This window comes from Bubalus kerabau, chromosome X (assembly GCF_029407905.1).
Source record: "Bubalus kerabau isolate K-KA32 ecotype Philippines breed swamp buffalo chromosome X, PCC_UOA_SB_1v2, whole genome shotgun sequence".
NCBI classification, from domain to species: domain Eukaryota; kingdom Metazoa; phylum Chordata; class Mammalia; order Artiodactyla; family Bovidae; genus Bubalus; species Bubalus kerabau.
The window spans coordinates 138,998,813-139,142,991 of NC_073647.1; the positions used below are offsets into that span (position 1 = coordinate 138,998,813).

General features: G+C 39.8%; 2 protein-coding genes across 6 annotated transcripts; one reads left to right on the top strand and one right to left on the bottom strand.

Annotated features, from left to right (window-relative positions):
• Positions 1–31,962: 31,962 nt before the first annotated feature.
• CXHXorf58 (chromosome X CXorf58 homolog) lies at positions 31,963–55,989 on the bottom strand. 5 transcript variants are annotated; one of them, XM_055565568.1, is made up of 9 exons: positions 53,189–53,323; positions 51,911–52,007; positions 50,949–51,000; positions 49,935–50,029; positions 49,399–49,510; positions 42,806–42,937; positions 37,071–37,300; positions 34,499–34,661; positions 31,963–33,535 (listed from the first exon to the last, which is right to left on the bottom strand). In XM_055565568.1, the coding sequence occupies exons 2-9, from the start codon at positions 51,997–51,999 to the stop codon at positions 33,362–33,364; spliced, it is 1,047 nt and encodes a 348-aa protein (XP_055421543.1). In that variant the 5' UTR covers positions 52,000–52,007; positions 53,189–53,323; the 3' UTR covers positions 31,963–33,361. The 5 variants fall into 5 exon arrangements, with proteins under 5 accessions (XP_055421543.1, XP_055421545.1, XP_055421544.1 ...); XM_055565569.1 differs by lacking the exon at positions 50,949–51,000 and adding an exon at positions 55,816–55,989 and having other exon boundaries at positions 31,974–33,535; positions 37,203–37,300; positions 53,189–53,324; XM_055565567.1 differs by lacking the exon at positions 50,949–51,000 and adding an exon at positions 55,816–55,989 and having other exon boundaries at positions 31,976–33,535; positions 53,189–53,324.
• Positions 55,990–56,181: 192 nt separating this feature from the next.
• APOO (apolipoprotein O) lies at positions 56,182–106,437 on the top strand. Its single transcript, XM_055565572.1, has 8 exons — positions 56,182–56,343; positions 81,081–81,188; positions 82,360–82,479; positions 84,977–85,031; positions 87,708–87,803; positions 92,571–92,662; positions 96,023–96,103; positions 106,372–106,437. The coding sequence occupies exons 1-8, from the start codon at positions 56,335–56,337 to the stop codon at positions 106,405–106,407; spliced, it is 597 nt and encodes a 198-aa protein (XP_055421547.1). The 5' UTR covers positions 56,182–56,334; the 3' UTR covers positions 106,408–106,437.
• The last annotated feature ends 37,742 nt before the right edge of the window (positions 106,438–144,179 follow it).

The following is a 144,179-nucleotide window of genomic DNA, read 5'->3' on the forward strand; positions in this document are numbered from 1 at the left end:
AAGTGCCGGGATCTAAAGGCTTTCATATTCTCAATCCTGAGAGTATGAGAGGCTTTCATTAAATCCTTAAACACAAATTAGCAAGGAGAGATAAGAAAGCCTTCCTCAGTGATCAATGCAAAGAAATAGAGGAAAACAATAGAATGGGAAAGAGTAGAGAACTCTTCAAGAAAATTAACGATACCTAGGGAACATTTGATGCAAGTTCAGTTCAGTTCAGTCACTCAGTCGTGTCCAACTCTTTGCAACCCCATGGACTACAGCACGCCAGGCCTCCCTGTCCATCACTAACTCCCGGAGTTGATTAAAACTCATGTCCATTGAGTTGGCGATGCCATCCAACCATCTCATCCTCTGTCGTCCCCTTCTCCTCCTGCCTTCAATCTTTCCCAGCATCAGAGTCTTTTCAAACGTGTCAGTTCTCCCCGTCAGGTGGCCAAAGTATTCAGCTTCAGCATCAGTCCTTCCGATGAATATTCAGGACTGACTTCCTTTAGGATGAACTGGTTGGATCTCCTTGCAGTCCAAGGGACTCTCAAGAATATTCTCCAATACCACAGTTCAAAAGCATCAATTCTTAGGTGCTCAGCTTTCTTTATGGTCCAACTCTCACATCCATACATGACTACTGGAAAAACCATAGCCTTGACTAGATGGACCCTTGTTGGGAGAGTAATGTCTATGCTTTTCAACATGCTGTCTAGGTTGGTCATAACTTTCCTTTCAAGGAGTAAGTGTCTTTTAATTTCATGGGAGCAGTCACCATCTGCAGTGATTTTGGAGCCCCCAAAAATAAAGTCTGACACTGTCTCCACTGTTTCCCCATCTATTTGCCATGAAGTGATGGGACCGGATGCCATGATCTTAGTTTTCTGAATGTGGAGCTTTAAGCCAACTTTTTCACTCTCCTCATTCACTTTCATCAAGAGGCTCTTTAGTTCTTCTTCACTTTCTGCCATAAGGGTGGTGTCATCTGCATATCTGAGGTTATTAATATTTCTCCTGGCAATCTTGATTCCAGCTTGTGCTTCATCCAGCCCAGCATTTCTCATGATGTACTCTGCATATAAGTTAAATAAGCAGGGTGACAATATACAGCCTTGATGTATTCTTTTCCCGATTTGGAACCAGTCTATTTTTCCATGTCCAGTTCTAACTGTTGCTTCTTGACCTGCATACAGATTTCTCAAGAGGCAGGTCAGGTGCAAAGGCAGGTCATGCAAAGATAGGCACAATAAAGGATAGAAATGGTATGGACCTAACAGAAGCAGAAGATATTAAGAAGAGGTGGCAAGAATACACAGAAGAACTATACAAAAAAGATCTTCATGACCCAGATAACCACGATGGTTAACCTAGAGCCAGACATCCTGGAATGTGAGATTAAGTGGGCCTTATGAAGCATCACTATGAACAAAGCTAGTGGAGGTGATGGAATTCCAGTTGAGCTATTTCAAATCCTGAAAGATGATGCTGTGAAAGTGCTGCATGCAATATGCCAGCAAATTTGGAAAACTCAGCAGTGGCCACAGGACTGGAAAAGGTCAGTTTTCATTCCAATTCCAAAGAAGGGCAATGCCAAAGAATGTTCAAGCTATCACACAATTGCAATCATCTCACATGCTAGCAAAGTAATGCTCAAAATTCTCCAAACCAGGCTTCAACAGTAGGTGAACTGTGAACTTCCAGATGTTCAAGCTAGTTTTAGAAAAGGCAGAGGAACCAGAGATCAAATTGCCAACATCCATTAGGTCATAGAAAAAGCAATACAATTCCAGAAAAACATCTACTTTTGCTTTATTGATTACACCAAAGCCTTTGACTGTGTGGATCACAACACACTGTGGAAAATTCTTCAAGAAATGGGAATACCAGACCACCTGACCTGCCTCCTGAGAAATCTGTATGCAGGTCAAGAAGCAACAGTTAGAACTGGACATGGAACAATGGACTGGTTCCAAATTGGGAAAGGGGTACCTGAAGGCTGTATATTATCACCCTGCTTATTTAACTTACATGCAGAGTACATCATGCCAAATGCCAGGCTGGATGAAGCACAAGCTGGAATCAAGATTGCCAGAAGAAATACCAATAACCTCAGATAGGCAGATGACACCACCCTTATGGCAGAAAGTGAAGAGGAACTAGAAAGCCTCTTGATGAAAGTGAAAGAGGAGAGTGAAAAAGTTGGCTTAAAGCTCAACATTCAGAAAACGAAGATCATGGCATCCGGTCCAATCACTTCATGGTAAATAGATGGGGAAACAGTGGAAACAGTGTCAGACTTTATTTTCTTGGGCTCCAAAATCACTGCAGATGGTGACTGGAGCCATGAAATTAAAAGACGATTGATCCTTGGAAGAAAAGCTATGACCAACCTAGACAGCATATTAAAAAGCAGAGACATTACTTTGCTGACAAAGGTCTGTATAGTCAGAGCTATGGTTTTTACAGTAGTCATATATTGGTTTAAGAGTTGGACTATAAGGAAAGCTGAGTGCCGAAGAATTGATGCTTTTGAACTGTGATGTTGGAGAAGACTCTTGAGAGTCCCTTGGACTGCAAGGAGATCAAACCAGTCCATCCTAAAGGAAATCAGTCCTGAATATTCATTGGAAGGAGTGATGCTGAAGCTGAAACTCCAACACTTTGGCCACTGATGCGAAGAATTGACTCATTTGAAAAGACTGATGCTGGGAAAGATTGAAGGCGGGAGGAGAAGGGGATGAGAGAGGATGAGATGGTTGGATGGCATCACCGACTCGATGGATATGAGTTTGAGCAAGCTCCTGGAGTTGGTGATGGACAGTGAGGCCTGGCGTGCTGCAGTCCATGTGGTCACAAAGAGTCGGACACGACTGAGCCTGTGAACTGAACATAAATATAATTGTGATGGCTGTCACAACTGGCACTATAAAGACTGCTCAGAAGAAGCCAGTTCTGCTTCGATGGTTAGGAAAGGTCTCTTTAAAGAAGGTATATATAGCAAGAGATATAAAGTGTGAGTAAAAGAAGATAAAAAAATAGAGAGTCGGGCAGGGTGTGTAACTGCAGCAAAAAATGCTTGTGGAACAGCAGAGAGATTGAAAGAGGGCTGAGGAGAGGAAGGTAAGAATGTGGTGCATGTTATGATGGGAGAGCTACTAGGGCCATATCATACGACACCACTGACGGCTGGGTGAGGTGTTTCTATTTTATTCTAAGGGAAATGGGAAGTCACTGAAGCGTTCTAGTAGGTGGCCAATGGGATTTACATTTTAAAGGGTCATCTGGTTTCCAAATGGCGGTAAGGATGGAGTTGGAAATCTCACTGAGGGGTCAGTGAAGTGTGAAGGGTGATGATGACAGAGGAGCGAATGGTTAGGACATGCTTGGAAGATTACAACTGGCAGAACCTGGTGATAGGTTGGGTACAAGAAGTGTTAGACAGGGGACCATCTTGAGGACAGTACATATGATGATGCCATAAATTACATGGGAAAGACAGAAGAGCTATTTGGGGAGGGAACAGGAGGAATGCAGGTTCGTACACATCAGGTCTCAAATGCTTGTGAGGTGTTCACCAGTGAAGAGGTCCAAAAAGTCCCTAGACAGACATCTAGATGAAGTTCAGAAGAGAGGTCAGAGCTGCAGAGATACAATGGACAGTCATTCACCATTACCTACAGTACTTATTTATTTTGTTTTTACATACCTTTTCCTGATGGAAGTATTCAAAGATACACAAAAGTAGAATTATATACTGAATTTCTATGTACCCATCATAGTATGTATAATATTTTGTCATGAGAATGGTAAGTCTCCTAAAGAGAGAAAGATTCCCAACTCCAACTCATCCAAAAAAAATGGGAATGTCTGAACCTACTTCATGGAGTTATGATGAGAATAAAATGAGATTCACCATGTCAACAGTGTGTGGTAACCAATGTTAGCCATTATTATTTTGGTATTGTTGGGTGGGCAATATTGATCCAATATTGGAAGGAAAAAATATATCCAGGTTAGTGAGTGGAAACAAATTACTTAAGTTTCTAAACTCCAGTAGAAAGTATTCAAATCACTGAATTCTTAGGGAGGGAAGAACCAAACAGAAGCTACTGATACAACCATGGCAGGTTTTGGAATTCTTGAAAAGGTGAGGCAAGCCAGGGACAGATCAGGAGTCTGACCTGGTAAAATTAAAGTTTCAAGAAAGTGAATTGTGCATATAAGATTCCTAGTCCCTGACAATAGAGCCCCCAACTTATGGTAGTGACATTACGTGAAGGGAAAATTCACATGAAGATGAAGTAAGAAGTAAAGAGAACATGACATGATGTGGTCTGGTGAGAAGTTTGGGAAGCTTTTTGCTGTAAAGAATGACTCTGTCAGTAGACGTCCCCACACAAAAAAAGGATTATGAATAAAGGGTTGAAAATGCCTGTGCTCTGGAGCTGAGCTTTTCAAACATTAACGGACACACAAATGGCACAAATCTGGGCCTTCTGTAGCCCAGGAGGTTGGGGGTAGAACAAGGAAGGAGTTACCCACAACAGTGCCCCCAAGAACTCATCAGAGTTGAGGGAGGAATGAAAAGAGAGATGGTAGATACAGAGAACAGAGAGGGAGCATCTGCACCCAGGGACTCACTGTTCCCACCAAGGCATGCGAAGAGAGCTCTTTGAGAAGAAGGTCTTCCTAAGCTGGAGGAAGATCTGTATCTGTGGACTGAAAGAACGCACCACGGTTCACAGGAAATTAACTACCTGCCCACAGAGACACTTGGCAATGATGCTTAAGGAGGAGGAAAAGCCCTGCCATCATTCAGGGAGGAGAAAACAAGTCATCATCAATGGAGGGCTTGAGTTCCACACGCCACATGGTACTTTCCATGAATTCTCTCATTTAACCCTCATAGCCTTCCAATAAAATGGTGGTGCTGGCTGTTAAGTGGACTGGATTCAGCGACTCGGACCATCTTGTCAGGATCCCTCTGCCCTCCAGCTGCCTCAGCTCTCTCATTGCGCTTGGGAGCAGGCAGGCTTCCCCCAGATGCACAGGCAGCTCTGGGCTCACAGTGTCCCAGCTCAGCTGCCCCAAAAGAAGACAGAGTCCCTCTTCTGGTTTCCCCACAGAAGGACACCGGTTGTTTATGTTCTGTGCTCGCCCTTGGATCCATGACGGTGGGCAAGAGGATGGAGTGAGGTATTCAAGCAGGGGCTGAGGGTACTATGACTAGAAGTCCCACCAGAACTAAAAGGTTAGAGCGAGAAGAAACAGATGAAGAAAAGAGAGGAAGGCTGGTCTGGCTAACAGATCCAAAGGGTCCACCACAGGGAGGTCTAGGAGCTGCCCCACTTTGCCGAGGACAACAGTAAGGATCAGAGAGGATCAGAGAGGTCAAGTCACTTTGCCCAAGGTCGCACATCACAGGCAAGTCAAAGAGCCAGGACACAAAGTGAGGCAGTCTGACCAGAGCTCTTAACCACTGTGCTAGAAAGCAACAAAGCTAGTTTGGTTTCAGACTTCTCTGCCAACATCAGTTTTCAGAAGAAAAAGTCTAGCAACAGCTCGACTTTTGGGGGGAAAAGACTGTAACAGAAGATTTGTGTGCTCTGACAAATTGTCTTTCACAACAATAGGGAACAAACACAAAACACACATTGTGTGACAGGCACTGTTCTAAGGGCTTTATTTGTATTGACTCATCCACTCCATGAACTACACTGTAAGATAGAAATTCTTATTATCCTCATTTTACAGATGAGGAAATAGAAGGCCAGAGAGGTTGAGGATCTTATCTAACAGCCAGGGTGGCGCCTAGGCAATCTGATCTCCTAAACCCATGCTGGCAACCACCCTCCCACAAGGTCATGGTTCAAAAGCATATCATCAAGACACACTTCTTGGAAAAAATGTAATAAAAATGTATGATGAAACAAGAGAGTAAAGAAACAGAGGTCAAAATCATGTAAAAACAAAGAGTTTTTGAAAGTCTAAATGATTAATCTGTATCTATCATAAATGTAAGATTTTAGTAACAAAGAGGGAGGAAAGTAAAAGTGAGCTCAACCTGGCTGAGTCAGGAAGAACTAAAACATTACCATTTTATTTTAAAAAATTCTGATAATTTAAGAAATAGAGGCCACAGAATGCTTTTTTAAAAAATTGTTCTGCTTGAGTATTTTATCAGTATTTAGCAGTTTTCCAAATATAGCTGGGACTATAAAGATCTCTAAATGAAAAACTGTAATTTTTTTTTAAAAGGTAAGCGGTAAGGGTTTTTTGATAATATGAAGTCATGGATTCAAACATATTTGTTGTGTTTCACACCACTGCAATTAGCTTTATTGATACTCAAATGATCCCCACTATAGCTAGTGGGAACAATGTAGGTGCCTGAATCCTTTTGCCATGATCTAGCAGTCTCTGATAGCTTTACTGCTATCAGAACATCTTGTATGTGTCCTTCCACAAATTCACAGAATGCTTAAAGGTCATACTTTACTAGTCCTAAAAGAAGTATATGTGCTCTCCAAAGCAAGAAGAAGATAAAAGCAAAGGAAATACTCGTAAGAGAAAAACAAATCATAAACTAAAGGAAATGGCAAAAAAAATTTAAATAGCATAGAAAAAAATGAAACATAATAAACTGGATGTATTAGCTATAATGAAAAATATAAATGGAATCTGCTCCCATATTTAAAAATTAAATTTTGCAGACTGGATTTTAAAAAATCAATTCTATGGTATTTAAAAGTGTCATACAATGGCACAAAAAGGGAATAGGAAAATATATGCAAAACAGACATAAATGAAGGGACATCAAGATCAAAATACTTAAATTAGTAGAATTTGAGACCCAAAACCGAATGAAATGGCATGGAAATGTATAAAACTAAAATATGAAGGATAGATCCTCAACAACAGTAAGTCTTGGGCTTCCATGGTGGCTCAGTGGAAAAGAATCTGCCTGCCAATGCAGGAGACACGGGTTCAATCTCTGGTCCAGGAGGATTCCACATGCCGCAGAGCAACTAAGCCCATGCATCACAACTACTGAGTCTGTGCTCTAGAGCCTGGGAGCCACAACTACTGAAGCCCACGTGCCTAGAGCCTGTGCTCCACAACAAGAGAAGCCACTGCAATGAGAAGCCTGTGTACTGCAACTAAACAGTAGCCCCCACTCACCGCAACTAGACAAAAGCCCACACAGCAATGAAGACCCAGTACAGGCAAACACAAATAAATACAATTATTTTTTTAAAAAAGGTCTAAAAAATAATAACAGTAAGTCTTACAGCTTCCTGGAAAGGGACATGTATATCAGACAATATATCTTTTTTCCTAGTGCCCATGGAGGAGTAAAAAAAACTAAATATATAGCTGTAGTAACAGTGGTGCTTAACCAGGACTCAACTGCTGAAGAAGACTGACAGGACCCCAAATGGCAAAGCTTACAAATGAACAGTTTATTACAGGGAAAGGACACACTACCGCAAGAGCGTGAAAGTCAGAACATACATCAGAGCATATGACTCACGGCAGGGGCCGGGGAGAAGCCAGGTGCAGGCTCCTATTGTCCTCTCACTGGAAGGGCCAGGCCAGATGTTTTGTGGATCAGGAACCACTGACGTATGCACAGAACACTTCGGAACCAGAGATACTAAAATGAAGTCTTTGCTGAGTTTATTTATATTTTGCTCACCACCTAGGCCTAGCCCTGCTGTAGAACCAGCAGAACCCTGGGGCGGGCGTTGCGGAGTGTCACACCAAACCAGGTGCAACTCTTCAAGCTCATCGTTATTAATAAACAAGGCTGACAAGCTGGGTCAAACCACCCTGAAAGTCTTTGGACTCCTGGATATGTAGACACACTACACATCAATGCTTTGTGCTATGACCAAGAGTCACTGTTAAGCAGGAGCTTTAATTTTACCAAACAGCTCAGGTTAATAGCAGGTCTGCTGTGATTCACCTTTCCAGTGCAATAGCAAAACACAAAGCATAACTCAGTAATTTCCAAAATGCTGAAAACATACAAACTCTATTTTTGGACCATAATTCCAAAAAAAAAAAGGATAAATATGATGAGTACAAAGTAATAAAAAATGCAAATTATAACAAGGTACGTTTTTGAGAACCTAAGTCTGATGAAAATTCACAAGAATGTTAATATCTAGCATCAGTAAGGATCCAGGGTAACTGGGTCTCCACATTTACTGCTCCTGGAAATATAAATCTATAGACCTTTTCTCAGGTACATCTTGGTATCTATATCAAGATCCTTAAAAATGTACATTCTCTTCGTCCAGAATTTACATATTTGGCATTTCAAGTATACTTGAGGATATGGGCAGGCAAGGATGTTTATTGCAGTGGAGTGTATAATAGCAAAATATTGGAAATGAAATGTCCAGTAACATGGGGACCACTTCACTAAGTTATATCCATGTCTAATTATTCCAAATAGTTTTGTGGAGGTCTGTTGTGGCAGGCCTTGTTAGTTGCATATCTACAATCCTTTCTCCTCTTCCTCTGTAGTTACAGAACCCAACTATTGTTCAGGGCGACAATGCTCACTTTCCAGGCAGAAAATCATGACCATCCTGTTCCCACTTTCCCAGCTTCCCTTGTACCTAGGAGTGGCCATGTGATCCAGTTCTGGTCAATGAAATATAAGGAGAAATCTACTGGGGCTTTGAGAAAGTTTGTTGTTTTCCTAATCAAAGGGAAGGGCTTCCCAGGTGACTCAGTGCTAAAGAATCTGGCTGCAATGCAGGAGATGCAAGAGAGCAGGTTCCATCCCTGAGTCAGGAAGACCCCCTGAAGGCATGGCAACCCGCTCCAATATTCTTGCCTGGAGAATCCCATGGACAGAGGAGCCTGGCAGGCTACAGTCCCTAGGGTCGCAAAGAGTCTGACACGACTGAGCAACTAAACCACCACCACCAGTCGAAGAGAAAGATTCTGTTGATTCAGCCAGTAATCATCTACTGCAGACCTTATATTAAGGGAGAAAATTTTAACTATTTGTTATGCAAGAGTTGCTTGGTTTTCTGTTATTTGGAGCCCAAAGTGTCTCTAACTTGGTGGATGCTGTGATGTGCTTCCTCAGATGTCTCTTCAGGGCTAAGAGTGCTCCAGGCTGCCAGTCTTCAGCTGCCAGCCCTCTCCAGGTATTTCACTCAGTTGAAGTTGGCTGCCTTGCCCAATGTCACATCACCCCCCACACCAGCCCAGCAAGGCAGCCCACATCAACATCTCCACAGAAGGGTACAAGTCCAGCCTTCTTTCAACTTGGAGGGCCCCCCAGCTCCAGAGCTGGAGCCCTAGTGACGACTGCACCATTGCCTAACTTCCCCTTCTGCCTAATTCTACTTTATTCCCTTTCCCGGTGGTGTTGATCTTAAGAGTAGTTCCTAATAAACTTCCCGCACTCAAATCTCTCCAGAGTCTGTTTCCTGGGAACCCCACCCACAGTACTGCTGACACAGTTATTCATATAAAAAAGATATTCAAAACATATTGCTAAATGACACAACAAGTTATAAAGCAGGACGCCTGGTGTTTTCTTATTATACAGATTACATGTCTCATATCGAAAAACTTTCCATAAAGGAAAATACTAATAATTTAACAGTGGAACTTGTGTTTCCAACAATATACTGAACTAGATATTTAGAGAAACTCCTACTTCAGAACACATTAAATGACAAAAAAGAGAGAAGTTTTAATGTTTTAATACACAAGGCAGTGGTAGGAAAATAAGGGAATTCCTGCGGTGGGGGCAGGAATGATAAGAAAGCACAAATTCACAAGAGTTAGAGATCGTGTTACTCTGGAGGTATCTGCTGATTTCTGATGGCCTAGAGCCAGGTTTTAATGAGCCATTGCTGTGGGGGACAGGAGACAAAGCTTAGAGCCCAAGCAGTGTGAGAGGTCAGGATGGAGATGATTGTATCAAGGCTGGAGAGCCAAAGAGCAACAGCCTCCAGAAGATCAGTTGGGAAAAACCCACCTTGCCAATGAGCTCGGGAAAGTCAGCTTCATAGGAACAGTCAAGCGCAAGCAAGCTTACATGGGTGTGGGCCAGATCTAAGCCTCGATCGCTGTGGCCAAAATAAACCCCATGCCCAAAACAGAGTTCAAAGTGGTCCTGGGAAGTGCCCTGAGAAAACTACCAGAAGAAAACAAAAACTTTTCTTTGAAAAAACACATTTACCAGCTTTAAGAATTACCAAAAAGTTACTAATTTAGAATAATATGTAAATCACGAAATCTGTGAGCATTAGCATAAACATCGAAATTCAGAATCAGGTACATAAACACACAAAACAATAGATATGTGATATTCAGGTACTGATTACAAAATACTAATGTTTGTTGTATACAAAGAACTAAAAATAGAGTTGCCAATTAAGGGCAAAGAGACTATCAAAACTGACTAGGGTATATTGGAAAGAAAATCAAATAGGAGCTTATGCAAGAAAAAGTAATAATTTAAATTAGAAACTCAAAGGATCTTATAAAGAACAGATAGAACTAAAGATAAAATTGGAAAATTTATGAATTATGGTATGAGATATTTTCAGACATAAACAGACATCATTAAAAGAACTTTTAAAGAACATATCCCAGAAGGATAAAAATGATTCTAAGAGGAACATCTGGAACATTGGTAATGAAAAAAGGCAAGAAAAAAGAAATAAACAGCATACATAAGACGTCTGTGGTAGGCAGCCTCTAAGATGACCCTTAATGATCCCTGCCTTCTGGTAATCATGCCCTTGCACAAACCCCTCCCCTTGAAGGTGGGCTACACCAGATCATGCACATCTAATGAAGAGAACAGGGCAAACATGATGTTGCTTTCTAGGTTAAGCGGCAAAGATTCTTTTTGTCTTGAGTACTCTCTCATCTTCTTGCTCAGAAGAAAGCTAACTGCCACATTGTGAGCTACTCTAAAGAAAGGCCCATGAAAGAAAAGTGAAAGTTTAGTCGCTCAGTCGTGTCCGACTCTTTGTGACCCCATGTAGACTACCAGGCTCCTCCGTCCATGGGATTTTCCAGGCAAGAGTACTGGAGTGGGTTGCCATTTCTTTCTCCAGAGGATCTTCCCGGCCCAGGAATTGAACCCGGGCCTCCCACATTGTAGGCAGACACTACCATTTGAGCCACCAGGGAAGTCCCATGGGTAAAGAAAGGCCCATGGGTAAAGGAATTGAGGGAGGCTTCTAGTCAACACCCCAAAAGGAACTGAATCTTGCCAACAACCACATGGGCGAGTTTAGAAGGAGAACTTCCACCAGTTGAGCCTTCAACTAAGCCCTGGCTGACAGCTTATTGTAACCTGATGCAAAGACTTGAGCCAGAGGCACCCTGGGAATCCCAGCTGGCTCAGCGGTAAAGAATCTGCCTGCAATGCAAGAGACTGTTTGCAATGCAGGAGACACAGGTTCAATCCCTGGGTTAGAAAGATCCCCTGGAGGAGGAAATTGCAATCCACTCCAGTATTCTTGCCTGGGAAATCCCATGGACAAAGGAGCCTGGTTGGGTTACAGTCCATGTGGTCCCAAAAGTCGGACACAACTGAGCAACTAAACCACCACCACATATGTACCCGGCTAAACTGAGACACCTGATCCACAGAACCTGTGAGGTAATAAATACTTGATGATGTAGACTGCTTAATTTTAGGTGAGTTAGTTATGTAGTAATAGATAAGACAATGTCAATTTTCCCCAAATTGATGGATAGATTCCATGCAATCCCAACCAAAATCTCAGAAAGATTTTGTTAGAAGTTGTCAAGCTGACTCTAAATTGATATGGTAAAGCAAAGGAACTAGAATAGGCGACAGTATTGAAAAAAAAAAAAAACAAAGCTAGAGGACTCACAATGCCTGATTTCAAGATGTGATATAAAGCCAGAGTAATTAAGTGTGGTATTGGCAAAAAGATAGACCCCTAGATCCATGAAATAGAACAGAGAATCCAGAAATAAACCCACACATATATTGTCAATTGATTTTTGACCTAGGCACAAAAGCAAGTTTTACATAGATAATTTCTTCAACAAATGTTGTTGGAACCACTGAACAATCACATGCAAAACAAGCAAGAGAATCTCATTGTATACCTCACATCATATACACAAATGAATTAAGCATAAATTACAGACCTAGATGTAAAATCTAAGGCAATAAAACTTTTAGAATGAAATCTTCGTGACTTTCATTAGACAAAGAATTCTTATCTCCAACACTAAAAGGACAATCTATAAAAAACTGATAAGCTGGACTCACTAAAATTCTGCTCTTTAAAAGCACTTTTAAGAAAAGGAAACAGACAAACCACAGTCTGAGAAAAATATTTGCAAAATACATATCTGATAAAGAAATTGTAGCAGAATACATAATGTACTCTCAAAACTCAGTAAGAACACAAACAACCCAACTAAAAATGGTCAAAATATTTAAACAGATACCTCACTAAAGAAGATATATGGATGATAAAAAGCACATGAAAATCTTCTTAACATCATTAGTTATTAGGAAAATGCAAATTAAAACCATAATGAAATATCACTCCATTCCCTCTAGAATGGCTAAGATTAAGATGACTAATAACATCAAGCGCAAAGCAAGGATGTGGGGCAACTCGAATTCTTTTTTTTTTTTTTTACATATTGTATTTTTAAATTTAATTTTTATTTTTTTCCTATACTTTGCTAGTGGGAATGCAAAATGTTACAGTCACTTTGGGAAAGAGTTGGAAGTTTCTTATAAAGTTGAATATACACTTACAAAGTTAAACATACATAGGCTGAATAATTGCTTTCCAAATGTGCCCACATCCTAACCCCTGGAATTTGTGAAAGTTACTTTACATAGTAAAGGGAACAAGTTGCAGATGTGATTAAATTAAGGCTATTGGGATGAGGAAATAAATCTGGATTATCTGGATGGGCCTCATGTAATTTCAATGGTATTTATAAGGGCAACACAAGAGAAGTCAGAGTAAGAGGAGAAGGTAATGTGATAATGGAAGCAGATAACTGGAGTGATGAGTATTGAAGATGGAAAAAGAGACCTTCATCCATCCTCCTATATTCCACCTGAAGAAGGAATACAAGTGGCCACAAAAATTTAATTCTCTCCCACATTGATCAAAAATTCAATGCAACCCCAAAGTCTTAGCACAATTTCTTTTGGGTAAAATGTTGACAAATAGATTAATCAAATAGAGAGTTCAGGAATAAATCTTCACATATATGAACAACTTATTATTATTTTTAAAAACTATTTATTTTGCTTTGCTGGGTCTTTGTTGCTGTGCAGGCTTTTCTCTAGTTGTGGCGAGCAGTGGCTACTCTCTAGTTGCAGTGCATAGACTTTTCTCATTGTGGTGGCTTCTCTTGTGGTGGCTTCTCTTGAGCAGGGCTCTAGGGCTCGAGAGCTTCTGCAGTTGCAGCACATGGATTCAGTAGTTACAACTCGAGGGCTCAGTAGTCCTGGTGCACGGGCTTAGTTGTGTGCAGCATGTGGAATCTTCCCAGACCAGGAATTGAACCAGTGTTCCTTGCATTGCAAGGTGGATTCTTATCCACTGTACCATCAAGGAAATCCATGAACAACTTACTTTTTTAAAACAAGGGTGCAAAGGCAATGCGGTGGATAAAGAATAGCCTTTTCAATAACTGGTACGTAATAATTTGTTACGCACATGCAAAAAAAAAACAAAAAAACAAAAGGAACTTGGATCCAAGCCTCACACCATATGGTGAAGACCATATACCAAAACTAATACAAAATGGATCATAAAATAAATGTAAAACCTATAATTATAAAACTAGAAGAAGGGCTTCCTGGTGGCTCAGTGGTCAAGAATCCGCCTGCCAATACAAGAGACATGGTTCGATTTCTGATCTGGGAAGATCCCACATGCCACAGAGCAGCTAAGCCTGCGAGCCACAACTACTCAGCCTGTGGTCTAGAGCCTGGGAGCTGCAACTACTAAAGCCCTTGACCCCTACAGCCTGTGCTCTCCAACAAGAGAAGCCACCGCCATGAGAAGCCCACACACTACAACTGGAGAGTAGCCCCCACTTGCTACAACTAGAGAAAAGCCCAGGCAGCAAGGAAGACCCAGCACAGCCAAAAGTAGATACATAAATAAAATTATTTTTAAAAAACTAGAAGAAAACATGGAGAAAGCTTTGTGACTGAGTTAGGCAAAGATTTCTTAGATAGGACAACAAAAGCATAATCCATCAAAAACCAAACTGAAACTGTGTGCTGTGCTAAGTCGCTCAGTTGTGTCCGACTCTTTGTGACCCCATGGACTGTAGCCCGCTAGGCTCCTCTGTCCATGGAATTCTCCAGGCAAGAATACTGGAGTAGAGTGTCATTTCCTACTCCAGGGGATCTTCCCAACCCAGGGATCAAACCCGGGTCTCCTGCATTGCAGGCAGATTCTTTACCGACTGAGCCACCAGAGAAGCCCAAACTGATAGACTTCATCAAAATTAAGAACTGCTCTTCCAAAGAGGTTTGTGATGAAAAGACAAGCCACGGACTGGGAGAAAATCTCTGCAGAGAATATATCTGATAAAGGATTTATATTCAGAGTATATAAAAACTCTCAATACCCCAAAATAAGAAAACTACTGACCCAATAAAAATAAGGCCAAAAGATTTGGCAGGACACTTCACCAAAGAAGATATATGAATGGCAAATAAGCACATGAAAAGATGTTCAACATCATTAGTCCTTGAGAAAATGCATATTAAACTACAGTGAGATATCACTTGACACTTATCAGAATGGCTAAAATTAAAGAGATTGATGTCAAGGAAATGAAAGCCTATATCCACACAAAGACTGTACATAAATGTTCAAAATAGTAGTTTCATTTGTAATAGCTTCAAGCTGGATACAACTCAAATGTCCATTACAGGTGACTTACCCAACATGGATAAACAAATTGTGGTGTATCCAAACAATGAAATATACTATTCAGATGAGTACGTGTAACAATACAAACGAATCTCCAAATAGTTATGTTGAATGAAAGAAGCTAGACAAAAAAACAGCACATGCTATTTGATTTCACTTATACAGAACTCAAAAAAATGCAAACTAATTTATACTGACAGAAAGCAGATCAGCAGTTGCTTACAGATGGGGCTGGGAAAGGCATAAGGCAGGGACTACAGTGGCATGAAGAAACTTATGGGGATGGCGGAGTACGTATTCACTACTTTGTGGTGATGGTTTTATGGGTGTATATGTACATCAAAACTTCTCAAATTGTCCTTTCAATATGTACAATTTATCATATGTCTATTATACCTCAACAAAGCAGTTGAAATTTAAAAAATTAAGATTTGTGTATTGTGTACTGAGAATATTGTTCCCTGACCGAATTTTCTATCTGAGGACTATAACCATAGTCATGCTTGACTAGGAACTCATCATTTATTAGTTATCAGAGGCAGAAGAGCAGGGATTAAAAGGCTCAGTTATTTTTCTCCTCTTTGAAAATAATTTATCTTTTGACTTGCAGAATTAAACTTCTTCAGTCAATGTACTTCAAAATTCAGCTACAATGTTTTGCATTTTAGTAAATCAGGAAGGAAATAAATGAAAGAAAAAACATAAAACTTAAATTTGAAAAATTTTATCATACTGCTTTGTCCATTATCATTGTTGGTCTCTCATCTCAGTCTGGCCAAAATACAATTAAAGTCTTATTAATTTCACTAGCATGGAGCTTCAAGTCTAGAATGGAATGAAAGAGGAAAATGGAGTTTTGTCAGAAAGGAATGTCACTCTATAATTCACATTCCAGCTACAATTCCCTGTTCCAGCTATTCTTCACGAGCAAAGGCAAACATTTAAGACATTTAAGGAGTCATGTCCCTTTCTGAAAAGACAAATAGTAGCAACAATAATGGCATATGAAAAATTAATCAGAGTGAAGCTCCAAATATGGGAAACATTGGTGTGAGGTTCAAGTTCAGTCAGTTTAGTTCAGTTGCTCAGTCGGGTCCGACTCTTTGCGACGCCATGGACTGCAGCACGCCAGGCCTCCCTGTCCATTGCCAACTCCTGGAGTTTACTCAAACTCATGTCCATTGAGTCATTGATACCAGTCAACCATCTAATCCTCTGTTGTCCCCTTCTCCTGCCTTCAATCTTTCCCAGCATCAGGGTCTTTTCAAATGAGTCAGTTCTTCCCATCAGGTGGCCCAAGTATTGGAGTTTCAGCTTCAGCATCAGTCCTTCCAATGAATATTCAGGACTGACTTCCTTTAGGATGAACTGGTTGGCTCTCCTTGCAGTCCAAGGGACTCTCAAGAGTCTTCTCCAACACCACAGTTCAAAAGCATCAATTCTTAAGTGCTCAGCTTTCTTTATAGTCCAATTCTCACATCCATACATGACTACTGGAAAAACCATAGCTTTGACTAGATGAACCTTCCTTGGGAAAGTAATGTCTCTGCTTTTTAATATGCTGTTATGCATAAAAGATGCTTGCTCTTCCAAGGAGCAAGCGTCTTTTAATTTCATGGCTGCAGTCACCATCTGCAGTGATTTTGGAGCCCAAGAAAATAGTCTGTCACTGTTTCCATTGTTTCCCCATCTATTTGCCATGAAGTGATGGGACCAGATGCCATGATCATAGTTTTCTGAATGTTGAGTTTTAAGCCAACTTTTTCATTCTCCTCTTTCACTTTCATCAAGAGGCTCTTTAGTTCCTCTTCACTTTCTGCCATAAGGGTGGTGTCATCTGCATATCTGAGGTTATTGATATTTCTCCCAGAATTCTTCATTCCAGCTTGTGCTTCATCCAGCCCAGTGTATCTCATGATGTACTCTGCATGTAAGTTAAATAAGCAGGGTGACAATATACAGCCTTAACATACTCCTTTCCAGATTTGGAACCAGTCTCTTGTTTCATGTCCAGTTCTAACTGTTGCTTCCTGACCTACATACAGATTTCTCAAGAGGCAGAGCAGGTGGTCTGGTATTCCCATCTCTTTCAGAATTTTCCACAGTTTCTTGTGGTCCATACTTTCCTATTCTATTGTTTTCCTGTTTCTTTGCACTGATCACTGAGGAAGGCTTTCTTATCTCTCCTTGCTATTCTTTGGAACTCTGCATTCGGATGCTTATATCTTTCCTTTTCTCCTTTGCTTTTCACTTCTCTTTTCACAGCTACTTGTAAGGCCTCCTCAGATAGCCATTTTGCTTTTTTGCATTTCTTTTTCTTGGGGATGGTCTTGATCCCTGTCTCCTGTGCAGTGTCACAAACCTCCATCCATAGTTCATCAGGCAATCTGTCTATCAGATCTAGTCCCTTAAATCTATTTGTCAGTTCTACTGTATAATTGTAAGGGATTTGATTTAGGTCATACCTGAATGGTCTAGGGGTTTTCCCTACTTTCTTCAATTTAAGTCTGAATTTGGCAATAAGGAGTTCATGATCTGAGCCACAGTCAGCTCCTGAATAGGATGTTATAAAAATATGAAGTAATTTTTAAGGACTTACATTATTTTCAGGTAACTGATGGAATCTTCTTGAGGGACAAACTGTTATACTTCCCTCTATAGCATTAGCTTGGCCACCAACTCAGGAGGCATCTGCAAAAGTGTTAGGTCTTATATGTGAAATATATATTAAGTGACAGACGGACTCTTTATAATAGCATAGAAGTAGTGCAACAATGCCTTCCTGAAGAAATTATTAACTGCATAACCACTCATGTAGAAACCTCTGTTTGCTTTTCAAGCTAATACATTAACAAACACCACTGACAGTGATTGCAAATTTTATAGGAACAGTTTATAGGAACTCAACAGTAAAGGATTTTTTAGAAAGAAAAGGAGGGAAATTGATTACATGATTCTAAATGTTCAGAACCTAGGAATTCCCTGGCAGTTCAGGTTAGAACTCAGTGCTTTCATTGCTGAGGCTGGGGTTTGATCCCTGGTTGAGGAACTAAGGTCCTGCCAACCAGGTGGTATGGCCAAAAAAAAAAAAAAAAAAAAAAAATTAAAATCTTAAGTTTAAAAAAGGACACATAATAAGATTTCAGTACTTGATGCTCTATGTAACTTTTTCCCATGATGAAGCAATAATAAAGTCTCCTTGAAAGTGTTAGTCTCTCAGTCATGTCCGACTCTTTGCGATCCCATGGTCTGTAGCCTGCCAGGCTCCTCTGTCCATGGAATTTTCCAGGCAAGAATACTGGAATGGGTAGCTGCTCCCTTCTCCAGGGGCTCTTCCTGACCCCGGGGATCGAACCCATGTCTCCTGAATTGTAGGTGGATTCTTTACCATCTGAACCACCAATACTAATTATTTCCAGAATAATACTAACAACTCAAAGAACTGTTGATTTGCTTTAAATCAAACATCAAGGCTTCCTGTTCATAAATAGTACTAGGCTAAATTATTTAAAGTGTGATTTAATTTAGAATAGTTTTGTGGCTTATTTTCATAGTGTATAGTGATTGTTTTACCTATATATATTATGTTTATAAAATTAATGAGGTTTTAGTAACAAGAATTTACTTCACCTCCACTATTCAATCTTTGTTTGGAAGTAAGGTAAGATGCTCAGATTTGTGGACCAGAAAGATAAGAAAGAATGAAGATTTCCCAAATACCAAAAAGTTTCAACCCTTCTCTATAAATTTACGGTATTATAATTCAGCTATGATTCATAGGAATGACATTAAGTTTAAAATATTCATATGTATCATTTTTTAAAGTTCTCCAAGAGTAAGTCATTTCCTTCTGTATTTTTGGAAAAGTGAATATTCATTTCTCCCTGGTAATATTAAATTTTGACAATCTTTGGCATTAAAATTAACCTGTCAAATTATATTCTCCAACATTTGCAGAGATATGAGAAACTTCTAAAAGTGAAAATATCAATGATGGTTAGGGACCAGACTAAAAAAATAAATATCAAAAATTATACCATTCTGTCATGGAGTATTAAAGAATCAAACACAGCCTGAGCATATATTAGATCAATAATTACTACAACTTTCTATAAATTAAAAAAAAAATCCTCTGGTGTTAAAAGATGTTGGATCAGCATTTCCAGAAATCTATGACTAATGCCATTATACTGTCTGTCTCAGGGAGTTTTATTATGATATCATCTTGAGAAACTTTAAATATTAATCCATAGGTTATTCTCAGCATACAATCCATTGCTTTTTCCTTATTCAGAGTACTTTCTCGTGTGGTGCATGTAAATTGATGTGATTCTTTTAACATGCTACATAGGATCAGATGATGGTATTCAGGTTTGTATTAATTTAAAGTGAATAAAAATTCTCTGTGCAAAGACTATGCATTGCCAGTCCCTTATTGCCTTCACAGATTATTTCTGAAGGCATAGCATCAAAGGGATATTATTTTTGACAAAAATTTTACAGGTCACTCCCAGAAATATGTTTCTGTAGTTTGAGTAATTTTGGAATAAATTAAATCATGATATTCATTTTCTTTCTTTTGGCCACATCAAGGGGCATGTAAGATCTTAATTCCCCAACCAGGGATGGAACCCACACCTCCTGCATTGGAAGCATGGAGTCTTAACCACTGGACCACCAGGGAAGTCCCATGATATTCATATTTTCCTAATAAAATCACACAAATCTTTCTCTGTAAGGTAATTTCACTGTCTCCAAAATGTGATTCCCCCTTCCCAGCTATGGCAAATTCTGTAGATGTCCTCCATGTATCCCCTTGCCTTTACCACTTTCATGAACACAGCCTAACTTCCAATTTACCAAGCCCTAACCACCTTTTTTCTTCTTATTCATCAAATTGTGTATTAATATTTAAGAGCATCATTAGGAAGACCACTGCAGGGTACTAATAGTAAACAACTTTTTAAATGTAAACCGGAGAGAATATAATTTTGAGAATTGTCATTATAGAGAGATGAAGAACCAGAAAAAGAAGAAAAGAGTGGATTAAAAAAAAATAAATATTGGGACCAACGGGTAAAACTGTTGTTTTTGTTTTGTGTGTTTATGTGTTTGGTTTTTGTTTGGTAAGCAGGCTGACCTTTGTTTAGGGCATTCTGCTGCTGATTTTTACATAGCAGGGCAGAAGTGCCAGGCAATTAATGCCTGAGAGTCTCAAGAGTGAGATTAATTCAATGCCTGAAGGAACTTGGTATATAAATATCCCAGCTCCTTCTGTCTTTGGTGGGGTCACTGAGGTGTGTATGCCTTAAACTGGTTCTCACATTTTCTACAGCACGATTAAGTTCCAGTCACCCAGAGTGGCAACAGACTTAATAATTCACTCTGTTGGCTGCCCTGCCTTCCATGTCTTACCTTCCCAATAACTTCCTCATTCTCCTACTGAGGGATTTGTTTATTTTTATATCTTCTAAATAAGCTACTTGCACTTAAGTCCTTGCCTCAAGAGTCAGCTTCTGGGGAAAACCAACCAAGAACCAGCTCTTACTGCTTTGGTTAGTTCTTTACTCAACATTTGAATTTATTTGTAATTTCCTAGTTTTATAGTACAATAAAGAGAACAAATAGCAACTTAGTTAAGAAATGATTGTTCAGCTCCTTCTGAACATACTATCTTCTTTCTATTCTGTGTCAAGAATAGTCACTTTAATTCCTTTGTAATCCTCCAAGGTATAGAAATCTGCAATTGAATTTGGTTACCTGGAGAGAAAAAAATGAGGTCTCTTGTGTCCCTGTTGGAGAAGGAAATGGCAACCCATTCCAGTACTCTTGCCTGGAAAATTCCATGGATGGAAGAGCCTGGTAGGCTACAGTCCATGGGGTCGCAAAGAGTCAGACACGACTGAGTGACTTCACTTTCTTTCTTTCTATAGTTCCTTTTGGAGAAGAAAATGGCAGCCCACTCCAGTGTTCTTGCCTGGAGAATCCCATGGACAGAGGGGCTGGTGGGCTACAGTCTATGGGGTTGCAAAGATTTGGACACGACTAAGCAACTAACACACACACACACACACACACACACTGGTGTCCCTGTAGTCAAATCAAGGTCCCAGTAAGTAATCAGTGATTTCAACGGTGCCTTCCAGCTTTAAAATTCTTTGAGTTTTAGCACTAATGTACAGAAACTCTTTCAGAAAGTTAAAGAGGACGAAATACTTTCTAACTCATTTTGAGGACAATATAATAATACCCAAACCAGACCAAAGCAGTGTAAAAAGAAAACTATAGAATAGCATCACTCATAAACTTAGACACAAAAATCTTCAAAAAATTTTAGCAAATCGAATCCTGCAATTTATAAAAAGAAGTATATACATCATAACCAAGTGGGGTGTATTCCAGGATGTAAAGGTAAAATATTTAAAATCATATCAACAGGCTAAAGTAGAATAATCACCTGATAATACAATGGATGCCGAAAAAGCATTTAACAAAATTAAACACTCATTCATAATAAACACTCTCAGCAAACTAGCAATGTAGGGGAACTTCCTTACCTTGATAAAGAGCATTGAAAAAAATGATTTAAAAAACTCCTATAGCTAACATTATAAGTGAAAAGTGTTAGTTGCTCAGTCGTGTCTGACTCTTTGCAAGCCCATGGACTGTAGTCCACTAGGCTCCTCTGTCCATGAAGTTCTCCAGGCAATAATACTGGAGTGGGTAGCCATTCCCTTCTCCAGGGAATCTTCCCCACCCAGGGACTGAACCTGGGTCTCCTACATTGCAGGCAAATTCTTTACTGTCTGAGACACTAGGGAAGCCCCCAGCTAACATTATACTTAAGAGTAAAAAACTGAATGCTTTTTCCCTAGGGTCAGGAACGAGGCAAGGATTTCACCACTTTCACTTATTCAACATAGCACTGTGAGTCCTAGCCAGTGCAATAAAAATGATAAAAAGAAATAAGATGTTTATATATCAGAAAGAATGGAAACCATTCCTATTTGCAGATGGAATCATTGTCTACATAGAAAATTCCAAGGAATCTACCAAAAAAAAAAAAAAAAAAGAACTTTTTGAGTTCAACAAGTTTGCAGAGTACAAGATGAATACCCCGAAAACAATCTATTTCTGTATACTAGCAATAAGCATATGGAAACTGAAAAAAAATACCACCTAAAATCAATACCAAAAATAGCACCACCCAGGTACAAATCTAAAAAAAATCATGTAAATAATCTATACACTAAAAATTTTTTTAATATGAATGAAATAAATCAAGGATTTAAATAAATGGAGAGACATGCTGTGTTCATGAATGGGCAGACAATATAGCAAAAGTATCAATTATTTCTAAGTTGATATACAGGCTTAACACAATTCCCATCAAAATCCCAGAAAGATTTTTGTGTAGATATGAACAAGTTTATTCTAAAAGTTATATGGAAAGGCAAAAGAACTAGAATAGCTACATTTTGAAAAACAGGAATAAAGTGGGAATTATACCTCTACCTGATGTTAACATACTATATAGCCACAGTAATAAAGACAGTGTGATATTGGTGGAGGAATAGACATACAGATCAACAGAACAAGATACAACCCAGAAATAAATCAAAATAAATACACCAAACTGATTTGTTTTTACAAATATGCAAAAGCAATTCAATGAAGGAAGAACATTCTTCTCAACAAATTGTGCTTGAACAATTGGACATCCATAAGCAAAAATAAAAGAACATTAACTTGAACCTTAAATTGAAGAAAACCACTAGACCATTCAGGTATGACCTAAGTCAAATCCCTTATGATTATATAGTGAAGTGACAAATAGATTCAAGGGATTAGATCTGATAGACAGAGTGCCTGAAGAAATATGGACAGAGGTTCGTGACACTGTACAGGAGGAAAGGATCAAGACCATCCCCAAGAAAAATAAATACAAAAAGGCAAAATGATTGTCTGAGGAGGCCTTACAAATAGCTGTGAATAGAAGAGAAAAAATGAAGTCACTCAGTTGTGTCCAACTCTTTGCGACCCCATGGACAGAGGAGCGTACCAGGCTCAGGCTCTTCCGTCCATGGGATTTTCCAGGCAAGAATCCTGGAGTGGGTTGTCATTTCCTTCTCCAGGAGATCTTCCTGACCCAGGGCTTGAACTCGGGTCTCCCACATTGTAGACATACGCTTTACCGTCTGAGCCACCAGGGAAGTCCAAAGAAAAGTGAAAGGCAAAGAGAAAAGGAAAGATATACCATTTGAATGCAGAGTTCCAAAGAATAGCAAGGAGAGATGAGGCAGTCTTCCTCAGCGATCAGTGCAAGAAATAGAGGAAAACAATAGAATGGGAAAGTCTAGAGATCTCTTCAAGAAAATTAGAGATACCAAGGGAATATTTCATGCAAAGATGGGCACAATAAAGGATAGAAATGGTATGGACCTAACAGAAGCAGAAGATATTAAGAAGAGGTGGCAAGAATACACAGAAGAATTATACAGAAAAGATCTTCACGACCCAGATAATCACGATCATGTGATCACCAGCCTAGAGCCAGACATTCTGGAATCTGAAGTCAAGTGGGGCTTAGGAAGCATCACTATGAACAAAGCTAGTGGAGGTGATGGAATTCCAGTTGAGCTATTTCAGATCCTGAAAGATGATGCTGTGAAAGTGCTGCACGCAATATGTCAGCAAATTTGGAAAACTCAGCAGTGGCCACAGGACTGGAAAAGGTCAGTTTTCATTCCAATCCCAAAGAAAAGCAATGCCAAAGAATGCTCAAACTACCGCACAATTGCACTCATCTCATACACTAGTAAAGTAATCCTCAAAGTTCTCCAAGCCAGGCTTCAACAATATGTGAACCGTGAACTTCCAGATGTTCAAGATGGTTTTAGAAAAGGCAGAGGAACCAGAGATCAAATTGCCAACATCCATTGGATCATTGAAAAAGCAAGAGAATTCCAGAAAAACATCTATTTCTGCTTTATTGACTATGCCAAAGTCTTTGACTGTGTGGATCACAAAAAACTGTGGAAAATTCTGAAAGAAATGGGAATACCAGACCATCTGACCTGCCTCTTGAGAAATCTGTATGCAGGTCAGGAAGCAACAGTTAGAACTGGACATGGAACAAGAGACTGGTTTCAAACCGGGAAAGGAGTATGTCAAGGCTGTATACTGTCACCCTGCTTATTTAACTTATATGAGAAATGCTGGGCTGGATGAAGCACAAGCTGGAATGAAGACTTCTGGGAGAAGTATCAATAACCTCAGATATGCAGATGACACCACCCTTATGGCAGAAAGTGAAGAGGAACTAAAGAGCCTCTTGATGAAAATGAAAGAGGAGAATGAAAAAGTTGGCTTAAAACTCAACATTCAGAAAACTAAGATCATGGCATCTGGTCCCATCACTTCATGGCAAATAAATGGGTAAACAGTGGAAACAGTGACAGACTTCATTTTCTTGGGCTCCAAAATCACCGCAGATGGTGACTGCAGCCATGAAATTAAAAGACGCTTACTCTTTGGAAGCAAAGTTATGACCAACCTAGACAGCATATTAAAAAGCAGAGACATGATTTTGCCAAGGGGTCCGTCTAGTCAAGGCTATGGTTTTTCCAGTAGTCATGTATGGATGTGAGAATTGGACTATAAAGAAAGCTGAGCACCAAAGAATTGATGCTTTTGAACTGTGGTATTGGAGAAGACTCTTGAGAGTCCCTTGGACTGCAAGGAGATCCAACCAGTCCATTCTGCAGGAGATCAGCCCTGGGATTTCTTTGGAAGGAATGATGTTGAAGCTGAAACTTCAATACTTTGGCCACCTGATGGGAAGAACTGACTCATCTGAAAAGACCCTGATGCTGGGAAAGATTGAAGGCGGGAGGAGAAGGGGACGACAGAGGATGAGATGGTTGGATGGCATCACTGACTCATTGGACATAAGTATGAATAAACTCTGGGAGTTGGTGATGAACAGGGAGGCCTGGTGTGCTGCAGTCCATGGGGTAGCAAAGAGTCGGACATGACTGAGCAACTGAACTGAACTGATTTAGGCATATAATAAATATTCAATATATATATCTGCTGAATTAGTATTTTCGTTATTGTCATTGTTGATAATAAAGAATGAGTCTCTAGATCTTCCTACCAATTTATAGGGAATACACAGGGTGGAAGAACATGTTAAGCTATGCCATGGGAATTCAATCAGCAAAATCCAGATAACGGGATATGCTAGAGATAAACGATCCAGTTTTGACAACAAATTTTAAGAAGGAGAAAAAAAAGGTGAATGGGGAACCTACAGATTAAAAAGAGGTAATAGGTATATAAAAATAATAAGCAAAACTAAACCATAGTGTTTTTGGATGCATGCTTAGTTGGTGAAACTATAAAGTAATGAAATGGTTACCATAAAAGTCAGAAGTATGGTTACTCTCAGGAGAAGGGGAGCAGTTAGAGAGCCTCTGAAGTGGTTAGCCATGGTTCTTTTTCTGACATGGATTATGGTTACAGTAGTGTCTTGGCTTCCAATAATTCATTAAACTGTGTATCAGTCATATAGCTTTCTATTGATGTGTTATATTTAACAATAAAAAAGTTTAAGAAATAAACCAGAAAGACATATATTTTCAAGTTAATTTCCAACCTGATTTCATAACACAGAGTTGAGAAGATATGTCCAGTAGCACAACATTGTATAGTATTTCCATTAGACAGATAAAATAGATATAAATAACAGCAAGGTCACAGATCACAGTAAAATAAAGAGGAAGTGATGAGTTTTGAGTAACTAACTGTGTTTTAATATAATAATTTACTTAATTGTAAGCCTATACATTTAATTTTTAATAATGGCTATATTTAACAACTGGCTTATGAACTTCCTGGAAATTTAACAACCAGCTTGAGCAAGCTAAATATGAGCTGCTCTGACACACTCCTGTCTGCATCCAAACAATTCTCTTGCTTTCTTGTATTTTTTTAAAAAAAACTTTAGTTTTTAAAATCAAATGTATACTTGCACAGAGTTTTAGAAGTCAAAGAGTTCTACAATGATTGCTGTAAAATCCACTAGACCACTCCTCTTTTTTCCATTTTCTGATTCATAGAGGCAACCATGTCAATTCCTTTATTGGATTCTGTCTTCACATGGCTGTCTTCTTATACAGACGCCAGTCCTATTGCTTTAGGGGCCCACCCTATTCTAGGATGACCTCATCTTAAGTAATTACATCTGCAACAACTCTGTTTCCAAATAAGGTCACATTCTGAGGTACTGGGACTTCAACATATATATTCTGGGGAAGAAGATGGGACACAATTCAACCCGTAACAGTGGGAAAGGGATTTGATGTTTTAATTGTGTCTTGAACACATTTTCACCCAATTCTTTCTCCTTCACTTCACCCCCACTTCCAAAAATAACCTGTTAGCTGTTGCCATTTACCAAGTCTTTTAGGGGTTACATGGTGTAAACAAGTTTGCTTCTTCGCTTTCCTTAGTCTGTTTAAGATACAGTTTTCTTAGATATGTTATGTCAACTATGTCAAAAACTCATGTTTCATAACTAACAAAATTTTTTCACTGCTTTCTCTTTATCACTGAAAGTTTATGCCTTAAAAAATCTTTTTACTGTTATTTTAGTGGGGTTTGTGGGGGGAGAAGAGACTAAGATAGATATTCAAGCCAGAATTTTTAGTCAGAAGTCCTTCTATGTGTATCTTAATTCTCTCCTCAAAGGGTGCCTTCTTTCTTAATTCTTTCACATCTCAAACCACAACAAAGCCTTTTAGGGAGAGTTTCTCTAACCGCTATATATGTGAATACTGGCAGGATAGAGAGAGATGGGGTAGGGAGTGAGAACCAGATTTGGCTGATTTAAACTCATACTCTATGATACCACTCAGCCTCCATGAAGCGGATAAACAAGAATAAATATAGTACTCACCACTCAAAAAGAGAATGGCTGGAAAGCAATCTGACAATGCATATGAATAGCTATAAAAACGTTTAAAACTTCTGATGCAGTAGGTAGTGCAATTCTCGGCATTTTATCCTAAGGAGATAATTCAACAGAATTAAATGACAATGTGTGGACTTTTACTTATGAGAAAATGATACACTGCTAAGTCACTTCAGTCGTGTCCGACTCTGTGCGACGCCATAGACGGCAGCCCACCAGGCTCCCCCGTCCCTGGGATCCTCCAGGCAAGAACACTGGAGTGGGTTGCCATTTCCTTCTCCAATGCATGAAAGTGAAAAGTGAAAATGAAGTCGCTCAGTCGTGTCTGACTCTTAGCGACCCCATGGACTGCAGCCTACTAGGCTCCTCCATCCATGGGATTTTCCAGGCAAGAGTACTGGAGTGGGGTGCCATTGCCTTCTAAATATTCTGAAAAACCATCCCACTGCAAAAACCACAGAAACCCTAATAAAATAAAATAAAAAATCTTTTAAAGGATAGTTGAACTTGTGAGGAAAATCCTCAGGAGTGAAAAATAAAGAGGGAGCTACAAACTAGCATGGTAAGTGACTGATGGCCCTGAGCACATCTGTCACTCTCAAGAACCTAAAGTCTCACGTATTAATGACCTCATGTATGTGGGAGACAAGATCCTGGGCTCAGACAGGTTGGGACTGAGACCTTCGCATAAAGCCAGCCTCTCAAAGGACAATGAGGTGAAATAAAATGGGGAGAGAAAAGACAGAATGTGGGACAATCTTCTTTAGTATAATTGAAGAGCACAAAATACAAAGAGAAAATCTTTCAAGTTTCAAGAGAGAAAAGAGAGAGCATCTAAAAGTCACAACTACTAGATTGGCAGCAACAGGGGAGCAACAACTTCAGACTGCTGAGAGAAAACCATTGTCACTGTAGCCTTTGATAACTACGGAAATTAAGCATTTAATAATATTTAAGAATAAGAGTGAAATGAGGACATTTTCAGAAAACAAAAAACTGAGTTATCAATAAAAGATGTGCATTAAAGGAACTTTCAAGAGTATTCATCAGGACAAAGAAATATGATCTCAGAAAAAAGTCAGATTTATAAAACAACAATGATGTCTAATTTGGAGGTTAAAAACAAGGTGGTGCTACAATATTGGAGAACAATAACTTTTAAGACAAGGGGATGCTGATTAGCATTCTAAGACCTTTGGATACTTTGGCAAAGGGAGTGGAGATTTAGGTTTCAAGCACACATGATAAACTTTAAGAGTAATCACTAAGAATAAAAATAAGTTATAAATTCCAAAATAATAGAGGGGGGAAATGTGGAATCAAAAGAACAATCTGAAAGAAAACAGGAAAAGGGAGAAAAGACAGAAAAATCAGGCCAGATAGCACAAAATAAAATGGTAAACATAATTCCACATATCAACAATTAAAATACCAATAAAGTATAACTTTAAAACCACCAGTTAAAAGCCTTAAACTGTTTAACTTGTTTAAAACCACCAGTTAAAATCTTTAGATTGGATTAAAACAAAACAATCCATATATTTGCTGTTATCCTAGAGTAAACCTGGGTTTCAGTGGTAAAGAATCCGCCTTCCAATGCAGGAAATGTGAGTACAAACCCTTGGGAGGATCCCCTGAAGAAGGAAATGGTAACCTACTCCAGGATTCTTGCTGGGGAATTGGACAGAGGACCCTGGCAAGCTGCAGTCCTAAGGGTCACAAAAGAGTCAGACCTGACTTTAGAGTAAATCTAAAACACAAAGACATGGTATATCAGAATAATTAATGCTAGCTGCTGTAACAAATCACTCCTAGGATCCCTGGGGCTTAATGCAACAAAGTTTATTTCTTGCTCACATCACAATTCATCAGGTCAGGGTGCTGCTTTGTTGCTTCTTCAATCAGTGACATAGGAATCTAAGATCTTTCAATCCTAGTTCTACCATTTTGGAGTTTATTTTTTGCTCTGAGCCATATGAGCTCAGTTGTGTCTAACTCTTTGGGACTCCATGGACTTAGTCCATGGAACTCTCCAGGCCAGCATACTGGAGGAAATCAGTCCTGAATATTCATTGGAAGGACTGATGCTGAAGCTGAAACTCCAATACTTTGGCCACCTGATGCAAATAACTGACTCATTGGAAAAGACCCTGATGCTGGGAAAGATTGAAGGCAGGAGGAGAAGGGGACACAAGAGGATGAGACGGTTGGATGGCATCACCGACTCAATGGACATGAGTTTGAGTAAATTCCGGGAGTTGGCGATGGACAGGGAGGCCTGGCGTGCTGCAGTCCATGGGGTTGCAAAAAGTCGGACATGACTGAGCGACTGAACCAAACTGAACTGAGCCATATGAGCAGGGGAAAGAGAGCATCAAAGACCATGCATAACATTTTGGGGACCAGTCCTAGAAGGGGTATACATCACTTCTGCTCACATTCCTCTGGTGGTCCCAAAATAACTGTAAAAAGATTTGGGAAATGTATCTTGTGTTCACAGGAAGAGGAAGTGGAATCAGTAAACATCTAGCCAGTCTCTGACACATAAAAATGTTGAAAATAAGAACAGATGCAAAAGGATATGCCAGGCAGACACTAACCAGAAGAACACTAGAGTAGCTCTGTTCATAATGGACAAGTCTTCAAAGAAAAATGTATTATTAGGAATAAAGATAGTAACTACATGATGATAATAGATTCAATTCATCAGGAAGTGACACAGTTTCTGAAATTATATATGTACCTAATGATATCTTCTGGAGAGTCCTAGGTGGCTTGCTGGTAAAGAATCCAGCTGCCAGTGCAGGAGACACAGGAGATGCAGGTTTGATCCATGGGTCAGGAAGATCCCTGGAGAAGGAAATTGCAACCCAGTTCAGTATTCTTGTCAGGGAAAATTCTGTGGACAAAGGAGCCTGGAGGGCTACAGTCCATGGGGTCACAAAGAGTCGGACACAACAGAGCAACTGAGCATGCACACATGCAAATAAAGTTCACAGACTTATGAGGAAAAACCAGCAATCTACCACCATCATAGGCTATAACCCTTGTTTCTCAGTAACTGACGTCATACAGAACAGAAATTAGTAGCATAGTATAGAGAATATAAATAAATTAACAAGCTTGATCAAAAGGACATGTATAGAATGTTTTACCTATCTATAGAGAATGTACATTTTTCTTCAGAATACAAATAAGACCTATAAAAACTGACCATATACTTGGTTATAAAGGCAGTCTCAACAGGTTTCCCAAAATCAGTATCATACAAATCATGTTTTCTGATTACAGTGCAATTGAGTTAAAAATAGCAGAAAGATAACCAAATGGAAGAATACCATGTATGAAGATGTTCACTTTAGTGATTACAGTGCAATTGAGTTAAAAATAGCAGAAAGATAATCAAATGGAAGAATACCATGTATGAAGATGTTCACTTTAGTGTTAATTGCCTACAATAGTGAAAATTAGAATCACTGAAATATGCAGTGATATGAGTATGATTAAGTAAATTATGCCTTATCAATCCAATGGGGTATCATGGGCCATTAAAAATTATTTTTAAAAAATAGACCATGCTTAAGATACAATATTAAGTGAATATTTTAGAATCTGTATGTTGCTTATGATTACAACCATGTGAAAATGTGTGCATTTAGACAGATTGGAACGATATGAGCAAGTGAAAAGTTGTTATAGTGATGAGATTATATGTAATGCTACTTTAAAAATTATTTTATTATTATTTTTATTATTGGCTGTGCAACTTGTGAGATTTTAGTTCCCCGACCAGGTATTGAACCCAGGCCTTTGGCAGTGAAAGTGCTGAGTCCTAACCACTGGACTACCAGGGAATTTCCAAATTTTTTTGATCTTTTATTTTTTGTGTTAGTTTCAGGTGTACAATAAAGTGATTTAGTTATCCATTATGGAGAAGGAAATGGCAACCCATTCCAGTATTCTTGCTTGGAAAATCCCATGGATGGAGTTGTCTGGCAGGCTATAGTCCATGGGGTGGCAAGGGGTCGGACATGACTGACTTTCACATTATCCATTATAGGTTGTTATAAGATACTGAATATAGTTCCTTATATTATACAGTAGGTCCTTGTTGTTTACCTATTTTATATATAGTAGTGTGTATATGTTCATCCAAAACTCCTATTTTAAAATAGACCACATTTTGGCACCCCACTCCAGTACTGTTGCCTGGAGAATACCATGGACAGAGGAGCCTGGTGGGCTGCCGTCTATGGGGTCGCACAGAGTCGGGCACGACTGAAGTGACGAAGCAGCAGCAGCAGCACATTTAAAATAGGTTCTAAATTTTCACTTTATATGTTACTCATGATTACAACTATGTGAAAATATGTGTGTATTTAGACAGATCAGGAAGGTATGGTAAATGAAAACAGTCACTATATTATAGAGATGAGATTTTATGTAATTCTACTTCTTAAAATAATTTTATTTTTGGCTGTGTTGGGTCTCTTGCTGCCTGGGCTTTTCTCTGGTTCCTGTGAGTGGCGGCTACTCTCTAGTTGTGGTGCATGTGTTTCTCATTGTGGTGGCTTCTCCTGTTACCGAGCACAGGCTCTAGAGCACATAGGCTCAGTAGTTGAGGCTTCTGGGCTCTAGAGTACAGCCTCAGTAGTTAGGGCACAGGGCTTAGTTGCTCCGTGGCATGTGGAATCTTCCCGGACCAGGGATTGAACTTGTGTCCCCTGCATTGGCAGGTGGATTCTTTCCCACTAAGCCACCAGGGAAGCCCTGTAATTCTACTTTTAAAATAATTTTTTGTGATGTGATTACATTGTGTGTTAGTCGCTCAGTCATGTGCGAATCTTTGCAACCCCATGCACCGTAGCCAGCCAGGCTCTTCTCTGTACATGGAATTCTCCAGGCAAGAATACTGGAGTGGGTTGCCATTCCCTTCTCCAGTGGATCTTCCCAACGCAGGGATAGAACCCAGGTCTCCTGCATTGCAGGCAGATGCTTTACCATCTAAGCCACCAGGGAAGCCTGATTACATTATTTAATGTAAGTTAAAAGAATCGACAGAAGACACATCTCAGTCTGGCAGCTGATGCTAGTTATGCCTTAATATCCATTATCCCTTTCTTTTATAACAATAGAATCTTAGGTGGGTACATAACTGCTCCACACAGCCTCCCTTGTAGCTAGGCATTATGATGGGACAAAGTCATATCACAGCTAATTAAATATGAGAAATGGGTGCTGTTAAACATAAAGAATCTGTCCTTTGACTTTTTCCTTCATCTTGTTATCTGAAATGTTGCTGGTTTTGCTACTGCATATACTGTGGGTGGGCTGGATCTGATATGCATTTGATTAGATGAGAGACTGCTTCCCAACTTAATGAATGAGAATATGTGTGACTCATGAGGACAAATTATGTCTTCTATTCAACCAGTGTCCAGTACAAGCTCTGAAAACAAGATTATCCATCCTATTTTTAGAAATCAAATGAGGCTATATTAATATTGAAGTGTATGCACATGTTAAATATATTCTAGTGGGAATTATATACATTTACTCCAATATTCTTTATCATTTAAGAGAATGTTTTAATGGAGAATGAGATCCATTTATAGGCTGCTTTGCCTGAGTTAAATCAGGAAATCAACCTTCACATTTTAAATATTAAGCAAAATCAAAAATTATATTTTTAAAGTACAATAAATAATGCACTTTGTTTAATGTCATAGCCTTAGGTAAGGTTTGATGTAATCTAATAGCTTGGACCACCACAAAAATTCATTAATTGGTACTATATCAGGAATGAGAATTTATCAATTCAAAAGGAAATTGATAGATATTACTCAAAATAGTCTTTATACTTAAAAACAAATACAAAGTACAACAGTGAAGCACATGCAGCATTCTGTCCCAGGTGTTTTCAATGCTCAATAATAATTATGTATGCTATGTCATGCCTTCTATAGCAACAAATTCATTATTATTTTTATTATAATTCAGAATGGGTCAATCACAAGCTGTTCTGTAAAAACAACATGCTATTAATAAGAAAAAAAAGACACTGGAGGCTGACTCAAGAGCAGCCTTTTATTCTGTGAATTCTAATATTTATGCTAAGCATGTCCTGTTCAGATATTTTTTTTAATGAAGGAAAATAAAAATTGAATTAAAGTTCCAGAGATGAAATACTCACCATTTCTTGAAGAAAATCTTATACAGCTAATTTGAGGGCACCTATTTGAAATTATTTAGATTAAAATTCTGTCAGTAAAAAAATACCTGTACCTATGGTAATACAGAAAGGGCTTTAAAATCTGTCACACGTTTGCTTAAGAGAGCATACTGAGCACTTGTATATATTTTGTTTTCCTTTAATGCACATACTCATTTATAGACAGACAAGCAGATTGTTGAATAATTTGGTTTTCTGTCAATTAGCTGTGCATTAAAATGATGGAGAGTTATTAATAAACAAGTCTTGACACCAGGCAAATAATTCCTTTTCCTCTTTTTCCAATTCGTCATCTGACAGTTCTTTAACTTTCACAATGTCAAAAGATGGGGCGGAGAAGACAACTGTCTCTTTCTGCTTTGCACCTGGTATGTCCATTTTTGGTTCCTAGGTAGAATTATAAATAAAAATGGAAAGTGTTTTATAGTTGGTTTCTACTATTTTATGTTTTCATATTTTACTGTTCATACTTAACCTCATCTGAAAAAAATTTATAGCAGATTTTTAAAAAACTACAAAGGAAACATGAATACTGTTCATTGAAAATATTCTTGCAATGTAGTATACTGAAGCTGACTTTCCACACTATAGATCTTAATAAGTGTAGATAGAAATTACTTCCATTTTGAGAAATGCAACATTAGAGATGTGCTGAATCAACAGTATCAATATACAGAAACAATTGGGCTTTTTGCCAACTCACACTGATGTAGAGCCAAGATGGCTGGTATTTATCAGAATAGCTCTTTAAGAATTTTTAAAACATGTGTTACCAAGAGGAATGTAGCTTTATACCATCTAAAGTGAAATGAAGTCGCTCAGTCGTGTCCGACTCTTTGTGACCCCATGGACTGTATAGCCTACCAGGCTTCTCAGTCCATGGGATTTTCCAGGCAAGAGTACTGGAGTGGGTTGACATTTCCTTCTCCAGGGGATCTTCCTGACCCAGGGATCGAACCTGGGTCTCCTGCATTGTAGGCAGACACTTTACCCTCTGAGCCTAAAGTAAAAGTGAAGTCACTCAGTCGTGTCCGACTCTTTGCTACCCCATGGACTGTAGCCCACCAGGCTCCTCCGTCCATGGGATTCTCCAGGCAAGAATACTGGAGTGGGTTGCCATTTCCTTCTCCAGGAGAATCTTCCTGACCCAGGGATCAAACCCTGGTCTCCCGCATTGCAGGCAGATGCTTTAACCTCTGAGCCACCAGGGAAGCCCTAAGCCTAAAGTATATACCAAATGTATGTTTCATTCGTGAATTTGTAGATTAGGAAAATTCTACCTAAGGAAGTAGAATTACCTACAGTTTGAATATTGTCCAAAACAATGAATTCAGTACAAGTTAAACTTACAGACCCCACAGAAGCATTTTTTTCTTTAGCCATCTTATAAGCTCTTTTCATTTTTTCAACTTTCATTAGAGCTTGTTTAGATCGACGACCCAGATGTCTAATTTGACTTTGCTGTTGGTAGGGCCGATATAAAGGTTGAAGACTTGACAAGGATAAAGGGGACCTAGAAAATATTTGTAGTATAGACAGAAAAATTGCACAAAATAAAATTTACATGTAAAACAAGTTCCAACTTTTATTAAAGCACCCTTTAGCAACTATATCGTAAACCTCAGTGCTTGGAGCAATATTGCATGTAATTATTTAGGCCAAAGTTATCATTTTTGCTTGAGTTACACAGCATAGTTCTTTCCCACTTATGAAGGTGTATGCTTATGTTCCTGCTTAGTTGCTTCAGTCATGTCTGACTCTGTGCAACCCTATGGACAGCAGCCTGCCAGGCTCCTCTGTCTATGGGATTCTCTAGGCAAGAGTTCTAGAATGGGTTGACATGCCCCCCTCCAGGGGATCTTCCCGACCCAGGGAGCAAATCCGAGTCTCCTGCATTACAGGCAGATTCTTTACTGCTGAGCCACCAGAGAAGCCCATGAAGGTGTATAGACGATGTTTATGATGATGATAATGAAAATTACAAAATGTGGTATCAATTTAAAATCAGTTTTCCTGGAAAACACCATGTAATAGCCATTTGACTCTTTCAGAAATATATACTATATATGAATACCAACAAATATTAAATTTCATAATGGCTGAAACAAGTTGTTTATATCAGTGTTGGAACCAGACATGGTTGGTGCCATGCTCTTAGTTCCCTTGGCCATAGGGCACATATACCCAACTTCCAACTGTCAGCATTGGCTTCATTTACTCTGAAAGCTTTCTTATGGAAACAAGAGCCCATGTGCAGGGAAAGTGTCCCAGAATTAATACCTCCCCTCCTAAGTTACCCTTCACCACTGAATGATGGGTGTTGGTGTATAAATATCCCAACTCCCTTTCCCTCAGTGGGATAACTTGAGTTGCATGTTCTACACTGGCTAGGTCATTCCCAGAAAGGATTAAACTCATTACCCACAGTAACAACTTGCTTGCGAACACACACTGTTTTGGCTGCTGGGCCTTCCTTGTTTCACTTTTCTATCCCTTGAAATGACTTAGCACAACACCCGCTCTCATCAATGGTTCTTGGGATCCACCCCTGAAATAAACTACTCATACTCAAATCCTTACCTCAGGGTTTGCTTCTGGGAGATCCCAAACTAAGACTGCATTCAAAGGAGTCTTTATGAAAGTACTTTCCCCTCTTCAGTTGATTTAGAATATGGTTACTTATTTGGCTTTTTAAGTGACTCATTCTTGGATAATCAGTAGCATGAGTCTAAATAGCAGGGAGCCTACAGTTATATATGGTGGCAGAGAAAACTGCATCATTTATTTGACCTTGGTGGTAATAGGGTTAAGTCCTCTATTCAATGCTTATATGGATAAGTTAGAGAAATCTATTTCATGATGACAGACTGCGCCCTACACTAGGCCATCTGTCTGGCAAATGTACAGCCTTGATCATAAAATAAATGGGATAAATCATGTTATTGGGTCAGCAACCACTCATCTCTACTCCTGGGAAAAAACCCAATGTGTTTGCCTGACAGTGGGTCACCAGTGTCTTTTCATGTACTAAAGCAGTATTTTTTCATTTCAAATATAGCTGTGTGAAAAGAGACTACCAACAGGTCCTCTTCAATCTTATTATTTTCTTTTTCTTAGGAAAAAAGCTTAATTTGTAAACAAGATGGGTTAGGTGAGGTTTGGTAATGGAAAGAAAAAAAGAATATAATTGGTATAGCCATAGTCTGTCCATGTTGTTTCAGATCATAATACAGTCCATTTTGCTATGACATGTTTTTCTGTAATGTGAACTGGCTCACATGTTATTGGTAAAGAAGGGAATAATGTCACTGCAATTTATATGCAATTTATCCTCTGCAAAGGGAGCCAGAATAGCAAGACTAGAATTACAACCTTCAGCAGAAAAGGAAAATGTTTTCCTCTGTGCAGCATGGGCAATGAGAGCCCTTTTGGTTGCATTTATGAAAATAACAATAACACTGGCACCTAGCGCTCTCTCCCCATAGAGCCCCCCAAACACACACAATCTACCCTTACTGCCCTCCACCCTACTTTCTGCCTTGCGTGGTTCCTGGTTTGTGGCAGGTTGCACTGCTTTTCATCTCTACTTAAAAAGTCACCACACTGGTCCAGCGCTTCACTTCCATCTGTACTGTCTCAGTGCCCACTACTTCCTCTAATTAAAGGGTCACCAGTATTTTCACTCTACATTTTTGATATTTGCTCTGGTGGCCTGTCTGGTGATACAAGTTATCTCCCCAGGTACCAAATGTTCTTTCTGCTAGTGCTCTGTTTACAAAGTTGCATAAAATTTGAGCAATCTGCTCCAACCCATTTTTTTTCTCACATGCTCTGTTATTATCTTTCCTGAGCTATTTAGCAGAATGTGAACATTTCCAGAAATTCCCCTAGTATTGTAACTCCAGTGAAGTACCACTTTTACCTAACTTCAGAAACAATCTGTAGCTGGTGCTGACGCATCTCTTCTGTTTTTGGTCTTTGTAATAGATACTTCATTTCTTTTTTTAGACGTTTTGAGATTATTCCAGACTCGGCATAATCAACTATGTCATACATTATCATTGTCCTGGGAATGTTTTCGAGGCTTAATCTTCGCCAACAGTTATTTCTGCCACCAGAAGATGCAGGGATCTCATCCAGATGACTGGAATACTATATGAAAAACAACCAAGCATGATTGGCTGTGGTACTCCAGAAGTTTTTAGGCACATTTCCCAAGAATCCAGTCAAATGCTACTTCATTCAAAAAGCATTCCCTGACCCCATCTCTGGACTGTATTGAGATCACTCTTCTACGCTCTTATTACTGACTACTTGATGTTCTAGCTACTTGTGTATATTTTAGCTCTCCTGCTGTGACAAGGCAGGATCCCTGTCACATGGTATTGTGCACATAGTACCACACTCACTGAATATTTATTTAATGCATAAACACTAAATCTTTAAGGTAAATATAACTCAGATAAAATTGAAAATAGTGGTATGATCTACATACCTGGCAATGCTTGTTCACGACATGCTTGCACTGAAAGCACAAGCCTTTTGAGAAATAATTAGTTCACCTCTGGTGCTAAGTGGTGAATTTCACCATTTTCATGTGGAGTATTTGTAGAAATCCCACTTTTCTTTTTTTACATTTAAAATATCCAATTAGGAATTTAAAATGTATATATAATCAATTCAACCTTATAAATGTTCATTTAAGAGACAGGAATAGAGCAGGAGAAACTACTATGCTAGGCATTTAGGGTATCTCTCTCATACACACACACATCCCCTCTCTCTCTTGCATTCTCTAACTCACACACATACAAGCAGTCCTCCCTTTGCATCATTTAGGCTTGTACAAATTCCAATTACCACTATTTAGCAAAATAAGCTTAGCCCTTCAACAACACAGTTCAAATTTCACCTACCACAGTATAGCTGAATTAAATGCATAAAGTACAAACTCTGTTGCTAGCTCTTCAATGCATAGATTACTACAGAAATGACAGGTGTGCGTGGTGGTGGACGACAAATCACGTCACTTTTTTCAAAGTGTGACAGTGATTGGACACTGTAGATCTGCTTTTTAGTTCACACACAGACAGCAAAGTATGTAACTGTGTTGTCTCTTTGTCTCCCAGTGATAAACCCATGTGACATTTTACCAATAAAGATAATCAAAAGAGGGAAAAGTCCAACAAAGAAACAAAAAGTGGTAAAGCTGGAAGTGAAATTCAAATTAAATGTAAACAGAGTTCTAGAAGAAACAGGTGACCATGGAGATGTTGATACTTTCATCATGCAGGAGACTGCAGCTAGGCTGCTAGAGGGACTTAGTGAAAGTGAACTTATCAACATAGATGGGGAAAATGGCAATGATGGAAAGGGTAAAGTTTTCTTAGAGGAAGTAATGTTGGCAAAAAAGAAACTTCAGAACACTTCAAGTACAAAGTGTTCAGAACACTTCAAGTACAAAGTATAGGGAATTCCCTGGTGGTCCACTAGTTAAGACAGTGCTCTCACTACCAGGAATCCAGTTTTGACTCCTCGTCAGGGAACTAAGACCCTGCAAGCCAGGTGGAGAAAAAGTACAAGGGGTAAAATATTGGTGGGTGATGCAAACTCAGGAGTATGAAAATTTTCCAGGGCATAGAGAAGATGCTCACCCCTTACTGTAAATTATATAAGACTAAAGCGGCAAGCACTGTTAAAATAACTCTTGATAAACTAGCTTTTTTACAGGTTTTTTTGAGAGTCACATCTCTTATAATTCACCAGTTTAAAGTGTATAATTCAATGGTTTTTAGTATATTTTAAATGATAAGCTTTTTACAAAGAAGTAAAACATTTTAAATTCTGAATGTTTCTAATGTTTTAAATTACAGTGTACTAAATAAATGTTTTGCTTTTTTCATTTTCCTATATAACATAGAGTAAGGGAGTTTTTAATGTTTTGATAAGGTTTTTTTAAAGGCACAGAACAATCACGATTTTTCCCATTGATGATTAAGTTTGGTCTGCATGGTTTTAGCTTTCATGGTCATTTTTATGACCCTGTACTACCATGCAAAGTGAGGACTGCCTGTACATTTTATTTCCTGAGAGTGGAATGGCAAAATGGGTAAACATCTCAGACCTGTCAATGATTTGCTTTGTACTTATTAACTATATGACCTTGGGCAAGTTTTAAAAAATCTCATTAAGCTCCATTTTTCTCATCTTTTAAAGGGTCACAAACTTTACAAACTTGAAGGTTAAAGGAGATAATATGTATTTAAAGAGCTAGAAATAAGGCTGTGTCGATAAAGGGCTCAATAAGTGCCAGCACTCATCATATCTCTTTCAATGTTTATCTGGGAACTTCTTTCTGTGACACCAGTCCTTGGCATAGTCACAATCTGCAAGGATGTGACCCACATCATTCACAAAGATAGTTGACATCCCCAAGCTCTACTTCTTCCCTGGTTCAGTTCTCTAATCTTCTAGGTTAGGGCTTTAAAAGAAAGAAAACACAACTGGGAATCTCTAAAGCGCTGCATTAATTTCATGTTTCACATGGAAGCAACTGAGTGAATAGTTAAGGCCATATATTACTACTATTATTATTACTAGCTAGAATTTGGGATCCCTTGTTTCTTTAGAACTATAAAACAGGGGTTATAATAGTATCTACTTCTTAGGGTTCTTATGAGAATAGGAGTTAGTATTACATCAGCATTTGCTATCATTACTATTCAGGTTTCCAGTTTAAGTTCCCTGATTCAGCACTGATGTCAGACCAGTTATGCAAACCAGAAACCTAGGAGCCATGTTGGACACCTTCTTTTATCTTACTTCTCTGTTCCCAAGGCCCACTGCTTTTATTCCCTAATTATCTTCTGCATCTCCAGCTTCACTGCCCTAAACCAAGGTACCACCATCTCTCCAAAAATACTGCAGGAACCTCCAAACAAGGAGACAGTTCTTGCTGTCCTCTAATCCCTTATCTACATTGCAGCCAGACAGATCTCTTCAAGTATTAGCTTGCTGCTGCTGCTGCTAAGTCGCTTCAGTCGTGTCTGACTCTGTGCAACCCCATAGACGGCAGCCCACCAGGCTCCCCTGTCCCTGGGATTATCCAGGCAAGAACACTGGAGTGGGTTGCCATTTCCTTCTCCAATGCACGAAAGTGAAAAGTGAAAGTGAAGTCGCTCAGTCATGTCCGACTCTTTGCGACCCCATGGACTGCAGCCTATGAGGCTCCTCCGTCCATGGGATGTTCCAGGCAAGAGTACTGGAGTGGGGTGCCATTGCCTTCTCCCAAGTATTAGCTTAGATCACCTCATTTCCTAAGATACTGTACCAGCTTCTCACTGCATACAGAATCAAGGAAAAAAATAAACACCTTACTATGGTCAAAAGCCCTGTATGATGATCTTTTGCCAGCCCTCCACACCTTCTGCGCCCTCCCTTCTCCAGGCCCACAAACTCTTTTTCAGGCCCTCCAGTTCATCCTATCATAGAGCCTTGCCTGGGGTGCACCACCTTGAGGCTGTGACACATTGTTGATTGCCTGCCTATCAACCATTCTCCAACTCCCTTGCTTATGGAGCCCTGGTTTTATTTATTTTTCACGTACAGAACAGACATAAGCTCTGGGAAGGAAGGCCCCAGCATATGAACCGTGATTGTCCTACATCAATTATGGGAAAATGATCCCATTTCCCTTTACAGTGATTGGTTTAGGGGGAGCATGTGATCCAGTTCTAAGAAGATCTCAGAAGAAGTCTGCTGGGGGATTCTGGGAAAGATTTTTCTTCTTGAGATAAAGAGGAAAAGATGCTGAGTCTTCTTCCTGCCTTTGAGTATAGTTGAGAATGTGCTAGTCATCTTGTCACTGTGTGAAGGAAGCTGAAAGGACTGTAGAGAAGCTGGCTAAGAACCCTGTTACCCTGGAGTTGTGGCACTAGCTATTCCATGATGCTCCTGTCCAGGGACATTCTAATGTGGGAAAATAAATGTCCTTCATTGTTTAACCCTCTTGTGGTTGCAGATATTCTGTTACTTGTAGCAGAAAGCACCCAAACAATAACAGATCCCTTCCTTACTAGGTCAAATCTCCATCATGTACTCTTTTTAGCTCCATGCATTTACTTTTTATTTTTCAATTTTTTGTATTGAGATAAAAATTTACATAAAATTTACCATTTTAAAGTGTAAAATTCATAGTGTGTAGTAAATTTATGATATATATCACTACTAATTCCAAAATATTTCCATCACTCCCAAAAGAAACCCCACATTCCTAAGCTATTACTCCCCAGACACAATAAGCCACATATTATATGATTCCATTAATATGAAACATTCAGAATAGGCAAATTCAGAGAGATGGAAAGCAGATTAGTGGTTGGTAGGGGCTGGAGTGAAGGGGGAATGGGGGAATCCACTCAATGCATGTCAGGTTTCCTTTGGGGTGACAAAAAGGTTCTTAAACTAGATGGTAGTGATGTTTGCTGGAATCAAGATTGCCGGGAGAAATATCAATAACCTCAGATATGCAGATGACACCACCCTTATGGCAGAAAGTGAAGAACTAAAGAACCTCTTGATGAAGATGGAGGAGGAGAGTGAAAATGTTGGCTTAAAGCTCAACATTCAGAAAATGAAGATCATGGCATCTGGTCCCATCACTTCATGGGAAATAGATGGGGAAACAGTGGAAACAGCGTCAGACTTTATTTTTTTGGGCTCCAAAATCACTGTAGATAGAGATTGCAGCCATGAAATTAAAAGACGCTTACTCCTTGGAAGGAAAGTTATGACCAACCTAGATGGCATATTCAAAAGCAGAGACATTACTTTGCCAACAAAGGTCCGTCTAGTCAAGGCTATGGTTTTTCCAGTGGTCATGTATGGATGTGAGAGTTGGACTGTGCAGAAAGCTGAGCACCGAAGAATTGATGCTTTTGAACTGTGGTGTTGGAGAAGACTCTTGAGAGTCCCTTGGACTGCAAGGAGGTCCAACCAGTCCATTCTAAAGGAAATCAGTCCTGGGTGTTCTTTGGAAGGAATGATGCTAAAGCTGAAACTCCAGTACTTTGGCCACCTTATGAGAAGAGTTGACTCATTGGAAAAGACTCTGATGCTGGGAGGGATTGGGGGCAGGAGGAGAAGGGGATGACAGAGGATGAGATGGCTGGATGGTATCACTGACTCGATGGACATGAGTCTGAGTGAACTCCGGGAGTTGGTGATGGACAGGGAGGCCTGGCGTGCTGCAGTCCATGGGGTAGCAAAGAGTCAGACATGACTGAGCGACTGAACTGAACTGATGATTGTACTTAATGCCATTGAATAGTACACTTTAAAATAGCACATTTTGCATTTGGAGAAAAGTCTAGGGTGGTAAATGAAGCTGTAACTTCTACACATGACATTACTATTTTTAAAAAAGCATCTATTGGGTTATCTGCCTGGTGAGATTATGCAACTATTTCTTTTTTGTTATTATCCTTTCTAATATAAAAATAAAATAATAACAAATCTGAAAAAAATAAAATAGCACATTTTATATTGTGTGTATTTTACCACAATAAACTAATGTATGATTCTTACTTCCTGAAAGATAGGGTCACAAGGCTTATTTTGCTGTTGTTTGTTTTCAATATCCAAATCTAAATTTCTTACTTGCATGTAATCTTTCAGGGTGACAATATCTATGTCATCAGTTATTTTGAACTTCTGGAAAAGACGTTCATCTTCCTTAATTTGATGATAAAATTTCTTTCTCCCCATTATTTTGTAAGCATCAGCCTCAGCCTATAAAGAGAAAAAATTTACTTTTAAAATACTAATATAATAGCAATAACTATCAGCACACATTTTACATATTTTTGAGACAAATCCATCAAATATTGTTCCTTTCTTCTAGTAACTTGCTGTTCAATAAAAAGACTGTATTTACAAAGAAAAGATTATGTAGATTTTTAAACCACTTAAAATCTGTTTCCATAACCATATCTACATAGTTTTCAAATGCAGCGAGAGGAGTAGCAGAGTCTACAATCCCCAGAGGACCAGTCTTTTTTTTTTAATCTGTTTTTCCCCCTTAAAAAAACATAATTTTCCTTTAAAAAGCAAAACAAACCTCTAACGTCATTCATGCTGTCAATGCAGAGAAAGCCTATCTGGTTATTAAACAGGTTGCCCTAGGAACCGCAATGAAAGGTACCGGGGCCAGCTCTCTTTTATGTGGTAGTTAATACGTCGCCCCCAAATGGAAACATGTACGTTTCAGAGTGCTCAGACCTCCCTCTCCTTCAGGCTCTTCTCGGTAGCAAAAGAGCAGCAAACAAAGGGTTTTTTCCTCTCCCAAATGTCAACATTTTGTACTCAAGGAAAGACCTGAGAGTGCAGAGACAGAAGAATCACAGAAAACATGGAGGCTCAAATCCTGTCTAGCCATATTTGCTTCATACCTTTTCATGTATACCTGTCCTTATGCTAAGAGCTATACATAGACTGTGAATAGAGACTTCAGTGCTCTCCACCCTCCTCCCTACTCCGCCATAAGTATGTGCTGACTCTTCTAATACATATTTATATTACATATCCATGCTTCTGGCCAGAGATTATGCTTATGTGAAGGGAGAGTGGCATAGATGAAAATTCAAGCATCGTTAGATTCCAGATCAATTTCTTTTTTCCTCTGTATCTCAGAATGTGATACTGTGAAAGTGTGGGAACTCTGTTTTCATGCTGATATTCGGCTATAGAATTGAGACAGGATTGAAACTCAGAATCTCTGTTCTTTTTACTTACACAAAATAACAGGAAGCCTTAATGTATTTCTTATTTCCATTCTCACTTTTGTTATCCAGAATATTTCCTATGTATTTCTTTATTTAAATTGCAAAGTGAAGAACACAGACACATGGGGAAAATGAAAGAAAATATTCAAATGGTTGTAGTTTGATTCCAAATGCACTAAATCAAAGGCATAGAAACAGTTTTCTAAAAATGTGATGGAACCTTCCTTTAGGCAGATCATTTTTGTTTTCCCTTTCATTAATTTCCTTAAACACTATGCATCTAAAGAAAAGGCAGTATATTGGCACGTGTCTCCATTATGCTTTCTTGCAGTTTCCTGTGGGTTCTAATTCTCATTCCCACAATGACACTAAAGCTAAAAGCAAATAGTTGTACACTGAAAAGATCTGAAAACCAGATAATTTCTGCCTTGAGAATTTCTTTAGTAGATATAAATGTATTTTACTTTAGTTCAGGTTACTTAGAAAAGGTATTTCTGGGACTTCCCTGGCTAAGATTCTGTGCTCCCAAGGCAGGGGGTTAAGGTTTGATCCCTGGTCAGGGAACTAGATCCCACATGTCTCAACTAAGACCCAGTGCAGCCAAATATGTAAACACATATTTTAAAAAGAGATAAAAAGTATTTCTTGTCAGTTCCTCCCTACTCTACTCCACTCAGCCACCACTACCAATCTCTCCAAGCCCCAGTTTCCTTATTCGTACAGCAGCTCAGCTGTGTGGCTCAGGTGTATCAAGCCCATTCCAGTCTCTCAGCCAAAAAACCCCGGCGCCTGGCAGCACAGGGCAGACTTGTTGCCCAGCTGTGTCAGGGGCTTGAAAAAAGTTTGCCCTCCAGTGGCCAAGATGTTCTTTCTCAGACATTGGCTGTCTATGGCCAGGTTCAGAAAGTCCTTCTGGGTAGGAAGGGATGGGAATGAAGAAAAAGGGAAGAAAGGAGAAAAGAAGGGTAAAATTAGGCAAGGATTCCACGAGAGCAGCCAGTCAAGACTAGAATTCTAGAGGCAGGTTCCATTCTTAGTGGGTGACTCAAAGGGTGAGAGGGCTGTTGTTTTTGTTGTTTTTTAGTCCCTAAGTTGTGTCTGACTCTTTTGCGACCCCATGGACTGTAGCCTGCCAGGCTTCTTTGTCCAAGGGATTTCCCAGGGAAGAATACTACAGTGGGTTGCCATTTCCTTCTCCAGGGGATCTTTCCGACCCAGGAATTGAACTCGAGTCTCCTGCATTGGCAGGCAGATTCTTTACCACTAAGCCACCAGGGAAGCCCAGGTCAGAGGGGGGCATCTCTAAATTTGATACCTCTCCTGGAGCTAGCATAGCTGTGGCCCAGAAGCCCCCACAGCCTTGTGACTACTTGCTGGCCAAGATCTACAGTTGGGCTTGTTAAGTTACTCTCATATCTCAAGTCACTTCCCTCCCTGGCTGGAAATTCTCACTCATGAAGGTAGTAATAAATGCTCAGGAACAGGGTATCTTGGTTTAGAAAAGTTCAATTATATATAAGCTCAGAATTAATAAAACCACCATCACTACTAACATTGTTCAACCCTGAAGTGTGCACAGTATGGTGGAACATTGTTTCCACCGTGAAGTGTGCACAGTATGGTGGAAATATGAAGTGTTCAAGTCTCAGTTCTGGCTCTGACAAGCCTCTCCAAGTTCCAGCTTCCACACAGGAAAAATGGGAATGACACGTACCTCATCAGAGTTATCAGGGGGCCACATAAGAAAACTTATTTAGTAGGGTTCCTGACTCAGAAGTGGTTAAGAACACGGTTCTGGAGTCAGGCTCACTTGGTCTTGATGTCAGTTCCTTCACTTTGTAGTTGTGAGACCTTAGGCAAGTTACTTAATCTTTTAAAACATGAAGACAGTAACAGAATCTACATTCTAGAATTTATGAGAATTAAATGATAATAATGTGCTTAAAATGTTTAACATCATATTTGATGGTGCTCAATAAGGGCAGCTATTATTAACCATGTTTTTTACTTTTACATAAACATTCAATCCTCAAAAAGAACAGGGATTTTCAATATAACAATTGCTGGATGTTAAGGAATTGTCAACTACCCAGAGGTGTCTAGGTCATGACACTCATAAAGATGTCTAGGCACCTTTATGACAGTGCTTGTCAAACTATATTGTGCCTAGAATCACCTGGGGGTCCTGTTAAAATGCACCTGTTGATTCAGTGGGTGTGAGGTGGGGCCTGAGAGCCTGCGTTTCTAATAAACTCCAGGGAATGCCATTGCTGCAGGTCTGCAGATCACACTTTATTTTATATTTAGTTTTAAAAACTGTTTTTGGTTTTTGTATAGTTTCCTTTGTTCACAGACCACATTTTGAGTAGCAAGGCTTTAGAATATTCTAAATATAGTTGGTGGACTACTATATGACAACCCTGTGTAGATAAGCATTGCTCTGGAAATAGATCACTGAAGTAGGTAAATGAAATTAGATCTTTTTTATACACATGACTATTCAATTGTTCTGGCACCATTTAAACTGCCTTTAAACCTTTGATAAAAATCAACTGATTATATATGTGTGGGTCTATTTTTGAATTATCTTTTCTGTTTCATTGATCTACATGTCTGTCTTTATGCCATCATTATAGCGTCAGGATTACTGTAGTGTTTTAAGTCTTGGAATCAGGCAGGGTAAATTGTCTAATTTCGTTTTTCTTCTCTAAAGTAGTTTCAGTTCAGTTCAGTTCAGTCGCTCAGTCGTGTCCAACTCTTTGTGACCCCATGAATCGCAGCACACCAGGCCTCCCTGTCCATCACCAACTCCCAGAGTTTACCCAAACTCATGTCCATCGAGTCAGTGATGCCGTCCAGCCATCTCATCCTCTGTCGTCCCCTTCTCCTCCTGCCCCCAATCCCTCCCAGCATCAGAGTCTTTTCCAATGAGTCAACTCTTCGCATGAGGTGGCCAAAGTACTGGAGTTTCAGCTTTAGCATCATTCCTTCCAAAGAAATCCCAGGGCTGATCTCCTTCAGAATGGACTGGTTGGATCTCCTTGCAGTCCAAGGGACTCTCAAGAGTCTTCTCCAACACCACAGTTCAAAAGCATCAATTCTTTGGTGCTCAGCCTTTTTCACAGTCCAACTCTCACATCCATACATGACTACTGGAAATTCTATATCCTTTCATTCGTTTTTGCTTTTGTGTGTGACAGTGTGTTTGTAAATACATGAGAAAGGCTGTTGGAAAATTATAAGGAAATGAAACTGGAAATGGATATAAGAATGAGGGGAAAGATGGAACAACAAAAAAGAACTGGTGAAACTCCCTTCCTTCATAAATGAACTTAGATTAAATATCTGAATGGACGAAAACTGACTTACTTCTTTTACATTAAGAAATAAACTTAATAAAGTTGCAGCAGTTTGCTCAAGACATAGTGTCTATTATACATTCAAAGAGCAAAATAATTTAGTGACCTTAGAGTCACTGAAATTTCCATTTCTACAGGTTTTCTACTAACTATGAATCCAAATAGTGCCAGAGTTTCTTTTGAAGCTGAACTAAAGGGTAAAAGGAACCCTAAACTGTTCAAGTTAGGTATGTTCTGACCATTTACAAGCCTTTACAATATTTAGTGAAAAAAGCTGAATAGTATAATCTCATTTAAGAAATAACAAAATTTTTAGCAATATATTCATATTTTTATGGAAAAAATGAAGGATATACAACAATTAACAGTGATCATCTCAGGTAAATTAAAGCTGCAGCACAAAGAGGAAAGGTTTATTTTCCTTTTTAAAGAAATCTCTGTGCTATTTCCTTTTTTTCAACAGTTACTTTGTAATTAAGATAAATTTAAGTTACTATACAGCATTTTTAATGCCTTGTAATATATGCACAGTGCTTTCCAGTCATGGACTCCAAGCTTCTCATTTGCAGCAGCCTGGGCATAGCAGGGTCTGCTAGGAACTGTCTTGGGAAAACGTAAGTTCCTAAAAAAGCCCCATTATATAACCTCAGAAAAGAAACAACTGATGACATTTTATAGGGACAACTATAAGCTTATTCTGTAGATATATATGATATGAATTTATCTCTGGAATGGAGAATAAATATATACTTTTGCAATTTAAATCATTCTATTGATATATAAATGAACAAATATTAATGTTTCTGAAACACCATATTCCACATGAAACCACTAGTCCTTATGCTACATTTCTGAAGCCAAGCTAGGGCTTCCCTTGTGGCTCAGCTGGTAAAGAATCTGAAGCCAAGCTAAATTTTCTCTGATATTGCCTGAGAAGGCATAGAAAAGCAGTCTCTTTTCCTTTTCTAATATCCTGTAGAGAATAAATGTTGCACATGCTGGATCTGGTCAGAAACTGCCAGGGTGTGTGGTCTTTTATTCTGAATACATGCCAGTACTGATAATTTCAGGTGGGTCATACCTTTCATGTAAAATATTTCCAGAAGTCTACAAGAAAATAACCTTTGATATATGGTTTATAAAATGAGAATGTACCTTTTTTAAAAAAAATCAATTATACTCATGTAAAAGGGTCAAAGGAATAAAACTTTTGTTGTAGATCCTTGCTATTAAAAATATGGTCTAGAGACTTCCCTGGTGGTCCAGTGGTTAAGAATCTGCCTTGCAATGCTGGGGACACAGGTTTGATCCCGGGTAGAACTAAAATCCCACATGCCTTGGAGCAACTAAGCCTGAGTGCCACAACTAGAGAGTCCGTGGTGCAACAAGATCCTGAGTGCTGTAACTAAGACCCAGTGCAGCCAAAGAAATAAATATTTTTAAAAAAATGTGGTCCATGGATCAGCAGCAGTTGCAGCACCTGGGAACTGGGTAGAAATTCAGAATCTCAGGCTTCATCCCAGATTGACTGAATCAGAAACTGTATTTTAACAAGATCAGGTGAGTCCTATGCGTAGACACAATTGTGATGAATATTCATGAAAGTACGAAGTATAAGAACTCATGTAAAAAAGGATAAATATTTTAAAAGTTCCTTTTCAATACTCTAGCATACTTTTTCTAAACAGGCTACCAGAATCAAAGAGACAATGATAAAATACCATTAAAACAAAATTGCATCAAATGTTCTACATAATTAAAAATAAAAATATTTAACAATATAATTAAATTATCACAATAAACATTAATATAATTAATAATAAAACTCCTGACCAATAAGTCACTGTAATTCATTATTAACAAATCAAAATTTTTGTACAAAGAAAACTGATGGGTATTTTCTAGGTCCTTATACAAGTACTTCATTCCAAATATTTTTTTTTAGCTAATAAGCAAAGACACTTTGAAACATGATGCTTAAAAAATACTACCTGCCTGCTGGGCTGTTTAATGGTGAAATAATGTAATCTGTATATTTTGAATGCAATTTAGATATCACAGAGATGTTAAGAAGCTAAATTAACACAAACTCTACATCATGAAACATCACCTCACTTGACGGCTTTAAAAATTTTTTTCCGCTGAAATACTTATAACCATGGCCTTCAGTGTGAAGAAAAATTTTAAATACGATGAAAGGTGGAAATATTTCGCCACTAAATCTGAAATAAAGACCAAAATTAGTCATTTGGTATCAGATTTGGGACTCGGTTATTTCTCCCTCTTGTACTTAGGCTCATTCACATAGTTTCTTACATGCAGGTTAAAGGCTATACCAGGGCATGAAAAGAACTAGCAATGAAACGGATCACAAAGGATGAAAGAGCCCCACTTTGGCATGTGTGCTCACAACTATTCTCATACGTGTGTCAGACTGAACACATCACAGGAGATGAGAACTACTCTCAAGGCAACTTTTGGTCTGAGAGAGTCATGCCTTGGCTTCTTCACATGATAAATGTAAATAAGAACAAGATACTTAATTTGTAATTATAACGTGAGAAGTTATGAGGACTTAAGAAAATAAATTTCTAAGGTTTCTTCATACTAAGTACTTCTTGAAACGAATCTGCATAAAAACATTACCTGAATCTAACTTTACACTTCATGCAAGGATCTTTAACAAGCTCAGCCTCTAAGGGGCTCACTTTCTTCAAAATTTCATGTGTCACGTGATGTTCCTGAAATAGATGATGGTGCTATCAATGGAACACAGTACCCTGCCCAGGCACAATTTACTGAAAACAACACAGGAGGCATGGTAAAGTGAAAGTACACCAGACTTAGTATTCTAAAGATCTGAGTTCTAGTCTTGGCTCCCTCACTTATCATCTGTGTCACCTTGAGTCACTACTTTATCCCTTTGGCCTCCAAGTTTGGGTATGTATCCCTCCTTGAGATCCCAGGCACTGTTCTTTCCCTAAGACAGCACTTTTCACAATGTGCTGTAACTAACTATAAATGTGTCTGTGTTTCCTACTAGATTGTAAGCTTCATGAAGGCAGGGGCCATGTATTTCTTTTTTACCATTGTATTCCTAGTATGTAGTACAGTGCCTGGAACACAGCAGGTACTAAATAAGTATTTGATGCTGAGTGAATCACTGTAAAATGAGGATAATAATAGAAATGGTACTAGATTTTAAGTACCTTTTATATACCACACTATATTAGGTACCTTATACACATAAATATTTGAATATTATCATTCCCATTTTACAGATGAGCATGCTGAGGCTCTGGGAGTGTCTGTAACCCATTCAAAGGCATAAAAGTAGTAAGCAGAGAAACCAGGACTCAAACTTAGATCTGTTTAATTCTAAAGCCCCCATTTCCCCCCTCTATGATCCTGCCCAACCTTTATGCCTATGACAATCACATAAAAATGTACACTACAGGGCTTTTCAAATGACAAAGCATTATTAATGTAAGGTATTGCAGTAACTTGAAGTGTTAGGTTAACAGATTAAAAAAAGAATTTCTTTCTTTTTCTCTGTTACTAAAAGAATCTAAAATTATGACAAACCAGCATTACAATAATTAAATACACGTTCCCCATGTGAAGACAATAGACAATGGACCTGAAATGTCACAGGTTTACCTGAGTGGGTTTTCTCTGAGGTATTCTGCTTTTGCTGACATCAGAAATGGGTCTGTAGGTCAGATGGTGAGAAAGTGTACACATTTCTCAGCGTTTATCATTTTTTTCAGAACTGCTAAAATTCCCTTAATGTGACTATTACTAATTATAGACTACTGTAATCACAGGTGATTTTATTAGGAGACTATTAGGTACTATATGAAAGAAGGCTTAATACTCTGCCAGGGTTGCCAGAGTTGTTTCTTTGGGGAGTGGGGGGATGTGCACCTTTTCGTGTTTGTTGGTTTGTTTTTATTCAAATAGGACTATATTATTCATAATGTGCTGCACTTGCCTTGTTTACTAATGAGATATTTTAGCTACCTTCTATTGCAGAATCATATGCAAGGCTGCAAGGCTTAACAGTATGAAAGTTATCAACATTTATTTAACCAGTATCCTATCGATGGACATTATAGGGTTTATTTTCTTTGCTGTTATAACAATACTGCAATGAAATTATATATATATTGTAGAATGGATTCCTAGAAGTAAAATTGCTGGGTGGACAGTAAAGGCACTTTTAATTCAGAGATTTTTAGCATTGTAAGATCACTGTCTCACATCTTCAAATAAGGAATGGAATTTTAAAAAATCACATTGGTTTCAGAAAAGAAACAATAGTTACTCAGGTTAAAAGTAAATCCATGTATACCCATGGGTGGTTCATGTTGATGTATGGCAAAAACCATCACAATATTATAAAGTAATTATCCTCCAATTAAAATAATTAATTTTAAAAAGTAAATCCAGAAATATCCATTCAGGGTTAACCAAAGAAGAAATCCCACAACCCCCTGCAATATGATTAGATTCAAAGAGAAGAGATTTTAAAAGGCTATATATTCTATCTTTATTTAACACACCTTTTACCTTGATAAGTAATTATATCTGTCAGAGCAAACAAAAAGCAAAATACATACCGCTGCACAAATTGTACGCTTAAGGAGTTGAAACACAGTTTTGTCGAGATGAGATAACCAAGCTTTCTGTATGATGTGAGCCGAAACATCTTTATTTCTGAGAGGAAACAAAAGAGCTTAAGATTTGTGAAGTAGTTTTCATTTTCCTAAAATCTTGGGGAACTCTGAATTTATGCTTCCTCCTCTTGCACCTCCTCATCCCCCACCCTAAGTCTGACTTAATGAGGAACATTTGGATGTGGTAATTAGAACTGGTCATCTGTAGAATCTAGTCAGAATGAGGATATGAAATACTTGAGAATATTTCCCTTGAGATTAAAAAAAAAATCCTGGTAAAACTTTATCATCAAAAAAATGTTGGATACAGGAAGCTTGGGGCTGGTGCACTGGGATGACCCAGAGGGATGGTATGGGGAGGGAGGTGGGAGGGGGGTTCAGGATGTACACCTGTGGCAGATGCATGTTGATGTATGGCAAAACCAATACAATATTGTAAAGTAAAAAAAAAAATTAATTAATTAAAAAAATAAATATAAAAAATGTGCTTTCTAAAAACATCTATGACCTAAAATGATTCCATTAGAGTTAGTTCTTAAAAACATTGTCCAACTAGTTCAAATGCTAAGAAAATAGAATATAGAATATGTGAAGTTACAGGAGGCCCAATGTTCTTCTGGGAGCGGATGACCATGCCCTAGAAAAAGAAATTCCCTTCTCTGATCTTTGTTTGAGCCAGTCTCATCCCAGTCAGGAGGTCAGAGCATCATTCTACTTTGATCATGTACCAGCACTGGCAGATTGTCGGAATCTCACTCTCCAAGAACTGCCCCCTACAACCCTAATTACCCCTCACAGGGTTACATGCAAAGAGAGGTACTCCTGTATAGCGTCGCTGCCGGCTGGCAAAGTGCAGACTACAAGATGTAGAGCAGAAAAGTCCTCAAGTATGGAAACAAACCCTTGAATAGTAGCTGATGCCATCTATTAACTTTCTGCAAATTGCTTACCTTCTTCCAATTGCTACTTCCTCACTTACAAAATGTGGTAACAAGACTGCATCACAAGGTTGTGTTAAGATCAAAGAGATGTGTGTTAACATGCTTTGTCAATTATGAAATAGTATAATTATAATTATTATTCAATTCAAAAGTAATTTTAAAACACACAAAAAACCCCTCTAATTTACAAAACAAGAGGTGTTGGATGTTAGCTGGGTAAACACCATACGGAAACTGTCCAGTTGTAGAAGATGATACAAGGCAAAAGATGGCTACTTACTGTTGTTTTTCCTTTGTCTTTACAGTATTTGACAAATGTACTTTGTGACCTTTTCCCAAGTGTGGATTATCTGATTCTGGGACACCAGTAACTGGTGTCTTCAGGGAATGACTCATTTTCCTCCCAATGAAATACTCTGAAAGTATATAAATTAAACATTTGAGGTCATAATCTATGTTATTACACTGTTTGGATGAGACTCAAGTTCCATATAATTGTTACGCTAATTCCAGAGCCCCTGAAAAAGGAAGGTTGCATAGACCTCAATGTCACTTACCTCCTTTGTGTGCTATAAGAATTATGAGGTATATAGGAAAGACAGTGTATCTACCCATAGCCTTTTAATTGGTCTCCTGGTCTCCAGTCTCTTCATCCTCCACATTGCAGCTGGAGTTGACTTCTGAGAGTAATAATCCAACTGTATCACTCTTCAACTTAAAATCTTTCAGGGACACCTCATTTCCTCCAAGCTAAAGTGCAGACTCCTTAGAATCATGGGCAAGTCTTTTCACAATCTAGCTCCATTCTCTCTCTAATCTCAAAATACCAACTTTCCACTAGCATTCCTCTCTATACTCTACAAGAATAAGAATTTCTTGCCAAAGTCAGTGTTTTACAACTCTGTGCTGATGATCATGCCATTTCCTCTACCTGAAACAACTTTCCTACCGCCAGCAAACATCAATTCACCCTTCAAGATCCCACCTAAGTGATGCCTCTTCTCTGAAGTTTTCCATCGTCTCCTTTTTACAGAACTACTCACTACTGTCTTCAAGGTTCCATAATACTGTATATGTTTTTCTTTCACAGTACTTCTCATATGCACCATAATTTTATTTCTTGGCTGTCATTCCAACAAGTTGGTTGAAGGCAGGAGGCATCTTGCTATCCATGGAATCCCCAATGCACATCAGAGTGGATGGTTTTTATATGCTTTCTAAAAACTTTTCATCCTGGTTTTATCATGGAATAGCTGTGAGACTTTGGGCAAGTCCCTTAACCTCTCAGTAACTCAGTTCCCTCTCTGGTAAAGTTAGAGGATGTGTAATAAGTGATCTGATTCCACCTCTGATTTTCTATCCCTTACACATGACTCCAATTTGGAAGCAGCTCCCAAATTCTTAGTCACTGCTGAGTGTCTTGTACTAAACCAGGGTCTCTTAATCTTTTCTTTTGGTGCCATGGACCCCTATGGACAAACTCCTTCTAAGAACTATGTTTTTATATTATGTATTTATATTAAATACATAATATAAAATATATGGGATTATGAAAGACTCCAATTATCTTGAAATTATTGTCAAAATATTTTCAAAGACAAAATTCTAGAAATGGGTCTTCTTTATGCATTAAATAATATGAGAGCTCTGTACTTGTGAAGTGGTAATAAGTAGAAACAGTATTTCAAGAAATTTGCTGTTACCGTAATGTGATATGAAAATACTGTGTTTTCTATTGATGACAAAATCACAGGTACTGCTGATACTACTGTGGTTTGTTACCTACATATATTTGAAAGAAATGCTAAAGTTCAGGTAGACGTTTGGGAAAATAAAGTTGCAATTTTTTCCCAAGTTCACATACTCCCTGAATTAAGACTTCCTGCCCTAACTGATCACTTATAAGTCACACTTTTATATACATATGACATTCCATTACTGAGGCAGAGCCTTCAGAGTCTCAATATTTCTCTTTAGAAATGGGGATGGGGATGGCTTGGAATACACTGATCTCTTAAGAAAGAGAAAAGCAGTCCTTAACATCCAGGAGCTGGCCTGGCATTCACAGCTGGGCTTAGGTGTTAACCCTGGCTTCCTACCACCACCCAACCCAGAGCAAAGCCCTGCTTCCTTGAACCCGCCCCCAAATCACCCAACCAAAGCCCAAACCCTAGAATAAATCTTTCTAACACTCTCTCACTGAGATGCCCCACTGTTTCCCAAGGTGTGCGTTTTCCTAGCAGCTGCAAGAAACAAACCCAACTTGTTCAACTACAGATGTGTTCCTTGTGGTCTTTGGCTGGAGGGCAGAGACACAGCACCACACAAATCCCCCAAATCTTCTAGATGCCTGCCTGGATGGGCTTACACTTGCTATGGGGTTAGATGTGAAATACAGAACGAAATATTATAGGAAACACAACCCCATTATGAGCCACTGTGACAGTTGTTGAGGTGAGACCACAGGCTTTAAAGCTCGACTAGGTAGATATGGATCCTGACTTCCCACTTTCCTTCTCTGTGGCCTTGCACCTATTCTGTGCTTCAGGTTCCTCATCTACTAGATGTGGAATAGTAACCGTGTCCACCTACTTGGGTTGTTGGAAAGAGAAGACAATACGTGTATGGAGTTTAGGTAAGGGCCAGGCATAGAGTAAACGCTGTTGCTTGTTGCTATTCTTGTCAATAAGATAATTATTACCATTATTACTTATTTCTATTAGTATTAAGGGAACAACAGTTGATTCCCAGTAAGAGACAGAAGCTTAAGTATTTTAAAGAAGAAAAAAAATTTCAGGGTCTTTCGAGATGAAAGGATGTGGCAAATCAGTTTAAATTTAAAATCTTAAAACTGTCCCGCCCAGAGTGGAAAAAAAACCCAACAACAAACACCACACAAGTAAAAACCTTTTGTGAGGTAAATCCAGGCCCAGAGGTCGGCGGTTTGCGTCTGCGAGGCTTTCGACGCCGCCCGAGGCCTGACGAGCGCCCCCACCTGGCGGCCTCCGCACACAGGGTTCTCAGCCTACGCCGCTGGGCGTCCAATCACCGCGGCGAAGGCCGATTCCCAGTGCGGCGCGGGCTGCGGCGCCTCCCTCCTCGCGCCCCCGCGCGCGGCCCACGCAGAGCTGGCGCTTTCCCGCCGCCTAGCAACCGCCGGCGCAGGGGCGGAGCCTCCGGAAGGCGGGGCTTGCGTTCGCTCGCCGCCTGAGGCGCCACGCGCTGCAGTTCGACAACGCGGTTTTCAGACCCCGGCTTCCGAGCTAAGCCTTGGCCGCACCTAATTGGCTGTACGGCCGTCACCCGCACCGCGGCCCATTTGCGGTCGGAAGAATCGGGCCTTAGCCGGCCGCCGTAGCGGCCTCTCTCTGTAGTGGGCGGGGCCAAGGCTGGGGTGACCCCGCCGGAGCTGCCGCTGCCAGCGACATGTTCAAGGTGAGAGAGTGGAGCCGGGTCACAGCTGTCACCGCCCCCTCCTGGCCTCCCGGAGCCCTCCCCGCGCTCTCGTGGGCCTCTCCGGGGACCAGGCCCGGCTCGTCCCGAGGTTTTTCCCGCCTCCGGGCCGGCTGCGTCCCGGCCTCGCTGTTCATTCAGAGATCCGCGTGGAGCTAGCGGCTGCCGGGCGGAGGCGTGAGACCTGGGGTGGCTGGGTGGGGCCTTTTGGGTTGTGCTCTCGTGAATAAAACACTTAAACATTTAAAGTAGCCCTAAAAGTATCCACCCTCTGGCTGGTCCCCTCTTGGGTTCGTTAGGAACGTTAGGCCACATCAGGGCACTGCGGGGTTTGGCTTTGGTTGCCTGGCAAGGTCAGGTTTCAGAACCTGCTGTATGAATGGGGGAGGGTCACCTTTGGAGAAGGTGCAGCAGGAAGTTGGAGAGGCTGGCCTGGGAAGGGCTGGGTGAGAGGGAGCAACTGGAACTTCTCTCCCCCTTCCAGCAAACGTTACATAGTATGAACAGATTGACTTCTTTCTTTGCATTTTATGAACTCGTGTCCTTTTGAAAGAAGTTGACTTTTACAGTGAAGACTGTCTCGAAAATCTGCATTTTAATATGAAGGCATTGTTCTCCTTTAAAAAGAGTAAATGGTATTTGTATATCACGAAAAACAAATCACAGGCTATTAGAAAGGAGTCTACAAAAGCGAGTCTTGAAGCAGTGCACCTGTAAAATAGTGGTAATGAAATGTCAGAATTGTACTATTTAAATGTTTTATTGAGCTGCGATGTGCTTTGGGGGCATTAGGACAGTATAAAATCAGACCATGGATTTGGCCTTCCACTTGTGGCATTGCCACTTTGCAGCTGTGTGACCTTGGGCAAGTCACTTGGCCTTACTGGGCCTGATTTCCTATTGGTGAAATTGGGGAACTAGCTTCTACCTCCTAGGGTTGTTACAAGGAATAAATACATTAGGTGTGAAGCACTTGGAAGAGGCCCTGGCACATAGGAGTGACATCTAAGTATTTGCTTTTGTTTTCAGGCAGCTCACAGTTTAGTTAGAACAACAGATCACAAAAGCATTTTGTGTTCATTTCATAAATTTGTGTTGAAACACTTATGTGCTAGGAGTTTGGCTCAATTTTAGGGTTGCAACAACTAAAGATATGCTATGATCAGTTTATATTGTTATTAATGTACTGTGGTAGTAAAAGGAGAGTAGGATCTGTCTGTCTTACTAGGAGTTCTCAACCTGTGGATCTCGTTCCCTCAGAGGGTCTGTGGGTAGAATTCGGGGGTCCCTGAACTTTGATGGGAAAATATAATCTTTTTCACTAATCTTCTGGTGAAGTTTATCATTTCCTTCAGTTATGAATGTAGGTAACTGTTTCAGTTATCCATTTTTGGATAAAACTACAATGATTTTTTATTTCTCACCACCTATAGGTTGGCTGGGCAGTTCTAAATTCAGCTGGTGGCTAGACTACAAGGTGGCCTTTCTCCCGTATCAGTGGGCCTGGGGCCTGTCAGTATGGCTATCTTGGGCTTCCTCACATGGTTACTGGTTTCCAAGAAGGCTTATCCTGAGGCATGAACACCTGCTTGCATCACATTTGCTGATGTCAAGATAAGTGACATGGCCAAGCCGAGTCAGTATGGTGGGGGACTACACAGAGCATAGATATGAGGACAATAGGGTTCATTGGGAGCAATTCATTTAATAGCTACTACAGCAACAAGCTACAGTAGTATTAGCAGTACCTGTGACCAGTTGAAGTCAGTAGGACCAGTGCATGTCACAAACATTGTCATATCACATTATAGTTGTTGCAGATCTCCAAATATCATTTATATTCATCATTACATCAAGAGTATAGTAGTTATAAGACTCACTATTTTATTTAATGAGCTAATAAAGAAACGCATTACTTTATCAGATTTTTGGTCTTGAAAACAATTATACTGCACTGTAATTGGGATTTTACGCAATTAGAAGCATTTTTTGGAGAAGGGGTCTAAAGTGCTCATCAGACTGCTGAAGAGGTCTATGGCGCAAAAAAGCAAGGAAGCCCTGGGGACTTCAGACAAGGCAAGTTTTGAGAGACAGGAGTTCCTCAACTGATTGAGTTGGGGAACAGCAGCAGTGGTACTCCATTGGGAAAGTGCCACTGACTTAGTTCTGCTGTATCAAGGGAAGGATAAAGGGAGCTGAAATTGTTGAAACTTTTTTTTTTTCTTTGAGTAGAAAAGCTCACAACAAACCTTGGTGGATACCAAAATGTAAGGAGGAGGAAGAGGGGAGGCCAGAAATTTTTGAAAAGCAACTTTTGATAAGTAGAAGTAGGGGCATAAGAGTGATATTTAGAAAATGAAGAGGGAAGTTCAGGTTTGTTAGTTCAGTTCAGTTCAGTTGCTCAATCGTGTCTGACTCTTTGCCACCCCATGAACTGCAGCACGCCAGGCCTCCCTGTCCATCACCAACTCCCGGAGTCCACCCAAACCCATGTCCATTGAGTCGGTGATACCGTCCAAACATCTCATCCTCTGTCGTCCCCTTCTCCTGCCCTCAATCTTTCCCAGTATCAGGGTCTTTTCAAATGAGTCAGCTCTTCGCATCGGGTGGCCAAAGTATTGGAGTTTCAGCTTCAGCATCAGTCCTTCCAATGAATATTCAGGACTGATTTCCTTTAGGATGGACTGGTTGGATCTCCTTGCAGTCCAAGGAACTCTGAAGAGTCTTCTCCAACACCACAGTTCAAAAGCATCAATTCTTTGGCACTCAGCCTTTTTTATAGTCCAACTTTCACATCCATTCGTGACCACTGGAAAAACCATAGCGTTGACTAGACAGATCTTTGTTGACAAAGTAATGTCTCTACTTTTTAATATGCTGTCTAGGTTGGTCATAACTTTCCTTCCAAGGAGTAGATGCTTTCAATTTGGGAAAACCCAATGGCATAAACAGTAAGGAAAATTATCTCAAAAAATCCAGGGGAAGGGTGGATTCCAGTGGGTCAACAATGTCTTCAAGGTCCCCATCTCTTTTCTTGGCTTTCCGCAGTAAGATTGGTTCCCCTTAAGTTTGCAAGATAACTACTAGTAACACACACTTTCTCATCCACTAGAGCAAGAGGACAAAACTTCAGGCTTGGACTACACTCTTCCTTCAATCTGATTGGATCAGCTTATGTCAGGTGTCTGCACCTTACCCAATAGCCAGTGCCTGGGGAATGGCATGACCTGATGGGCTTAGACAAAACAGAATCAGCTCAGGATGGGGTCACTCTACCTTAATCACTTGGGAGAGAAATGAATCCATGAACACAGTGGGACACTGGAAACTGGATGTGCAACAGCAATGTCCGTTACAGAAAGATGAGTTAGATGGGTTTGGAGAAGTGTTCACTGATTTGGGCAATTTGGTTGGAAGACTTTCATGATCTTTATACATGTAGGTTTACTGGTGGAAGTGAAAACTAGATTAATATGGGTTGGTGACTGAAAGATGAGTTAATGCAATTTAGAAGATTGGCTGTCAAGGGAAGTAGGGAGAATATAGTAATTAGAGGGACGTGTTTGGTCAAGATTTTAGAGTTGTTTGTGGTTGTTGCAGTATTCAAGATTTGGCAATGTTTATGGCCTCAGGAAAATCCCATAGACAGAGAAACCTGGCGGGCTACAGTCCATGATGTCGCAGAGAGTTGGACACGGCTGAGTGTGCATGCACGCAAACACACACACCCCATGGCCTTGGGAAGAATGTAGGGAAGAAACTTTTACAAAAGAGAATCCCTCAGCTTTGAAAAGGAAGAGAGAGAGTCCCTTCCACTTGTGAGATGGTAGGGAAAGAAGGATGGCAGTGGTGATAGACCACTGCTTCTCAACTAGATGGTATCACCTGCCTTGGGTATGTTTTAGAAACTTGGTTGGTTTGTCACATCTTTTTTATTAAAAAATTTTGGGGGGGCATGCCATGTGACATGTGGGATCTTAGTTCCCCAAACAGGGATTGAACCTGTGCCCCCTGCAGTGGAAGCATAGAGTCCTAACCACTGGACTGCCAGGGAAGTCCCTGTTCTTCACATCTTTTAGTTGTGTTGAACATGCTGAAATATAATGCTTATAAATCTTTCCTTTTCGTTCTCCATTGTGTTACCATCAAATCAATATATTGGTCTCTTTTTTTGGACTTATATGTGTAGGGCTTCCCAGGTGGCACAGCTGCTGCTGCTGCTGCTGCTGCTAAGTCGCTTCAGTCGTGTCCGACTCTGTGCGACCCCATAGACGGCAGCCCACCAGGCTCCCCTGTCCCTGGGATTCTCCAAGCAAGAACACTGGAGTGGGTTGCCATTTCCTTCTCCAATGCAGGAAAGTGAAAAGTAAAAGTGAAGTCGCTCAGTCGTGTCCGACTCTTAGCGACCCCATGGACTGCAGCGCACCAGGCTCCTCCGTCCATGGGATTTTCCAGGCAAGAGTACTGGAGTGGGTCGCCATTGCCTTAGTGGTAAAGAACTCGCCTGTCAATGCAGGAGACATAAGAGATGTGGGTTCGATCCCTGGGTCGGGAAGATTCCCTGAAGGAGGAAATGGCAACCCACTCCAGTATTCTTGCCTGGAGAATCCCATGGACAGAGGAGCCTGATGGGCTACAGTCCATAGGATTGCAAAGAGTTGGACATACTGAAGCGACTTAATACACAAAACACATATGTGTAGCTAGGTGATGAATTTTACTTCAAGATAACTGGGTTGGCCAACAAGTTTGAGTTTTTCTGCAAGCTGATATGGGAAAACCCTGAATGAACTTTTTGGCCAACTCAATAGCAGGAGTTACTTAGAAAATTATTTGTCATAAATGTCAGTGTTGGGACTTCCCTGGTGGTCCAGTGGTTAAGAATTTGCCTTGCAATGCAGAGGACGTGGGTTCAGTCTCTGGTTGGAGAACTAAGATCCCACATGCCTCAGAGGAATTAAGCCCGCACACTGCAACTAGAGAGTCTGTGGGCCAAAACGAAGATCCTGAGTGCTGCAACTAAGACCTCATGCAGACTAATAAATATATAAATAAACAAATCTTTTTTAAAATGGAGGTGTCAAATCTAGTAGGTGAGGACCAGTGCTCCTCAAACTTTAATGTGCATGCGACTCTTGTTAAAATGCAGATTCTGATCCAGGAGGTCTGGGTGGGGGCCTCAGAGTCTCCATTTTTTTTTTGACAGGCTTCTGGGTGATTTAGATACTGCTTGTCTCCTTTCATAATTTGAATAGCAAGAACTGAGGCAAATTGGGAAGTGAATGGTTTTTTTTGGTTTGTTTTCCAGATGAGTGATTTTATGAGCATGGTGAGATTTGGAAGAGGCATTGACCAAAGAGCAAAAAAGATAAGTGAGAGGCTTTGAGGGCTCTTCTGAGAGCTTGCTACTAGCCCTCTCTTATGATTGCAGCCTGGGAGTGGGGATGAGAGAATGGTAGGGACTGATCAGGTTTATCAGCTTGTGTCAGCTAGGACTGGAGGACAGAAGAGTTGATGATATAGGTGTTGATGGAAAAAGTAAAGTTTGCATGACTGGTTATGTGTATCAGTTCAGTTCAGTCTCTCAGTCGTGTCTGACTCTTTGCAACCCCATGGACTGCAGCACACCAGGCTTCCCTGTCCACCAACTCCCGGAGTTTGCTCAGACTCACGTCCTTCGAATCAGTGACGCTATATGTTATATGCATATACAATTAAAATATTGAAACTCTTAACCACTATTTTGGTTTAGCTATCCATCTTCGAGTCAGTAGGGGGCGCTGGTGGATTACAAAACACGTTTGAAAAGCTGCCCAGGGTTTAGTGCTTTGGCTTCCCTGGTAGCTCAGATGGTAAAGAATCTGCGTGCAATACCGGAGACGCAGGTTGGATCCCTGGGTCAGGAAAATCCCCTGGAGAAGAAAATGGCAACCCACTCCAGTATTTTTGCCTAGGAAATCCCATGGACAGAGGGGCCTGGTGGGCTATGGTCCATGGGGTTGCAAAGAATCAGACACAACTTAAGTGACTAACACTTTCACTTTTTTCCAGTATTTACTTTCTATTGCAGGAAGCAGATTTTCCAAGTGCTGCTGCCAGAAGCTTGAATATTGACTTCATACACCCAGTCTCCAGATTCATGTTACTAGATTTCATTCATTGCACATATGTCTATCACAGTTAGTTCATCTGTGAGTTGGGCACTCTGCTGTACCTTGCCAGGTGTAAATGAAATGACCCATTTTTTTTTTAACCTGGGAGAGAATCTCCAAATTTGGCCACATAGCAGAATTATTTGTGAGACAGTCTCCAAGGTGCTGCTCATGGATCTGATTGAGTTTTTAAGTGAGGTCTAGGAACCTCTAGTTTTGAAAAAGCCCCTCAGGTGACTGTGAAACCTAGGTTTTAGGAGCTCATGATGCGATCAGCGGCAGATAGGGATAGTTCATTTGGATGCACTGGAACAAGTGCTCTGATGTAAGAGTCAGGGAAATGTAGAGCAGTAGTTCTCAACCTTGATTGCATGTTAGACTCACCTGGGTAGTTTTATAAAAATGTTGTCTATTTTTATTTTTGGCTGCCTTGGGTCTTTGTTGCTGTGCAAGGGCTTTCTCCATTTGTGGAGATCCGAGGCTCCTTGTGGAGCACAGGCTTCGGTGGTGCAGGCTTCGGTATTTGTGGCTCATGGGCTTAGTTGCCCCAAGCATGTGGGATCTTCCCAGACCAGGGATTGGATCTGTGTCCCCTGCATTGGCAGGCGGATTCTTAACCACTGGACAACCAGGGAAGCCCTCACTGGGTAGTTTTTTATAAGTCCCTGTGCCCAGACTGCACCAGACCAATGCCATGAGAATCTCGGGTTGAGCTCTAGGCATCTAGTTTGTAGGGCATGTAGCCAAACTTGAGAAGTACTGACTTAGAGGAACAAGCACCAGCAGGGGGCATCAGGAGACTTGGTAGAGAACATGCTCTGGTCCTGGTCTTTGAAATGGGGCAGAGAAGGTTGAAAGAGCCTTTTTAAGCAGAGAGAAAAAGCTCATGCAAGGACACAGGTGAGAGTTCAGTGCCAGGATAAAACCTGGGCTTCACCGTGTAACCTGGGGTGAGATACTAAAGTGCTCTGTAGCTTTGTCCTCATCTGTAAAAGAAGGATAGGACTAGTTGCAACCTGGGACTTCCCTGGTAGTCCAGTGGTTAAGACTCTGTGCTTCCAATGCAGGGGGCTCAAGTTCAGTCCCTGGTCAGGGAACTAAGATTCCACACGCCAGTTGGTGCCGCACCCTCGCCCCCTGCTCCACCCCCTGCAAAAGACTAGTATCAACCTTAAATTGTTGTGTGGATTTACATTAACTCAGACCCAGAGTTTAGCACAGCGTTTGGTACAAAGTAAGTGCTCTGTAGACATGAGCTGTTAATATCTTTTAGTTGGTGTCTTGTATAGGAGGCACAGTCTTGGGACTTTCCAAAATTATTTTTTAATGTCAAAACTTGGTATTTGATTGCATGTGGCAGAGTTGGGAGAAGGAGAATTTCAGGATGCTGCCCAGGCTTTTGGCTTGGAAAATTGAGTGGCTGTTAGAACTATTGAATGAGATGGGAAAGTGGAAGAAGGCTGAGTTTGGCTTGAAAGAGATGATAACTTGCTTTTGAATAGGTTGGACTTTTAGAAGTTTCTGTGGACATTAGAGGTGGTAATCAGTTAACATGGAACCCAGGAGGGTGGAGTTTTCCTGAGGAGGTGTGGGCTGAAGGTAGAGGAATCATCAAATGCCTCAAGGGCCAGGAGATAGCCTAGTGAGAGCTGGTCTATGTCACTTCCTTCCTGTAGAACAGAGATGTGACCTGTACTCAGAGCTCACTCCTCAGAAGGGCCTGAGGTGGCCTTATCCTTGGCTATAAGGTGTTATTACCTCGCATATGCTTTGTGACTGTTTGGTCTTGATGTAATGCCTTTATTGCCTGTCTTTCTGAAATAAATTTCCTTATTATGAATAGTATGTTACTAGTATAAACTGAGGGGAGAATTACACTGATAAATGGAAAAGGAAAATCATCTGTAAATTGGAAAAGAAGTACTGTAACTTTATTTGACTTGAATATTAAATGTCACATATTTTGAAATAAAGATTTTTTTGCCCTTACAGTTTAAGTATCTCTGAGGGAATTCTCCTTGAGGAATTATAGTGAATACATTTTGCTCACATAAAAACATATTTACATGCAGATCTAACTGAATATTCTTCCTTTCTTACCCTTCAAAGATGCTGGGTGGTAGATCACAAAGGAGAAGGAAAAACTGCTCTATACCGCAGGCTGCAGTCAGAAAGCACAGGCTCAGGTTCTGGTTGTGTTTCTGGTTTCTGGCTGAGCAACTTTAATGAGGTTTCTTTATCTCCCCAAGTCCACTTATCAGGGTGCTGTGGCCCCACATATCGCACAGGGTTGTTGGGAGGTTTCGATGCAATAACATGTAGGAAGAATGGTAAACTGCCAAGCACTAAACCGAAGTAAGGTACTTTTGACCCCTTTTGCATCATACCCGTCCACCAAAATGATCTAGAGTTTCAGGTTAGCACTATCGACCTAGGGCTATAAAAAGTAGCTCAAACTTGAGTAAATTCACTTCTCATTTGGAACTGAATTCTGCTCAGGACACTGTGCCCCTCTTCCCAACGACTTTGAAAATGCAAATAGCTTCTCACGTGAAGCTAACAATGGAAGAAGAGAAGGAGGAAGTAGATGAATTCTAACCTAAAAGAACGGGGAGCAGAGACAAAATGGGGAACAGTAGATAATGCACTTGACATTTATGGTAAATTTATTGCCCCATGAGACCTAAGCATATTTACTGACTTTTTATGATTTAAAGGTTTAATGTTTTAATTACATGTATATGTACTCCACACCCATGCCCTTTCTAGGCTAGCTGGGACTTCTTAGAGCCTGAGAAATGAACTTTGATACTTGTTTGTACAGTACATTTAAAATTACTACAAGTAGTTAGGTGCACAAGAAATCTCTGTAGCAATGATACATACCTATTTCAGAAACTTGAGAATTGACTTACAATATGACAGGAAAGTGCCAAAAGATTTTTTTTAATGAAGGCATTAGAAGAGTTTGTATCAGTTGATTTTCCCCAGTAATGCTAAAGTGGAAATTTATGGTTAGTGCATACAACATGAAACTTCATATGGATATTTTCAGGGAGGAAAAAAACTCAGTCTTGAGATATATATTAGAATTTGGAAACTACTTGTTTTTCACTTTTGCTGCATGGCCTCATGCCAGTTTTATTAGAAACCTTGAACTGCCGATTACATAGTGTGGTGGATTTCAAAACTTGGTTCATTGTACACTAAAACTTGTAGAAGGAGAAATTTAGAGCAAGGGTTGTCTAGTTTTCATTATGCTGACAGCCTAAAACTTTGAATATTAAGCTGTGTTTTCATGATAATAGCACTATAGACAGTAAGTTATATTTTGAATGAATATTGTTTTAAAGGCACTTTGAATACAGCCACCCTTTGTCTTCCTCCTTCTTTCTCACTCTTTGAAGCAAGCAGTTTGTTTTGTTCCAAGCCCTCACTGGCTCCAACTTAAGGACGTCTTTGTTTGGTTGGGTGAGGATGAGGAACCCTCTGTGGGAGCTAGAGACAGGTTTACAAGTGCATGCTCACTGCTTTAGCTGGGACACAGACACAGTGGTTTCTTTTTTCCAGATGTTCCTATTCATTCCTTTGAACAGTCTTTTAAAGTAGGATATATGAAAACAGTAAAGTTTGATTTTTCTCCCCCCCACCCCGCCGTAGATGTCAGTCTTGTGAAATAACAGTTCGCTTTTCTTGTGCTTGCTGAAATGAATCTCCTTTCCCATTAAAGGTGCTGCTTCATGTGTCATTTGATGACATGGGTTAAACTGGCGAGTGAGTAGGTGAACACCAAGTGATGGGACTCCAACAAGTTTCCTAAATCGTTTGCTAATGGCTTACCTCACTTGGCAAATATTGACACTGAGCCTGTTGGTAGAGTCACATGGTTCGGGAGCACTGTTAAAAGTTGCTGTGTTTAGTCCAAATATTGACTTTTCCTGTTTTTGTTCCTTATTTTCGCAGAGATTTTCATTATGAGTCTAGACTGCCATCAGCTGATTTGAGCCTTGCACACGATTTTTTTTTTACAAAAGAATTTTGCAGTTTCCTTTTCTTTGAAGGATAAGAAGCCTGTGAATAACTGAGATGAGGTTGAGGGCAGTTGTCAGTGAGTTCAACGTTCTCTGTGCACACGGTGGTCTGTTAGGAAAAGAAACCTGGGTCTAGATAGACTTTACTTTGACAGAATACCTCTTCCTCTTAGAAGATGGAAATCCTTTTAGTTGTTAGAAAATGTAGAAGCATTTGAAAGGGAAGTCTTGAAGTAAATATTCCCTTGTGTGTTTTTTTTTGCTACCTATATTTCCTTAACTTAGAAAAGATTGAATGGATCTTGGGATGCCATTTGGGTTTAGGTAAGCACTGTTAAATTTCTGTCTGAATGAGGAAGTTCAGAATAAATTTGCTACATGGTAAATTATATGTCATCTTTGTTCCAAGTCTGTGAAACCAGTACAGCCCAACCAGATGACTCAAAACCGGCCCGAATGAACAATTATCTCACTCTTTGGCTCTGAGGTTTCCTTCCTGTTTATCAGACAAGTTTATTTATTTATTTTTTGTGTGCGAATTCAACAAAATTCTGTAACTGTTTTAAAAGATGAAACAATTGCAGATGAAACATATTTGCTTTGCTTTGCTGACCTAATTTTGTGGTGAATTCTGCCCTCCAATGATAAAATAGAAGGTGGTTTTCTGGAAAAAAAAATGTTAATCTTGAAAATAGCCTTGGTTTTTTTCTTCCCTTATCTCTTTAGATCACAGTGTGTTTATAGTGGATGAGGAAGAACTAGGAAATATCAGTTACCCCAGCACAGAATTAACAGAATTCAGAGTTTCTCATAAGATAAGTTCTGTTTGTCATAGTTGGAAGACAGTTTTTCTTTTCGTTGGTTAAAGTCTGAACTCTTAAAATACTAACTTTATAGTCCCTTCACCGTGAAACAGATCGAAATGATTGTGGTTTGTCTTGTTGAAGTGTAAGGGCTTCCAGATTTCTACATGCAGATGAGGGCCTGTCGATATAGTCATTATTAAGAGGACAGATTTAATTACCTTGTCAATACGTTTCTTCCAAACATGCTGTCACTGATCAGTATATTTATTCCAGAAATGTCATCTGATCAAACATTTTATCCTTTTTCATTTGGAATTACCATTGCATTCTCTGGCAGGTTGTTTAGAATATCCTCAGGAACCAGCCATTTTTGTTTCTTGCATGTTATAAAATTAATATTCATTGCAAAAACTTCAGGATATTCAGTTAATTCTAAAGAATCATCCTTAATCCCACCACCTGTATATTAACCACTGTCATATCTTTTTCAGACTCATTTCTGGGCATACTTATATAGACATCCTTAGTTTGATATTTTCAAAAACCTCACAAATCCCCCACCCCTTTAAAAAAATCTAGTTTATTTCATTTTCTAATTTGCTTTTGCTTCAGATATATTGAGACATTTTCTTAGTCTTAAAATTTGATGTGAAGGCATTTAGAAATGAAAGCTGTATGATCACATATTGAAAATGAATTTCCTTTATTAATTTGTTATATAAATAGTTACAGTAAATTCTGATATGATCTATCAAGGTTACTACTTTGGAGAGAAAAAAACTTATTTTTGAGGAGGAAAAGGTATACTGTATTTTTTTCTGGTTGCTTTTTTTGGTGTTTACCACCTTAATCATTGTTCTTAAGTTCCATACTTTTTAATTATGGTGATAAAACTCATATAACATAAAATTTACCATTTTAACCATTTTTAAGTGTATTGTTCAAGTGTGTTACATATACTCACATTGTTGTAGAAAAGATTTTCATGTTACCAAACCAAAGCTCTATACCCATTCAACAACAACTCCACATTTTCTCCTTCCCTACAGCCCCTGGTAACCACCATTTTGCTTTCTGTTTCTGTGAATTTGACTACTTCAGATGCTTCATATAGATGAAATCATACAGTATTTGTCTTTGTGACTGACTTATTTCACTTAAGGTTCTAATATTCCATTGTATGTATATATGGCATTTGCTTAGCCATTTATCTGTCCATGGACAGTTGGGTGACTTTTCACCTTTTATTTGTTGTAAATAATGAACGTGGGTGTGCAAATACATCCTTGAGGCCCTGCTTTCAATTCTTTTGCATTTATATCTGGAAGGGGAATTGATGGATCATACAGTAATTCTGCTTTTAATTTTTTGAAGAGTTTCCATGTTGTTTTCCTTAGTGATTGTACCATTTTATAATCCCACCAATAGTGAATGCACAAGGGCTCTAGTTTCTCTCTTATCTTCTCCAGCACTTTTATTTTCTGTTTTTTTTTTTCATAGTAGCCACCCCGAGGAGTATGAGGTGAGAAAATACCTATTTGAAAAATAGTGTAAATCATGCTAAAATAACTTTTCCTTGTAAAAAGTCAAATAGTACAGTTATGATAATTATCTGTTTTCCATCATCTGCGTCCCTTTAATCCTCTTCTAAGAGAAAGCCTCTGTTACCAGTTTGGTGTGTGACCCTCCAGATTAGAAAGGATTGCTATATCAAATGTAAGTACTGTACTGAATGCTTATTATGGGGTGGGGGGGCATATTCTTTTAATGTTTGGAGAATGCAGACTCATTTAGTTTCTCTTTATTTTTTATTCAGTTTATGGCACATTACTAAAGACAGCAATGCAGCCTGATTTGGGCAAAATTGTTTATTGTTTTCATCATTTTGTTTTACCCTAAATTCTTTTACATAATCTATTTTTTGTTTTATGTTCTTTTTTTTAGAACATGAATAACCTCAAAAGTATTGTCAGTTTTCATAGGCGTAAAAAAAAATCCCTATCAGATTTTTCCCTCTTAAGCAACTGGAAAGAATCAGATTAAGAGCATTTTGTTTTTAAGTGAAAAATGCTTTCAGATGGAAATTTTTGCAGAAAAGGTTGATTGAGGATCAAAGAAGTAGTGTAACATTTAGGGAGAAAATGCATAATTGTGCCTCATTTCCTGTAAATATAGGAATATCTAATTTTAAATGGCATTTACTTTTAAAATGTTCCCAAATGCCATTTATTTTCTACCCACAGTGATAGATACAAAAGTGATGTTATCCAGTAACTTTGGAGATAGCTACACATTTTAGTGTACAGGTTATATGACAGCTAGTTATATAATAGCTAAAATGGGCAGCAATTAAAGAATTAGATTTATTTATACAGTTTTGATACCAAGTTATTTATTTTGAGTAGATTAGCGTTGAAACCCCATCTGATCTTGAAATTAAAAGAGAGCTTCTGGATTGAGAATGTTGATATGTAAAAGTCATGGTTTATGGTTGCTTGTATTTGTTCCGTCTAGAGATTGTAGCTGTTGTTGTTTAGACACTCAGTTTTGTCTGACTCTTTGTGACCCCGTGGATTGTAGATTACTCTGTCTATGGGATTTCCCAGGCAAGAGCACCGGACTGGGTGGCCATTTCCTTCTCGAAGGGATCTTCCTGACCCAGGGATCCAACCCAGGTCTCCTGCTTGGCAGGCCAATTCTTTACCACTGAGCCACCTGGGAAGCCCATAGATTGTAGCTAATTATGAGTATAACTGAAAAGATTGTAGTGTGGTATGAGAAATCATCCTTATGATCCAAACCTTTGTTTCTTTTGTTACTCTTTACAGAGACTGTTCCTAGTGACATTGAGTCTTAACATCAATCGGTTGGGTGACTTTGCTTTAAAAAAAAGGAAGACAGGAAGGCAGGCAAACTTTCTGATTGTTGATTTCCTTTCTCTCTACAGTTGTTCCCCAGAATTTCCAGTTGTGGTACATGATTCCTTTTTCTGTGTTACTCCTGTCCTTTGTCTGGTAATGCACTTATCACAAATGGCGTAATTATTTGTTTATCCAAACTTTATTAGATTGTGGGAGCAGTGACCGCATCTTATTGTCTTTGAAGTCTATTTTCACTGTTTCATTAAAGAATTGCTTTGATGTTGTCTTGTGTGTGGCTTGGTAAGGCTATTAAAGGACGTAGGGAAACTCAGAGAAAAAGAGCTTTTTGGAAAAAGAGAACTCATTATGAGGTAGCAATTGAAAAACCTGATGGGGATGTCCATGGGGAGTTAGACAGCCAAGCTGAGGCTTAGGGAGCGACCAGGCCTTGGAATTGGCCTACTGATTTGGGTATCAGTAGCACCCCAGTCCAGTACTCTTGCCTGGAAAATCCCATGGACAGAGGAGCCTGGTAGGCTGCAGTCCATGGGGTCGCTAAGAGTTGGATACGACTGAGCGACTTCACTTTCACTTTTCACTTTCATGCATTGGAGAAGGAAATGGCAACCCACTCCAGTGTTCTTGCCTGGAGAATCCCAGGGACAGGGCAGCCTAGCGGGCTGCCACCGTCTATGGGGTCGCACAGAGTCGGACACGACTGAAGCGACTTAGCAGCAGCAGCAGCAGCAGAGAATGGGCGGAGAAGGCGATGGCACCCCACTCCAGTACTCTTGCCTGGAAAATCCATGGACAGAGGAGCCTGGTAGGCTGCAGTCCATGGGGTCACAAAGAGTCGGGAACAACTGAGTGACTTCACTTTCACTTTTCACTTTCATGCATTGGAGAAGGAAATGGCAACCCACTCCAGTGTTCTTGCTTGGAGAATCCCAGGGACGGGGAAGCCTGGTGGGCTGCTGTCTCTGGGGTCGCACAGAGTCGGACACGACTGAAGCGACTTAGCAGCAGCAGCAGCAGAGAATGGGAGTTGAAGACTTAGATTTAATGAAGTTGTGCTGGAGTGAGAAGAAGAGACGATTAAGTACTACTCTGACTCATCAACCTTGAAGAGATGGGCAGACAGAGAAAGAGAAGGCCCGTATAGAGATCGGTGGAGTGCCCTACAAAGCTTAGAGAATGGAGCTAGAGCAGAATCTTAGAAACTGAAGGAAGAGAGAGTTTGGTGGAGGGGTCACCAGTTTCAGGGCACAACTGAGATGCCAGGTGTCCTTTGCAGTTTACTTACTGGGAGGTCATTGGTGGCCTGGGAAAGGCCACTTTTAGATATCTTGAGTAGTGAGGGGAGGAGGGAATAAAATAGAGAAAGGAGGCAGAATCTGTCTTTCTAACTTTGTGTTGACCTATACATACAGGAAAGTGCACAGATCACAAGAAATTTTTACAAACAGACTGTACTGGTATATCTTGTACAAGAAACCTTCAGGGCCCTTCTGCTTACTCCCCAGCTCTCTAAGGATATCCACTGTTCTGTCTTTCAACCAATCTTTTTTTTTTTTTTTTTTTTTTAATGTCAGTGGAGGAAGATAGAAGGATAGGACAGTAGTTAGGGGACTAGGGGTAGAGGGAATTGTGTTGTGTTTAAGATGGGAAAGATTTTCTTGAATGTAAATAAATCCCATAACTTCTCTAGTGGTTGGCCAGTCACTGTTTCTTTTTATGTTTAGGACAATTTTCATTTCATCCTTTCAAGTGTTTTTAAAAGTAAGTACAATTCAGTGTTTTTACAAACTTAAGTTGAATAATTGTTCCTCAAGCATCTGCTTTTGGAATAGTGGTTTTCTAAACTTGGCTGATCATGGGAATAGATTCTTGGGACTCTCTTAGGTTTACTGAATCAGACACTCTGGGGGAAGGCATTGGAATCTGTGAGTCTAAAAAAACTCCCAGGTGATTCTGAAACCTTTTACGTTACACAGTCCTGGTACACAGTACATTTTATTGAAAAGGAAACTGGTGTGTGTATGTATACATACAGAAATACACACTCATATATGTGTATATATATTTTAAATTTATATATATGTATAGATATTTAAATTTATTTTATTGACCTAAAGTTGATTTACAGTGTTGTGTTAGGAAATTGGCATAAATTTTTAGTGGAAATTCTAGTAAAATAATATATCTGTAATGGTGGGAGAATAAAAGTATACTCTTCTTAATAATGAGAGAGACTATATGCTATGTTTTCCATAAAATTGATAAAGCAAATTATCAGGGTTTTGAGCCCCACCGTTCCTGAGCATCTTTGAATAATTCTGAGGATGACTGATTCAGTTTGAGATTTTTATGTGTCCCTAAAGCAGTCTGTTTAGTCAGAGATATGGTTTTTCCAATAGTCATGTACAGATGTGAGAGTTGGATCATAAAGAAGGCTGAGTGCCAAAGAATTGATGCTTTTGATCTATGGTGCTGAGGGACCACAGCTGAGGGACTCTTGAGAGTCCCTCGGACTGCAAGGAGATGAAACCAGTCAATACTAAAGAAAATCAACCCTGAATATTCATTGGAAGGACTGTTGCTGAACCTGAAGCTCCAATACTTTGGCCACCTGATGCAAAGAGCCGACTCATTAGAAAAGACCCCGATGCTGGGAAAGATTGATGGCAAAAGGAGAAGCGGGTGGCAGAGGATGAGATGGTTAGATAGCATTACCCACTCAATGGACATGAATCTGAGCAAATTCTGGTAGATAGTGAAGGACAGGGAAGCCTGGGGTGCTGCAGTCCATGGGGTTGCAAGGAGCCGGACACAACTTAGCGACTGAACAGCAACAGCATAGCAGTTTTCCTGGGACACAATCAGAAAGTTGTCCTGGAGCTAGAGTTCTGGCCAGTACACTTTTATTTGCAAAACAAGGACAGTTTAGCCTCTGGGTACCCATTGTGATCTGAGTGTGAACTCACCTGATTCATATCTTAGTTAAATGTGTACAGGAATCTGCCCTTGCTGCTAGTGCTGAAGGCTAAACTCAATCTTATGTCTGAATCTTAAAAAAAATTTTAAGTTATAACCTGAGTTTTTTTGAGTTAACTCATAAGCTTCCTGTAAACTCTCAGGGACCATGTCTGCTTAAGTGTCGTATCATGGTGTGCATGCGTGTGTTCACTTCAGTTGTCTGACTCTTTGCGACTCTATGGACCATAGCGTGCCAGGCTCTTCTGTCCATGCGATTCTACAGGCAGGAATACTGGAGTAGGTTGCTGTGCCCTCCACCAGGAGATCTTCTTGACCCAGGGATACAACCTGTGTCTCTTACGTCTCCTGCACTAGCAGGCGGGTTCCTTATCACTAGTGCTACCTGGGAAACCCATGTTACCTGATGTGGAAAAGATATGTAAAAAATATTTGTTTTAAAATGAAATTCTAGTTGACCTCTTCCAATTGTTATATCTTATATAACACTACTTCCCTAGCCAGATTTGTTTTTGTTCTTGTCAGTCCTTGATGAGCTCCAGTGGAGAGAGCAAGAAGTGGAAGCCTTTTAAACAGTGGTGGCCTGCTCTTTTACAGTATTTCCTGTTAGGGCTCCATCCAACCAACTGCCAATCCTGGTGTTCAGTTTGCACTGACAATCAAGTGCTCTGTGGACTATGTAAAACAAAAGTTGAGAGACAAAGAGAGTCCACAGGTCTAAGATGGAGAATATACCTTGATAAGCACAGCATATAAGATGTATTCTTAGGGAATATAGTCAGACAGAATGAAAGAGGGTTTAACCACATGAGCCAGAGAACTCCATGACACTCCCTCTGAAGTTTGCAAACGCAGGGTCACCAGCTGACCTGTTTCCCCTATGACTATGGGTCTCTTACAGCTACCTTTAAAATCTCAAGGAAGCCAATACATTGGTCTCCTTAATTTGAGACCTTCAACTAGCTGAGTTCCAGGAGGGGCGTCCAGTGACTGAAGGGCACACTACAGAGGATAGGCTGGACCTAAAGCAGTGCAACCTTTGGATCTAGTTAGTCCCGTGGCTGTAGCTTAGCACTCATTGAAGATACAGAGTGGACTTGACTTTGATCTAGCAAACCAGACTCTTCTAATTCAAGGTCGAGAATGTTTAATCGGCTCTTAGAAGGTGCATATATACCCAGTTTCTGAGCCAAACCATCTACCCTGGGTGGAGAGTGAGCCTGGCAAACAAGGAAAGATCCTCAAAGACTGTCACTTGGGACAGTGAGTGCTCAGGCCATGGGTACACATAGTCTAGAGATCCTAGCCCCTCACCAGAAGAGGTCCAGGGGCGATCTCACTTCTCAGGAGGTATTTTCAGTCTGGTTGTACCATAATGGGTCAGGATCCCTCATGGAGAGAGAACACCTTTGTGTTCATGGCTCACAGGGCAGCATAACAGGAGTGCCCATGAAGAAAAGGTCAGAAAGCCAGTGCTTTAGTGATTATGACCAGTTGGTTAAATCTTTCTTGAGGACATAAAACTTGCAGATTCATATTCTTTTTCTTCATTGGGGAGATAAAAGATTAAATAAGATTCTTCTTTGCTTATTTTATTGCCCTCACACTTTCCTGGGGTGATCTCTGCCCATTTTAACAGACTTTCCTTCTTAAATTCTGATATTGAGTGGCTTAACCCAAACAGTCAATATGAGCTCTGATAAATTATCATAGCCACCCAGTAGGGGCCCACCATTGAGAATCTCCATTTTGATAACGTCTGGTCAAGCCAGATGGAGTAGTCTCTCACCAAGAGGAGCCCTCTTTGATACCAAAAAAGAAAATAAACCACCCAAGATGCTGGGTAGTGAATCAGCATCAGACTTCTCTGCCTGTTGATCCTTTACCCAGGCTCTTCCTGTGAGTTTCCACTGCACAGGTCAGTACCACCAGATCCTTACCATGGTCAGGTGTATGGCTGACTCATTCCTGAGAATGACCCTTGACCTGCAGTTTCCACCCATATTTTGGCATAAACGACATGATTTATGTGTATATGAATTTTTTTTGACAATTTATACACATTGAGATGCACAGGTTGTAAGTTATACGGATTGTAATGTGAGCTTTGACAAATGTACACACCTTCTGTAACTCTCACCCAATCAAGATATTGATCATTTCTGTCACTGCAGAAAGTCCCATTGTGCCCCTTCTCCAAAAGTCTACCCCAAACACAGTTCACCTCCCAAGCATTGTTGTTGTTCAGTTCCTAAGTCGTGTCTGACTCTTTGTGACTCCATGGACTGTGGGACGCCAAGCTCCTCTGTCCTCCACTATCTCCCGGAGTTTGCTCAAACTCATTCCATTGAATTGATGATGCCATCCAACCATCTCATCCACTGTCTCCTCCTCCTACTGCCCTCAGTCTTACCCAGCATCAGGGTCTTTTCCAAAGAGTCAGCTCTTCACATCACGTGGCCAAAGTATTGAAACTTCAGCTTCAGCATCAGTCCTTCCAGTGAATATTCAGGGTTGGTTTTCTTTAGGATTGAGCGGTTTAATTTCCTTGCAGTCCAAGGGATTCTCAAGAGTCTTCTCCAGCACCTCAGTTCAGAAGCATCAGTTCTTTGGCGCTCAGCCTTCTTTATGGTCCAACTCTCACATCTGTACATGACAACTGGAAAAACCATAGCTCTGACTATAAGGACCTTTGTCGGCAAAGTGATGTCTCTATATTTTAATATGCTGTCTAAGTTTGTCACAGCTTTTCTTCCATGGAGCAAGTGTCTTTTAATTTTGTGGCTGCTGTCACCGTCCACAGTGATTTTGGAGCCCAGGAAAATAAAATCTGTCAATGTTTCTACTTTTTCCCTTCTATTTTCCATGAAGCGATGGGACCAGATGCCATCATCTTAGTTTTTTGAATGTTGAGTTTTAACCCAGCTCTTTCACTCTCCTCTTTCACCCTCATCAAGAGGCTCTTTAGTTCCTCTTCACTTTCTGCCATTAGAGTGTTATCATCTACATATCTGCAGTTGTTGATATTTCTTCCAGCAATCTTGATTCTAGCCTGGGATTCATCTAGCCTGGAATTTCACATGATATACTCTGCATAGAAGTTAAGCAAACAGGGTGACGGTGTAAAGCCTTGTAGTACTCCTTTCTCAAATTTGAGTCAGTCTGTTGTTCCATGTCTGGTTCTAACCATTGCTTCTTGACCTGCATACAGGTTTCTCAGGAGACAATTATTGACTATGCTAATTTCTATCACTGCATATTAGGACTAAGGCCACAGATTTTTAAAGCAGAAAGATTTCCTTAAAATCTAAATGGTGAGAGATATCAGGAAATAATATTTAATCAAGTAAATTGGCACTCCTCAAGGCAGGAGGAGGCCTCCAAGGAGACTTTTGTGAGTATCTGGACACATTTTTGACTTACGGCTGGGAGGGGTTGCACTGGTATCTAGTGGGTACAGGCCAGGATGCTGCTGTGCCCACTGCAGTGCACAGGACAGCCTCCCAACAGAGAATGATCCAACTCAAAATGGTAGCATTGCTGAGACTGAGAAACCCGGAAGTAAACCTCTGCAGAGAGAATTGTGGCCCTGGGGGATGTTAATTTCTGGATGGCCCAGGTCTCTGGGGATGAGGTTTTGTTGTTGTTTTAATTTGTTGAGAGCCTGCAGTAAACTGAAAGGGCAACTGCAGGAGAGAGCTTTCTTAAGTGCTACCACCCTTGGAGCCACAGTTCCTGCTGTGGAATGGGAGGGAAGGGAGGCTTGGGTCAGGAGAGGCTGACAGGAGAAGAGGGAGATGAAGAAAACAACTTGGGCAATAAAAGGGCAGGCTTAGCATAATATTAAAACTAGAAAAATGGGCAGGAGTGGGGAAAAGTAGAGATTAATGACTCCTAGGCACAGCAGATAAGAATCTGCCTGCCAATGCAGGAGACTCAGGTTCAATCCCTTGTCTGGGAAACTCCCACATACTGCGGAGCAGCTAAGCCTATGCTTTAGAGCCCTGGAACTGCAACTTCTGAAGCCTGCTCGCTTAGTGCCTGTGCTCCACAACAAGAAAAGCCACTGCAATGAGAAGCTCCTGCTTCGCTGCAGCTAGAGAAACCCCATACAAAGCAATGAAGACCCAGCACAGCCAAAATAAATAAGTAAACTTAAAAAAAAGTTAATGACACCTAAAGTACACGCAGCAGAATAAAAAATAAACAAGTGAGACTACATCAAACTCAAAAACTTCTGCACGGCAAAAAAAAAAAAAAACAAAACCATCAATAAAGTGAAAAGACGGCCTATAAAAAATGTTTGCATACCATGCATCTGATAAAGGGTTGATATCTAATATATAGAAAGAACACATACAACTCAGTAACGAAAAACCAAATAACCCAGTTAAAAAATGGGCAAAAGACCTGAATAGACATTTCTCCAAATATGATATTCAAAAGGCCAGAAGATACATAAAAGGATGTTCAACATTACATGTCATTAGGAAAATGCAAATTAAAACCACAATGAGATATCACCTCACTCCTGTTACAATGGCCATCATGAAAAAGACGAGATGAATGCTGGCATAGATGTGGAGAAAAGGGAGCCCTTGTGCACTGTTGGTGGGACTGTAAACTGATAGGGCTACTATGGAAAACAGTGTAGAGAGTCTTCAAAAAAGACTAGCAGCAGAACTATTGTGCTCCAGCAATTCCACTTCTAGGACTACATCCAAGAGACACAAAAACACAAACTCAAGAAGGCATCTGCACCCCCATGTTCATAGCGTTATTTATAACAGCCAGGACAAGGTTTCATTATATATATGTGTGTGTGTGCACAATATACATACATTTCTTTATTTACTCATCTATCAATAGACACTTAAGATTGTTTCCTTGTCCTGGTGTCTGTTGATAGATGAGTAAATAAAGAAATGTATGTATATTGTGCACACACACACATACATATATATAATGAAATATTGTTCAGCCATAAAAATGAAATCCTACCATTTGTGACAACATGGATGGACCTTAAAGGCATTATCCTAAGTGAAATAAGACAGAAAGACAAATATCATGTGATCTCACTTATAAATGGAATCTAAAAAAATCCTAACTCATAGAAGAAGATATCAGAATTCTGGTTATGATAGGTGGAGGATGGGAGGAGGGGGAATCGAAGGAAGGTGGTCAAAAGGTACAAACCTTTGGCTATAAGATAAATAAGTACTAGGCATGTAAGGTACAACATAGTGGCTAGGGATTACAGTGGTGTACAATATATACGAGAGTTGTTAAGAGTGTTAATCCTAAGAGTTCTCACCACAAGGAGAAAATTTTTTTCTTTTTGTCATTTATGAGAAGATAGACATTAGCTGAACTTGTAATTGTTTTGCAATATATGTAAATTAACCATGCTGTACACAAACTTAGGCAGCGATGTGTGCCAGTTACTTCTCAGTAGAACTGGAAAAATGCATATAAATTCCAGCAAAATGTTAAATTTAAAAAGTAAATGAGTTGAGATTGAAAATAAAAGATGAAAGGGAGTGAGATTAATCATTAAGAACATAAAAGTAGAAATCTGAATTAAAACAGTAGGCCGTGAGAAGAAATATGTGAAAAGTAGGGAGGATTAAAGATTGAAAGCAGGAATCAAGAATTTAAAAGGTCAACACAAGGCATTGTATCAAATGAGGAGGAAATAGGGGTCAGCATGAACCCAGAATGCTTGGATGGGGAAGTGGGAAAGGGATGAGGCACCAACTGTTGCTGGTAAGAAGGGGAATTGAACAAAGTCGGGGTGGGGCCAGCCAGCTGGCTCAGTGGAAAGTCCCCAGTATCAGCAGTGTTGTCAGTAATCTGAACAGACCCAGAGGGCAGAGAGCGCTGAGTTGGCACCTCCAGATACCAGCAGCCTGATAGGCCATCTCCTGGGGAGTGGGAGGGGCATACTGTCAGCAGTGGCTCACTAACCTTCATCCTGAAAGCAAAAAAAATTAGTGGCAGTATTGCCTGGAAATTAATACCTTTCAAGTATTCCACTTAGTGATTCGGGGGGTGGTCATTATTTTTAAACCAGTTTAAGTAATAACCATTTCTTTTTTTAAAAAATCGCTTCCAGCTCTTTGTTTGCTTCTGAAACATGGGAATTTCCTTTTGTGTGTGTGTGTGACTCCAGAAGTAAATTTCAACAGACCTTTTGAGGTTTTAACTAGCACTATATGCTTTGTGAGTATTTCTGAGTAGCCTAGTCTTTCACATTACAGGCATTGCAAATCTCAGGAATAGGATTTCCATGATGCAAAATCATGCCTGAGTAGTTAGAACAGGTCAACCACTCATTTACTTTTTGCCTGTGTTCTGTCCCTTCATGCTGGCAGAAACTATTCTTGAGCATTTTTAATGTGTTAAGCACGGTTGTAGGCATGAGGAATACAGGGTGAGACACAGCCCCATCCTGAAAGGGCTTCTAGTTTGGGAGGCAAAACTTCATAGACATAAATAAATGGATAAATAAGACAAGAAAAGCAATAAACCTCCATGCTCCTGGGCAATTGTACAGAAAGCAAAGCAAGTGTAGAACATTCTAGGTGGAGGAACCAGCATGAATGAACCCATAAAGCTGGAAAACAGCATGGGAAGAATGCAGGAGTTCAAGTTTTATGGGAAAAGGCAGAGTGACTGATGAAGTTAAGAAGGTGGTTGGGGTCAGATCATAAATGGGCCTCTTAGGCTCACATAGAAGTCCTAGGTAATAAATACCAAAGGATCTCAAATACAGGTAGAAGATAACTCAGGTTTGCAGTTTAGAAAGATAATTCTTTTGCAGTGCGGTGGTTTGAGTCATCAGAGGGCCAGGTGAACAGTTAGAATTAAGCTGTTGAAACAATCCAGGAAAGAAACAAGGGCCCAAGGGGAGAAGAAAAGAGGAGAGAGTAAATTAAGTTCTTTTTAACAGGTAGAATTAACAGGACTTAATAACCAATAGAATGGGGGGTGTGGAGATGACCTTAGAGTTTCTGATTGTGTTGTCTAGTTGGAGGGTGGCACCATTCCTGAGAGAAAAAGTAGATGAACAGTGGGCATTTCTGGTGGAAAGATTCAAGATGGTCAAGTGCTGTGTATTAATTTTTTTAATTTATTATTTTTAACAACTTTTCTTGATTCTACAGCACACATTCACCTGTCAGGCCTCGTATAGACTTGGAGGCACAGTCAAGATCCTGATGAGCTGGTTTTGGGTGTGTTTGGTGTTGGGAGCTTGTGTCCCATCCAAGTGGAAATGTCCAGAAGTAATAGGATAAGTGAGTTGGGAGCTCAGAAGAAAGCTCTGGCCTGGAGTTGCATGTCTGGGAGTCACTGGCTTTGTGTTGAAGCCATGGGCATGAGTGACCCGGTCAGGGAGAGCAAGGCACAGAAAGAGTGTGAGTTCAGAAACTGAGATTAGGGGAGAGCAGCTCTGGGTATGAATGGAAAGCGAGGGCTGCTGAACATTTCATTCTTAGAATTACAGAAAGGATCTTCACTCTATTCAATGAATCAATTGGTGAGATCATTAAAAACTCCTTCCCCTGTTATTGGTGTGTGTGTGTGTGTGTGTGTGTGTGTAGTGTATCTTTTATTTTACTTAAAAGGCTAAGTAGAAAACTCAGGAACTACTGTCTTTTGGAAATGAAGGTAAAGGTGACTTGGAATTTTGAGTCCATGAGAACATGTTTTTTAGGTTCTGACTTCCATAAAACTTCAAGAATACATTTATTTCCCATAATGCACAATAAGCCCTTTGGAGCAGAAGTGGCTGAGGTTGCAAGTGTGCCCACGTTACACACCTTCAGTTTGGAGAATTGGGAGAAAGCTTAAATTGCTTCTGTGTTTCAGGTAATTCAGAGGTTCGTGGGGCCGGCCAGCCTGAGCCTGCTCACCTTCAAGGTCTATGCATCATCAAAAAAGGACTCACCTCACAAAGATACTGTGAAGGTTAATGAGGTAATATGTTGTGATATATTTTGAATATCTGATAGAGTTACGTTGGGAAGAATACAGATTAACTATCAGGAAGATATAACAATTCGGAAGATATTTAAAAGGAGGAAATATATTTCCTTATAGTTGTTATTATATCTGGGATGCTGCTACACTATGGCTTTTTCAACTTTAATTAATGCTACTTAGCTAAGGGCATAATTAAGGAATATTTCTTAGATTTTTACTGGGGAAACTGCTCTATCCCAGTAGATTGTAAGCACAAGTCACTTCTAAGTGATCTTCCTGCTTCTAGACTGCTTATTAAGCCAGGAAAACATTCACATTTTTTCCTCTCCTAAGCAATTAAAGACCAGGGCTCATCCTGCTTCTTGGCTGGATTAGAGGCTTATAAGTAGATGCTTAATAAATATGAATATATAAAACAAGAAATCATCTCTCCATTGTTTACATTCCTTTTTGTGTCTACTTCCCACTGATTATTTTGGCTATTTGGTTTCTTTTGAAAGTAAAATACTCTGAGTAAAGTATCATAAAGATCTACCTTCAGTCATGATCAGGGTTACTTGAATGGTGTTTACATAAAGCTAAATAGCTTATTTTTTTGCCCTTTACTCTCTTCTTTTCAGGCCTTGGGGCAATGGCATCTTTGAGGGTGAAGAAGGCAGCCCGTGGTGGCTCTGAAACATTTCCTCTCTGCCTGGGGAACAAACCTGCTCTCCTGCTTTCGTTAGCGTTAGACTGATCATTAGAAGATGACTAGAATAGACTAGACTAGAACTAAGTCTAGACTGACTCTTCAGTTACTCTCAAGCTTTTTTTCCTATCCCACCACCCACCCTTTAGAGTAATAGAATCCTTTTTTCAAACTAAATCTAAGGTGAAATAACAAATACCAGTATATAAAATGGGTGAAGAGGGCTGCTTTGTTTGCTACAAGCAGGGTCGGAGGAGGCTGCGACACCTCAGAAGAGCCCTGCTCTCTTGGCCTAGGCCTTATTAAGAGTAAGTATGGTGCAAAGATGGTCTAAAGCAAGGTTCAGGGTGCACATAATGCTTAGTCACTGTAGTTCATGAATTACTAGAAATATGGTGCTTATAAATTTGACGATTATTATTTCATTGCTGTCTACCCTTCTTCATTTTTTTCTGTTTTGTTTTTCAATCTTTACAGCTTTCACTCTACTCTGTTCCTGAGGATCAGTCTAAATATGTGGAAGAACCAAGGACCCAACTTGAAGAAAGCATCTCTCATCTCCGACATTATTGCGAACCATATACAAGTTGGTGTCAGGTACAGCTGTTCTGAAAATAGAATGAATGCATTTCTGTTTAGAGTCAGTAGTGAAAAGTCTATATTGGCTCTAAGTTTTCAGAAAAAGGCACAACAAAGGGCCCCACGATAAAGAGTGCCCACCTTAAAAATGTTCATCAGTGCCATCTCTGGAAGAGAGCAGAGAGCCCTAACTTCCTGGTGGCAGCTGTTGCCATAGCTGCGGACAGAATTTCCTTCCCACTGGGCAGAGAGTGTCACATTGCCCAGAGAGCAGAGGCCCATGGTACTTATCTTTTTTTTTTTTGGCCAGGCCTGCTTGGCTTGCGGGATCTTTTAGTTCCCCAACCAGAGCTTAAACCCCAGCCACAGCCGTGAAAGCTCTGAGTCCTAACCACTGGACCAGCAGGGAATTCCCCCATGGTACCTATCTTGTTGGTCATGGCTATGAAAACATTATTGTCCACCAGGGAGGATACTGGGACTTGAACTTTAGTAGGAGGAAAAGGGTACACTGCAAACATTTATATATATTAAAGTTAGGAAGTTTCTCTCCTCACAGAGATTCTACAAGTCAGTACCACTTTAAGCAGGATGGGTACAGAGCATTTCAAATGCAATAACAAGAGAGTAGATAACTAAAAGAGGATGGAATTATATGTTTGAGTACTGAAATGTTTCCTCTAGTGATCAAAGATCTGCATCTACAGATTGACTTGTGCTGCTCAGGTTTTAGATCAGACATATGTCATTATGTTCATGAAAGCGCATCTGCAGCTTTTAACATTGGAAACTGAAACTTACAGTCTACAGAATGTTTTTGTGGACTTTGATCTATATATTTGCCATACTTGATTTTGAAAATTGATGACAAAGTAACAGAATGTAGATGTGTGTGCTGTGGTCTAGATTTACTTTGATTGAGATTTATAAACTCAGTTTTCATCCAGATCTTTTAAAATTTTAAATTTCCACTGTCTGTGCCACTGCTGAACTTTTGTTCACCAATTTAGAAAGAAAATGGTAAACATAGACCCTGTCAGCAACATAAATTAGGCCATTATACTAGAGTATCATAACCATATTATAGTTATGAAATACCTAAAGATTTTACGCATAATGTACTGTAACACATTTAGACTTTATTCTCTTATTCTAGAAGATTTTTAAACCATCTGCTGGTGGTTAAGATAAGGTCAGCACATTTGCAAATATTTTTGTACCATGTAGGCATGACTGCATGACTACTATTATTTCTCTCTTGCTCTTTTTTTTTTTTTGTGGTTAAAAGTACTTTGTCTCTTTACCTTTCAACCTAAGGTTGCTTTTTGTTTTTTACTTTCTTGTCTGTGCTTGATGCTTAGTGCAGCAAAACGCCTCTGAAGCTGACAGAATAGTAATCAACATGTTTATTTGTACTGCTTATAAGTAAAAAAGCTTTTTTGTGATTATACTAGTTTTATTTTCCTGTAGATTGAACTCTTCGTGAATGAAAATACTTTTCATTCCTGATTCCATTTTCAGACCTACAAGTTCTAGTCCCTTTCTTTAAGAACTAATTTAATTTTCTTAAATTAGAACTGATTCTCATTCTTAAGAACTGATTTAGTTTTTCCTCATAGTTAACAGATTATGCAGCAGAAGAAGTGGGCAGTCAGTCTAAACATTGATCTGTAGCTTTTCTTTTTTTATGTGCAGAAAAAACTAATAATGGATTTTAATGAAGCAGTACTCGATTTTTTTTTAAATGTCCTTTATGTCCTCCCCTAAATTCAGCATTTATTATTTAAGGCCATTTAACAGTATTAGTATAACTTGCTCTGACTTGAACTGAATTAAAATAAACAAATCATTTTCCAAGTGGCAGCTGGTTCTGATATCTTCTAATACGCACATATCTCTTTTTCCATTTTTTACTGTAGACTTCTTGAAGGTGGATACTTTCTAGCCTAGTTCCTTGTTTTCTTTAGGATCATCTGATGTTCATGTAAAAAGTCTTTTTATTAGTAAGAGAATGTTAATACTTCATTTGCTCAAGATTGGGGTACGTGTCTCCAAATCTGGATATAGACTCCTTTGTCACATTAAATCGGGTCATTTCTGCTTCAAATGGGCAGTTTTCAGATACAGGCTCTAAAATCATGGCAAATCAGGAAATAGACTTAATATGAAAGATTTAATCTCACAGGGAAAGGATTTCCACTTTAATTATCGAGGGGATTGAGTGTTTTTCATCCTTTTCAGTTGCAGTAGAAGAATAAAAAGGCTGGGTTGTTGAAACCACTCTATTTGAAATCTTTGCTTCCTGTGGCAATAATAAGCCATTCTGCTAAGCAATTTGTGGTGAACGGGAAATTACAAAAGAAAAAAAAACAACACAAAACCCCTCAGATAGACAGTAAATCACTTTGTTCAAGAAGTGCTAATAACATGATAATTTATTCAGTAAAGACAAATACATATTTATTGTTACTTTCTAATCAAAAAAGTCTATTCATTCTTTTTTTTATCTTTTTAGGAAAAGTACTCCCAAAATAAGCCCAAGATTCAAAGTTTGGTTCAGTGGGGCTTAGGTAAGTTGATTTTTAATTAGGCACAGTCAGTTTGTTTGACATTGGATGTTTTAACTGGTATTCCGTGGATGGACTTCAGGGGATCTGTGAATTCCTTAAAATTATATGTAGAATTTTAGAGCTATTTGGAAATTTCTGGAAAGAGGATCTGTTTTTTCCATCAGATTTCAGGAAACTAGTGTCCCCATTCAGGTAAGTCTCTTCAGGATCATTAGGATTGTTGACCTAGCAGGTGCAGATACACTGGATTTTCTTTTTTAATCTGTTTCTAGATGCAGTGTCCTAGCTCATCTATAGGTTTTCGGAATCAGGATCACTCATTGGCATGGCTATTAACACATGTTATAGAAGTCTAGATGCAGGAAGGAACTAGGCTAGTGTGCCTAGGAAAGGCTTTATTGCATGATTCATGTGTTCTTACATGTTTTCATTTGTTTTTTATCATCTTTAATTGTTTTTCACATTCACTTAACACATATTGGGTGTATGTGTGATTTCACAGTCTTGTGTTCAACTAATATTAGGAAATTAATAGACATTGATCATATTTCATTCCCTTTATTGGGCATCTAAACCAATCATCCTCTTCTTTTACAAGTGTTTGTTTCCATGACAGAATAAACATGAGTACCATTTATTTCTCTGTGAAGATCATCAGAGCATTGATGTGCTAATACCCCTGAGACTACCTACCATATAAATGAAGTCTTCCTTTGAAGATAGACATATTAGTGGCTTACCAGTTCTTTAAATTATTCATGTGGATTAATATCTTAATTTTAAAAACAGTTATTCAGTGCTTGTTAAGTATCAGGGGCTAATCTATGTGACTTGCAAGTATTAATTGATGTAGAATCCTCATAACAACTCTGGCAATTAGGTACTTTGTTACCTTCTTTTTTTCCCTCAGGAAGCTAAAGATGTCCTGATCTTTTATCTCTGTATGACTGAGGTGATCTCTTTGTTGTCACCTGTCATTTCCCATAGAAGTAAGCAGTATTTGCAATATGAGTCTTTTTTTTCTTCTCTTGGACTCAGTTACCGCAAAGGCTCTTAAGAAGAAACATTCCATTATGAGTTGCGTTGTTGTCTGCCAAGGCAACCACTCCATTTCCCAGCAGTCACAGCCAAGATGTGTTAACTAGAAGCTGGACTTCGGCTTCAGTGCAGTCTTAGAGTCCCATTTGTTTGTGATTTTCCTGCTTTGGCTCAGCTCACCAAAGGATCTGGGTGTCCTATCACCTGCTCTGTGTTCATGGCTACAGTTGAAAATAACATGCTGGTAGGCAAAAATAAAGAGAAGTAGAAAATTGCCTCAAATGACCCAGGCAAGTTAAAATCAGGTTAAAGGCAAGACAGGAATTGGTGCAAACAGCACAAACCCTATTGGAGAAGGCAGTGGCACCCCACTCCAGTACTTTTGCCTGGAAAATCCCATGGATGGAGGAGCCTGGTAGGCTACAGTCCATGGGGTCACGAAGAGTCAGACATGACTGAGCGACTTCACTTTTACTTTGCACTTTCATGCATTGGAGAAGGAAATGGCAACCCACTCCAGTGTTCTTGCCTGGAGAATCCCAGGGATGGTGGAGCCTGGTGGGCTGCCATCTATGGGGTCACACAGAGTCAGACACGACTGAAGTGATTTAGCAGCAGCACAAACCCTATAGCAGTATTTAAAATGATCACCACAGTTCCCAAAGAACCCAAGGAAAGGAAAACTGGCATGTGTCTAGTCTTATCTGGAGTCTAGTCTTAACTGGAGTATTCCAGTTAGTTCAGTTCCACTTTCATTTGTTAAGTCACCACCATGGCAGGCATTGAAGAGAGAGGCTGAGGAAGACAGTGGTCACAACCACTGAGGTGCATATAATAAAGTGTCCAATACTATCTCAAATACAGAGGCATTCGTAGACCACCATCGAAGGTACAGAGGAAGGAGACTAGTTTAACAGAGATTGGGGAGATGGAAGCAGTCAGGGAAGGAGTTCTGAGGAGGCATCGTGCAAATGAGGTCATCAGGCATGTTCAGGCGTGGCAAGTAGGCTCACATGTTGCATTTGTTTGTATTTATCTATCAACAGTGACTATTTCCCGCATGTACTTGTGCTAGAAGTTTCCTTCAGTGTTTAGATTTTTCATTTCTTGAGTCTGAATAATGAATTCAGATGGCAAAAGATATGTTTTTTTCCCCCCTGAGTCTGATATATTTGGCTTCTGAGTTTTAGAGAGCAATCAACAAAGCTTCAGACAGTGACACATCTGTCCAAAGATTTATCCAAGTTTATTCTGATCCTGTGTTTGAATAGCGAGAGATTCCTGTAGTTGTATTTCTCCCTTTATAAATAATTGATTCAGATCTGTTGCCTTCAAGAATTATGAAGATAATCTAATGTTACTGCCAGATTATCATCAGACTAAAAAGTGTTTGAGAATTGGATACTTACTATGTGACTAGTAAATCATGTTTATCTCTCACATAAAAAGAACTTGTTGAAGCATATTAACAGCAGACTACATTATTTGAAAAGTATTTGATACTACATATACTTTTATATATGACTTCTTGTTTTGTTCTTTTTGTTTATTTTTTTTAATTGAAATACACTTGGGGTGTGTGTTTTATTTATTAATGAGCAATTTATGGTACTATTTTCTGGTCTGATTCTATTGTAGACAGCTATGAATATCTCCAAAATGCACCTCCTGGATTTTTTCCAAGACTTGGTGTTATTGGTTTTGCTGGAGTTGTTGGACTCGTTTTGGCTAGAGGTAGGTACAATTTTGTAGTTTTTTTAAGAAAAAAATTCATAAATCAGAGATAAGATATATGTTTGGTTCTTTGTTTTCATTTATCAGTTTTTGAAATGAGTTGGCTTCTGCATATAGCCTTCTTGGTGTATGATTGATATCATTATTTTCTCCAGTATATTTGATTTTAAACATATATAGAAATTGTAAAAAAAAAAAAAGAAAAAAATTGTGTACTTTTGATTTAAAGAAGAAGTTAGTTATCCTTCATAGGCACATTTACTTCATTTACTTGGTCAAATTCCTGTTGCTCTTCAGTACAGAAAGTGAACTTTTGTTAACTAAGACCTGTCACACCTGAGAAACTGTTTCTAAATATTTCACTATTAAGATCAGGCTAATTGGTTGGAATTCTGGGAGTTTACCTCTTAAATGTTATTGTACACATGTAGAATGGCATATGTTCAAGGTTGTGCACTGTAGTATTTTTTTGTAATATAAAAGATTAGAAAGTAAAAAAAATCAGGCTATTAATCACAGTACAGTGATTTCATAGAGAGCTTATAATTTCTTGATGTCTTATAGCTTCAGTCAGTGATGATAAAATAACTTTTAAAATACTTAAAGTTAGAAGCTAACAAATATCAACTTAGAGATATTACTACATCTTACTACTGGATTACAAAGTATTTATAGGAAATACAGGATGATAAAATACTTTACCGTAATGAGATGAATTTGTTATGAACTACTTGGAAGTTTCACTGGTTATAAAATTCAGATTACAAAAATTTCTAAATTAGAAAGATTATGAACCCTGTAATCAGGTTCCAATAAGAGATGACTATAGAGACTAGTTTGATAACTGTTTCTCAATATTAAGAACCTTTCTATTACAGGCCTTAACTGTTCTTTTACAATATGGAAGAATGCGGTCCTGTTGTACTTCCTGTGTCCTCCTCCCATTTGGTGCAGAATATATAAGAATTAAAAGCAGAGTTTATTTTTGCTAATCGACTTGGGCAATAGTTGAATCAGCTTTTTGTCCCAAACTTCTTTCCCCTCCTTCTGTAAAGCTGTCCAAAAAAGCATTCCTATCTTATTTAGATAGTGTTTAGAATTTATGGAGATCCCAAGGCCAGGGTGTTGGAATGTTGACTGGCTGTTAGGAAGCCAGGAATGTGGAATCAAGTGAGATTAGCTTCCTCCTTCCCTCTCCGTGGGGAGAGCACATGGAACAGTTTTACAGCTCCCTGTGCCATGCATGCGCTCTGCACTGTGTTCATCCTCCGCACATCCACTGGGCTGACAGTCCTGAGGACGACCGGAAACTGTGCTCCCCTGAGCAGATCAGCAACAGAAGGACATCTGCTGCTGCGGGGCCTTTGCCTTTGTCTTTATTTGCTTGTTTGTTTAGATGTTCCCCTCTCTTTTTCCTTTTCCTGAGAGGGCTCTAGTTGTATTAAAATACTTTAAAACCTTAATTCTTTTCCAGAAAAGTACACATACACACATACTGTACAATAGATCTTTTCCCATGGGTGCTGGGATACAGGAGCCTGGGTGGGGGTTCCTAAGCAAAATGAGTGGGAGGGTAAGTATGTTTAAGGGTGGTCAGAGTGATTTGCAGGCCCCTTTAGGTAGATGCTGGCAGCAGTATGATGGGCTAAGTCTGTCCTGGTAGGATTTCTTTTCTTTCTTTTTTCAAACATTGTATTTATTTTAATATAATTTTATTTTATTTTTTAATAAAGAAATTCAGTTTTTTTTCCTTAAGTACACACAGTTGTATGAATTGCCTGTATACAAAGTAACCGGGGCTTGACAACTCAATAGACAGGTTTCATTTATAATTAGGACTTTTATTTTGATAGTAAATATCTCTAAAATGCTAGGCACTTGTTTATCCTTTAAAGCATAATTTCCCCCTTCCCCATTTTGTAAAGTAATATTAATTATTACAGAGTATGTTGTACTTAAAGTAGGAAAATTATAATAAAAATATATATGTATTTAAGATATACAAAGTGATGTTTTGATATGTATATATGTATATGACAGGGCTGTCTGCTGTCACCCTATTTGTTTAATCTATACACTGAGCACATTATGAGAAATGCCGGGCTGGATGAGTTACAGTCTGGAATCAAGATAGGTGAGAGAAACATCAACAGCCTCAGATATGCAGATGATCCCACTCTAATGGCAGAAAGCAAAGAGGAACTAAAGAACCTCTTGATAAGGGTGAAGGAGGAGAGTGAAAGAGCCAGCTTAAAACTAAGTATTTAAAAAAACTAAGATCATGGCATCTGGCCCCATTACTTCATGGCAGATAGAGGGGGGAAAGGTGGAAGTAGTGACAGATTTCCTCCTGGGCTCCAAAATCACTATGGATGGTGACTGCAGCCATGAAATCAGAAGACGGTTGCTTCTTGGCAGGAAAGCTATGACATACCTAGACAGTGTGCTGAAAAGCAGAGACATTACTGACAAAAGTCCGTATAGTCGAGGCTATGGTCTTCCCAGTGGTCATGTACAGTTGTGAGAGCTGGACTGTAGAGAAGACAGAGCACTGAAGAATTGACACCTTCGAACTGTGATGCTGGAGAAGATTCCTGAGAGTCCCTTGGACAGCAAGGAGATCAAACCAGTCAATCTTAAGGGAAATCAACCCTGAATACTTGCTGGAAGGACTGATGCTAAAGTTGAAACTCCAGTATTTTGGTCATCTGATGAGAACAGCTGACTCATTGGAAAAGTCCCTGATGCTGGAAAAGATTGAGGGCAGAAGGAGAAGAGGGTGTCAGAGGATGAGATGGCTGCATGGCATCACCAATGCAATGGACGTGAACTTGGGCAAATTTCAGAAGATGGTGAGGGACAGAGTGGCCTGTTGTGTTGCAGTCCATGGGGTAGCAAAGAGTCTGACACGGCTGGGCGACTGAACAACAGCAGCAACAACATATGTGTATAAATAGTGAAATGATTACTGGAGTGGAGCTAATTAATATATCTTCTCACATAGTTACCTTTTTTGTGATGAGAGCATCTGAAATCTCCTCTCAGTAAATGTCCAGGGTTCAGTATTATTAACTGTAGTTCTCATACTGCACATTAGATCTCTAGACTTACTCATCCTACATAACTGCATCTTTGTATCCTTTGACCAATATCTCCACATTTCTCCCACCTCCCTACTCTTGATAGCCACCCTTCTACTCTTTGCTTCTGTATATTTGACTTTTTTAGCTTCTACATATCAGTGAGATCATGTGCTGTTTTTTCTTTCTCTGTCTGAATTATTTCACTTAGCATAATGTCCTCTAGGTTCATCCATATTTTTGCACATGGTAGAATGTCCTTATTTTTAAAGGCTTAATAATATTCCATTGCAAATGTATACCATAGTTTCTTTATCCATTCCTCCACTCCAGACATTTAGTTTGTTTTCATGTGTTGACTATTGTGAATAATGCTGCAATGAATATGAGGTATTTCAGGTTACTGACTTCATTTCCTTTGGATATACACCCGGAAGAGGGATTGCTGGATCATACGGATAGGTTTCTTGGGCATTTAGCAGATAATGGTGATGAGGGTGGCCAGGACTGTGGTGATGACAAGAGGTATCTCTCTGGAAGAGAGATGAATGGATGATTATTCAGAGGAAGTAGGCCCAGCCAGGCCACTCAAGGAGGGCAGGTGGTTTTTGCCCTTTGTTGTTGCCTTCTGGAGGCTCCCTCTGGCCATGCTGACGGTTACAGTCTATATCACTGGCTTCTTGGGAAGTGTGGGGGTGGAAACAGGCAGGGAAGCAGGGGATTGTACTTCCTTCCAGAACTTCTAGGACCCCCAGGTCATTGTGTGCACCAGTTGGAGCTAGAAACTCAAGAGCAGCTGCCTATCAGCTTTCTCTGTGCACAGTGCTCAGTCGCTCAGCTGTGTCCAACTCTTCGCAATCCCATGGACTGTATCCCACCAGGCTCCTCTGTCCATGGAATTTCCCAGGAAAGAATATTGGAGTGGATTGCCATTTCCTTCTCCAGGGGATCTTCCCAACCCAGGGATCGAACCTGCGTCTCCTGCACTGGCAGGCAGATTCTTTACCACTCAGCCCTCTGGGGAGCCCCTATCAGATTGCTCTTGTGTATTCTTGATTATTTTCTTCTTTTGAATTATTTTACCTTGGTCATTTCCAAGAGCTCTTTTCTGCTTTGTTTCACAGAGCTCATTTTTCTTTTAATGCAGTAGCTCCTTAAATTTATTGATGATACCTAAGAACAAGTTTAATTTGGTTTTAAGTTCTTTTTCCTTTGGTCATTTTTCTGTCTTTCTTGTCTTGATGTCCTCTTTTATGTTGTGAGCTTTCTTCACCTTTCCTCTGTTGTACAGTCGTATTTAAGAGCAAGGCGATTGAAACTCTAATAAGAACTTTTTACATATAGATGGGACTTGTTGAGAAGCAGGTTCTCTCTCTGGGTGAGCTGAGAGGGAACTGACCTTAAAGGAGAGTGATGACAATGCCCACCTGAGCGAGGCTGGACTCTCTCCACTAACACGCACATGCTGTTACACCAGCTGTCTTGGCTCTCAGCAGCAAATCCATGGCATTTCTGTAGAGGTACCTTGTGCCCCTTTTAAGATTTTGTCTGGAGAGATGCCCTAACCACAGCAATTTGGCACTGGCATGCTGTGGAGGAGTCTTACACAGTGTTAGATGTATAAGGCAAACTGTGATGATAGAGATAATAAATCTTCTGATGGTGTCCACAACCTTTTATTTAATAGGTTCAAAGATAAAGAAGCTGGTATATCCACCTGGTTTCATGGGATTTGCTGCCTCTCTTTATTATCCACAACAAGCCATTGTATTTGTCCAGGTAAGTTTTATCAGTAAGCTTGCATGTCCCTTGTTCTTGCTCATGTATGTATGGGTTTACTGCTTCATTTAACTTTATTTTGCAGACTTTATAGCACCAGAGTAAAATTTCTTTGCACATATAGATTTAAATGGTTTTGTAGCAAATTTAAATGGTTTTCTCCTCAGTTCTGGCCCTCCTTTCAATGTCAGTATTCAGAGAAGACAAGCTAATTTGAGTATTAATCAAAGAAAATTTAATATACCTTTTTTGCATAATTACATGGAAGCCTAGAGACTCAAATTCCAGAGTTGGTGTTTACAGATCATTCTCAGGTTGGGCGTACCTGGTCATAGCCTGCCCTCCCTGGCATTGTAGGCATGGGCCTTGTGCTCTGGCCCTCTGCGCCTTCCCCCTCATCTGGTGCCAGCCTCACTTTCCTTGCTGGGGACTTCAGGGAGTGCAGTTTGCTCTGTTGGGAATGCCCTTTTTAGGGCTGTCAGTTGGCTGATCCTTTCTTACCCTTGAGGCCTCAGCTTGATGGCATCCTGGCAGGTAGAACATAGTGGCCAAGACACGAGTACAGCTGATGCCTTCATCAGCTCAAGCTGCCATGACAAAATACCAAGCCTGTGAGACCTAAATAATAGAAATTTATTTTCTCACAGTTCTGAAGGCTGGAAGCCCAAGAGCAAGGTGTGAGCAGGGTTGGTTTCTCCTGAGGCCTCTCTCCTTGACTTGCAGATGGCCACCTTCTCCGTGTCCTCGTGTAGCCTTGTCACTGTATACACACTTTCTTGATGTGTCATCCTTGTCTTATAATGACACCAGTGGATTAGAGCTCCACCCTTATGACTTCACTTGACCTTAATTACCTCTTTAAAGGCCCTTTCTCCAAACAGTAACATTGTGGGTTAGGGCTTCAACACATGAGTTTTGGGGGACACAGTTCAGTCCGTAACAGCTGGACCAGCAGTTCTCAGACTGTAGTCCCTGGATCAGTGGGATCAGGATCACCTGGGAACTTATTAGAAATGCAGGTTTTCAGGCCCCAACCCAGACCTGTTGACTCAGACACTGAGAGTTAGGGCCAGCAGTCTGTGTTTTAGCAGGCCCTCTGTAGGGTTTTTGCAAGCCCATAATATTTGAGAACCACTGATAAAGACTAGACTCCCTCAGGGCAGTGGTGTCTGGACTCTGAGGGACTGTACACATGAAATCCCTTGGAAAACTGGCAAGAACGAGGCCGACTTAAAGTTTTGAGATCCTAAGTAGCTTTTGGAGATGGGGATTCATTTGCTAGAACTGCCATATCACACTGACTGGTTTCTAGGAAGAAGAGCAGTGCCATCACCAGAACTAGTTCCTGAAGCTCTGAGCCAGTCCGTCCAGACACTGTGCCCCCTGGAGTCCTTACAATATCATCAAGTCTAGATTCCTGGATGGTGCTCCAGTTGTAGGTGGGAGCCCAGTGGATCCAGCTGTGGGAAATTGTTGGCTTTGGTGGCAAATACCAGTACAATCTTTATAACATGGGTTTGGCGTTGTTTATAGCAGTCCTGGAGGCAGTTACTGATCCTCTGTCTGCTTCAGTCCCAGCTCTGGAACAGTGAATCATGTCTGCCTGCCCTAGATCACAAAAATAATCAAACATCATCTCAGTCTGTTATGGTTTAAATAGTAAATTGGCTGGTGGTTGAGAAGCATATGTAGTAGCCCTCTGAGTAGAGGTCTTTTTTTTAATCTTCCATGCCACAGCATGCATTGCAAAAGAATTTTTTGTATTCACAACCAAGATAGTAGCCTACAAATCTGAGTTGTATTCTAATTTATTTTTAAAGTCAGTGGGAAGGAGTTTTGTCTTTTTTTTTGTACCTAGAGTAAGCCAGAACAAAACAATTAACTGTTTTCACTAGATATAAAACATTAGTGATCTGTTTGGAATGATGAAAAAGTTCTGAAAATAGTGGTGGTGATGGTCACATAACATTGTGAATGTAATTACCACTGAATTATACACCTAGAAGTGGTTAAAATGGTAAATTTTATATTATGTGTATTTTGCACAATAAAACAAAACAAACATCAGTGATCAAAAGAGAATTAGTTCCTATTTCACAGTTTCTTTTCTACTTCCTCTTTTTTTCCCTCCTAATGAATGCCATGACCTTGGACAAGCCACTTAATCACTTTTAAAGTTTTGTTTTCTGTTCAGTAGTGTTTGAAGAATAGTATTGTCAGAAAACTCTGAAAGTGATGGGTGAATATTATTTTTCTCTCAGAAATTTAAAACACCGAGAACAGTGCCATACTGATAGTAAATGCTTGTTACATCTACCAATGAGTCTGAGAATCATATCATATCATATTTTAAGAACAGTTGGCACAACTGGAAGAATATAACTTGTAAGAAACCAGTATGTTGCAGCCAAAGGCTGGATTTACTAGCATTGTGACCTTGGATGAGTCATTTGGCCTCTGAATATATCCTAATAATCTTTGCCTACTTACCATATAGGATTGTTATATAGAATAGAGATAAATCATGTGAATGTGCTTGGTAAAGTAAAATGGTATATAGAGACAAATGATTATAAAAATTCGGAAGAGAATAATAACTGCTTTCAAAAAATCAAAGTAGTTTCATGTAGAAGACTAATCAATATTGTCATAAATAGGACCAATGAATGCAAATTATTGGAAGTTTCTTTTTAAGAAAGCTGAATATTTTTTTAAAAAGTTTCCAGTAATTGAAGTCAGCAGGCCAAAGGTGGATCAGCACCTTTTAAGGTAGGGAGCTCACTTACCCCAAAATGTTCTCTGACCCTGGACCCTACCTTTCTGCATGTTGTAGAAAGGATTTTGGAGCAGACAGCAAAAGTCCTATAGAAATTCAAAGACTTTTATGTTTTGAGGGATCTGGGAAGACTGACTGTCTTTACTGGGCTCACTTGTTTTTTTACCTAGCCCCTAAAATGAATGAATGATTTTCATCTTGAGTTTCAGACTTGGTTGGCTGTTACGTGCTAGATGTGATAGGTAGAAGCCTTCTTTCTTATCTGATTTTTTAGGAATTTCTTATATCAGCATTTTTTCCCTTGAAATTGTGAAAGGTTGAAATATGCACCTATAATTTATGGCACATTATTTTAAACAGTAGCTATACATGGGCAAACTATTTTTTCTTCTTACCCCATCATTCTTGCTATCTTTTATTTGCTTACATTATATAGTTTTAATGTGTATGTTCAATCAAGATTCCTGTGGTAGTTGTCTACTTAAATACACTTCTTTTGGAAATGGGACAAAAGAAAGCAATAAATTCTCTTCCTTACCACTTCATATATGAAATAGCAAGGATCTTTTATATTTTATTTCAAGGTCAGTGGAGAGAAATTGTATGACTGGGGTTTACGAGGATACATTGTCGTAGAAGATTTGTGGAAGGAGAACTTTCAAAAGGTGAGAAAGATCTTTTTCATTATCTTCCTTTCAGTTTAAATGTGTGGTTTCTCTCAGGTTTTATAAAATTCTTAATAACCCTGTTGCTTGCTCCTGCTTTTTGTGTTTGTGTTTCCTTATGCCTGTGGCTCAGATTCTTCTTGGGTGGCCTTTATTGGAGGAGCAATAGAACTTCTATGCATTTAATTGTTTTTAGCCGGGCTGAATATAAGAGGTGATCATAGAATGCATTCCACTTCAGTCTTAGACCATAATTTCCGCTCTGTGTATTTACAATTTGTTCAGAGTGTTGCATATTATCTGAAAGTTTTATCAGAACTAGAATAGATGGAAACAGGGTATGTTCCCAGCAGAAGATGAATAGCCGAGACTTCTCCTCTTGCTATTTCACTCATCATAGGCTCCATTCTTTGCTTTATCAGTACTGTATCTGTTCATCCCCTAGCCTCTGGGCCCAGTTAAGGGCATATGGGGGCCCAGCCACCAGTTACAGGCCACTCTACTGACTCATAGGCGAGCATCAGAGGGGAAGATGTTGTGGAATTATAAGGACATGCTATTTTTTTGTCTCTTCTCACAGCCACTTAGCTGATAAATGTTGCCCATGTTTGCTGGAACGTTCTCTCTGCTCTGATAAGGAAGAGTAAGTGTAGAACAAGGCATCATGTCTTCTCTGAGCACTCAGAGGCACAGCTCAATGAGGAAGAATTAGGGTTCTTCTTATTAACATACCTTATCATAGAAGACTTGATTCTGGTCATCTCAAATCAAAGTACTCTTTTAAAAAAATATAAATACCTATCTCAAAGTCCAGGATTTTGAACTTGAACTTGAAAGTAACATTGTGGAATAAATTATAAGCCTTTCTCATTAGTTACATAAATACTCTTCCGGTGAAATCTTAAGACTAGATTTTGTACTGGTGATTTCTAAAGGAGTTAACCTCTATTGAGCCTGTTTAAAACCAGCTAGCTCTTGAGTAGGAAGTTGTATATTAATATCAAGTGCCCTTTGGCAATCCATTTTAAAGAATAAACACTCATAGTTTTATTTTCATTTCTCTGACATTTTCTTTGGAAGCTTTCTTTCCTGTTTAAAAAATTCCTTAAGTCCACACTGAGTTTAATATGAGAAAGGAAGTAGACTGTCAGGAAAGCTATACACACACAGCCTTAGAAAGAAATGTGGAAAATGAAACTCCACCTCAGTTAGGTGTGCTCGCTGTGGTATCAGTACAGAACTAATGCACACAAAAGCCATGGTGAGGGAGGGTTGTCCCCTGGGAGTCTGAGCGTTCACTGTGGTGTCAGGCAGACACGTGCTCACCAACTGGACTGTGGTTGGAATGCAAGCTGAACAGGCCAGCACTTTATGGCTGTTTGAAAACGCTGGATATGGGGAGTGAGGTAGTAAAGATGCCTAATTAGTCTGAGGTTGGTCTATATATCTTCTCTGGTCTCCTGTCTGTGCCCTTGCCCTCTTGAGCATCACTGAGAGTTCCACTCATTTACTCTCAAGCACAATTCTCCTGACAGCTATCTGTCGTGACTAGAAGCTAATAAAATGGATATTGACAATTTAAACATTTAGCACAAGTTCTAAGTGAAAAATATCAGAAGGCCCTATTAATTCAAGATTTGATGTACTTAGATTTGGGGAATTATTTTTGATAGTGAAATGCTTTTGTTTTTTATTGATTTCCCTGCCCCCCGCCTTGTTGGACTTTGTGGGTTTCAGTATTTTTTGTTTGTTTTTTCTTTACTAATGAGAGTAAAGATTTAAGCTACCCTGGAACAGGAATCTTTTGGAGCTCAGGAACTCTTTGAAAGGAATTGGGGAACACTTCGTGGAGGAGATTTTTGTTTGTTTCTTAGCATGTTTAGAAATTGGTTTTCAAGTCAAGCTTTAATTACCAGTCTCAAATTCAGCGCAGTCTGATTCATAATTGTTTGTACTACAATCATGTAACAGATATACATACTTTTGGTTGTAAATAGTCAAAAGAAATTTGTGGCCATTGTGTTTAAAATGGAGCCCTGAAATTTTAAGTGGTATGAATGATGGTTCAGTTCTTAATTATTTCCCATGGAGCTGTATTGCTCGCAAAAACCCTAAGGAAGTCTGTGGCATTTTTTGGTCCGCCACATCCCTTTTCCCTTTTAGGAGTTAATTCTAAATATTTGCAGTGAGTCTTCTACCAATGAAATTTGAATGAGGTGATCTTTCAGTTCTGTGATTGGTTGGTGAAGAGGAATTAATCTGCTTCAGCTAAAATGAATTCTTTGCTTTGGCAGAACTGTGAAGCAAAGATGGGTGTGTCCAGAAATATTGTCATCATAGTGGGTCAGGGTTTTTTCCTTTTTTGAGATAAAAGAATATATAAAATATATGTACAATAACTGTGTATATGTTTATTTACAGTTTAAAATCCAACAATACAGTGACCATTCATATACCAACCAACCATCCATCTTTAAAAATAGGAAATTACCAATGTCTTTCAACTTCTTCCTGTGCCCCTCTGTCTACCCAGAGAGAACCACTATCCAGAATTTTGAAGTTTTTATTCCTTTGTTAGTCTTTAAACTTTTCTTGTAGTTTAACCTAAACACTGTAGTTCAGCTTGCCTGTTTTTTGCCTTTTAACGTAACTATATCAGATACACATGTAAATAAATATATAGTTTGTCTAGATGGAGTCTTACTCTGTGTATTATTTTGCAAGTTGTTTTGTTCCCTAAGCATTATGTTTATGGGCTGTGTATGGCCGTAGTTTATTAATTTATACTGCTATAGAATATTTCTTTATGGGAAAATCCCATGTTGATGGCTAGTTGGGTGGTTTTCAGTATATTGTTGCACACACAGCTGTGAGCATATTTTTGTACATGTGTCTATTAAGAGTCTTTCTAGGCTGAGATTCCTGGTTCATAGGGTCTGCACATCAATTTTACTAGATGACAAGTTTTCTATTTTTGCCAGTCTGGTGCTTTTGAAGTAGTTTTTCACTGTGGGGTGTGTGTATGTGTGGCTTTGTTTTGTTCCCCAATTTTTGTTTTGAAAAAAAAAAAATTCAGAACTGCAAAACAGTTGCAGGAATAGTATAATGAATATACCCTTCACTTAGATTCACCAGTTACCATTTTGCTACATTTGCTTTGTCTGTCTTTTTACACATGCTTGGGCACTCACACATGTGTATTTTATTTTTCTGAACCATTTGAGACTTATAGATATGGTGCTTTCTACCCGTATCTAAGTCAGTATGTATTTCCAAAGAATATGGTCATTTACTGATAGAATCACAATACCATTATCATGCTCAGGAAAGTTGACATTTCTTTGTTTACATAGACATTATCTAATATGCAGTCCATAGTCAGATTTCCTTAGTTGCCCCAATAATGTACTTTCTTGCAACTATTAATAGCTTTGTCACCTAAGTGTCTATCCCTGTCTCTTTAGTCTTGCCCACTATTATTTCTGACTTGATATTTCTTTTAAGGCTTTTTTCCCCTTCTAAGTCACTTTTAATCTACAGTTTCTCCTTCCATCCTCTTATTTTCCTTACACTGTATCTGTTAAAAGAACCTGGCATGTTGGACCTGTAGTTTCCAACAGTTTGGGTTTTACTGATTACACACCTAGGTGCAGTTGAAAGTGTTCCTCTCTTCTCTACGTTTCCTGAAGATTGGCTGCTGGGTCCACAGGCTGCCTAATCAAATTTGTGTTAGTCCAGTTGGCAAGGCCATAGGTCTATGCAGGCACCTATGTTTTTGCTTCACTTTACCAGTTTGGTGTTAGTGGCTGTTGAGGATCAATACCTAGACTCACTGATTCACTGGGAGTTGGAAAATGGTGATATTCTATTTCTGTCATTTCATTTTCACATGATAGCTAGAGCACTTGAATAAAGAACTCTTTCCCCTCATAAACTAGTTAGTTATAGGAAAGACAAGATAAATGCTCAGCTTTTTCTCTTGGATTTGTCTGGCTTTCAGAATAATAAATTTGTTCCCTCACATCCTTAGAATGTCTCCAACTAGTTTTTTTTTTTTTTTTTAACAATCATTTTGAATTTGTCGATTTAAACATATTTGGGTTTGAATGCTTTGTAATTCTTATCCTTGTTGGAGTTCAGGTTGCTCATTTTGGCTGGTAGAAGCTGGCTCTGTGTCTTTCTGATGTGATGCAAGAACTCTGCAATAGTTTTCTGGCTGGCTGGCATGTCACAGTGGTCTCAGAATTTCTCTTTGTTGTTTTGGTGTACATTCCTTTGATTACGAATGAGGTTGAACATCTTTTCACATGTTTATTGGTTTCTTCTTGAAATGCCCCTTCATGTCTTTTGGCATTTTTTATGTGGGTCATTAGTTCCTTTCTTAATGATTGATGTAAAAGGCTTCATTTTTTCCTAGATACTAATATTGTGGTCACATGTTTGCAGATGTCTTCTCCCGGTTTGAGGCTAGTCTTTTCAGTTTTGATGTCTTTTGATGATGATCAGGAGTTCTTAATATAGTTGATTCACAGATCGTTTCCATTAAAGTTTTCACGCTTTGACTCTAGGCACTTAATAAAAGCAGGAAACTATTCATTGATTGTTCATTGCTAATCTGAAACCCCTTCAGAATAGTCCCAGCCCAAAGGCTGAGTTTCAGAGATGGAGGCCCATGGTGGGTGGCAGGCCCCAGGGTCACAGATGGCCCTTTTGGAATTGTCTTCTAAATTAACCAAACACAGCAATGTGTTTCAGTAAAAGTCATGTTTAATTTTCAGTAGGTTTTAAAAACTTGTGACAATTTACTATCAAAGAATTATAAAATGACTGTTAAAGACCAACAATAACTAAAAGCCAAGAACTTAATACTTCTTTGAAGGGCAGGAAAATATAAAGAAATATAAACCTGTTACTAATGTGAAAACTGAGCAGAATTTCTAATGCTGAGCTTTTAATAGTTGTATTCAAGCCTTTGCTAGCTCAGCAGGAAAATAAAAGGGAAACAGTGGCCACCATCCTGAGTAAATCCTGTTTTCTCTTCCTCCATTCAAAATTCCTCAGCTTTCTAAACACACTCAAGTTTAGCTGTAAGTGATATGATTTTAAAATGATCATCTCTGAAATAAGGCAGTCACAGGAGAAATACTGTTTGAGTTCACTTACATGAAGTATCTAAAACAGTCAGATTTATAGAAGCAGAGGGTGAGGGGAAAATGGGGAGTTGCTATTTAATGGGTATAAAATTTCAGTTATACAAGATGGATAATTCTAGAGATCTGCTGTACAGCATAGTGCCTGTAGTTAGCATTACAATATTGTACACTTGAAAATTTGTCAGGAGAGCAGATCTCATATTAAGTGTTCTTACCACAATAAAATAAAAATAAGGACAATATAGTGGCTTTTCCGTAAAGCTAAATTTATTCTGAATTTCTGCCCATTCTAGTTTTTGTTATTAAAATGCTAAGAAATAAAGGTACTAGGTAATGATTTTCTTTTGTTCTTTAAAAACAATATTACTTAGCAAAATAAAAAATAAGAAATCCTGAAAGAAAAAGTCTCTCCTTTTTTTGAAAGACATACACTTTTGATATCAGAAAACGTAGATAAGGCACAATGCCACGTGACCTGGTAGCCAAGAGAGTAGACTCCATAGTGGACACGCCAGGCTCTTCTCCAACTCTCCCCGCACCCCCACCTCTTACAATCCTTGAGTGAGTGAAAGTGGCTCAGTTGAGTCCGACTCTTTGCAATGCCGTGGACTATACAGTCCATGGAATTCTCCAGGCCAGAAGACCAGAGTGGGTAGTCTTTCCCTTCTCCAGGGGATTGTCCCAACTGAGGCATCGAACCTAGGTCTCCTGCATTGCAGGTGGACTCTTTACCAGCTGAGCCACCAGGGAACCTTGGGAAATTGTTCTCGTGCTCTGGTAAATGGGGGTTGTTTTGAGGATTCAGTGGGTTTATCCATGTCAGAAGCAGAGAAAATGGACCAACTTTAGACGTGGTAGCCATGATAGATGTCATGTGACATCTGCACGGGAGAAGGTAACATCTCCTGATGGAAAATGGAGCCATAGAGCTTATTATACTCATTAGTCAAAAGTCCTTGTATCTGTTTTAGTTTAATATTTGCTGCCGTAACAAACGACCACAACTTTACTGACTGAGATGAATGCAAATCTATTTTCTTAGACTCTGTAGGTTAGACGTCCGGTGCTAAATCAAGTTGTCCTTGATTCCTGCATTCCTTTCTGGAGGTTCCAGGGGAGAATCCACTTCCTGCTCATTCAGGTTGTTGACAGAATTCAGTTTCTTGGCGGTTATAGGGTCAAGGTCTGCTTTGCTGGCTGTCAGCTGAGGGCAGTTCTCAGCCTCTAGAGGCTGCAGCATTCCTCGTCTCCCAGCCCTCATCTTCCGTCTTCAAAGCCAGCCTCTGCAGATGAGCCCTGTTCATGTCCTATTTCTTTGACCCTGTCTTCTGTTCTCTTACGCTATAGGGACCCATGTGATTCAATTGGGCCAACCTAGATAATCCAAGATAATCTCCCTATCGTAAGGTCAGCTGGTTTGCAACCTTAACTCCAGTGCCACTGTAATTCTCCTTTGCCATGTACAATAGCACAGTCACAGGTTCCAGCATTAGGATGCAAACACCTCTGGGGGGCCATTATTCTGCCTACCACACCCAGTGAATTGGAATTTCATTGGGGTTTTGACAGGTCATTTTTCCTTACCTTTTATTTCCTCATTGAAAAAGTTAAGTGACCTACCACATAGGATATGGGACATTTATGGAGTACTTGCTGGGAGCTTGGCCCTGGGTGCTAAACTCTTTGCTCAGGAAGAGTCTGTGAAGCAGGTTCTATTATTTGTTGTTCAGTCACTCAGTCATGTTCGACTCTTTGTGACCCCATGGACTGCAGCATGCCAGGCTTCCCTGTCCTTCACCATCTTCCAGAGTTTGCTCAAACTCATGTCCATTGAAATGGTGATGCCATCCAACCATCTCATCCTGTGTCATCTCCTTCTCCTTTTGCCTTCAATCTTTCCCAGCATCAGGGTCTTTTCCATTGAGTCAGCTCTGCATCAGGTGGCCAACGTATTGGAGCTTCGGCTTCAGCATCCATCCTTGCAATGAATATTCAGGATTGATTTCCCTTAGGGTTGACTGGTTTGATCACCTTGCTGGCCAAGGGACTCTCAAGAGTCTTCTCCAACACCACAGTTCAAAACCATCAATTCTTTGGCACTCAGCATTCTTGATGGTCCAACTCTTATATCCATACATGATTTCTGGAAAAACCATAACTTTGATTATATGGACCTTTGTTAGCAAAGTCATGTCTCTGCTTTTAATATGCTCTCTAGGTTTGTCATAGCTTTTCTTCCAAGAAGCAAGCATCTTTTAATTTGATGGCTGCAGTCACTCTCTGCAGTGATTTTGGAGTCCAAGAAAATAAAGTCTGCCACTGTTTCCATTTTTTCCCCATCTATTTGCCATGAAGTGATGTGACCAGATACCATGATCTTAGTTTTTTGAACATTGAGTTTTAAGCCAGCTGTTATTATCCCCATGTTATAACTGAGGAAACTGCATTTTGGAGAAGTTAAGTAATTGATCAAAATGATTCAGCTAGTGAAGGGCTCAGACATTTCAGTGGGTTACTATACCTTAAAGGTTTAGCTACAAATACCCCTTCATATGGCAATACATATTAATTAGAAATAAATATTTTGATTAATTCCTGTAGCCCATAGCAGTTAATATGGCAGACACCAGCTATGGACTACATGAAGTGTAGCTGATCCACACTGAGGTGTGCTATAAGGGCAAATTCACACCAAATTTAGAAGACAAGGTCTAAATTAAAAAGATTGTAAACTGTCTCAGGATTTTAATATTGATTGATGTTATATTGATTACGTGTTGCAATAATAGTATAATATTTTTTAGATGTGTTGGGTTAAAATGCATTAATCACTTAAAAAGAACAGTGAAACCCAATATGTATTAAAATTAGATTATAAGGAGAATGGTTGCATTGTAAAATATTTTAAATAAAACTGGAGATGCAAAAAAAATTGATTTCTGGCTTGTGCTAAGTCACAAACTGTCTTTTGAAGTCAGAATATTGTTTTTGCTGAAATCATGATGATTTCTGCCAAGAGAGATCTGATTTGTAATAGCGTGGATGGGCTCACTATTTCATTAGTGAGATATTTGACTGTCATGTTTTATTATACTATAAGTAATATGTAATCAAACAAGAAAAATTTCCTAGCAACCGAGTTGTTTTCTTCAACCAGAAGAATGTTTTTATGTGCTCATTTTCTTAATGTCCAAAAGATTAAAAAGCTTATGAACTTAGCAGTTTATATTTTTGAGATCGAGTTGCTGGCAAATACCCATAGTTGAATATATAAGATGTCACTGAAAGTACTTGGCAAGCATTATATTAAGATAATTCAGACCTGAAATACATTTAACTAGGTAGAGAACCACATGATTTTTTATGATACACCCAGTTGGACATGCTTATCTCACTTATCTTCAGAAGCTTGTTTTTATCTCTTCATTAATTACATGCCCAAACTTTTTTTAAACACTCATCAGATTTATAGGTTCTACCTCATTCCATTTGTTTATTCAACAAATGTTTGAATGCTCTGTGCTAAGAGGTCCTAGGGATATTGTGCCCTTGTGAAACATATATTAGTGAAGGATTCAAATATGAATGAAAGAATTCCACAGATCAGGAAGTGCATGGGTGCTATGAATGTGAATAAAGATTCTCATCTGAATAGAAGGGCAGAGGGCAGAAGAAAGCCTTGATCTGAAGGACCAATAGCATTTAGCCAGGTAAAAATTGGGAGTGACCAGTCTAGGTCAAAGGATTTGTTTTGTAAAGGTCTTATCCCAGGAAGGAGCTTGGCAAGTTGGAAGAGCAACAGCAAGAAGGCCTCTGGTGTGTGCGTGACTGTGTGAGAAAGAGGCTCTGGAGGAATAGAGTAAGACACACAGATACTGAGTCCTGTAGATTCAGAGCAGCAAGTGGACCTGGATATTGTATGTTGATCCACCAAGCAGTACATCTTGCTTTATTCCCCAGAACTCCATCATCAAGTGGTTGTGGTCTGTAGATACAGTGGTCATATAATTTGTCATCCAAAACAGGATACCCTCGAGAGTGAAAGGGGACACTTATTAATTATACTGAAACAGCGGGTATAAACCAGTATGGATAACTTGAGCAAACCAGAATGTATGATCACTGTGCTTAGAGACAGGTTCTTAGCCCCTACAGTAAGCCTGACGTTGCCTAAAAACTATGCTCTGAAATTATAGGGTTTGGCGTTTGTTCCTGCTTTTTCACTTTCCCCTTCCTTCACTCATGGGTAACTCTGAGAGAAGGTCCCTAGGAGAACCTGCACCAAGTTGCCCACAGAATTACAGCCCCATTTTCACCCAAATGCAGCCCAGTGTTTTTTAGACTGCCACTCATGGGAGCTCAGTTCCTTGACGTACATCAGGTCTTATTAATGTGTTTTCAGAATTACAGTCTTAAGAACCTATGAGAAAGAAAGTAAGGTCTTAAACATGTAGCCCATGAATTTTTCCCTCTAGAACCTTTCCTTCATCACTTCTCATGGATGACATGACCTAATTATATGTTCTCAGATGACAGCCAGGCAGGATGGGTGTGGTCTGATTATAACCTCTTTCAGAATAAACATGTTTTGTGATTTGACCCCTACAGTGAACGATATACAGAGTAGAGGACCTACAGGAAGTATTACCATATGTGTAAAACCTTTTTTTTTTTTAATGTTCCAATCATAGTGACTATTCTTTTTTTTTTTCTCTAAATTTTACCGCAGTTTAGTTGATTTACAATATTGTTTTAGTTTCAGGTATACAGCAAAGTGATTCAGTAACCTTCCTTAACAAGGACAATAACATAAAGTAGTGAAGAAATCTTTTCACTGTTTATTGGATGTTTTATCGAATCAGCTGTTGGCCAAATCTGTGTAGTGAGGATTAATGGAGTTTTATTTCCTCCTCTCCTCTGGGCCCGAGTCAGTTTCTACAACAGGGCCCTCAGGGAGCCCTAGTAATACCTTTAGTTTATGGAGACATGGGTCACTTTGCATCAGATAATATTCAATTAGGGAAGATGGGCACTTTGAAACAGTGCACTATTTCTTTAGAGGTTTTACTATTTCTTTTCAAACCGCATTAACATTCTTACTTTTTGTCTTACAAGTCAGGAAATGTGAAGAACTCACCTGGAAATAAGTAGAATACTCCATGCTCTTCCCATTTTAATCAGGTAAAGAACAAAAAAAATTTGTGGTTATTTTTAGCATTATTAGCACCAATTGAAATGACTTGTCTTTAATTAATTAATTATAGCCATTTAAACTTTGTGTGGTGGAAACATAAGGGCCAGGATGATATTTCATTTCATCTTTAATTTCTGGGCCTAAGTGCTACGACTTCTTTAATTGTGTTTGTTCTGAGAAGTACCTGGGTTTTTTAGACAAGCTAGAACTCGACAGTTGTGATTTGTCCACAAACCTATTTCAGACAATCATTTCTTAAGCTTATTTTTTTCAGACAGCATTTCACTGTAGTCAGCACACTTGTATTCACCTAATAATCATTCAATAAACATTTGCTGAATGCATGACTTTGGTAGAGACGCTCGAGATTATATGGAATAAGTGACATAGGGAATTCACAGGTGTAATTTTCTTTCCTTAAAGATTGAGTAACTTGAGGCTGGGCTTCCCAGGTGGCTCAGTGGTAGAGAATACACCTGCCAATGCAGAAGATGCAGGAGACGTGGGTTCAGACCCTGGGTTGGGAATATCCCCTGGAGGAGGAAATAGCAACCCACTCCAATATTCTTCCCTGGAAATCCCATGGACAGAGGAGCCTATGGGGCTACAGTCCATAGGGTTGCAAAGAGTTGAACATGACTGAATTGACTTAGCATACACACATATGCACAATTATCAAATGAAAAAAAGAAGCTAGTATAATATATTTCTAGAGAGGATAATTACCAGAAAATAAAAAAAATTTAAGTATGTATCTTCAGATAGTAAGATTATGATGATTTTTATACTTTTTCTTCTATATAACTATGTATTTTTAAATTTTTGCAATGAATATGAATTTTCTTTTATAATAGAAATTTGTTTTTAAAAAATCAGTGTTACATTTATCGTAAGTCATGGCTACTATTTAAAACTCATGAAAGCTCTGGGTTTGAGGTTTTTCTTTCTCACGTTGTCCCAATATTTTTGGAGACCCAGAGAGTCATATAATCTTAGAATTTTAAAGAAGTATTTGGTATAACCCCCAGCCTCAAGCGAAATTCTCTGTAGCCCTGTGTGTTCCCAGTTTTTACCTCCACTGATAGGAAAAGCACCCTACGGGGCAGCCATCTTTGGACAGTTCTAATTTTTAGGAAGCTGTTTCTTATACTAAGCAAAACTATGTCTCCTTGTAACTCCTACACAGTGGTCTGATCTTGCTTTAGCGGTCACAGAAAATAAATTCAGATCCTCTTTCACATCCCAGCCCTTCACATAGAAACCCTAAATCAGCATTTCTCACATTTTGTGATACAGATTACCTGGGAGATTGTTGAAAAGCAGAGGCTTAAGCCCCACTCCACAGTTGGCATCTCTGGGGAATGGGGCCAGATGTGCATCTGGGTGACTAGTGGGTAAGCAGCCAGGAAGTCACACAAGTTCGTCAGAGATTTGACACTGGATAGTATTATATTTCTCTTTAGGGACAATGAGTCACAGAATATAGGGAAACTGTGTACATATTCATTTCATTTTTTCAAAAATGTTCCGTGCCAGAGTTTAGCTTATTGTATATACAACCTTGATTTCGTTTTTTTAAGTTGTTTATTGGAAATGTAGTTTTTAATTATAAAAATGATGCATATTTGCTGTAAAGAATTGTTTTTAGATAAATGTTTTGAAAGCTTGTTTTGTCTTCCAATCCTTTCCCAGAGGTAATTTCTGTTAATAGTTTGCATATTATTCCAAACTTTTTTCTCACACACACACATCCAAATATGCTTTTGGGTTTTTGATAGAATGAGATCATATTCCTTGTACTGTTTTGCAAGTACACCAAAAGTTCCATGCAGGCACATATTGCAATTTTATTATCACATCTAGAGAAATTAACACTAATTCCTTAATACCATTTAATATTCAGAGTATGCAGATTTCCCTGATTGTCTCATTAATAACTTTTTACAGTTGTTTTGGTTGTTTGAGTCAGGATCATAACAAGATCTGCCCATTGCATTTGACTGATGAGTCTCTTAAGTCTCTTTCTTTTTTTTTTTTTTTACAAAGATATAAACTATGTTTTCAGATATTTTAAGTCCCTCTTAAGCTGTAATAGTTCCTTCTCCCTCATTTTTCTCTTACCATTTGTTTGTTGAAAAACTGGGCTTATTTGTCTTTTAGAAATTTCCCATGTTCTGCCTGTGGCTGAGTGTATCCATTTAGTGTCATTCTGTTTTATCTCTTGGTTCCTCTTCTCTCTGCATTTCCCATAAACTGGCTGTTGGATTTGAAGGCCCAATCAGATTTAGGTTCAATTTTTTGATAAGAATACTTTGCAGACACTGCTATGTTTAGCTATGCTGAATGAATTAACATGCTTTTTTGAAATTAATTTTTATTGGAGTATAGTTGCTCTACAGTGTTGCTGTAGTTTCTGCTACACAACATAGTGAATCAGGACAGGACTTCCCTGGTAGCTCAGATGGTAAAAATCTGCCTGCAGTGCAGGAGACCCAGGTTCGATCCCTGGGTCAGGGAGATCTGGAGAAGGGAATGGCAACCCACTCCAGTATTCTTGCCTGGAGGTCACCACAGAGCATTGAGTAGAGTTCTCTGTGCTATACAGTAGGTTCTCATTAGTTATCTATTTTATACATTAACTGGCCTTTTTTTGGTCACTTAATATATTGTGTACATCTTTCCCTGTTGGCACGTATTCCTCCTTTAGCTGCTTAATAATTTCCTAGTATGGACTGCCATAATCTATTAAAACGTTATTAATATAGATAGTTGGCAGTTTGAAGTTTTTTTTTTTAACAATGCAGTAAATCTATTGAATTCTTAGAGAAGTTCAAAACAGATTAATAAACTGAGATAGAAAAGGTAAGCTAGTAGTTTACATGTTTAAAAATGTTTAGTTTTATTTTAAAAGATCAAGGAATTTCTTTCTGGCTTACTTCACTCTGTATAATAGGCTCCAGTTTCATCCACCTCATTAGAAGTGATTCAAATGTATTCTTTTTAATGGCTGAGTAATACTCCATTGTGTATATGTACCATAGCTTTCTTATCCATTCATCTGCTGATGGACATCTAGGTTGCTTCCATGTCCTGGCTATTATAAACAGTGCTGCAATGAACATTGGGGTACACGTGTCTCTTTCCCTTCTGGTTTCCTCAGTGTGTATGCCCAGCAGTGGGATTGCTGGATCATAAGGCAGTTCTATTTCCAGTTTTTTAAGGAATCTCCACACTGTTCTCCATAGTGGCTGTAGTAGTTTGCATTCCCACCAACAGTGTAAGAGGGTTCCCTTTTCTCCACACCCTCTCCAGCATTTATTGCTTGTAAACTGGAGCCTATTATACAGAGTGAAGAAAGCCAGAAAGAAAAACACCAATACACTATACTAACGCATATATATGGAATTTAGAAAGATGGTAACAATAACCCTGTGTACGAGACAGCAAAAGAGACACTGATGTATAGAACAGTCTTATGGACTCTGTTGGAAAGGGAGAGGGTGGGAAGATTTGGGAGAATGGCATTGAAACATGTAAAATATCATGTATGAAATGAGTTGCCAGACCAGGTTCGATGCACGATACTGGATGCTTGGGGCTAGTGCACTGGGACGACCCAGAGGGATGGTATGGGGAGGGAGGAGGGAGGAGGGTTCAGGATGGGGAACACATGTATACCTGTGGCGGATTCATTTTGATATTTGGCAAAACTAATACAATTTTGTAAAGTTTAAAAATAAAATAAAATTAAAAAAAAAAAGATCAAGGAAGTAGTCACTGGCCTCTAAAATTTTTATAAATCTCTAATTACTAAGTAGATTCATTACATATTAGGAGAAAGGCAATCTGAAGAAGAGGTGGCTTGTCTTTGATGTATCTTTGGATTTGATGTGTGTTTCATTCCAAAAAAGAATGATGGGGTGATGTGAGGAAAGGTATGTGTCGGACTTGCTATGATATCATCATGGTCTCCCCCAGCAGATGGATGGAAATATAGTTGTTTGATTTTCAGAAGGGGAGGAATGTAGTGTGTGCTGTGCCATTTAAGCAGTTACTTTTTATTTATTCACCCATCCATCTGGTTAATTTATCTCAGATATACAGCCAGTTGAGAATCTGCATATAGTATTGGAAATAAAAGATAAACCAAAATCTTTTCTGGTTTTTAGTGTACTCATTTATAAAATGGGAATAATTACAGTTTTCACCAGCTCATTGTGATGTCATATAATGGTAATATATGTATTTGATGTGACTTTCTCTATTTAAACCTAAGAAATTTTAAACATGCAAACTCTTAGAGCTGTTTTTTCTGGGAGGACACTGTATTTATGTTTTTCTTTTTCTTTTAGTTATAGGTAAACATTGGAAACTCCATATGGTAAACCAGTATTTCTACAGAAAAATGGCAGAGAAGTCAGTACTGAATGTAGTAAATTGGCATTCTTCTTCTGGAAAAACTATCCTAGGCCTCTTTGTTATCTTGGGTGATGCCATACTCCAAGTGGACTAATCTGAAATTCTTCCACCTAGAGATAATGTATAAGCCTTAGAACTCCTCGTTCTCATGTTGCTATTTATGTACATAATTAAAGATCTAAGTTAAAAAAATTGTCCTTTTTTTCCCTGATATTGTTTGAGTGATAGTTTAAGTGTACCTGATGTCCTTTCCCTGTGTGTATATATGGTATGTGTCTGAGTGTACATGTATGTGTGTGCATGTTATGTGTGTGTGTAGGAAAACCACCCACTCTTCTTAGCATCAGCTGGCATTCTCCGAAGGTTTCATTAAGAAGAATGACTCTAGGGGACATAGGTTTGATCCCTGTTCAGGGAACTAAGATCCCACATGCTGTGGAGCAACTAAGCCTGCGAGCCACAGCTATAGAGTCCATGTGCTCTGGAGCCTGCTCAACACAACTAGAGAGAAGCCTGAGCACCATGAAGAGCCTGCACGCCACAGCTAAGACCCAGTGCAGTCAAAAATAGGTAAATAAACATTTTTTTAAAATAAAAAAAGAAGAGTGGCTCTGGAGCTGAGAGATCATGCTTCCATCGCCAGCCCAAGGAACAAAACTTGTAAGTAATAGTTGCCTGACCCTAATGGGAAGACATACCAAAAGAAACAATGACCATGACTCCCTGTTTTATGCCATTGCCTCCCAGCTTGTATAGATCTTCCAGTTCTTGACTGCCAGTGGGAGGCATGGAAAGTTGCTCCATGTGGAGCAACCCACTCCAGTATTCTCGCCTGGAAAATCCCATGGACAGAGGAGCCTGATAGGCTAAAGTCCATGGAGTCACAAAGAGTTGGACATGACTGAGCGACTAACACTTTAACTTCACTTTATACTTTTCAGAGTACCATTTTGTATCTTTCCTTTTTGGCTTATTTCCTTACCTCAGTGCATTTGTACTCTGTTTTTTTTTAATCCTGAGTTAATATTCTCTATTTACAGTTACACTTTTTATTCTGTTTCTTATAACCTTTTTTTTTTTCTTACAATAAGACTGACTCTTGGGGACTTCCCTGGCAGACCAGTGGTTAAGACTCCATGCCTCTCCTGCAACGGGCGCAGGTTCAATCCCTAATCAAGGTACCAAGATCCCACATGCTGCACAGCATGGCCAAAAAACAAAACAAAACAAGGCTGACTCTCAATGCAATTTATGTTACTTAATCAGAGTAGTTCTGTTTGGATAACTTTAATGCTTTGGAGGAAGCTTCTCTACCGTACAGTGTGATCTGAGCTTCTCTGAAGAGACAAATGTGGCATGCTCTGTTCTGTGATCATATCTCCTAAGAAAAATTGCTGTGTCAAAATCAAGATTTAAAGCAGTTGTTTCAGTGGGGGGACAAAGACCAGTGATACTAGAGAATGCCTTCACAATCTTATCACCTGTGTCACACCTTGGGACAAAGTTACAGTAATAGTAGTAGAAGAATCAAGGCCAGCTGAGAGACCACCCACCCAGGCTGTGGAGTAGCAGGTGCCTGGGCTGCTGGGTCAGCAGCTTTTGTGCTAAATGCAGGGCTGGATTCCAGCCCAGTGGTGGCCCATGTGATGCAGATGGATCAGTGGCATTATATCTAAATGGCCCAAAGAAAATTCAAAATGTATGTATAATGCCTGTGTTCACATATAAAGATGGAAAAATGCAACTTACTTGTGGTTAAATGGCAAATCTGTGACATCACATCATTTTGCCAACAAAGGTCTGTATAGTCAAAGCTATGGTGTTTCTAGTAGTCAAGTATGGATGTGAGAGTTGATCCATAAAGAAGGCTGAGCACTGAAGCATTGCTGCTTTTGAATTGTGATGCTGGAGAAGACTCTTGAGAGTCCCTTGGACAACAAGATCAAACCAGTCAATCCTAAAGGAAATCAACCCTGAATATTAACTGGAAGGACTGAAGCTGAAGCTGCAGTACTTTGGCCACCTGATGCGGAGTTGACTCATTGGAAAAGACCCTGATACTTGGCAAGATGGAAGGCAAAAGGAGAAGGGGGTTGCAGAGGATGAGATTCTTAGATAGCATTACCTACTCAATGGACATGGATTTGAGCAAACTCTAGGAGATAGTGGAGGACAGAGTAGCCTGGCGTGCTGCAGTCTATGGGGTTGCAAAGAGTCAGACACGAGTTGGTAGCTATACAACAACAACAAAAAGTGACAGTTAAAATTAGGCCAAGTAATGAGTAGTAATTATTTTCATTAGTTTGAAAATAAAATTCTGGGACTTTTGTGGTAATCCAGTGGCTAAGACTCTGCACTCCCAATGCAGGGGGCCTGGGTTCGATCCCTGGTCAGGGAACTAGACCCCACATGCCACAACTAAGACCCAGTGCAGCCAAATAAATAAATAAAAATATTTTAAAATTTAAAGAATGTTTGAGTTCAACAACAACAAAAAGAGATTTTTCTTCATTTTTCTATCTATGAACACACTTTGCACTTACATTTTGAAAAAAGCTGGGTGTTTAGAGGGACATTTTTCTTTGTGACCAGCATTATTCATGATAATTTATATGAGCTTAGAGATTTACTGTGAGTACAAGTTTTCACTTTTTAATTCGTTAATGGAATTTTAAAGTTAATGGAGAAACCACTGTCAGAGGGACCAGCAGTATATTGTGCAGTGAACCCTCATCTGAGGTTTAATTTGAATTAAAAGTCAGTATTTGCAATCATGGTTTTGTTTACTACTGAAAGAAACGCTTGAGATTTTGGTATTCACCTTGTCAACTTCCTGTCTGATGTTTTGTTTCCCTTCTGATAGATTCAGATTTCAAGTCAATAAATAGCCAGCACATAGTTCTAAGGGTACAGTTAGGTCAAACCCCAAATATAACTGAAGTTCAGGCTTATTTAGTTTATGAAGTGATAGCCAAGCTAATGTCTCAGGGGGAGAAAAGTTTGTTTTCATAAACAGTGTTTCACTGTTTCACATTTTGTTCAGTGCTGAGTCACCTGTTATTTCATATTTAAGGGCATTTATCGTCTTAATCAGCTCTAGAGCTTTGTTGTTCGTCTTTAGCTATGACACTTGAAGGCGAAAGAAAAGCGAAGGAAGTGACTCTGTTTCCTGCCAACCCTCCCACCTGTGAAGTAGTCTTCACACTCAGCATGGGCAGAGTCAGTCCATAAACTCTTTCCTCTCAGATACACGCTGAAGGTACACTGAAGAGTTCTTTCAGTGCTGGCCTGTCTTGGGAGTGTACAAGACAGGTGGAAGAAAAAGCAAAAGGCAAAGAGGGAGAAAAACGTAGGATGCAAAGGCTGCTCTGACACTCAGAAGTCAAGTCATATGCTCATCTGGCGCAGTACTGGGATTTTGTTAGTGACTCCAAATTTGAGTGTGGCTGGAGGAAAGATTTTATATGCTTTTGTTCACTACAGGGAAAAGAGCAGCTTTTAAAGATCAACCATCTCATTTATCTTCCATAACTTCTGAATTATGAGAAAACAGCTTTCAGGTAATGATAGAGTCTGAACACATGCATTACTTTCTCTGGAAACCCCAGGAAGATGAGAAGAAAGGGGTTGTTAAGATGGCACTGGTGCCCTAGGAAAGGCTAGGGAGAGGCAGACAATAACGGTTCTGTTTTTTACAGCAGACTTAGTGGAACTGTTCAGCCCTTGAAACCCTGTACCCACATAACATTGACATAAAGAAAAAAAATGAAAACACTTAAATTCTAAGAAAAGGAAGGAAGTTAATATTAAAAGTCTCATGTTTACTTTGTACATTTTGGTTTCACGTGTTTCATTTTGGTCCAGTGGAGCCCCTCCTGTAATGAATGCATTGTGATGCGTTTCTCCCCATTTTTTAAAGTTTGAGAAGGTTATAGTGTGTCCTTGTCGTTACGGCATTTTGTGGTTGATATCTGTGATTCATTTTCTGAGTCCTTCATCAGGAATGCAACCCTCTATTGCAGCATTGCTCAAGAGGGGCTGTGATGCACTGGGGGGCACGTTTTCCAGAATAGGAAGTCCATTGTTTCCTTTCCTTAACCTTTAAGGATCCCATAGGCATTGGATTTGTTTCATTGTCACCTATCTGAGGGTGTGTGTCCCTGTGTTTCCCTATGTTTCTGACTTCCAAAACGGAGAAGATTGGACTGAGTACTCTATAAAGACCTTCAATCCCTATATCTTCCTCTTTAGATTTATTAAGAATCAGTTGAGTGCATGGTCTAGATATTTTGTTTTGATAGGAGAAATGCAGTTTACAATTCAGATGCAAAGACAAAGCAAGTACACAAAACAATCAGAATAATTACAGGGAAGCAGCATTATACCACACAGATTAACTGTCTTATAGACAGTGATTCTGCATATTGGTCTCGTGCAAAGAAGCACCCAAGGATATTTGTTTTTTTAGAGAAGGAAGTCGAGTAATCAGAGGAAACAAGCCTGGTAAAACAAGACACTGAATGAGTGATGTTACTTTTACTGCATTAGGACCTACCTTGTGCTGTCTTTGTGTGATCGCTGTTTCTCCTTGGAACACCTTCTACAGTAAGTTCAGCAGGAGTTAGCCTGGGGTTGGGCTTTTGAGGCACCCTTGTATTCTTCTAGCTTATTCCTTAATGTTATTGCACATGTGTTGTTATTGCATATAGATAAGATTTAATGTCTTAATACTTTCAGTATGAATAAGAATTGAAATGTCTGGCTAAGAGTTATACCAGTTGAGATCCTGCAGGTTGTGCTTTAATGAATAGATATACTTAATTTGAAATTAGAAACTTTCCTGACAGTCCAGTGATTAAGACACCATGCTTCCTCTGCAGGGAGCATGAATCAGTTCAATCCCTACTGAGGAAGTGAAGATCCTGCATGCTGCATGTGGCCAAAAAAATAGGAAAAATATTAAAATTAATACCCATTTGCATAATAAGGTATACCATTGTCCTTTAAAAATCTTTTTGCTTTTTTTTAATAGCATCCCATTATATGAATATCCCACATTTTACTTGTCTGTTCCCCCTATTGGTAGACATTTAGATTTTTTTAATTGTTAAATACAGTCTGCATTAAACATTCTTTTGCACACCCAAAAAGAAAAATCTCTTAGCTTAAACATGCACCATGCAATATCTACTGTTGTAATATACTTTAAAAATTCATTGATAGTATAAACTTCATCTAACTAAACTGATGACAAAATCAGACTATTACTAGACCCTAAGTTTGAATGTTTTCTTAAGTAAATTTCAAATTAGAGCTTGAGTGAATGTCATGGCTTCTGTGCAGTAAGAGAATTAACCTTGCAATTCTGAGACTGCGGTCTCCAGAGAGACCTCAGGGTTGGCCCTTAGGAAACAGCTTCTCAGAAGTCCCCAATCTGATAAAGACTGGGACACCAGATTCTGCTCTGTCAGGTCACATAGATTGTTTGTGCAAATGCTGTGATTTATGGTAAACATTTGATTTCCTTCTGGGGATCATGAATTTTGATAGTTGCTGGGCAGAGGCTGCTTCTGTGACCAGCCTCCAGTAAGAACCGTGGCTGCTGAGTCTCTGTAATCAGCTTTTCTACAGCAGAAGCATTGCACATGTTAAGCTGCAGTTTTTGTACTGGAGAAAGGAAAATGCTCATGTATTCCTCCCAGGCTGGGAGGGCGAGAGCCTCTGAAGCTTGTGCATGCATTTCTCCAGATTCTGCCCTTGTCTTTTTTCCTTGCTGGCCTTGTGTACCCTTTGCTGTGATAAACCTACACAAGGACAACTGTATGCTGTCCTGTGAGTCATCAGTGAATTGTTGAATGTGTGCGTAACCTTGGGGACCCCCCAAAACAGCATATCAAAATGGTATTTGTTTTATTTGTGTTGTGCCATCTCCCTCTGCTTTAGAGGAAAAACATAAATAAAAACTATTATATTTACATTAAATATTTCCAGGTCACAAGACATTAAAGCAGTTAAAAAAATTTTTTTTAATTTATTTATTTTAATTGGAGGCTAATTACAATATTGTGGTGGTTTTTGCCATACATTGACATGAATCAGCCACGGGTGTACATGTGTCCTCCCATCCTGAGCCCCCCTCCCAACTCTCTCTCCTCTCCATCCCTCTGTGTCATCCCAGAGCACCAGTTTTGAGTGCCCTGCTTCATGCATCGAATTTGCACTGGTCATCTATTTTACATATGGTAATATACATGTTTGAATGCTATTATCTCACATCCCACCCTTGCCTTCTCCCACATAGTCCAAAAGTCTGTTCTTTATATCTGTGTCTTTTGATGTCTTGCATAAAGGGTTGTTGTTACCATCTTTCTAAATTCCATGCTGCTAAGTCACTTCAGTCGTGTCCAACTCTGTGCGACCCCATAGACGGCAGCCCACCAGGCTCCCCCTTCCCTGGGATTCTCCAGGCAAGAACACTGGAGTGGGTTGCCATTTCCTTCTCCAATGCATGAAGGTGAAAAGTGAAAGTGAAGTCGCTCAGTTGTGTCCGACTCTTACCAACCCCATGGACTGCAGCCTACTAGGCTCCTCCATCCATGGGATTTTCCAGGCAAGAGTACTGGAGTGGGGTGCCATTGCCTTCTCCATCTAAATTCCATATATATGCGTTAATATACTGTGTTGGTGTTTCTCTTTCTGACTTACTTCACTCTGTATAATAGGCTCCAGTTTCATCCACCTCATTAGAACTGACTCAAATGCACTCTCTTTTTATAGCTGAGTAATACTCCATTGTGTATATGTACCACAACTTACTTATCCATTCATCTGCCACTGGACATCTAGATTTCTTCCATGTCCTAGCTATTTTAAATAGTGTTGCAATGAACATTGGGGTACACGTGTCTCTTTCAATTCTGGTTTCCTCAGTGTGTATGCCCAGCAGTGGGATTGCTGGGTCGTATGGCAGTTCTATTTCCAGTTTTTTAATGAGTCTCCACACTGTTCTCCATAGTGGCTGTACTAGTTTGCATTTCCACCAACAGTGACTTCCCTGGTGGCTCAGACGGTAAAGCGTCTGCCTACAATGCAGGAGACCTGGGTTCGATACCTGGGTCGGGAAGAGCCTCTGGAGAAGGAAATGGCAACCCACTCCAGTACTCTTGCCTGGAAAATCCAATGGATGAAAGAGCCTGGTAGGCTACAGTCCATGGGGTCGCAAAGAATCGGACACAACTGAGCGACTTCACCCCAACAGTGTAAGAGGGTTCCCTTTTCTCCACACCCTCTCCAGCATTTATTGTTTGTAGACTTTTTGATGGCAGCCATTCTGACCAGCGTGAGATGGTACCTCATTGTGGCTTTGATTTCCATTTCTCTGATAATGAGTGATGTTGAGCATCTTTTCATGTGTTTGTTCGCCATCTGTATGTCTTCTTTGGAGAAATGTCTGTTTAGTTCTTTGGCCCATTTTTTTATTGGTGTTTATTTTTCTGGAATTGAGCTGCATGAGCTGCTTGTATATTTTTGAGATTAATTCTTTGTCAGTTGTTTAGTTTGCTATTATTTTCTCCCATTCTGATGCTGCCTTTTCACCTTGCTTATAGTTTCCTTCGTTATGCAAAAGTTTTTAAGTTTAATTAGGTCCCATTTGTTTGTTTTTGTTTTATTTCCATTACTCTGGGAGGTGGGTCATAGAGGATCTTGCTGTGGTTTATATCAGAGAGTGTTCTAACTATGTTTTCCTCTAAGAGTTTTATAGTTTCTGGTCTTACATTTAGATCTTTAATCCATTTTGAGTTTATTTTTTGTGTATGGTGTTAGAAAGTGTTCTAGTTTCATTCATTTACAGGTGGTTGACTAGTTTTCCTAGCACTACTTGAAGACATTAAAACAGTTTTTATTCATCTTCTTCAAGCAAAGAGAAAGTAGTTTTTGAAAGCCACTGAAAACTCTAAGCTCCCTTGTTTAGACCAAATTAGTGATTGGGTTTTTTTTTTTCCTGATTCTTACAATAGAGTCTTTCTTCTTCCTCACGCTATGGAGGCAAACTGTTTGGGCTAGTTCATAAGTAAATAGGTCATAAACTGTACTCCATTCAAAAGTGACGTACTTCTGAAAGCATTTATTTGTCCTACAGAGAGAGCACTAGCTCATTTCAAAAATATTGTTCTCAGCCTAGATCAGAATGCTAAAGAGCACACATTGCACGTTTTGTTTTAAACACAATAGTTTAATTGTTTGTTTTTTGATGGTGCCATAACCATTTCCCTGGAAAAGCACTACCAAATAGGTAAGACTTTTAGACTGTGGGATCATAGACCTAAATATAAGAGCTAGAATCAGAACTCTCAGAAAACAACGTAAGAGTAGATTGACTCTTGGTAAAGGAGTAAATCATGACCTTGGATTAGGCAATGGTTCCTTTGATACAACAACAAAAGCACAAGTGAAAGAACAGATAAATTGGGCTACCTCAAAATTTAAAAACTCTAGTGCTTATAAACAATACTCTCAAGAAAATTAGAAGACAACCCATTATATATATATATATATATATATATATGTATAACAGATTCATTTTGCTATATACCTGAAACTACCACAACATTATAAATCAACTATACTCCAATAAAAATTGGAAAAAAGAAGACAGCCCATTGAGTGTGGAAAATATTTGTAAGACGTATATCTGATAAGGGACTGTGTCCAGATATATGAAGAACATTTACAACTCAACAATAGAAAGACAAATAACTTGATTAAAACTAGGCAAGGGATTTGAACAGACATTTTTCCAAAAAAGATTTACAAATGGCCAATAAATACATGAAAAAGATGTTCATGAGAATTCCGTGGTGGTCCAGTGGTTACAGCTCCTTGCTTTTGCTGCCAAGAGCCCAGGTTCATTTACTGATCTGGGAACTAAGATCCCACAAGCTGCACAGCACAGACAAAAAAAAAAAAAAAAAAGATGTTCAACATCTTTAGTCATTAGGGGAATACAAATGAAGACCACAGAGAGATACCACATCACATCTACTAGGATGGCTATAATAAGTGGGGAGAATGTGGAGAAGACAGTCCAGCAGTTCCTCAAAATATTGAGCCTAGAGTTTTCATATGACCCAGAAATTCCAGCTATATACCCAAGAGAAATGAAAACATGGTCTTCGTGAAAACTTGAATACAGATGTCCACAGCATCATTATTCATAACAGCCAAACAGTGGAAACAACCGAATGTCCATCAGCAGATGAATGGATAAACTAAATGTATTTTCACACAGTGGAATATTATTCAGCCATGGAAAGGAATAACGTACTGATGAAGGCTACATTGATGGCACTTTAAAACCTTATGCTAAATGAAAGCAATGAGTCACATATTGTAAACCATATATTGTATGATTCCATTTATTTGAATGTCTAGAATTGGCAAATCCATAGAAAGAAAGTAAATTAGTGCTTGCTTAGGACTGTGGAGGGTGGGAGTGGAGTTGACTGTTATCAATCAGGGTTCAACTAGAGAAACAGAACAGCTAGGAGATATATATAGAGAGGTTTGCTGCGAGGCTTAGGTGACTGTGGGGTTAGCTAGACAAGTCTAAAATCAATAGGGCTGAGCATCAGGAAAGGCAGACTGGAACTCTCAGGTGTGAACTGAAGCTATCGTTCATAAGTGAAATTGCTTCTTCAGGGAAACCTCAGTTCTTCTCTTAGGCCTTTTGACTGATTGAAGCAGGCCACTTAGATTAAAGCCAACTGATTATGGACTGTAATCACACCTATAAAATAACTTTCACAGCAGTTCCCAGATTAGTGTTTGATTGGGTACTTAGGGATAGCCAAGTTGATACATAAACCTGACCATTGTTGGCTAGAACATGTGGGACATGGAGGGAAAGTGACTGCAAATGTTTTTTTTTGAGATCATGAAAATCTAAAATTGTGGTGATGGTTACACAACTCTAAATATATAGAAAACTTTTGAATTGTACAGTTTAAATAGGCAAATTGTATGGTATGTGAATTATATTTCAGTAAAGATATTTTTAAAAAGACTGTGTATGTATATGCATACTTGTGTTTATAGCAACACTATTCACAGTAGCCAGGAGGTGGAAGCAACCCACATGCCCATCAACAGATAAGTAAATGTCCGTTAAGATACTGATAAATGGAATATTACTCAGCCTTAAAAAGGAAGAAAATCTAGGGACTTCCCTAGTGGTTCAGTGGATAAGACTCTGCGCTCCTATTGCCAGGGCTCAGGTTCGATCCCTGGTCGGAGAACTAGATCCCACATGCGGCAACTAAGAGTTCAGAGGTCACAACTGAAGATCCTGTGTGCTGCAACTAAAACCTGGTGCAGCCAAATAGATAAAAATAAATGTTAAAAAATATAGCATTCCTTCTTTATTAAAAAAAAAATAAAATCTAAAAGAGAAGAATTTTTAAAAAGGAAGGAAATCCTGTCAACATGCTACAATGTGGATGAACCTTGAGGACATTATGCTAAGTCACCAAAGGACAACACTGTGCAATTCCACTAAGTATCTAAAGTACAGTAGTCCCCCCTTATCCACAGTTTCACTTTCTGCAGTTTCAGTTACCCACAGTCAATCAAGTTCCAAATATATTAAAAGCAGAATTCCAGAAATAAACAATTCATAAGTTTTAAATCCCTTTTATGAGTAGTGTGATGAAATCTTATCTGGTCCCATCTGGGACATAAATCATCTCTTTACCCCAAGTATCTATGGTGTGTATACTAACCGTCCATTAATACCTTACTGGGTGTCTCAGTTACCAGATTGACTGTCGCAGGATTGCAGTGCTTATATTCAGGTACAGTACAGGCATACAGAGATATAGCAGATTCAGTTCCAGACTACTGCAGTAAAGTGAATATCACAATAAGTCAAGTCACACGAATTTTTTGATTATCCAGTACATACGAAAGTTGTGTTTATACTGTACTGTAGTCTATAAGTATGCAATGGTGTTCTGTCTAAAAAAGCAATATATGTATCATAATTACAATACTTTATTAATAAGAAATGCTGAGACTTCCCTGGTGGTCCAGTGGCTAAGATTGCAGTCCCAGTATAGAGGGCTCAGGTTCGATCCCTGGTCAAGGAACTAGATCCCACATGCCGCAACTAAGAGCTCACATCCTGCATGCCACAATGAAATTCAAAGATCCTGCATGCCACAACTAAGATAAGGTGCAGCCACATAAACAGATAAAGAAATAAACATGCTGACTATTATCAGCCTTCAAAAAATCATAATCTTTTTGTAATAGTAACATCACAGGTCACCATAACAAATGATAATGAAAAAGTTTGAAATACTGCAAGAATTACCAAAATGTGACACAGAGAACCAAAATGAACAAATGTTTAGAAAAATTGCACCAAAAGACTTGCCTGACACAGTGTTGCCAGAAACCTTCAATTTGTAAAAAATGCAGTATCTACAAGGTGCAATAGAATGAGATATGCCTTTATGTATATAGGGTTCCATGCTATCTGTGGTTTCAGGCATCCATTAGGGGTCTTGGAACAATGTATCCCCCAAGGTTAAGGGGGCACGACTATAGTCAAATCACAGAAAAGAAAGAATGGTAATTGCCAGGAACTAGGGTAAGGGGGAAATGGGGAGTTCTTATTTAATGGGTAACAGATATTTAGAGATATTTAGAGATATTCAGATATTTAGAGATGGTGAGTTCACATGATAAAATTTGACATAGAGTTGTTTATTTTTCCAGTTAACTGAGACAACTGCTAAAAAGCAACTTAAAATCTGGTGTTAAATGATAGAAATGTGACTGCTTGGCCCTTCTCTCAGTTTGGTGGACTGCTGCAGGGTCCTCTTCAGGGAAGTGATGCAGAACCCAGACCCGTGGTAGCCACCTGACTGTACCCTGTGGTTTTCTGATACTGTCTGGCTGCAATTTCAGGCTATGAGTGGGGAAGAAGAGCAATCCACAGTGAAGGGTTGAACCACTTCCTGATTTGCCTCTTTCATTTTTAAAATCTATTGCCAGTTGTCATAGTTGACAGATTGACCAAAAGGGAGTGGTGGCTGGAGCTGGTGAGGCCAAGCAGGCCAGGCCCAGTGGTTCTCAGGACACATTTCTGATTTCTCAAGTTAGAGTGGCTGCTACTAGACCTTGTGGGCAGAGGCCAGGGATGCTATTGATCTTCCACCAACACACAGGACAGCCTCACAGCAAAGAATGATCTATCCCCAAATGTCAGTAGTGCTGGCGGTGAGCAACCCTGCCCTGGACCTTTCCAAGACTAGCTCCTTGACATCTAGGTCTTGACCTAAATCAATCTTTGGTTTGGTGGGTTTCAGTCAACCAATGTAAGGTAGCTTTATTTTCCATCTGCACTATCACTATACTTTATCTTTTATCTACACCATCTCTTCCCCACATACAATATACTGACTAATATAAATTCCAAAAGTCTCCAGAGATTAGAGACCTGGTTCCTCCTCACTGCTATATCCCCAGCTTCTTGCGTAGTCTTTGGGACATAGTGAGATGGAATCAATATTTGTTTCATCAATGAATGAAATGGATTTAACTTGCTCTAGTCACTTGGCCTCCTGCTTGCTCCCCAAGGCATGCTAACTGCTCTTTCTTAATCCTAAAGCCCCTGGTCCCTTCTTGCCTTCTCAATTCCTCCTCCTACCATGGTTGGATTTGGGGAGGGGCAAAATTCCTGGGGGAGGCCGACCTGCAGGGCTCAGGGGAAGTCTCTGGAGCATGCACCATCAAGGAGAAGAAGGACTCATGGGAGACAAGCTAAATGGCAAAGGGTAGGATGGGGGAATCTGAGTCTGCCTGGCTGCCATTTTGGGTGGGAAAGAAAGGAACTAATATTTATTGAGTGCCTTTTTGGTGCAGGGCAAAATAATCTCACTCAGTCCTTTTAATAATTCTGAGATAAGGGCGCTCAAGTTCAGCATAATCAAGTCCACATAACTAGCAAGTGGCAGAATTGAGATTTAAAACAAGAATTCTGTGATCCCAAAGGTTCAGTCCTTTGGGGAGACCAGATAAAATGGGTCCTGTCCTTGAAAGAGCTTCTAATCTTGCGGAAGAGGGGGCAGGTAGGCCCACAAATTAGCATATGAATGTTGTAGATATGACCTCTTCACCAGCTTGGAGTTACAAGTGTCACTTCCTTGTTGTTGTTCAGTCTGTCAGACGTGTCTGACTCTCTGTGACTCCATAGACTGCAGCATGCCAGGCTTCCTGGTCCTTCACCGTCTCCCAGAGCTTGCTCAGACTCGTGTCCATTGAGTCAGTAATGCTATCTAACCATGTCATCCTCTGCTGCCGGCTTCTCCTGCCTTCAGTCTTTCCCAGTATCAGAGTCTTTTCCAATGAGTCGACCCTTTACATCAGGTGGCCAAAGTATTGGCGCTTCAGCTTCAGCATCTGTCCTTCCAATGAATATTCAGGGTTGATTTCCTTTAGGATTGACTGGTTTGATCTCTTTGCAGTCCAAGGGACCCTCAAGAGCCTTCTCCAGCACTTCCTTGTAATTACACTTCCTTGTAATCAAGTTAATTGCTCAAATACCCACATACCCAAATTAGTAGCCAATCCAGTATTGTGCTCTCACTCTTGGCCCATCCCCCTACCAAATTGTATTCCAGAACCCTAGGTGTTTACTAGGTTTGAATCTGTGAATCCTAAATGAAAGGTAAGATGGCCTTTACCACCTGGCAATCCTACCTTTGGATGGCCATTACTACCTGGTCACTACTGAAATTAAGTCATTGCAAGGGCTGAAATAGTGGCCTAAGATTACCAGTCTTTATAGTCCTGCAGTTGATTTGTACTCATGAACTTGGCCTTTGTTCCACAAGGAGTCCCCATGCCAAGAGAGTCCCAGCCTCAGGCGTGTACCCCCAAACCTGCTATGATCAAATATGGCCACAGCAGTATTTCTGTTTCCACATGTTCTTGAGGAACCTGACCAGGCCTTCCAGCAAGAGGAGGAATCTAAGTCTCGTCCCTTTAAATATGATTTCCTCATATCAGATTGGATGCTGCAGAAGTGAGCTCCATGACTTTTAAGGTTAGGTCTGAAAAGGCAGTGTGGCTTCCACCTGGTTGCTCACCCTCAGAACCTGGACACCATGCTCTGAGGAAGCCCAGGTCACACCGAGAATCCACATGTAGATATTCCACTGACAGGTCAGCTATGATCCTGGCATATAGCCAACAGTGACTGTCAGACATGCAGGTGAGCCTCAGGTCTTCTGGGCGAGACACAGTGGGGCAGCTGCTCCTGTCCCTGCTGAGCTGTGATGGAATTGATGACTCGAAGAATCCATGAGTATAATTAAATGGTTGTTTATCTGCTTCCAAGTTGGGGGATAATTTCTTTTGCCATCATTGCAACCGGAAACCCACATATCACTGGTGAGAGTTTCGACCCTGCCTTTGAGGTCACCATTCCAGATACTTTTGTCTTCATTGTTTTCAAAGGTCTAGTCAAGGATCAACCTGTAATCATTCTGATGCCTCTTAGGGAGAATTCATCTCCTTGTACTTTTTTTTTTTTTGCCTGTAGTTTTGCCAGTATTTTGACATAATGTTTGTCATATTGTATTAAAGCTACTTGTGTCTGCCTCCCAGGTTGACTTTGAGCTGTCTTGCAGGACAGGGCAGACCCATGTTGTACTCTCTCCACTGGCACCTAATATGTAGCAAGGCCAACAGCTCCTTCTGTACTCACCACATGAAGCATAGACTCAAAAATCAACACTTTGGTACAGTGTCAGGTATCGTCAGTGGCTTTGTTTATGTACATATATCTGTGTGTTTTCTTTAAAAACAATTCCTGGGACTTCCCTGGTGGTCTAGTGGGTAAGACTTCGCAGGGCCTGGGTTCCATCCCTGGTCAGGGAACTAGATCCCAGGTGCTGCAACTAAGAGTTTGCATGCCACAACTAAAAAGGTCCCGCATGCCAAAATGAAGGTCAAGGATCCTGCATGTCACAGCTAAGACCTAGTGCAGCCAAATAAATAAATAAAAATTTTAAAAATAAAAATATAAACAATCTCTATATCTATCCATACCATGAAACATAATTCAGCCTTAGAAGGAATAGAATTCTGACACATGCTACCCCATGGATGAACCTCGAAGACATTATGTTCAGTGAAATAAGCCAGACATAAAAGGACAAATGTTGTGTGAGTCTACTTGTATGAGGCATCTAGAGTAGTCAAATTCATAGAGGCAGACAGTTGGTTGGTGACTGTTGAGAGCTGAACAGGGGCTTAGTGTTTAATGAGGACACAATTTCAGTTTGGGAAGATGCAAAAGTTCAGTGGATGGATGGTTCTGATGGTTGTGCAACAATGTGAATGTATTTAATGACACTGAACTGTATGCTTAAAAATGGTTAAAATGATAAATTTTATAACATTAAAAGAAAGAGTTCTATATAACCTGTTATTTCTGAATATCACCGAGGAGACCCATACTGCAAATTCAGCCCTGGAAGAAGCAGTAGAGATGCCTTCTGGACAGTTTCATCTCTTCCTTACAAGCCTGCTACGAAGGAGCCTCGTGAGAGAAGTCACGCGCACAGAGTGGGAGTCTCTTCCGTTTCCCATCACATGCCGCTCAGAGCCTTTGCGTTGAACGTTCAGCCTATGATCCTTCCTGTGTGCTTCCCACTCCTGTGGCTTCTACTCTGTCAACAGATTCCAACTTGCCAGAACTTGTAAAGTGCACATCTCACCCTCCACATGCTTTGTGGTACCCCTGGTCTTGATTACACCAATTCTGAAGTGGAGTGCCCAACACGCCTGACTCCTTGGCTTGAAGGAAAGAACACTGAATCAGAAGCTAGAAAGCCTGGATTCGTGTCCCAGGCCTGTGCCACACCGCCTGGTGACCTCACAAGTTGTTTTACAGCCACGTTCCACTCTCTCTCTCCCTGAGTGATAAATGCATTCTGAATTATACACCCATAGAATGTGTGCTCACCTACCCTTCTCCCTAGATAAAGACTATTAGTCATTCATTCTCACTGTGAATCAGTTTAATCAGATTGTAAGTGGGTGTTGGACAGTATTGCCAAATGGAGAAGGCAGGCCTAGAAGAGGCCTAGGAGGAAAGGAAGCAAAGAGGCCAAGGGGAGTCTTGGATAAGTACCACAGGACTGCACTGGCTTCTAGCAACAGGAAAGAGGAGTCAGGAGCCGGGAGACCACTGGTCAAAAAAAAACTACCTTTGCAACAACACAGGAATTTATCATGAAAACAAAGAGGTACTTTTGTGAGGTAGAGGACTGTTACCTCCCTAAACTGAGTTTGATGTATTAAGGAGAGAAAGGGAAGAGGTCTCAGACCCTCCCCTAGTTCTTTATTTCCTGAGATCACAGATGTATCTCCTTGGATTGTGTTCAGCCTAAAGTGGTTAAAAACACAGAAGTTTATTTCTCAAAAGAACTTTAAAAGAAAGTCCAAGGCTGGTGTGACAGCTCCATGGTCATAGGGACTCAAGCTCCCTTCAACTTTCCGCTCTGCCATTCTTAGGATAGAGTCTTCATCCTTATGGTCTAAAGTGGTGCTGGAGGTCCAGCCATAACATTGTAGTTCCAAGCAGCAGAATAGAAAAGAATACGGTACACATGCCACATCCCTTCCAAGACTTCCTGGAACGTCTACCTATAACTTCAGCTTACTTGTTGACTCTGACTTAACCTAGCTGCAATGGAATCTGACAAATACCTTAAAAAAATTTTTTTTTTAATTTATTTTTGACTGTGCTGGGTCTTTGTTGCTGCCAGCAGTCTTTCTCTAGTTGTGGCAAGTGGGGCTACTCTAGTTGCCGTGTGCGGGCTTCTTATTGCAGTGGCTTCTCTTGTTCTGGAGCGCGAGCTCAGTAGTTGCGGTGTGTGGGCTCAGTAATTGCAGCTCACAGACTCTAGAGTGCTGGCTCAATAGTTGTGGCTCACGGGTTTAGCTGCCCCATGGCATGTGGGATCTTCCCAGACCAGAGATTGAACCCAGGTCCCCTGCATTGGCAGGCAGATTCCCAACCACTGGACCACCAGGGAGATTCCTGACAAATGTCTTTTAGCTGAGAAGCAATATGCCAAGTGAACAACTGGGGTTCTCTTAATTTGTGAGGTATTTGGAGAGTAGATACTTGGTAGGCAGTAGACCCTGCACCACAACAGCCTAAGAGACAACAGTGGGCACAGTCACTAGGAAACCAGTTCATTCAGCCACACATTCCCTCAGCATCATTGAGCTGTCGTAATGCGACAGCTACTTTTACTTTAAAACTTTTAGCTCCTTTTCATATGTAGAAAGATACCAAATGTGTCTGTCCTATTCATTCAACAAAATTTCCTGAATTCCAGCAACTGGCAGCGTAGTGCTGGAGAGGAATAGATGAGAAAGATCCAGCTTTTGAGCCTCCCCTCACTTCATCACCACTACTCTTGCTCTGTAGACTCATGCCACCTACGGACTCTCCACTCTCAAGTGCTAACACGGCTGTGACCGCTGCAGAAGGGGAAACACTTACTGTGGGGGAAGAAAAGAGTCATGGCATTTTAGGGAACACTGAGAACCCAGAAAATATGGAATGCAGTGTGAATATCTATTGTTTCAAGCTAAAGAGAACTTTTTCCCTGAATGGGAAAAAGTTAGATTTAGTACCAAGAATAGAGGAAGAGCAATGTCGGCCAAGTGCCTTCATCTGAGAAATGAATTTCATTAGAGTCACAGTTACCGTCTATTGTCCTGATTGGTTGTTCTAGTTGAGCTGAGACCTAATTTCCACTTCAGTTCTCACAGTTGGCATTATTATTTCCCTTTGTGTAACTTTCAGGAAAAAATTCAATATGAATCAGATTTTGTTTTTAGTTCCCACCAAAGAGACTTTTTTTTAATACAATGAGAACAGATTCAGCCTTAGATCAAAATACTTATATCACAATGGAATACCTTTTCAGAGCACTGTTGAGTCCTCTGCCTTTTATTGTTTCAGTGTCCCCACGACAGTTCCTGTCCTAATTTAGAACAGAGTGCACCTGCTGCCTCCAACATTTGACTTCCTTTAACTCAGCCTTCCTCTTTTAGTATTTTTTCCCCCATGATATTTACAAACCTGTGATTTTTTTTTTTTTACTGGATGCCTCCCAGTCAGAAGAACATACAAAACTCTTCAACTGCAAGGTAACACCCAATTTCTTGCTTCCCGGTCTTTCCCTGTTCTTTCAGGCAAAGTTTGGATCTTCAGCCTTCTCAGATTCGATCCATGAATGATCACATTATCTTCCAAATTTTCTTCCTTCAAGTCCTGATGTTTGAAACCAAGGTTTTAAAAAAAAATTGTAAAAACCACATGACATAAAACTTACCATCTTAACCATTTAAAAATTTACAGTGTAGTACAAATTAAAAGATGCTTACTCCTTGGAAGGAAAGTTATGACCAACCTAGAGAGCATATTAAAAAGCAGAGACATTACTTTGCCAACAAAGGTCCGCCTAGTCAAGGCTGTGCTTTTTCCAGTGGTCATATATGGATGTGAGAGTTGGACTGCTAAGAAAGCTGAGCGCCTAAGAACTGATGCTTTTGAACTGTGGTGTTGGAGAAGACTCTTGAGAGTCCCTTGGACTGCAAGCAGATCCAACCAGTCCATTCTGAAGGAGATCAGTCCTGGGTGTTTTTTGGAAGGACTGATGCTAAAGCTGAAACTCCAATACTTTGGCCACCTCATGCGAAGAGTTGACTCATTGGAAAAGACTCTGATGCTGGGAGGAATTGGGGGCAGGAGGAGAAGGGGACGACAGAGGATGAGATGGCTGGATCGCATCACCGACTCGACGGACGTGAGTTTGAGTGAACTCCGGGAGTTGGTGATGGACAGGGAGACCTGGCGTGCTGCTATTCATGGGGTTGTAAAGAGTCGGACACGACTGAGTGACTGAACTGAACTGAACTGAGTAGTAGGTATAGTCACATTGATGGGAAAAAGATCTCCAGAGCTTTTCCATCTTCCAAAACTAAAACTTTATTCTGTCACGAGCAAGAAATTTTCCTCTGCCTTTGTAGGTTCTTCTGGCTGGCCTAAGAATTAAATTGACATGAGACAGATTAATTGGAGAAAATCAAACAAAGTTTTGATAACATGGATACATAGGAGAGACCCAGAGAAACTAAGTCACCACCAAAATGGTCTCTGCCCTCACCTTGAATGCCATCTTCAGCTAATGACAAAAGAGCATGTTGGGTGTAGTGGTTTGGGATTTCAAAGGGGAGGGAGGCAATTCATACTGAAGATGGAACCGTCAGCAAATGCTTAATAAACAGTGTTTGCTGGGCCAGGCAGAGACGATGGGATACACAGTAGATGGGTATCTCTAGGCCCTGCTGAATCTCCTTCATCACATCCCATGCAAGTTCTTTGCCAAGTTCTCCGGTGATCTCTGTATTTGGGGAACAGGCCCTTTATCTAAATTCTTTTAGGCAAGTCAGAGGTTCTTTCTGAGTCTTGGGCCTTGGTTGTTTTCAGCTCAAAATAATTGAAGAGACACATTTTAGGATAGCAAATTTTGCTCATTAAATAACAACTCCCAGGACTTCCCTGGTGGTCCAGTGGCTAAGACTCCGAGCTCCCAATGCAGGGGGACTGGGTTTCGATCCCTGGCCAGGGAACTAGATCCCACGTGCTGCATCTAAGAGTCTGCATGCCACAAGTAGAGCTCCTACATGCCGCAATGAAGATCAAAGATCCTGCATGCCACAATGAGACCTGGCACAGCCACATAAACATCTAAACAGAAAAGCAACCCCCCACTCACAGTTCCCTATTTTTCCCTCCCTTCAATTCCTGGAAACCACATTCTACTTTTTGTTTCTATGAATATGACTAGACAGATACCTCATAAATGAAATCACATTGTATTTGTCTTTCGTGACTGGCTTATTTCACTTAACATAATATCCTCGAGGTTCATCCATGTTGTAGCATGTGACAGGATTCCCTTCCTTTCTAAGCCTGAATAATATTTCACTGTATGTAGAGACCACATTTTATGAATCCTTTCATACATCAATGGACATTTGTGTTGCTTCCACCTCTGGGCTATCGTGCATAATATTGCGATGAATGCGGGTATATAGGTATCTCTTTGAGACCCAGCTTTCAACCCTTTTGGCTAAATATCCAGAAGTGGGATCGCTGGGTCATGTGATAGTTCTATTTCTAACTTCTTGCGGAACTTCCTTACTGTTTTTTCCTCTTTCAGTTGTAACCCAGAGATATGTAAATCTTAATCTTTTTGCAAATTCAGAAGTGTATATCAAAGAAATACCAATGTTTTTGGCAGATACAGAAAAAAGGGTGGAGCAGAGTTTATATCAATTGAAATGATCAAAGTGAAGTTATAATGAAGTCACAGCAGTGAGCCTTTCATTTTGAGGGCAGACTTGAAAACGTATCTTCATTTTCAATCTGATATTCATTTCTTTATATTATTTTTTTTACTTCCTCTCATTAAACCCCATTTTCCTTTAGTAGAATCGGTTCTCTGAGATACAGAGAAGTCAGAGGTCACTTTTTTTCCACCTGGCTCTCTTTAATTGTTAGACAGGTGAAATAAAAGTAGACAGAAACCAAAGCCCCTACATGTGTGTCATTACATAAATATCTCTATGGCTAAAGTTTCTGGTCAGGTGGAGGTATCAGTAAGTTTGATGTCAAGCACCTTTACACTAGATTCCTCTGATTGTTGTTAAAACACATGCACATGCAGGGTCCCATCTCTTAAGCAGTCTAACTGAACTTTTTGGGGGTTTAAACTCAGCCTAAGTGGTGATTAGCAAAACGAGCATGACAGATGCCAGCATTGGAAGGTTTCCATTTTTTTCTTCCAAACATTTGAAAGAATGGGAAAATTAAAAGATGGGTTTTTGTTTTGTTTTTTAAAATTTGGCCATGTTGTGTGTCTTGTGGGATCTCAGTTCCCTGAGTAGGAATTGAACCCATGCCCTTGGCAGTGAAAATGTGCAGTCCTAACTACTGAACCCCCAGGGGATTCCCTAAAACGTGTTTTTTTTCCCCCAAATTTCTTTCTTTATTGGAGTATAGTTGATTTACAATGTTGTGCCAATCTCTGCTGTACAGCAAAGTGACTCAGTTATATGCTTATATTCCATTATGGTTTATCGCAGAATATTGGCTATAGTTCCCTGTGGCATACAGTAGGATTTTGTTGTTTATATATCCTAAATATAATGGCTTACATCTGCTAATATCAAACTCCCAGTCATTCCTTCTACCTTCCCCCTTGGCAAATACCAGTCTATTCTCTATGTCTGTGAGTCTGTTTGGAGATAGATTCATTTGTGCCATATTTTAGATTCCACATATAAGTAGTTTGGTATTTGTCTTTCTCTTTCTAACTTCAATTAATATGATAATCTCTAGTTGCATCTATGTTGCTGCAAATGGCATTATTTCCTTCTCTTTTATGGCTGAGTAGCTCGATAAAGGACAGAAATGGTATGAACCTAACAGAAGCAGAAGATATTAAGAAGAGGTGGTAAGAATACACAGAAGAACTGTACAAAAAAGATCTTCACGACCAAGATAATCACGATGGTGTGATCACTGACCTAGAGCCAGACATCCTGGAATGTGAAGTCAAGTGGGCCTTAGAAAGCATCACTACAAACAAAGCTAGTGGAGGTGATGGAATTCCAGTTGAGCTATTTCAAATCCTGAAAGATGATGCTGTGAAAGGGCTGCACCCAATATGTCAGCAAATTTGGAAAACTCAACAGTGGCCACAGGACTGGAAAAGGTCAGTTTTCATTCCAATCCCTAAGAAAGGCAATGCCAAAGAATGCTCAAACTACCGCACAACTGCACTCATCTCACACGCTAGCAAAGTAATGCTCAAAATTCTCCAAGCCAGGCCTCAGCAATACGTGAACCGTGAACTTCCAGATGTTCAAGCTGGTTTTAGAAAAGGCAGAGGAACCAGAGATCAAATTGCCAACATCCTCTGGATCATCGAAAAAGCAAGAGAGTTCCAGAAAAACATCTATTTCTGCTTTATTGACTATGCCAAAGCCTTTGACTGTGTGGATCACAATAAACTGCAGAAAATTCTGAAAGAGATGGAAATACCAGACCACCTGACCTGCCTCTTGAGAAACCTACATGCAGGTCAGGAAGCAACAGTTAGAACTGGACATGGAACAACAGACTGGTTCCAATTAGGAAAAGGAGTACGTCAAGGCTGTATATTGTCACCCTGCTTATTTAACTTATATGCAGAGTACATCATGAGAAACGCTGGGCTGGGAGAAGCACAAGCTGGAATCAAGATTGCCGGGAGAAATATCAATAACCTTAGATATGCAGATAACACCATCCTTATGGCAGAAAGTGAAGAAGAATTAAAGAGCCTCTTAATGAAAGTGAAAGAGGAGAGTGAAAAAATTGGCTTAAAGCTCAACATTCAGAAAACTAAGATCATGGCATCCGGTCCCATCACTTCCTGGCAAATAGATGGGGAAACAGTGGAAAAGTGGCTGACTTTATTTTTGGGAGCTCCAAAATCACTGCAGATGGTGATTGCAGCCATGAAATTAAAAGACACCTACTCCTTGGAAGGAAAGTTATGACCAACCTAGACAGCATATTAAAAAGCAGAGACATTACTTTGCCAACAAAGGTCCATCTAGTCAAGGCTATGGTTTTTCCAGTAGTCATGTATGGATGTGAGAGTTGGACTGTGAAGAAAGTTGAGCGCCAAAGAATTGATGCTTTTGAACTGTGGTGTTAGAGAAGACTCTTGAGGGTCCCTTGGACTTCAAGGAGATCCAACCAGTCCATCCTAATGGAGATCAGTCCATCCTAATGGAGATCAGTCCATCCTAATGGAGATCAGTCCTGGGTGTTCATTGGAAGGACTGATGTTGAAGCTGAAACTCCAATACTTTGGCCACCTGATGCAAAGAGCTGACTCATTTGAAAAGCCCCTGATGCTGGGAAAGATTGAGGGCAGGAGGAGAAGGGGATGACAGAGGATGAGATGGTTGGATGGCATCACCGACTCGATGGACATGGGTTTGGGTGGACTCCGGGAGTTGGTGATGGACAGGGAGGCCTGGCATGCTGCGGTTCATGGTGTCGCAAAGAGTCAGATACGACTGAGTGACTGAACTGAACTGAATACTCCGTTGTATATATGTACTGCATCTTCTTTATCCATTCCTCTGTTGATGGAAATTTAGATTGTTTCCATGTCTTGGCTATTGTGACTAGTGCTGCTATGAACACTGGGGTGCATGTACCTTTTTGAATTATAGTTTTGTCTGGGTATATTCCCAGCAGTGGGATTGCTCTGTTGAACAATAATTCTGGTTTTAGTTTTCGGAGTCACCTCCACAGTGTTTTCCATAGTGGCTGCACCAACTTACATTCTCACCAACAGTGTAGGAGGGTTCTCTAAAAGGTGTTTTTTGATGTCCAGATTTTGTAGAGTGGAAACTCTCTGAGGGTGCACCTGGGGTGAAGGGTGCTAAGCTAAGGGGGAATGGGATCAGGACTATGGATTTCATCTTCCTCAAGATATTCCCTTCCTTCTCTGAGCAGCTGCCTTGCTTTCTAAGCAGTTTTGAGGACAGTGGTTCTTGCTCTTAACCACACATTTGAATCACCTGGGGTGATTTTAAAAAGTCCAGTGTGCAGTTTGCACTTAAACCAATGACATCAGGGTCTCTGGGGCGGGTGAGAAGGAAACTTAGTCATAAGGATTTTGTCAGACAGTCCAAGGCTGGGAACCACTGTTTCGAAGAGAAAAGGCAGATTGCTACTATTTTCCCCTCAGCACCATGATTTGTAAATTTACCATTTTTATTAATACAGCACACATTCATTTCAAAGTTGAAGTACCATATAATCTGTGATGTTTATGATCTGAAATACGTAAGAGCAAGTATCCTTGAAGGATTATTCTCTCTACAAGAAAGAAAAATGGCTACTGTGCACACACTGCAGATCAGTATATCTCCAAATTAATTTCCATTAAAATCATTTTTCCATCTTAGGAAGATTTTCCCTAACTGACTTTTATTTCTCACATTTTGTATAGAACTTAATATTCTTTTCAAAGAGTTCCAGGTCTCTTCTTCCTTGGAGTATACACTTGCGGGTTCCCACACTGTTTACTTCTTATGGTTCTAGTGAGTACTGAATGCTTGTGACTCACTGGAATGTTTACCCTTTTAATTCTTTTTCACAGTTGGCCTCCTGGTCTCCTTTTACCTTTGATGTTAACTGGCTAACACTGTGGTTCATTTCCTGTTATTTATAATTTTGGAATTAAAAGTGTAAATGAAGTCAAAAAAATGAAAGGCCCAGGTCAGCTATCATGTTAAGGGTCACAGCTGCGGTTCTGGAAGGTTCCAGTCGAAAAACTGGCTTGTTTTCCCTCCATCCATTCCCCAAATGTAAGCTTCTCCTGTGGAGGCAGTTATTAGGGTTGGCCAAAGGCGCTCTCAGAAAAATGTGTTATCTTTGTGAGCGGTTAGTTTTTTCTATGCTGAATCACATATTTTGTTGCTTGGGAATGTATTTGATGAAGCTCAAGCAAATAATTTGTCTCAGTTTATTCAGCTTGTCCTTCAATATCCTTTATCCCTGAGATACCAGGAATAACAAGGTGCTGTAAGTTGGCGTCTTAGTTGTGGGGGATGGGGTGAAGAGGAGGCCTTATGGGCAGTTTGTTTGCTTAGGCAGAATTTGGAGTCAGAGGTACTTGTGTTCACTGCAATGTATAACTCAGTTCAAAATTCCAAGGTCATAAACTTGAACATGCACCTCCCAGGTTGGGTGTGCACGTGAAACAAGATCAATGTAAGTTCTGCTCTGTAAGTGCTGTTTTTTAAGCAGTCACCTAGTGTGCTCACTTATTAGAAAAACATTCGGGTTTTAGTACACCTTCTGTCACAAGAAAAGAATTGGACAGATCTCACATTTCACCCTACTACATGCCAGGCTTGTTTCTTGGAGGAAAAAAGAACAACATAACATGACCTGCTACCAAGCAATTTAGGACCTCGGTGGGGAGAAGACCTATCCCTGTGGGATAGATTCAAGAATATGAGGTGTGGCTTCCCTGGTGGTCCAGTGGTTAAGACTCCGAGCTTCCACTGCAGGGGGAGCAGGTTCAATCCCTAATCGCGCATGCTGGAGCAGCAAAAAAAAAAAAAAAAAAAGAATATGAGGCAATCTATAAATGGGAGGGGACTACACTTCATGGTGAGACTGACCCCGTGGACTGGGGTGGAGCATGAGCTGAAGGTTAAAGGGAAGCGGAACATCTCAAACCCAGAGATTGTCTCTGGTTCCCACAGGCTTCAGCTCTTCTTGTAACATCTCGCAGCAACTGCTCCCTCAAAGTGAGGAAGATGGCAGCCATCAGCTCCTGGCTTCTGTTGGGAGCTGGGGAGCCTGGGGACACTAAGCACTGAGCCCAGTCCTGGGGTGATGGGATCTTAGAAAGGAGCAGGGCAGGCACCTGGACTGATAATTTTGCCAGGACCCCGGGACCATGTGGGTGGAAGAGGAGCTCTGCTGATAAACAGAAGGATGGAGATGGGGAGTGGGCTGAGCAAAAATTAGAGCATTTGCAGGCCATGATATTTGCACATTTTTTTTTTTTTTTTTTTTTTTTTTGCTTTCTAGACATAAAACTAAAAATCTGGACTGTTCCAGAAAAAAAAAAACAGAAGCCAAACGACCTTACATGTAGTATCCCTATATCGTCTACACTGACGCTGTACAGACACCTCAAAAAATGTTGAAAATGGTACTCGCCTCTCTGCCCTGCCACTCAGCACGATTTCGCTGATTTCTCACAACCCCTCATTTTTTTTCTTCTTGCTTTTTTCCTGCTTGCAAATCATGTGATACTATTTTTAAATGCTGTCTCTTTCTCATCTTCCTTATCCTGTAGACTTTTCACCAGATCATCTTTTGGACTTTTTGTAAAACAAAACAGTAATTATGAAAAACTTTCTTAAAAGTTGTTAGGATGTGGTATGCAATATATACTGAGAGAATTGGAGCTCTCACTGCTGAAGCCACCCCAGGGTTCATGCTGGGAGTCCAGATAGGAAAAGAATAGATTGTGTGATGATATGGTTCTGTTTTCAAGAAGAAAGAAGTTAGGTATGAATCTAAAAGCATCAGCCACAAAAGTTTCAGAAATTATCTTCCATAAAAATACATTAGAAGAAAAAAATTTTCAATCAGAAGAATCCCTTCCTGAACCTTTAAATAATCATGAAGACTTATTTGAGATACTATCCCCCAAACAAACTTAAATGTGTTTCATATTTTCAAACCAAGAAAAATATGGTGGCTCAGATGGTGACTCAGATGGTAAAGAATCTGCCTGCAATGCAGGAGACCTGGGTTCGATCCCTAGGTTGGGAAGATCCCCTGGAGAAGGGAATGGCAACCCCACTCCAGTATTCTTGCCTGGAGAATCCTATGGACAGAGGAGCCTGGTGGGCTACAGTCCATGTATTCACAAAGTGCTGGACACGACTGAGCAATTCACACTTTCACACTTTCAAAGTATAGAATGACTTGCCCAAACCTTTAAATAATCATGAAGACTTATTTGAGATATGGAGAAGGCAATGGCACCCCACTCCAGTACTCTCGCCTGGAAAATCCCATGGATGGAGGAGCCTGGTGGGCTACAGTCCATGGGGTCTCTAAGAGTCAGACACGACTGAGCGACTTCACTTTCACTTTTCACTTTCATACATTGGAGAAGGAAATGGCAACCCACTCCAGTGTTCTTGCCTGGAGAATCCCAGGGACGGGGGAGCCTGGTGGGCTGCCATTTATGGGGTCGCACAGAGTCGGACACGACTGAAACGACTTAGCAGCAGCAGCAGCATCCCCCAAATAAGCATAAATGTGATTCATATTTTTATTCTTGGTTTGTTCTCAGTACTCAAATAGTAAAGGCAAAGGCTTATCTGAGTTTTGAAGACAGTGTTTCCTGAACAGGAAATGAAACTGCCGATGTTCCACAAAGCACACAAAGTGCCTGATTCGGTGAAGAAATTATGCTGATTCACCAGAAGAAAATGGTCTTAGTTCTAATCAACTGAACATTTGTGTGTGAGAGTTTTTTTTAAATTAAATTGCCATAAAAAATCGAATTGCTTTACAGGCAAAGTCATGTCTTAGTGTGATTCACAATTTAAAATGTATTTTAAGGATTTCTGACTTACATGCTGATTAGGAAATGTGAATGTCACAACCATTTAACACATTGGAGTAGGGTGGTTGGAGTTGGGAGTGGAAAGAGAAGTCACTAGAAAATGTCAAGAACAAAGCAATGTCAGGCCATATATACTAGCTTTCAATTTTTTGAGAGTCTACATTTTTGGGTGAACTGTTTATATTTTTGGTTTAACCTAGTTAGAAATTTGTGTAACTTTACACATCATTAAAGGTTTGTTTTGTTTTAATAACTGTTTTGTTAGCTGATTATTTAATTTACTTTGCAGTCTTCCAGATTACTTCTAAAACTGCAGCCTGTCATTTTTCTAATATGTGATCTATCACTTTGCTCACCCGATACCCATGACTTCCTCTACAAGACCAAGGAAAGCAGGGACTTGCCTGGTGGTACAGTGGCTAAGACTCTGTGCTGCCAGTGCAGGGGGCCCAGGTTTGATCCCCAGTCAGGGACCTAGATCCCACATGCTGCAGCCAAAGAAATAAAATAAAAAAAAAACAAAACAGTAATTGGAAAGCAGCATACTAGAATTGCCAGCTTCCATTACCACTAAGAGTTCCCTGTGACACATCCCAGGCAATGAAGTATAAATGGAAGTGATTAGAGATGGCTTTCTTATGAATTTTTTTTAAAAGCCAAGCTGTTTAAGGACAGGCTGTGTGTTTTACCGTCTACCTTCCCCCATTCCCTGTGTAGAAAGTAGACACATGGCTTGGAGGCGCCAGAAGTGACATTTAAGTTGATTGCTGACAAAGAGTAGGAGCTAATTAGGGGAAGGGAAATGGAGATCTTCAAAGAAAGACAAGAAATAATGTAATACAGAATTTATAAAAGATTGGCTCTCGGATATGATTATCTTGGAATCATTAAAAGCATGCTCAACGGATAAGGGACTATTCCAGCTCCAGTGGGAGAGTTTAGGCCACAGCTGGGTGAATAGAAACAACAGAGACAGCTTTTGACTCCAGGCTAACTGAACTTTTTTAAAAATGGAGCTTTCCAACAATGCTTTGTGCTAGCATATAGGGTAGTAATTTCCCCATCACCAGATGTGTTCAAGCAAATGCTTAACGGACGCCCACCCAGGAAGAGTAGAAGTGGGACTCCTGTGTTCATGCAGCGATTGTACTATTTCAGTTTTGTTCAAGCATTTCTATTCTCATAAGCCCTAAAAGACTTTTGAACAACTGTTATATACCCCTCCACATATTTTGTCTTTTAAAAATTTAACTTTCACATTTTCTCTTGCACATTTTGAATTGACATTTTCTATTTGTAAAATCACCAGTTAAATAGTTGCAAAGAACATAATTTCTGATGTACTGTGCATTCTGCACATACTTTAAATCTATTTTTATTGCTTTAAAATCTCGGCACAGCTCATTTAGCTCATTCAGTTAATGGAAAGTGCCTGCTCTACTCATAATGGTACAGCTAGTCCTCATTGGCAAACCGATCAGCCACATCAAACTAACTTTTAAAGAATTGTGCAAATTATAAACCCTGTCCCTGCTCACCAATCAACGATGGGCCTAAAACTGGCATGATTCTTGCCCTTATGTGCTTCTCTCTAATGAGGGAGACAGATCTAAAAGAATGTCACAGATAAACAGCAAGTCACAATTCGCAAGAGTGCAGTGAGGGAGGTGTTAGTGGAATGAATACTACAGGGTGATCTGGGAGGGCTTCCCTGAGGAAGTGACGTTTAAGCAGAAACAGCCCCAAGTCAACTGAACGCTGACAGTCTTTAACCAGTAGTTCCTTAATTGTACACTTAGCTCGCTCCTGAGAGAGACTCTTTGAATTGGCTTGCTCAGGAGCCTCTTTCTCTGTGGAGTTAGAAATAAAACCTTAGTTTATGCTCCTAAGTAACCTGAGAAGCTAGTGAAGGGGGCCAGAATATCCCTCCCTCCCAACATGCCTCTTTGGCATGAGATTATTTTAGGCTAATTATTTTTAAAAATGAGCAGACCCAGGAGAAGCTCTGAAAACCAAGTAGAAATTATCCTTTTGTAAGAGACATTTACATTTAGAAATCTCCATTTGTAAGGGTGTTTCCATCTCTGTACCAGGAAGAAGAAAATGTCTAAATCTCTAGAACCTCTATCAATAGAGAAGGCAGCAACTTAAATCTGCCTTACCCTTGTTTACTGTGCTTTTCCTGATTACCATCTGTAACCAAGTCCCCCCGCCAACATCTTTCTGTGTTTATATATAATTTTATTTATTTCTTTTTGGCTGTGCTGGGTCTTTGCTGCTGTGTGGACTTTTCTCTGGTTGCAGCAAGTGGAGGCCACTCTCTAGTTGCGGTGCGGGGACTTCTCGTGGCAGTGGCTTCTCTCATTGTGGAGTGCGGGCTCTAGATAGAGCACAGGCTCAGTAGTTGTGGCACACAGGCTTAGCTGCTCTGCAGCATGTGAGATCTTCCCAGATCAGGGATTGAACCCATGCTTCTGCATTGACAGGTGGATTTTTGACCACTGAGCCTCCAGGAAACCCCCCCAACATCTTTCTTTTGGCTTTAGCTAGAGATGGTATTGAAGGTTGTGGTTTGGGCCATTTTGGAGAGTTACTTAGTTTTCCTGGGTATACAGTAATGTACATGTATTAAACTTCTGTTTATTTATCTCTTGGTAATCTTTTATTACAGGGGAATCTCAGCCAAGAACCTAGAAAGGTAGAGAGAAAAATTCTTTTCCTCCCTGACCCAGGCTTAACTCTTAGGAAACTCTTCCCTCCAGAACACTATACATTGCTAAATTCTTTGGTTCGGTGCCCAGAGGTTTTTACACTTTGAGGTAACACACTCTGCTAAGATTCAGTGTAGATGAGGGATACACCTTTTTGTATTCAAGTACAAGAAAAGTGAAAGTGTTAGTTGCTTGGTCATATCCAACTTTTTGCGACCCTATGGACTGTAGCCCACCAGGCTTCTCTGTCCATGGGGATTCTCCAGGCAAGAATACTGGAGTGGGTTGTTATGCCCACCCCCAGGTGATCTTCCCAACCAGGGATCAAACCCAGGTCTCTGGCATTGCAGGTGGATTCTTTATTGTCTGAGCCACCAGGGAAGCCAAGAAGTACAAGAAGGCTATTATGAAAGAGGAGATGCTGTGTTGTCAAGCAGATTATTTCCAGAAAGAGTACATATGGATTTGAGGTTTGGAAAGCAAGTTCCTAAAACTCAAGTCACCTGAAAGTTCTCATATACCTCAGTTTCGGTTCAGTTGCTCAGTTGTGTCTGACTCTTTGTGACCCCATGGACTGCAGCTCACCAGGTTTCCTTGTCCTTCACCAACTCCTGGAGGTTGCTCAAATGCATGTCCATCAAGCTGGTGATGCCATCCAACCATCTTGTCCCCTTTTCCTCCTGCCTTCAATCTTTCCCAGCATCAGGGTCTTTTCCAGTGAATCAGCTCTTCACATTAGGTGGCCAGGGTATTGAAGCTTCAGCCTCAGGATCAATCCTTCCAATGAATATTCAGGATTGATTTCCTCTAGGATTGACTGGTTTGATTTCCTCGCAGCCCAAGGGACTCTCAAAAGTCTTCTCCAACACCACAGTTTAACAGCATCAATTCTTTGATGTTCACTCAGCCTTCTTTATGGTCCAACTCTCACATCCATACTCGACTATTGGGAAAACCATAGCTTTGACTATATGGACCTTTGTTGGCAAAATAATGTCTTTGCTTTTTAATATCATATACCTCAAGTGACAAGTATTTCCCAGTTTAAAGGCCTTGAACTAGAAAACTCCTCTGTCCTTGGGGCAAAGGCTTATATAAATGATTGTAGAGAGTGATTCATCAGAGATCATATCAAGAGATTATACTTCGGGTTCTGGAACAGAGGCACCTGGGGCAGCAGCCTGCATCTGTCCAAGTGTCCTCAAAACTCACTCTTCTCAGTGGTTCCTTTGAGACAGAGTGATTATTATTCAGTGGTTATTGCAGAAAGATTGTGTTGTGTTTTAGTTTCTGAAAAAACTAGTAAACTAGGAAAAACCAGAAACTATTCTGTTTCTCCCCTAGATGTTGGAGCCTATGAAACTTAGGGTTTGTTTTCAAAATGAAGTCTCAAATAATTATCATTGGACCCAAAAGATTGTGTATTTTTCATTGGAAGAAAGGCATGTTCTTAAAATATAGTGCTTTCAGTTTTGTCTTATCACTTGTTAAATTTTCACTTCCTTTCTCAATCCAAATCTCATTCTTTACCACAAGCCATTACCAGGAAACACCTAGATTTGAAAACATATAGCTTGCTTTTTTTCATTGAGTTTTAGGTAGAAAGAATAATAAACTTCATGAAACTCAAATGCAGGACAATGTACCCAGAAAAATACTAACACAACAACCTGGGTTGCAAAACTTGTTTAGCAAGTTTCAGGTGGAGGTTAATTAAAACCTGCTTGGAAACCTCTTAAAACATAGACAGGAATGCAAACTACACACACCACCACCTAGATTCTTCCCTCGGGAACTTCCTCCTCTCTACTTCCCTGGATTTCGGTGGGAACATTTCCTGAAAGTTCCATCTGGTCAGGCCTAGTGTCCATGACCAATAGAAGTCTATTTCTCCCATCCCAGGGGAGGAGCTGCGGGACTGTGGGTAGGCAGCCCACTCCTTAGCAGTGATAACAAACAGCCACTCCTTAAGATTTTAGCTCCTCTGGGAGGTGGAGTGGTGGTGGGGTGGGGACTGAGGGATTGTAAGAATTTCCTCCAGTGTTTCATGTTTAAGTCTCCATGTTTCAAGATAGAGAAGAGGCGGACACGACTGAAGTGACTTAGCAGCAGCAGCAGTGATGTTGTTCTGAACAAGACAAGAGAGCACAGAGAGAGGTCAAACACAGTACAGAAAAAGGTAGAAATGCTCCCTGATGTATGACCTGTCTGTAAGAGAATATTGAGCTGGCCGAACATTCTAGAATATTAGCTGCATATTCTTTCAGAAGTTCCTCCGGGTGACCGCTATTATTTCTTCTGTCTAGGCTTGTTTAGAGTGATTGTCAGCTAACACCCCGTTGGTGGATAAGCATCTGCGAGATGTGCAGGCAACAAGGCCGGGGTGTAATTATAACATAATGCTGTAACAACATTGCACAAGACTGCCTCAGTACTATCTGCCAGAGTACATAGCCACCCTCTCACTGACAGTCATTTGGATGGTGATTAGTGTTGGATCATGTCCTGGAATCAGGCTTGAAGCCAGAGAAACTGGAAAATGATTTTTGTTTTTCAACTCCTTGGAGGCCCGTGTGGAAAATTTAGGAGAGCAAATGTTTGTTTCTAGTAGCAGAACTTGTATATACTTTGAGGAAGAGAAAGTGAAGTGGGATGGTTCCTGAACCGCTTGCCTTGCCCTGAAGCTGGTCCTCCACAGAAAACTCTTATTTTCTCACGGGGCTGGCCAGGAAGTGTTGAGGCAGGGAGCAGTTGATGGCAATCCCACTCTCCCTCGGCTCCTCCACAACTAATCTAAGCACAGGTGAGACCCTTTCCAGGTGACAAAGAAACAGTCTCCGTCCCAAAGCACCACCAGTATTAATGACTCTAGGCCACCGTGTATGGTTAAGCTAGACAATGAGTTGTGGTTTGTGAGGTGTGTCTGGGGCCTGGCTGTCCAGTTCAAATCTCAACCCCATTGCCTTCTGGTTGTATAATACAGAACAAGTTGTTTCACCCCCTATACCTTGCCTTCCTCATACACAAAAGGCTGGCTTTGTTTTAAGGATTAAATGACATAATCCATGTATATCACGTGGAACATAGAAAGTGCCCTATAATTACCAGCTTGCTTTTTCCACCCCCCATTAAATTCTAACTCTCATCATGGATACCTGTTACAGGGAAAGCATGACATTAGAATCGATTCTGTCTCTCAATTTCCCCCCCAGACTGGGGCTGATTGATCCCATTTATTTCATGAATGTTTGTTAAATGCCTACTGCGTGC

Bases quoted from the DNA above. Each gene is read 5' to 3' on its own strand.
- CXHXorf58 (XM_055565567.1), bottom strand. From the start codon at position 53,304: ATGAGTCATTCCCTGAAGACACCAGTTACTGGTGTCCCAGAATCAGAT. The intron at 52,008-53,188 runs GTAAGTAGCCAT...GTTTCCTCTCAG, and splicing joins AAGACAAAGGAAAAACAACA to AAATAAAGATGTTTCGGCTC. The intron at 37,301-42,805 runs GTAAGAAATTTA...TTTTTCATATAG, and splicing joins CCCTGAAAGATTACATGCAA to TATTCCAGTCATCTGGATGA.
- APOO (XM_055565572.1), top strand. The intron at 82,480-84,976 runs GTACAGCTGTTC...TTATCTTTTTAG, and splicing joins CATATACAAGTTGGTGTCAG to GAAAAGTACTCCCAAAATAA. The intron at 92,663-96,022 runs GTAAGTTTTATC...TTTTATTTCAAG, and splicing joins AAGCCATTGTATTTGTCCAG to GTCAGTGGAGAGAAATTGTA.